The 144,179-nt window shown below is 22.8% G+C and overlaps 8 protein-coding genes and 8 long non-coding RNA genes across 22 annotated transcripts; 3 read left to right on the top strand and 13 right to left on the bottom strand.

Moving 5' to 3' along the window:
- Positions 1-30,414: 30,414 nt before the first annotated feature.
- LOC122499471 lies at positions 30,415-31,116 on the bottom strand. Its single transcript, XR_006301329.1, has 3 exons — positions 30,992-31,116; positions 30,820-30,903; positions 30,415-30,631 (listed from the first exon to the last, which is right to left on the bottom strand). It is a non-coding gene; the product is annotated as an uncharacterized LOC122499471 (long non-coding RNA).
- Positions 31,117-32,076: 960 nt separating this feature from the next.
- On the bottom strand, positions 32,077-32,916 carry LOC122499476. The gene is made up of 3 exons (XR_006301335.1): positions 32,856-32,916; positions 32,642-32,728; positions 32,077-32,504 (listed from the first exon to the last, which is right to left on the bottom strand). It is a non-coding gene; the product is annotated as an uncharacterized LOC122499476 (long non-coding RNA).
- A 399-nt stretch (positions 32,917-33,315) lies between these two features.
- Positions 33,316-33,870, bottom strand: LOC122499477. Its single transcript, XR_006301336.1, has 3 exons — positions 33,826-33,870; positions 33,640-33,726; positions 33,316-33,447 (listed from the first exon to the last, which is right to left on the bottom strand). It is a non-coding gene; the product is annotated as an uncharacterized LOC122499477 (long non-coding RNA).
- Positions 33,871-59,113: 25,243 nt separating this feature from the next.
- Positions 59,114-59,721, top strand: LOC122499470. Its single transcript, XR_006301328.1, has 3 exons — positions 59,114-59,180; positions 59,278-59,361; positions 59,535-59,721. It is a non-coding gene; the product is annotated as an uncharacterized LOC122499470 (long non-coding RNA).
- A 5,032-nt stretch (positions 59,722-64,753) lies between these two features.
- On the bottom strand, positions 64,754-65,370 carry LOC122499472. The gene is made up of 3 exons (XR_006301330.1): positions 65,302-65,370; positions 65,122-65,205; positions 64,754-64,943 (listed from the first exon to the last, which is right to left on the bottom strand). It is a non-coding gene; the product is annotated as an uncharacterized LOC122499472 (long non-coding RNA).
- Positions 65,371-65,775: 405 nt separating this feature from the next.
- On the top strand, positions 65,776-66,559 carry LOC122499474. Its single transcript, XR_006301333.1, has 3 exons — positions 65,776-65,847; positions 66,110-66,196; positions 66,369-66,559. It is a non-coding gene; the product is annotated as an uncharacterized LOC122499474 (long non-coding RNA).
- A 2,587-nt stretch (positions 66,560-69,146) lies between these two features.
- Positions 69,147-72,310, top strand: LOC122499473. Of its 2 annotated transcripts, XR_006301332.1 has the most exons (4): positions 69,147-69,280; positions 69,577-69,663; positions 69,845-69,916; positions 72,296-72,310. It is a non-coding gene; the product is annotated as an uncharacterized LOC122499473 (long non-coding RNA). The 2 variants fall into 2 exon arrangements; XR_006301331.1 differs by lacking the exon at positions 72,296-72,310 and having other exon boundaries at positions 69,845-70,119.
- LOC122499475 lies at positions 72,215-72,809 on the bottom strand. Its single transcript, XR_006301334.1, has 3 exons — positions 72,759-72,809; positions 72,538-72,624; positions 72,215-72,354 (listed from the first exon to the last, which is right to left on the bottom strand). It is a non-coding gene; the product is annotated as an uncharacterized LOC122499475 (long non-coding RNA).
- A 916-nt stretch (positions 72,810-73,725) lies between these two features.
- Positions 73,726-75,483, bottom strand: LOC122499467 (keratin-associated protein 4-6-like). The gene is made up of 9 exons (XM_043607847.1): positions 75,425-75,483; positions 75,240-75,326; positions 75,072-75,158; positions 74,868-74,951; positions 74,686-74,769; positions 74,501-74,584; positions 74,274-74,357; positions 74,077-74,160; positions 73,726-73,991 (listed from the first exon to the last, which is right to left on the bottom strand). Exons 2-9 carry the CDS (start codon positions 75,324-75,326, stop codon positions 73,923-73,925), a joined length of 663 nt encoding a protein of 220 aa, XP_043463782.1. The 5' UTR covers positions 75,425-75,483; the 3' UTR covers positions 73,726-73,922.
- Positions 75,484-77,100: 1,617 nt separating this feature from the next.
- Positions 77,101-78,404, bottom strand: LOC122499469 (keratin-associated protein 9-1-like). The gene is made up of 7 exons (XM_043607849.1): positions 78,366-78,404; positions 78,195-78,281; positions 78,013-78,096; positions 77,812-77,895; positions 77,612-77,695; positions 77,409-77,492; positions 77,101-77,323 (listed from the first exon to the last, which is right to left on the bottom strand). The coding sequence occupies exons 2-7, from the start codon at positions 78,279-78,281 to the stop codon at positions 77,252-77,254; spliced, it is 495 nt and encodes a 164-aa protein (XP_043463784.1). The 5' UTR covers positions 78,366-78,404; the 3' UTR covers positions 77,101-77,251.
- A 2,186-nt stretch (positions 78,405-80,590) lies between these two features.
- Positions 80,591-81,993, bottom strand: LOC122499486 (egg protein CP422-like). Its single transcript, XM_043607868.1, has 5 exons — positions 81,981-81,993; positions 81,522-81,607; positions 80,951-81,052; positions 80,751-80,834; positions 80,591-80,662 (listed from the first exon to the last, which is right to left on the bottom strand). Exons 1-5 carry the CDS (start codon positions 81,991-81,993, stop codon positions 80,591-80,593), a joined length of 357 nt encoding a protein of 118 aa, XP_043463803.1.
- A 1,054-nt stretch (positions 81,994-83,047) lies between these two features.
- On the bottom strand, positions 83,048-88,868 carry LOC122499468 (keratin-associated protein 5-1-like). The gene is made up of 8 exons (XM_043607848.1): positions 88,858-88,868; positions 84,441-84,527; positions 84,260-84,343; positions 83,990-84,073; positions 83,788-83,871; positions 83,593-83,676; positions 83,396-83,479; positions 83,048-83,310 (listed from the first exon to the last, which is right to left on the bottom strand). The coding sequence occupies exons 2-8, from the start codon at positions 84,525-84,527 to the stop codon at positions 83,239-83,241; spliced, it is 579 nt and encodes a 192-aa protein (XP_043463783.1). The 5' UTR covers positions 88,858-88,868; the 3' UTR covers positions 83,048-83,238.
- Positions 88,869-92,530: 3,662 nt separating this feature from the next.
- On the bottom strand, positions 92,531-94,154 carry LOC122499466 (wnt inhibitory factor 1-like). The gene is made up of 8 exons (XM_043607846.1): positions 94,122-94,154; positions 93,925-94,011; positions 93,739-93,822; positions 93,435-93,518; positions 93,259-93,342; positions 93,061-93,144; positions 92,867-92,950; positions 92,531-92,780 (listed from the first exon to the last, which is right to left on the bottom strand). Exons 2-8 carry the CDS (start codon positions 94,009-94,011, stop codon positions 92,709-92,711), a joined length of 579 nt encoding a protein of 192 aa, XP_043463781.1. The 5' UTR covers positions 94,122-94,154; the 3' UTR covers positions 92,531-92,708.
- Positions 94,155-96,397: 2,243 nt separating this feature from the next.
- Positions 96,398-98,356, bottom strand: LOC122499465 (tenascin-like). Its single transcript, XM_043607845.1, has 10 exons — positions 98,322-98,356; positions 98,149-98,232; positions 97,967-98,050; positions 97,780-97,863; positions 97,589-97,672; positions 97,392-97,475; positions 97,201-97,284; positions 96,896-96,979; positions 96,719-96,802; positions 96,398-96,588 (listed from the first exon to the last, which is right to left on the bottom strand). The coding sequence occupies exons 2-10, from the start codon at positions 98,230-98,232 to the stop codon at positions 96,520-96,522; spliced, it is 741 nt and encodes a 246-aa protein (XP_043463780.1). The 5' UTR covers positions 98,322-98,356; the 3' UTR covers positions 96,398-96,519.
- Positions 98,357-102,066: 3,710 nt separating this feature from the next.
- On the bottom strand, positions 102,067-103,915 carry LOC122499464 (egg protein CP422-like). 4 transcript variants are annotated; one of them, XM_043607840.1, is made up of 7 exons: positions 103,853-103,907; positions 103,670-103,756; positions 103,461-103,565; positions 103,094-103,198; positions 102,726-102,830; positions 102,403-102,507; positions 102,067-102,330 (listed from the first exon to the last, which is right to left on the bottom strand). In XM_043607840.1, the coding sequence occupies exons 2-7, from the start codon at positions 103,681-103,683 to the stop codon at positions 102,141-102,143; spliced, it is 624 nt and encodes a 207-aa protein (XP_043463775.1). In that variant the 5' UTR covers positions 103,684-103,756; positions 103,853-103,907; the 3' UTR covers positions 102,067-102,140. The 4 variants fall into 4 exon arrangements, with proteins under 4 accessions (XP_043463775.1, XP_043463776.1, XP_043463777.1 ...); XM_043607841.1 differs by having other exon boundaries at positions 102,113-102,330; positions 103,848-103,915; XM_043607842.1 differs by lacking the exon at positions 102,726-102,830 and having other exon boundaries at positions 102,113-102,330; positions 103,848-103,915.
- A 2,230-nt stretch (positions 103,916-106,145) lies between these two features.
- On the bottom strand, positions 106,146-123,045 carry LOC122499462 (trihydrophobin-like). 3 transcript variants are annotated; one of them, XM_043607838.1, is made up of 6 exons: positions 122,911-122,979; positions 108,337-108,429; positions 107,537-107,573; positions 107,015-107,104; positions 106,617-106,811; positions 106,146-106,279 (listed from the first exon to the last, which is right to left on the bottom strand). In XM_043607838.1, exons 4-6 carry the CDS (start codon positions 107,102-107,104, stop codon positions 106,199-106,201), a joined length of 366 nt encoding a protein of 121 aa, XP_043463773.1. In that variant the 5' UTR covers positions 107,537-107,573; positions 108,337-108,429; positions 122,911-122,979; the 3' UTR covers positions 106,146-106,198. The 3 variants fall into 3 exon arrangements, with proteins under 3 accessions (XP_043463773.1, XP_043463772.1, XP_043463774.1); XM_043607837.1 differs by lacking the exon at positions 108,337-108,429 and having other exon boundaries at positions 122,911-123,045; XM_043607839.1 differs by lacking the exons at positions 107,537-107,573; positions 108,337-108,429 and having other exon boundaries at positions 122,911-123,012.
- Positions 123,046-144,179: the final 21,134 nt, after the last annotated feature.

The raw sequence follows: 144,179 nt of genomic DNA, 5'->3' as shown, positions 1-144,179 counted from the left end.
TCGTCATAAAAAATTTATTTTTAGCAAATTTTGTAATTCTAATCAGCTGAAAATTACCTGAGTTCTAGTAGGGACTGAGTCCTATACAATCTTAAAGAATAGAGAATTTTATTTTAATTTTTAAGTAGTAGCACCCTCACCCGAACGCTATCAGACAATCGGAATTTTGTGAAATCGTCATAAAAAATTTATTTTTATCAAATTTAGTAATTCTAATCATCTGAAAATTACCTGAGTTCTAGTAGGGACTAAGTCCTATACAATCTTAAAGAAAAGAGAATTTTATTTCAATTTTTAAGTAGTAGCACCCTCACCCGAACGCTATCAGACAATCGGAATTTTGTGAAATCGTCATAAAAAATTTATTTTTAGCAAATTTAGTAATTCCAATCATCTAAAAATTACCTAAGTTCTAGTAGGGACTAAGTCCTATACAATCTTAAAGAATAGAGAATTTTATTTCAATTTTTAAGTAGTAGCACCCTCACCCGAACGCTATCAGACAATCGGAATTTTGTGAAATCGTCATAAAAAATTTATTTTTATCAAATTTAGTAATTCTAATCATCTGAAAATTACCTGAGTTCTAGTAGGGACTGAGTCCTATACAATCTTAAAGAATAGAGAATTTTATTTCAATTTTTAAGTAGTAGCAGGTCCACCCGTACGCTATCAGACAATCGGAATTTTGTGAAATCGTCATAAAAAATTTATTTTTAGCAAATTTTGTAATTCTAATCAGCTGAAAATTACCTGAGTTCTAGTAGGGACTGAGTCCTATACAATCTTAAAGAATAGAGAATTTTATTTCAATTTTTAAGTAGTAGCACCCTCACCCGAACGCTATCAGACAATCGGAATTTTGTGAAATCGTCATAAAAAATTTATTTTTAGCAAATTTAGTAATTCTAATCATCTGAAAATTACCTGAGTTCTAGTAGGGACTAAGTTCTATACAATCTTAAAGAATAGAGAATTTTATTTTAATTTTTAAGTAGTAGCACCCTCACCCGAACGCTATCAGACAATCGGAATTTTGTGAAATCGTCATAAAAAATTTATTTTTATCAAATTTAGTAATTCTAATCATCTGAAAATTACCTGAGTTCTAGTAGGGACTAAGTCCTATACAATCTTAAAGAATAGAGAATTTTATTTCAATTTTTAAGTAGTAGCACCCTCACCCGAACGCTATCAGACAATCGGAATTTTGTGAAATCGTCATAAAAAATTTATTTTTAGCAAATTTTGTAATTCTAATCAGCTGAAAATTACCTGAGTTCTAGTAGGGACTGAGTCCTATACAATCTTAAAGAATAGAGAATTTTATTTCAATTTTTAAGTAGTAGCACCCTCACCCGAACGCTATCAGACAATCGGAATTTTGTGAAATCGTCATAAAAAATTTATTTTTATCAAATTTAGTAATTCTAATCATCTGAAAATTACCTGAGTTCTAGTAGGGACTAAGTCCTATACAATCTTAAAGAATAGAGAATTTTATTTCAATTTTTAAGTAGTAGCACCCTCACCCGAACGCTATCAGACAATCGGAATTTTGTGAAATCGTCATAAAAAATTTATTTTTAGCAAATTTTGTAATTCTAATCAGCTGAAAATTACCTGAGTTCTAGTAGGGACTGAGTCCTATACAATCTTAAAGAATAGAGTATTTTATTTTAATTTCTAAGCAGTAGCACCCTCACCCGAACGCTATCAGACAATCGGAATTTTGTGAAATCGTCATAAAAAATTTATTTTTAGCAAATTTAGTAATTCTAATCATCTGAAAATTACCTGAGTTCTAGTAGGGTCTGAGCCCTACACAATCTTAATGAATAGAGAATTTTATTTTAATTTTTAAGTAGTAGCACCCTCACCCGAACGCTATCAGACAATCGGAATTTTATGAAATCGTCATAAAAAATTTATTTTTAGCAAATTTTGTAATTCTAATCATCGGAAAATTACCTGAGTTCTAGTAGGGACTGAGTCCTATACAATCTTGTAGAATAGAGAATTTTTATTCAATTTTGAAGTAGTAGCACCCTCACCCGAACGCTATCAGACAATTTAAATTTTGTGAAATTGTCATGAAAAAATTATTTCTTCCAAATTTAATAATTTTAATCATCTGAAAATTACCTGAGTTCTAGTAGGGACTGAGTCCTATACAATCTTAAAGAATAGAGAATTTTATTTCAATTTTTAAGTAGTAGCAGGTCCACCCGTACGCTATCAGACAATCGGAATTTTGTGAAATCGTCATAAAAAATTTATTTTTAGCAAATTTTGTAATTCTAATCAGCTGAAAATTACCTAAGTTCTAGTAGGGACTAAGTCCTATACAATCTTAAAGAATAGAGAATTTTATTTCAATTTTTAAGTAGTAGCACCCTCACCCGAACGCTATCAGACAATCGGAATTTTGTGAAATCGTCATAAAAAATTTATTTTTAGCAAATTTTGTAATTCTAATCAGCTGAAAATTACCTGAGTTGTAGTAGGGACTGAGTCCTATACAATCTTAAAGAATAGAGAATTTTATTTCAATTTTTAAGTAGTAGCACCCTCACCCGAACGCTATCAGACAATCGGAATTTTGTGAAATCGTCATAAAAAATTTATTTTTAGCAAATTTTGTAATTCTAATCATCGGAAAATTACCTGAGTTCTAGAAGGGACTGAGTCCTATACAATCTTAAAGAATAGAGAATTTTATTTCAATTTTTAAGTAGTAGCAGGTCCACCCGTACGCTATCAGACAATCGGAATTTTGTGAAATCGTCATAAAAAATTTATTTTTAGCAAATTTTGTAATTCTAATCAGCTGAAAATTACCTGAGTTCTAGTAGGGACTGAGTCCTATACAATCTTAAAGAATAGAGAATTTTATTTCAATTTTTAAGTAGTAGCACCCTTACCCGAACGCTATCAGACAATCGGAATTTTGTGAAATCGTCATAAAAAATTTATTTTTAGCAAATTTTGTAATTCTAATCAGCTGAAAATTACCTGAGTTCTAGTAGGGACTGAGTCCTATACAATCTTAAAGAATAGAGAATTTTATTTCAATTTTTAAGTAGTAGCACCCTCACCTGAACGCTATCAGACAATCGGAATTTTGTGAAATCGTCATAAAAAATTTATTTTTAGCAAATTTTGTAATTCTAATCATCGGAAAATTACCTGAGTTCTAGTAGGGACTGAGTCCTATACAATTTTAAAGAATAGAGAATTTTATTTCAATTTTTAAGTAGTAGCACCCTCACCCGAACGCTATCAGACAATCGGAATTTTGTTAAATCGTCATAAAAAATTTATTTTTAGCAAATTTTGTAATTCTAAACAGCTGAAAATTACCTTAGTTCTAGTAGGGACTGAGTCCTATACAATCTTAAAGAATAGAGAATTTTATTTCAATTTTTAAGTAGTAGCACCCTCACCCGAACGCTATCAGACAATCGGAATTTTGTGAAATCGTCATAAAAAATTTATTTTTAGCAAATTTTGTAATTCTAATCATCGGAAAATTACCTGAGTTCTAGTAGGGACTGAGTCCTATACAATTTTAAAGAATAGAGAATTTTATTTCAATTTTTAAGTAGTAGCACCCTCACCCGAACGCTATCAGACAATCGGAATTTTGTGAAATCGTCATAAAAAATTTATTTTTAGCAAATTTTGTAATTCTAATCATCTGAAAATGACCTGAGTTCTAGTAGGGACTGAGTCCTATACAATCTTAAAGAATAGAAAATTTTATTTCAATTTTTAAGTAGTAGCAGGTCTACCTGTACGCTATCAGACAATCGAAATTTTGTGAAATCGTCATAAAAAATTTTTTTTTTCTAAATTTAATTATTCTAATCATCTGAAAATTACCTGGGATCTAGTAGGATCTGAGTTGTATACAATTTTGAAGAATAGAGGATTTTATTTTAATTTTTAAGTAGTAGCATGTCGTAAAATCTTATTAAGAATGTATTTGTATTTTTTGAAATTTTATCTTAACACTTTAAAATAATTATTCTAAAATATACATTGAAACAATTTTATACATTATTATAAGGAAGCTTTATGATCATGAGGTGAACAATTGGTTTTTAATACTATTGTCATTAATAATTATTATCAATAATTATTTAGTAATTGTGACTAATAATTGCAATTGTTAACTTATTTTGTTTGTTTACTTTCAGATGCGAAGAATGTTCGTTAAAGTCAGCTATTTATGTCGGAATTGTGATCATCGGAAGTGCGCGTTTAGTAATATTTTTCGGGTGTGTTCTTTAATAACAAAAATTAGCTTTTGCGTTAAAAAAATAGTGTCAAAAATTTTTTGAATTATAATTTTTGGAATTTTGTAAATCTTCAACATGGAATCCAGGATGGACATCAAACACATGTATACAGCAAGTAAAGGTTAGTGATTCTTTACAAAAATTTATGTTAATTCAAAATATATTTTTCTGAAAAATTAAAAGTCTTAAAAGTGCGCAAAACTGGGTAAAAAATAATTGTAATAATATTTTTGCTATTATAATTATATTTTATTATTATTACAAAATTAAAACTATGCAAGAATGGGGGATTAACTTTGCTGGGGATAAAAATCTATGATTATATTATTATTATTATTATATTTTAATAATAATAATAATATTATTCTTAAATTATTACTTTAAACATTTAAACTTGATTTTGTCTAAAAAAGAAAAACTTATTAAAAATCAGTAGAAGAAAAGTGTTTATTTCCCAAAAGAGGAAATTATCGATTTCGTAAATAATAATAATAATGAATGATTATACTAATAGTAATATAATATTATTACTAATAATAGTCTACAATTTAAAGCACGATGAATATAAATTTTTCAAAAAACGATGAACATTTATACAAAACGTTTTAAAATTTATTTCACGATGCAAATGAAATTTATCGTTTTTTGTTTAAAATAACCGTAAATTTGTATATTCCTTTTTTTCATCGCGTTTATATACATACATGTTTTTTCAAGTTGTGATTTGCATGACAAAAAATAATATTTCAAAACAAGTCTCCTTTTGATATATATAAAAGTTTTTCGTTTTCACTTGGTTGCAAGTTTTAGTGAATTATTTAATGGGAATATTTCTGGGGCGTATATAGCAATGGGTACTTGTTTGATGATTAATCGTTACATGCATCCACCATGTTAGTCTCACCTTGTTCTCATATTTTTTGATCGCTCGAAATTAATTTCGAATTAAGCGGGAGAGCGAGCTGCCGCCGCGATATAGCAAACCTCCAGAGAGAGAGGAGAAGGATTAATTGACTTACGAATGCAAGCTGTGAAATTCATTGCGAGATTTGAAAACGATTTCAGGTAGCATTAATATACATATATATGAAAAAGAAAAGAGGACCCATTCTTAGATCGATGAAATAATTTATTCTTTTCCCTTAATTACCAAATGTTCAAAGGGTTCAAAATTAGGATCGCGAATGAAAACTTCTTGAATTTCGAAGTGAAAAAGAAGAATAAGAAAAGAATCGATGAATTATGAGACAATTTTGGAGAGACAAACCTCTTTTTTTGTAACATGAAGTGGGAGTTGAATTTTTGGTGTATTTTTGGGGATATTATTAATTGATCGGTTTTTGATTTCATGACGTTAATGAATCATCTGAAACAATTTTGTTGCCGATATTCATTGGTTCGCGCATGTATCCGAAGCTGGTTATTATCGATCGTTATGGATTGATGCAAAGTGCAATTAGAGGTCTTTACAGATGATTTCAGGAGTAAATATTTTTTAAAGGACGCTATTGACTAGAAAATTGGCTATTGATTGGAGGGGTCGAAAAGCGTTTCTAAGGTGTTAAGTGGATTTCAGTCGTTTGTCGAATTACTCATCGTTCTTCTAATTACCATGGCAATCGACAGGTGAGCCATTAAACTCAAGTGTTAAATAAAATTTAACCATTCATAAAGAGTGTAATTTCCACTGAATTTTATGCTTCGAGAAACATTTTTCTTCTTCTAAACCCTGTTGTATTCTAAATTCTTTTTTGTACAAGCAATTTTGTCTAAGAAATTTGTCTAAGACTGAGAAATTTTACTGCGCAGTAAAGGAATAAAAAAAGGATTAAAAAAAAGAATTCGAGTCTTGTAGGAAACATTATCGGTTGGTTATAAATAGTTAGTTAATGCTAAACCGGTTGGGCTACTCGCAGTGTGTGCCGAAAACACGTGGACCATTTTTCAAAATCATAATTGCGTTCCTGTTCTTCTTTTTTCCGAAAGGTCCAAACTGGACTTGGGCGCATGCTGGTTGGCCCGCGAGGCAGGCATCCATATTCATGCAGAATAAGGTGCAATTAAACTACGCGAGGTGTCAGCCCTGTGGAAGGCATTAATCAAGCAACAAAGCCACATTTGACGCACTAACTGCCAGAGAAACCATTACACCAAAACCACATAATAAGTCTCATATTACAGCTGAATTGTATACGAGAAATTTTTATACACAAATTTTTTCCCCTTTGATTTTTAGAAAGAATTGTTATTATTGTTATGAAATAAAAATAAGCGTAATCTGCTTTACCCAGCGTAGAGTGCGCAATTTTTGTGCGCATGTGCGAACAATAGGAGTGGGGATTTCAGAACATATAAATTCGGAATTTTCTAAAAGTTGGGTCATTGTCAAAAAAAAAGACGGAAGAGTGAACAACTATACAGAAAATAAAAAGTGTTATTTTAACACCAAATTTGGTGTTAAAAATATTTTTATAAAAAATTTCCTAAAAGAATTCAATTATTTAAAAAACTTTTTTATGAAATTCTTTACAAACATTCAATCCCATTCATAAATAATAAATTTTTCACAGTAATTCAATTATTTAAAATACAATTTTGATTAAATTTTTCGAAAAAATCAATCTATTTAACAAATTTTTATAAACTTCTTCTTAGGAATTGAATTTAAAAAAAAAATTTATAAAATTTGTTGAAAAAATTGAATTATTTTCATAAATAATAAAATTATGGCGGGATTTCAATTATTATTAATTTTTTAAATGATTTCCTCAAAAAATGCAATTATTCTTTAAAATTTCAATTAAAGAAAGAAGGAATTGAATTTTTTTATAAATAATAAAATTCTTCTCAAGATTTCAATTATTTTTAATAAACTTAATAAAATTTGTTGTAAGAGGTCAATTATTTATATAAATTATAAAAGTCTTCTCAGAAATTCAATTATTTTTATAACTAATAAAATTCTTCTCAAGAATTCAATTATTTTTAAAAATTTTAAGGAAATTCTTTGCAAAAATCCATATATATATGGGCAATTCTACGTGAGATTTCAGTCGACCTCTTAAAATCGGCCAAAAATATTTTTTTTCTATTCTGTATTGAAAAAAAACAGATACGTATTTTTTTTTTATTTTTTTGGAGGCCAAATTTTTGAGTTATGAATTTTCAAAATTTTCGCTTTTTAAATGTAGGTATATTTTTAATGTCAGATAACTAAAAAAATATTGCTTCTTTTCATTTTTTGACAAGAGAAAAAAAGTTTTGTTTTTCTCTCTACTTTTGAATAATCATAACAAAAAAATTTTTTTTTCATTTTTTATTAAAAAAATAAAAAAATTTTATAAACAAATTAATTTTTTTTAACTTTGGGTATGATAAATTTTTAATTTTCTTTTTTTAAAACATACCTGGAAATGATAAGAAGGTTTTGCAAAAAGTTTCAGAGTGGGCCTGACAAGTTTGATGGGTCCAAAAAAATAATTAAGCTCTCCGTGCAGGTCTCACGCACGTGGCACAATGGGATTTTTTTACAATTTATTATTAAAAATTGTTTAGAGCCTAAAAATTCAATAATAATCAAAATCCGATAAAATTTGTAGGCTCTAGACAATTTTTAATAATAAATTGTAAAAAAATCCCATTGTGCCACGTGCGTGCGACCTGCACGGACAGCTTAATTATTTTTTTGGACCCATCAAACTTGTCAGGCCCACTCTGAAACTTTTTGCAAAACCTTCTTATCATTTCCAGGTATGTTTTAAAAAAAGAAAATTAAAAATTTATCATACCCAAAGTTAAAAAAAATTAATTTGTTTATAAAATTTTTTTATTTTTTTAATAAAAAATGAAAAAAAAAATTTTTTGTTATGATTATTCAAAAGTAGAGAGAAAAACAAAACTTTTTTTTTCTTGTCAAAAAATGAAAAGAAGCAATATTTTTTGAGTTATCTGACATTAAAAATATACCTACATTTAAAAAGCGAAAATTTTGAAAATTCATAACTCAAAAATTTGGCCTCCAAAAAAATAATAAAAAAATACGTATCTGTTTTTTTTCAATACAGAATAGAAAAAAAATATTTTTGGCCGATTTTAAGAGGTCGACTGAAATCTCACGTGGAATTGCCCATATTTAATTAATGAAATTCATCTCAAAATTTTAATTACTTTTAATACAATTTTAAATAAATTCCTTCAAAAATACAATTATTTTTAAAAATTTCAATTAAAGAAAGAAGGAATTGAATTATTTTTATAAATAATAAAATTCTTTTCAGAACTCAATTATTTTAAAAAATTTTAATAAAATTCGTTGCAAAAATTCAATTATTTTCTTAATTACTAAAACTCATCTCAAAATTTCAATTATTCTTAATCAGGCTTATTTTTAATACAATTTTAAATGAATTTCTCGAAAAATATAATTATTCTTAAGAAGTTGAAATTAAAAGAGAAATAATTAAATTATTTTATTAATAATGAAATTTTTCTAAAGAATTAAATTTTTTTTATAAATTATAAAATTATTCTCAAGAATTCAATTATTTTTAATAAACTTAATAAAATTCGTTATAAGATATCAATTATATTTCTAAAATATAAAAGTCTTCTCAGGAATTCAATTATTTTTATAAATAATAAAATTCTTCTCAGGAATTCAATTATTTTTAAAAATTTTAAGGAAATTCTTTGCAAAAATCCAATTATTTATTTAATTAATGAAACTCATCTCAAAATTTTAATTACTTTTAAGACATTTTAAATAAATTCCTTCAAAAATACAATTATTTTTAAAAATTTCAATTAAAGAAAGAAGGAATTGAATTATTTTTATAAATAATAAAATTCTTTTCAGAACTCAATTATTTTAAAAAATTTTAATAAAATTCGTTGCAAAAATTCAATTATTTTCTTAATTACTAAAACTCATCTCAAAATTTCAATTATTCTTAATCAGGCTTATTTTTAATACAATTTTAAATGAATTTCTCGAAAAATATAATTATTCTTAAGAAGTTGAAATTAAAAGAGAAATAATTAAATTATTTTATTAATAATGAAATTTTTCTCAAGAATTAAATTTTTTTTATAAATTATAAAATTATTCTCAAGAATTCAATTATTTTTAATAAACTTAATAAAATTCGTTATAAGATATCAATTATATTTCTAAAATATAAAAGTCTTCTCAGGAATTCAATTATTTTTATAAATAATAAAATTCTTCTCAGGAATTCAATTATTTTTAAAAATTTTAAGGAAATTCTTTGCAAAAATCCAATTATTTATTTAATTAATGAAACTCATCTCAAAATTTTAATTACTTTTAAGACATTTTAAATAAATTCCTTCAAAAATACAATTATTTTTAAAAATTTCAATTAAAGAAAGAAGGAATTGAATTATTTTTATAAATAATAAAATTCTTTTCAGAACTCAATTATTTTAAAAATTTTTAATAAAATTCGTTGCAAAAATTCAATTATTTTCTTAATTAATAAAACTCTTCTCAAAATTTCAATTATTCTTAATCAGGCTTATTTTTAATACAATTTTAAATGAATTTCTCGAAAAATATAATTATTCTTAAAAAGTTGAAATTAAAAGAGAAATAATTAAATTATTTTCATAAATAATGAAATTTTTCTCAATAATTAAATTTTTTTTATAAATTATAAAATTATTCTCAAGAATTCAATTATTTTTAATAAACTTAATAAAATTCGTTATAAGAAGTCAATTATATTTCTAAAATATAAAAGTCTTCTCAGGAATTCAATTATTTTTATAAATAATAAAATTCTTCTCAGGAATTTAATTATTTTTAAAAATTTTAATAAAAGTTGCAAAAATTCAATTCTTTTCTGAATTAATGAAACACTCATCTAAAAATTTCAATTATTTTTAGTACAATTTTAAATAAATTCCTCCAAAAGTGCAATTATTTTTTTAAATTTCAATTAAAGAAAGGAGGAATTGAATTATTTTTATAAATTATAAAATTATTCTTAAGAATTTAATTATTTTTAATAAACTTAATAAAATTCGTTGTAAGAAGTCAGTTATTTTTATAAATTATAAAATTCTTATCAGGAATTGAATTATTTTTACAAGAAATAAAATTCTTCTCAGCATTCAATTTATTTTTAAAAATTTAAATAAAATTTTTTGCAAAAATCCAATTATTTTATTAATTAATAAAACTCAACTCCAATTATTTTTAATTCCATTTTTAATTGAATAACTTGGAAAATGAAATTATTCTTAAAAAGTTTATTAAAATTCTTCGAAAGAATATTCAATTATTAAAAAAAAAATTTGATATAATTTGTTTATTACAATTTAATAATTATTCCCAATACTTTTTTAATTAAATTTCTTGAAAGAATTGAATTTTTTTAAAAATTTTTATAAAGTTCTCCAAACGAATTGAATTTTAAAAAATATTTAATTATTTCGATAGTTTTTTTACTACATTTTTCATTCTTGAAGCTACTTTTTGCTACTATTTCTAAAATTAATTATCGAGCACGAAGCCTGACTTTACAGAAAAAAAAAATTCAATATACAAAATCCTTAACGAGAATTTAGTGAATTGTCATTTATCTATTGTCTAGATGCGTGAATTTATTACAGTCGCAAATGAAGTAGTTATAGCATTTAGTATGTTGAATTCTGTGCGTGAATATTAAAATGTCCCATGTTCAAATGAAACTCATGCAAATCGATTTTGAATTTATTATACTCGGGTGTCTGTGTGCAAATCTATAATTATTTCCAACAATTTGTCCTGATTAAAGAGTAACACATCGAGTATGTATTAATTTGTCAAAGTCCTCTTTGTCAGATTACGATACAAATCTCGTTTGACTTGAAAATATTCATTATGCAATTCACATGCAAATTTCTGTTAAAATTCAACATTAGTTATTTTTTTTCAAATGTTTATTTCTTCAAATGTATTATGTGTATACACTTTCGTAATTTATAGTTTCCTGTGTGTTTGGCATTTTTTCTGCTAACTAGAATAACTTTTACCTGTGAGAAATTAATGTTTGGTTTTCATTTTTATGTAATTGTTTAATAGTCTTAGGATTAATTAGTAGTAATTGTATTTTAATGGTAGTATTTAATTTTTTATTAATTATTGTTAGTATTATTAATGCTAATACTTAATGTTAGTTTTTAATAATATTAGTATTTAAATATTTAACGTTAATATTAGTATTTAAATATTTGATGTTAATATTAGTATTTAAATATTTAATGTTAATGGCAGTATTTAAATATTTAGTGTTTTTTAATTACCATTAACCACATTCTTGATTTTTTTTTTTTTTTTTTTTTTTTTTTTTTAAGTTTCGACGCTTTATAAAATATTGGCTTGAGAATTGTATGTGAATTGTATTTTGTACGTGAATAAAAATGTTTGTTTTCATTAACAGTTTGTGAAATAGGGTATCTCCACAATTTACTTCTGTCGAGTGAATATACATTGCAATTTCCGCGCGCGTCCAATTCTGGGCGGAATTATGGAAAGGGAGGGTCGTGATGTTGAAATTTATAGTAATAGAATTTTAAATCAAAATGCGATGTACAATTTCTGTGTTCGCTTGCAGTTTGCTCATTATATATCTTCACTCACTGTGTATGTACACACCAACCCTGCTTCCATGGGAGTTTCACTATTATTTCTTCATATCGCTCTCTCTCTCTCCTTGGAATCATTCGTCTTTCTTTTTATTTGTTTGTCTAGAAAAAATATGCACTCTGAGACTTGAACAACATTCCGTGACACGGCGAAACGTATATATAAGTAATAATTTATTACCCCTCATAGAAATAATTAAAAAGAAATAAGTACATCCCAGATGGGAATTTTTATGCTGCTGATAATACTTAAAATACCAGAAATACTAGAAAATAATAGAAAATAATAGAAAATAATAGAAAATACTAAAAAATACTAGAAAATACTCAAAAATAATAAAAAATACTCAAAAATACTAGAAAATACTCAAAAATACTCAAAAATACTAGAAAATACTAAAAAATACTAAAAAATACTAAAAATACTAGAAAATACTCAAAAATACTAGAAAATACTAGAAAATACTCGAAGATACTAAAAAATACTAGAAAATACTCAAAAATACTAAAAAATACTAGAAAATACTCAAAAATAATAGAAAATACTAAAAAATACTCAAAAATACTCAAAAAATACTAAAAAATACTAAAAAATACTAAAAAATACTACAAATACTAGAAAATACTCAAAAATACTAGAAAATACTCAAAAATAATAGAAAATACTAGAAAATACTCAAAAATATTAGAAAATACTAGAAAATACTCGAAGATACTAAAAAATACTAGAAAATACTCAAAAATAATAGAAAATACTCAAAAATACTAGAAAATACTCAAAAATACTCAAGAATACTAGAAAATACTAAAAAATACTAAAAAATACTAAAAATACTAGAAAATACTCAAAAATACTAGAAAATACTAGAAAATACTCGAAGATACTAAAAAATACTAGAAAATACTCAAAAATACTAAAAAAATACTAGAAAATACTCAAAAATAATAGAAAATACTCAAAAATACTAGAAAATACTAGAAAATACTCAAAAATACTAGAAAATACTAAAAAATACTAAAAAATACTAAAAAATACTAGAAAATACTAAAAAATACTAGAAAATACTAGAAAATACTAAAAATACTAAAAAATACTAAAAATACTAGAAAATACTCAAAAATATTAGAAAATACTAGAAAATACTCGAAGATACTAAAAAATACTAGAAAATACTCAAAAATACTAGAAAATACTAAAAAATACTCAAAAATACTCAAAAATACTAAAAAATACTAAAAATACTAGAAAATACTCAAAAATACTAGAAAATACTAGAAAATACTAGAAGATACTAAAAAATACTAGAAAATACTAAAAAAATACTAGAAAATACTAAAAAATTACTAGAAAATACTAGAAAATACTAAAAAAATACTGGAAAATACTTCTATTTTTAGAAATACTATAAAACTACTTTCCAATGCTTTTTTAATTAGGCAGGACTTTTTTAAAATCTATTTTTGTTAGAAATAAAAAAATTCTTTTAAGATATTTATTAAATTGACCAATTAAAAATGTGCTATAGAATTTCACTAGAATCATTCTTAATGAATTCTAGTGAATATTCTACAAAATTTCACTAGAAGTATTCTATAGAATTTCTACATGAATTCTACTAAATATAAAAAAAATTCAATTACACTTTTCCAAAAAAAAGTAATTTCAAAATTCAATTATTTCTAAAAATTCACGCTATGTTTTTAATATTGAATTATTGTCTATTTTAACTGAAATTCATTTTTAAATCAATTTTTTTTAGAGAATTGTACTATCATTCAATTATTTAAATACAAAATTAAATAATTTATTGAACAATTGAATGTTTTTTAAAATTCAATTCTCATAAAGAATTTTATTATATTTTTAAATAATTAAATTCTTTTGAAGATTTTTAAAAAAATTTTTAAGAATAATTACATTTTCCTAGAAATTCGAATAAAATTGAATTAAAAATGAATGAAATTCGGCATTGAATTTCATTATTTCTAAAAATAATTGAATTTTTAAGAAGATTTTAATATTGTTGAACACAATTAAATTTCTGTGAAGGATTTTATTAGTGTTGAAAACAATTGAATTTCTGCAATAATTTGTAATTTTTATAAATTTGAATTTTTTTTAGTGGTAACTCAAACTATTCTATAAATTCATTATTTTTTACAAACTTTTGGAAAAATTTTTAATTCATTTTGAATTCCTGAGAAGAATTTTAATATTTATGAAAATAATTGAATTATTGGGAAAGATTTTATTAAAATGTTTAAAGAGAATTGGATTTCAGTGAAAAATTTTGTTATTTTTGAAAAAATTGAATTCCTAAAAAGCATTTTATTATTTATAAAAATAATTGAATTCTTGCGAACGATTTTATTTGCAGCAATTCCTGTAAAATTGTATTAAAAATAATTGATATCCTGCGATAAATTTTATTATTTATGAAAATAATTGAATTATTGAGAAAAATTTTTTTAAAATGTTTAAAAAGAATTGAATTTTAGTGAAATTTTTTTTTTAAATAATTGAACTCTTCATAAGAATTTTATAAACATTGTTTTAAATTAATTAATTTTTTCGAAATATAATAAACATTATGAAAAATTTATTTTAAATAATTGAATTCTTGTGGAAAATTTTATTTGGGAAAATAATTGAATTCTTGCGAACGATTTAAATATCAGCAACTCCTATAAATTTCTGTAAAGTTGTATTAAATATAATTGAAATCCTGTGATAAATTTTATTATTTATAAAAATAATTGAAGTTTTGCGAAAAATTTTATTAAAATGATTTAAAAAGAATTGAATTTTTGTGAAAATTTTATTTTTTTTAAATAATTGAATTTTTTATAAGAATTTTATAAACATTGTTTTAAATAATTAATTTGTTTAAAATATAATAAATATTATAAAAATTTTATTATAAATAATTGAATTTTTGTGAAAAATTTTTTTTTGTGAAAATAATTGATATTTTCTATTAATTAATTTAAAATAGAATTAAAAATAATAAAAATTCTTCGATGAGTTTTACTATTTATGAAAATAATTGAATTCTTGTTTAGAATTTTATCAAAAATGTTTCTAAATAATTGAATTTCTATAAAAAATGTTATTATTAGTGAATTGAATTCCTGTGCAAATTTTATTAATTTATAAAAATAATTGAATTTCGGATGAATTCCATTAATCTTTTTTAAATAATTGAATAATCCTTTCGCAAAATTTTATGAAAAGCGTAAAAAATGCGAATATAAAAAAAATCCAATTTTAGAGAAACAAGAATAAATCACCTCCTGTATAATTATTATACATTCCGTTTTTATAATTCCAAAAAAAGTATATATAATCCATTTCTCGTGTATAAAATATGATAAAATGTTGAAATTCTACACAAAATCTGGTGTGTGCGAAGTATAAAAATCCCCCGACAGAAAATTACATTTCGCATTTTCGCCATATGATATTCAATTAAATGAGAAATTCCATTAAATGTAAAAATTATTATTCATTGAAATCTCCGATTATGACATTCGAACTCATGCTGAGGCAAATATTGAACCAGCTGCTGGTACTGCCACAACTGCCTACTAACAAATAAACTTTATTTTATATAGTTGACAATGAATATGAAAAGGACAGTGGATTTTAATTTGCTTTAATTTTACATTTCTCCAAGGGAATATTATTTGCAATGAAAACAGAATTTATTTGAAAACAAATTTTACATATTTTTCGAGTAAGTGTTAAAAAGTAGCGTATGCTAATAAACGCATGGAATCAAAAGGAAAATATTTCCTTTGATTATTTAAATTAGAAAATTTAAATAACCCTACATATGATTAATACAGAAATTATGCGATTAATATTTTTCATACTTTTAATTATTTTTATAATCTTAATATTTTTGATACTTTTAATATTTTTGATATTTTTTATATTCTTATTTTTCATATTCTTAATATTTACAATAATATTTTTATGCAAATTTCTCGAGAGATTTTTCATTCACTTTCCACAGGGACATTGTCCCTTGAGAATAATAAAATTCCTGAAGCGCAAAAATTCGAAAATCAAACAACAATGCAAACTCGAGTCCTTGGGTTGTACTGGGAAATAAAATTTTGCAAATCATGCTCTCTATCGATTCTTTTCATTCAAAGATTTCGAGTTATACTAAAACCCCATTACAAAATAGCGAGGGTGTGACACAATATTGAAATTATTTCAAATGGTTAAGACGTTACGAATCAATTTTCGAAGATTTCGGTATGTACCAAAACATGTGTCAAAGCTTTTAGAAAATATAACAGCTGTACTCAGAATAATCCATTGTCCCCTTTAGCAAGAATAGCATTAGAATTAATTTCCATTTGATGATATATAGAAAATTTTGAAAAGTTTCCTGGAAAATATGCACTAAATGGGAAAATAGTTGAAGTCACGATGAAGTCATTACTTTTTATTTTGAATATTTTGCAAACAGATTTTTTTTTTTTTTGAAATCAGATTCTTGACTCCAGGTCACATTCCAAGTGGAAATTTAAAGAAATTTACTGGTTTCGTTCCTATGCTAATTTAAAAACACAAGAGAAAAAACGAAACAAAAATAACATAACAAATTTTAACAAATATTAATGAAAAATAACAAAAGGACCACAAAAAATTAAAAATACAATTGAAATGATACATCTTCTAAACTTAAAACAGGAAATAAAATTTCAAGTGAAAAACAATTAGAAAAATAGAGACTGGAATCGAAAATTAGAATTAGAATTAAAAAAGTTGGACTAGAAGAGTTTTTGGACAATTTTAGAGAAATTACAAATTATTGCAGAAATTCAATTATTTTCAAATATTTTAATAAAATTTGTCTAAATAAATCAATCATTTTAAATACAATTTTAATTAATATTTTTTGAAAGAATTCAATTATTATTTTAGATTTTAATAAAATTCTTCCCAAGAATAAATTCAATTATTTTTATAGGCATTTTAATAAAATTCTTTGCAAAATTCAATTATTTTTAAAAGTAATGAATTTCTTCTTGGAAACTCAATTTTTTTTAAAAATTCTAATGAAATCGTTCGCAAGAATTCAATGATTTTCATAAACAATAAAATGCTTTTTAGAAATTCGATTTAAAAAAAAAAATAAAATTTTTCACAGAAATTCAATTCTTTTTAAACATTTAAAAATTTTTTTTTTCCGATAATTCATTTATTTTTATAAATAATAAAATTCTTCTCAGAAATTCAATTATTTTGAGATTTTTCAATAAAATTGGTCGAAATAAATCAATTATTTTAAATATACAATTTTAATTAAATTTATTTGAAATAATTCAATTATTTTGAGACATTTTAATGAAATTTTTTACAAAATTCAATTATTTTTAAAAGTAATGAATTTCTTCTTGGAAACTCAATTATTTAAAAAAAATTCTTATAAAATCGTTCGCAAGAATTCAATTATTTTCATAAAATAATAAAATACTTTTTAAAAATTCAATTACTTTCAAAAAATTTTATAAAATGCCACATAGACATTCAATTAATTCTCAAAAATTTTAATGGGATTTTTTGTAAAAATTAATTATTTTTCGAAACTTTTCGCAATTAAATGATTTTCAATATCTACTATTTTCATTAAGTTTCCAAACAGAATTCAATTATTTAAAAAAATTTTGTAAAAATCTTCGTAAGAATACAATTCTATTCATGAATAATAAAAATTTTCTAGGAATTGAATTATTTGAATTACAATTAGAATTCCCACGTGAAAATGTTCCCAGGAATTGGACCGAGAAATTCCCGGGAATTTCCCGAGAGTGAAAAAAACAAAAGAAAATTTTTTTTTATTCATTTGTTTTTTTCACTCCCGGGAATTTCTCGAGAATTTCCTGGGAATTTCCCGGGAGATTATCGGGAATTTCTCGAGAGTGACTCCCGGGAATTTCTCGGTCCAATTCCCGGGAACATTTTCACGTGGGTTAGTATTTTTATAAATATTTAAATTCTTTCGCATGAATAATAAAATTCGTTGCGGGAATTCAATTTATTAGCAGGATTAAAAAAAGTAAATATTTTTGATGATATTTAGGAAAAAGTGTGGAAAATAAAAAATATGGAATGGAATTTTTTGTTGTGAAGTCTCTAAAACGAGTTTTTTGGTCGTCAAAGTTTAATTTTTCGATGGATTCTTTTTTTACTACTTTTTTTAGTTTAAAAGCTACTTTTTGCTACTTTTTTAAAATTAATTATCGAGTGCGAAGTCTGCTACCTTTTTTGAATTTAGTTTTGAAATCGTGGTGATTATTATCCTTTAAATATTTTTTATCGTTTCGTTTATCCTTTTGAGTTCGCTTTTGAGTGTTTCTATTTTTGTTTTTCACTTTTTTTTTTAGTTTTGAACTCGAGGTGATTATTGCCCTTTAACTATTTTTTATCTTTTCGTTTATCCTCATGAGTGTTTCGATTTTTATTTTATTTTTTGTTTTACACTTTTTTTTTAGTTATTTTGAACTCGAGGTGATTATTGCCCTTAAAATATTCTTTATCTTTTCGTTTATCTTGCACTTTTGAGATTTTAAGTGAGAAGAAAAAATTTCCCCTTGCAGTTGGAAATATAGAAAATGGACCATAAGAGCATAAGGAATATATGCTGAGCAATATATGTAAATTGAAGAGAATTCCTCCTTTTCTGTTTGCGGGGTAATTTTCAACACTTCTCTCTACCGAAAATAGCCCGACGAGTGTGTATCCGCGTGCCGTCGTTTACAACCATATTAATGTCGAAGGCCACGCTCGCGGAAGAACTCGTGGAGGTTAAAGATCGCATTAAACCGACAGTAGCTTGCAAAAGCGTCTTATACCCTTTAGGGTCATAAACAAAAAGAATTCTTTTCTTCTTAGCAACTATTGCGGGTATTTTGTTTCTTTTTTTTTTCTCTTTTTATTTTATTCTTTTGCTCTCCATTCTTTTTCGCATCTGCCAGCTCGTTATCTAATGGTGCTTCATATAGTGCTTGATAATTGACCGCCTTCCACCTGAGGGCCTAGCCAGAGAGCCAAATAGACGTGGTCTTATTAAGGCCGATGTTTTGTTGCAAGCAGTAGCGCGAGTGGGCTCAAAGAATCGACATTTCACATCGATTCTTGATTAAAACTCACCCTCGGGCTGCCACCTCATTACGCTCTCATGGCGATTTTTAAAAAATTTCTACTCGAGGCGATTTTAATTTGACGTCGACGAGAGGAGGGAGTATAGAAAATAGTTTTTTGAGAAGGAAAAAAAAATAATATAGGGAAGACTCTTGAGGTTTTATATTCTTTGTATGTATTTTATTTTTATATATACAGGCGCATAGATACAATGTATGTCTGTGATTTATAATGGATGGGTAGAATTTATTGTTCGTAGAAACATCATTTTAACACCTTGTTACACGGGCTGTAAAACACGAAAGTGATGAAGGCCAGGAATTTTACACAATTGCGTTCAATTTCGCTTAAACGTCGGGTTATATTGTGAGAAATTTCTCTCAATATCATTTTTTTCTTTCCTTTTTTTTTTTTTTTTTTTGATTTACTTTTATAGGAAAAAAAGCAAAATTATATTCTCGTTTTCTGCCCCTGATAGTGATGCATAACGATACGAGATTTTCAATTATCTCACTTCATATTAATCGTTATCAAAAAATGTTCAAAAAGTAAATATCGTTCTTCACTTGTTTTTTAAAATATATCGTATCGTACTGAAATATCGATCGACTCCAAACGATAATCTTGGTATATTAAAAAATAAAAATTTATTCTACAATGACAGAAGAAAATAAAAAAAAATAATTTTACCAGGAGACTGCTTAAAACGCAGACACTCGTTAAAAACAGTATTTTCACTAAAGATTATATAACTCAAAAAAAAAAAAATTTCATCATTTTACTTTTGCAAATTTACACTGTAAATATTCAATTAATATCCGGGTCATAAAAATTAATTTAATTCACAATTCATAAAAAATAATCACAGCCGATAATCAGCAGAAGATGAAAAATTATTTTTTGAGCGAACTTTATCTTCAGCTTACTAACAATCTTTAGTAGTAAAATTTTTTACTGGTCCCCAACTATTGGTAGAACAATTCAAATTGCTATCCGGGTCATAAAAATTAATTTAATTCACAATTGATAAAAAGTAACCACAGCCGATAATCAGCAGAAGATGAAAAATAATTTTTTAAGCGAACTTTATTTTCTGTTTACTATCAATCTTAAGTACAAAAATATTTTTCTGGTCCTCAACTCTTGGTAGAACAATTCCAATTAATATATGGGTCATAAAAATTAATTTAATTCACAATTCATGAAAAGTAACCACAGCCGATAATCAGCAGAAGATGAAAAATTATTTTTTAAGCGAACCTTATTTTGCGTTTTTTTAACAATTGTTAGTACTAAAATTTTTTACTGGCCCCCAATTATTTGTAGAACAATTGATAATTAGGGAAAAAGTGAAAATTTTGTCTGAAATTCAGGAAAAAGTCAGAGAAAAACAAAATTAAATTTTTAGATCAATCCTGAAGTTTTACTTTGAAAAATAGTGAAAAGTTATACTTTATTCATTTTTTCCGTGTAACAAAGTAAAAATATTTTTAAAAATATTTTTAAAAATATTTTAATAAAATATTTTACTTTAAGAGTACAAACTTTTAATTAAAATACAAAAAGTTAATTCGCTTAATGAATTAAATATTTAAAAAAAATTTCTTTAATTAGTAGATGGTTCATGACTAAAAAATTTTTTTTTTATATTGTTTAAGAGTGCCTTTATTTAACCCACAAAGATTTAGATCAATAAATTCCGCAGGGACTGAAAAAGAAATTCCAGAAAAAAGTGCATTTTTCGGAGGTGAAAGGTGGTATGATGCCTTAAAGGAGAGATTAAATTCTTTCAAAAATTTTAATTATTCTTGTGAACCACGTAGGAATTTTTAGTAGGGATATTAATTAAGGTCGCAATTCTCCAGAGGGTAAATTTCATTCTTTTTTTCTAACTACTGCAATTATTAAAAATTAAAGCCATATACAATTAATTCTCCGAGAAATAATATTCTTTTTTAAATTTTTTCATAAGAATTTAAAATTAAAACCATGAAAATTATACTTTTTTTTAAGATAAATATTTCTTACTTTTCTATTTTTTTCTTTTTATTTAAAATCTATTGTTGGCAAATATTAAATTTTCTTCTTTTTATTAAATTTTCCTAAATTTTCGCATCTAATGTTTTTCATCAAACAATGTTGGAAAATTTAAGGTATTCATTGCGTCTGTTTTAGTGGCAAATATTTCATTAGTGAGTAGAATATTTTTAAAGTTAAAATATTTTCGTTTCGAGTGAACTCGGAAAAATTTAAGAGAATTTTATTTGTCCCTTTGTATTTCATTCTCTTGTCTGAAAGTTATTAGTTTAAAAAATTTTTTTTGTCTATTTTACATATCTCCCAAACTATGAGAAACATTCTTTTAAAAATTCCATTTTATTTCTATTTTATTTCTATTTTATTAAAAATTTCTATTGTTTCAATTTTCGGTATAAACTAATTCTCTGTACGAAAAATTCTATTCAGTTCTTAACTCCGTTAAGAGTGAAATTTTATTATTTTAGTTTTTTCTCTTCTTTTCGAGAAAAATCCAAAAAAAGACTCGATTTTTTTAACCATTGTAAATTTTCCAAATATGTAGAAATAAGGGGAAAATCTTTTTCTTGAATTTTATGATTTTTTTTTAATGGTAACACTTCTTGCTGTCTACATTATTTAAATGGTATTAAATTTAACCAGGGCTGTTGTACCCGGAAGCTGTTTTCTCTCGTCTCAGAGAGATGTTTCCTTTCGGATTTCTCTCTCTCTCTCTCTCTCGATGCTCGGGCGCCAATTACGACGAAATTGAAAATTTCGTACAATACGCTCGTAAATCGCGACAGCGTTGCAAGACCCCGGAGCGGAAATTCTCTGCACCTGAAAACATTAAAAGATCCTCACAAGAAGGTGATTTCAAAGTTGTTTGCAATCATCACTTTCATCCTTATTACTGTTATTCGAAAGATAATTTTAAAGACATCAGTTTTTTTTCTACCTTCTTTTTTTTTATAATCAAGCTTCGAATCTGTGTTATCTTTTTGTAAAAAGAAAGCAGCAATTTACTGTGTAATTTGACTTTTTAACTGACAATAAGAAATTGACAATTAAATATAAATGTTGGAAATTATTTTTCATATAAATTCGGCAGGAAATTCTGTTTTTTGGTTCTAAATTCTATTTGTTGTTTGGAGAGAATTCTGTCTGTCTTGATAAAGTTCTGATTAGTTTTTGGTTTCAATTTGATATCCTTAGAAAAGCTGTGAAAAAATTGTTTAAATATTCGTGAAATCTTTTTTTTTTTTGATTCTTTATAATTTTTAATTCTTTCCTTAGTTTTTAAAAATTTTTGTTTAATTCTTTCCTTAGTTTTCTTTAATTTTTTGTTGAACTTTTTCTTTTTGTTAACTTTTAGTTAAATTTTTGGTTTCTTTTTGGTCTCTTTTAAATAATTTGAAAAAGCATGTGGAGGAAAAAATTATTTAAATTTTTATTATGAGAGTTTAAATCTTTTGGTCCATTTTTGTATGACTTTTTTGATGTATTCAGTACACTGTGTCTTAATGGCATGTGCTGAGTTACGCGTTGCGAAAAGATCAACCCTTTCGGCATTATAACCAAGCCTGCTAGCTAAAAACATTTACCATTTAACTGAACGAGCGACGGTTTTTAAACCCACCTGCTGAGTGGGGCGCGAACTTACCCTCCAGCATCCCACTTATTCTGCATTTTACAAAATATTTACGTCCTTGTAACCCCCTCTCTTTTTTCTATCTCTCTCTCTCACTTTAATTTTTTTTCACTCTTCTCACTTTACTTTTAAAAAAGAAAACCATTAACGCAAAAATCATAAATCTGAAAATTATTATAAAAAATCAGATTTATTTTTCCACAGATTTATAATTAAAAATTTCCACATGTTAAAATTAGTAATTAATTGTCTGGGAGTTTTATTAATTAGCAAGATATTTTAATGTTATTTTTAATGTTTTTTTTTATAAAAATAATAAATTGAAAATAATAATAATAAAAATAATAAAATAAAATTTGTTTTTCCATGTGCTTCAGTTATGCAATTATACACAATATTTAATTACAATTAAATTCTAAGTGCAGGTGATTTAAGATATATGTAATGTCAATTAAAGGCTATCTTGTCTTTCTTACAAAGTCATGCTGTAAATTAAATTGGTTATTTGCTGCCACCCCGTAAATCTTGTTTAAAACATCCTCGCGATATAATGCGAACAGGACAGAAGTATTTGACCGGATAATGAATTAAAATACTCGATTCTCTGCGTGGTGCATTCGAGACATTTTAGAGAATATGCCAAGTGAAATGTAACAAAAATTCTAACTAATCGATTGCGGCTTGCATCAATATTTGATTAACAACATTCAAGCTATTTAATCAAAGTGCACTCGCGATGTAAACGGAATTAAATATATAAAGCACTCTGTCGGGAAATAATTAATCGATTTTCATTAACACTCGATAATAATATATATGTGAATCGAGAAAAGGGGAATTTTTTTTTGTAGCGAAATACTTTTTTTTTAATAAACGGTGTAGTTAATTTTATTAATGTACTCATTATCAGGCTTCGTACTCGATAATTATTTTTTGAAAAAGTAGCAAAAAGTAGCTTGAAAATTGAAAAAAAATTATTAAAAAGTAGCTATCGAAAAATTAAAATTGACGCCTAAAAGAATTCATTTGAGTTGATTCAGAAAAGTTTGATTCTTTATTTCCCTGACTTTTCCCTGATTTCAATAAAAAATACATATTCACGTTTTTTCTGATCTTAACTATTCTGTATTTTTCTAAAATTAAATTGTTTTTCAAATTTTCGGTTCAAATTTAACAAAAATACAATCTTTTTTGATTATTTACGGGAAAATTTATCTATTTTCAAAAAATTGTAGTTACAATTTTTGAAAAGATAATAATATTAATATATTTTTGTTGAATAAATATTTTAATGTTATTAGTTTTACAATTACAATTTACAAAGAGTTCAATTTAAAAATCTTTTAAAATTTAATTATTTCTGGAAATTTATACTTTATTTATATACTATAACTTCTAATATTCAATTATTATCTAAAATCTGAACTGAAATTTATTTAAAAAAAATTATTGTCACAAAGTTCTAAGAGAATTTAATTATTTATGTATAAAAATAAATTAATTGAATGATCAATTGTTATTTCTTGAAATTAATTTTTTATACAGAAATTTATCAAAAATTTTATAAATAATTGAATTCTCTCGAATATTTGTAATAAAATTGTTAAGAATAGTTGTATTTATGGAAATTATTGAATTCTTGCAACGAATTTTATAACAATTTTTTTTTAATAATTGAATTTCTGTATAGAATTTAATTATCTTTAAAAATAAAAGAATTCTCATAAAGAATTCTATTAAAAAGTTTCTAAAGAATTGAATTCTTTTGAAGAATTTTTTTAAAAATAGCATTATTCGAAAAATTTATTTCAATTTGTATTAAAAATAAATGAAGTTCTGCGAAAAATTTTATTATTTATGAAAATAATTGGAAGCATTTTATAAAAAATTGTTTAAATAATTAATTCTTTAAGAAAAGTTTATAAAATTTGTATTTTAAATAAATGAATTCTTCAGAAAAATTTGTTTTAACTTTTCTAGAAGTATTTTATACAACAATTTTTAAATAATAAATTTCTTTAAAAAAAATTTATGAAAATTCAGTTTTAAATAATTGAATATTTGATAAAAATTTATTTCAAATTATTGTAAATAATTAAATTATTGTTTCAAAGGATTTTACTAACAATTTTTTTTAATAATTGAATTTATATAAAAATTGTAGTATTTATAAAAATAATGGAATTCTTATAAAGAATTTTATTAAAACTTTTATAATTAATTGAATTTTTTCGAAGAATTTTAATAAAATGTTTAATAATAATTGAAGTCCTCCTAAGAATTTTATTATTTATTTATAAAACTAATTGAACTATTGCAACGAAATTTATTAAAATTTTTTTTTAAATAATTGAATTTCTGTGAAGAAGTTTAATATTTGAAAATAATTGAATTTATGTAAAAATTTTCGTATTTATAAAAATAATGGATTTCTTATAAAAAATTTTATAATTAATTGAATTTTTTCGAAGAATTTTAATAAAATTTGTAATAATAATTGCATTTTTCGAAAAATTTATTTCAATTTGTAGTAAAAATAATTGAAGTCCTCCTAAGAATTTTATTATTTATTTATAAAACTAATTGAACTATTGCAACGAAATTTATTAAAATTTTTTTTTAAATAATTGAATTTCTGTGAAGAAGTTTAATATTTGAAAATAATTGAATTTATGTAAAAATTTTCGTATTTATAAAAATAATGGATTTCTTATAAAAAATTTTATAATTAATTGAATTTTTTCGAAGAATTTTAATAAAATTTGTAATAATAATTGCATTTTTCGAAAAATTTATATTAATTTGTAGTAAAAATAATTGAAGTCCTCCTAAGAATTTGATTACTTATTTATAAAAATAATTGAATTTCTGTGAAGAATTTTAATATTTGTGAAAATAATTAAATTCTTGAGAAAAATTTCTTTTAAATATATGAATATAATTGAATTTCTATAAATATTTTAGTATTTTTGGGAAGAATTTGAATTAAAATTCTTAAATAATTAAATTCTGTCGTGAAATTTTATTAAAATAATTTAATTAAATATTTAGAACTATAAAATAGAAAAAGGAGCCTAATTCTTAGCTTAGACCTATAGATTCGTTGTCAATTTTGGAACTACTTTTATACTCTCAAGTCTAGAATTCAGTCAAAAGTATTATAGAGCTGAAGGTAAAATTTATTTTTCAGTCTAAAAAATCTAAAAATCGACATTCTTACTTTAGGAGAATCGTATTTCTCCCCCAAAAATGTAATTCAAATTCCTGAGGATTGCAAATTCTGAAAAATCAAACAAGATTGAAACTACAGAATAATTCCATTAAAAGAACAATTTTAACGCGCGAAACATTCAATAAATATGTATTAATCTTTCGGGATACTCTCTCTTCTTTTTTTCTCCTTTCTTCTCCCAATGCGCGACAAAAAGAAGAAAAATAAGTGAATTTCGTGTTTGATCGTATAGATCAGAAGGGATATTGGAGGATACGAGAATGGTTTCCACAAGTACGTAAGCCATCGCGATAGCCAGCTAAAAGCATATTAAATAACCTTAAATTCAATTAAGGAACACACTTAGCACGCCGACAAAAAAAATAAAAACAAAAAAATACAAAAAAATCGTCCCCGGTGCGGCTTGGAACCCGCGAAGTAATTGCGGTGTGGCGCGGGTCTCTAACCAAGGTCTTCTTTTCTGAACCGCCTCTTGGTCATAAATCCGCGTTTTTGCACTAGTCCTCCTCTGATTGGCTCCCAGTGGAAAAGGGTCTGTCTCTCTCTCTCTCTCTTTCTCTCGACGAACGGACACATTATCGTGTCACGGTCAATCGAGGGAAACTTTCAGGAGTCGGCACTCATCCCAACAATGTTTCTTCTTACCCTGCCTGGCCCAAGAGTCGAGTTTCTCTCAAAAACCCCGTGCCGATTGTTTCATCAGTAATTTTAATTAACTTCAATCTTGTTGACAATTTCGCCCGAAGACGGAAATTAATGATTCTTGGACGCAATTTAATTGGAAGAAATACGGCAATAAATAAAAGAAAAAATTGGAAAAATTTCTTTCTTTCTTTCTTTCATATCAATAGAGTTTAGCAAAAATATTCAGTTTTCTTTTATTTAATAAATTAATAGGAATAATGAAATAGAAAATTAATAAGAATCTTTTATTCTTTTCTTTCTTTAGATTCAATGTCTCTAATTAATTATATACATAGAATTACGAATATCTTGAGATTCAATATGGCGAAGCTACTCTTCACCTGCGAACGCCAAGGTCACCGCTAGATGGCAATTGAGTTCTTTCTTGGAATTTCTCTTGCCACCTGGTGGCGACCTTGGCGTTCTCAAGTGGGGAGACTTAACCACCATTTTATATTTTTCTTCGAAAACATTTTTACATTCAAAAATAAAAATGTTACTGTTACTATGTTAATGTTAATGTTACTATGTTACTATGAGAATAATTTTTTGTGTCACGATTAAAGTTGAGCATTAATTTATTAAAAACAGCAAATATTTTTTAAAAACAAAAAACAGGGAAACAAAATAATAATTATTGTAACAATTACGATAAATGTCCCGAGAGCAATTTTTTCTTTTCTTTTTGGAAAAATGATTTGCGAGGGTTTTTCAATTTTAATATGGACCTAAAGTGGCGAGCAGTGCATCACAATGAAGGCAGAAGGAAGAGCTCCTGAAATCTGAGAAGTCAGGGGCCAAGGGATACACTTATAAAAGACCTTGTCTCAAAGACTTGATTCTGCGTCTTCTACATTTCACTGTCAGACCCACGGGAGTCCGAATAATAAGCATTGCGAGAGAAGGGCATCTTGTTATTGCTCACTAGGGGGGCCTCAACTACTCCTTGCTCGTTACTCCTTTCGCAGTAATAATTGCCAGCACTCCTATATAATAATAATAATAATAATAATAATAATAATACATACACGAATATAAGACTCAGAATCTTAAGAATGGAAAGGAGAAAGAGGAGGGAGGATGAGGGAAAAAATAGAGAAAGGTTGTTGTTAGATATGTTTTTTGATTGTGCCTCGAACATTATGACTGTAAAACCACTTTTGAAGAATAGCATTCTGATTTTAAGAAAATTTTACTAGGACTCACCCTATGAACATTTTCAAAGGGTGAATGAATAGGATGAAATTAGACTGTGATAGTAAAAAGAAAATATCTTTCTGGACCCTGATTTTGTTTCATTTTATCGGGACATTAAAGTTTATTTGCAATTTATGTTTATTTTATATAGGCATATTTTAATTTTTTATTTGGAAAAAATTTTTTCACGTAGCAAATTATTTCCTAGGCTGGAAATAATTTAAATTAATAGAGGAGCAATTTTGTAATTTTACTTTGACTTTCGAATCGATTTTGACTTTGACTTTGACTCTCATTTTCATTCTCACTTTCATTTTTACTTTCACTTTCACATTGACTTTCACTTTCACTTTCCCCTTAAATTGCAAAGTTAAAGTCAAAATCAAACTCAAAGTTAGAGGAAAAATTAAAATCATAAAATAACATCAAACACAATATGAAAATCGAAAGTCAAATAAAAAAATCGTGCTCCAGTACAAGCTTCACATTCATCTACTAAAACCTACTATTTAATAGTTTTTTTACGATTTGCTACTATTAGAATACTTTTTCTACATTTGTGACACTAAAGGCCACTTCTTTCTTTTTTTTAAATTTACACAACTTTAAATCCACTAAAAATTGAAATAAAATAATTATACTGCAAAATTTAAATAAACTTCTTAGAAACAATTAAAAAAAATTTAATAAAATTCTTTGAAACAATTCAATTATTTCCAAAAATTGTAACAAATTTTTTCCAAGAATTCAATTATTATTAATATCTACTATTTTAATAAAATTTCAATTATTTAAAAACAAATTTTTATAAAATTCTTCTTGAAAATTCAATTATTTTAATAAATAATAAAATATTCAGAGAAATTCAATTATTTGAAGTGCAATTTTTTCAAAATGTTTTGAGAGAAATTAATTACTTAAAAATTTTATTGTAAATTCTCGTAAAGAAATCAATTATTTAAAAAAAATTTAATTTAATTTGTTTTTAATTTTGAATTATTTGAATTGAATTATTTTGAATACAATTTTCATTAGATTTTTCGAAAGAATTTAATTATTATCACAATTTTTAATAAGAAATTCTTCAAAAAATTCAATTATTTAAAAAAATGTTATTAAAAATCGTCGCAAGAATTCAATTATTTCATGAATAATAAAATTCTTTGTGGGATTTCAATTATTTTTTAACTTGAATATAATTTCAAATGATTGCCTCAAAAAATGCAATTAATTATTTTTTAGAAATTTTATTAAAATTTTTTTATAAAAAAAAAAAAAAAAAAAAATTAAAAATTAAAATTAAAAAATTAAATTAAATTAAAGTTTTTTTTTATAAATTCAATTATTTTTAAAAATTTTGATAAAATACTTTACAAGAATTTAATTTGAAAAAATAATCAATTGTTTATTTTGGTGTTTACCTAAATAATTGAATTCTCGTAGATCTTTCAGGCAAGAATTAATTTAAAAATAAGTTTCAGATAAAATTTTAGATAATAATTGAACATTAGTAATTAAATGTTAATAATAATTCGAATTCTCGTAGCACTTTCTAACAATAAAATTGGATTAAAAATAAATTTCAAATTCAATTTTAGATAATAATTCAACATTTTAGAAGCGTTATCGTATGAATTTTTAAAAGTAAATAAATTTAATAATAAATTTCAAAAGATTTTAAATTGTCTGTCTTTGAAAGTATTAATTGTTGTATAACTGTAATAATATTTAAACATATTTAATTTAAAAAATTCTTAATTTATTATTTTCCTAAAAAATGATTAAAGTTTTGAATAATTTTATTTAAAAATTAAAACAAAATTATTGAATTTTGAAATAATTACAAATGTAATTTAATAATAATATAAGAAATAATTAAATTTCAAAAATGTTTTACATTGAAATTATTTTAAATATTTATTCACATCCTTGACCATTGACGGTCAAGACAAAAAGTGAAACACAAAAAAGGAAAATAGTGTAAAGTTTCATCTAAAACGATTTGAAATATTTTATTTTATTTAAAATTCGTAATTCACAATTACATTCCTGACAATATTGAGGAGGTATTTTTTAAATAGTATCAGTTATAATATTAAATAATAAATTTCAAAGTTTGTTGTTATTTACAATTCGATTAAATTAAAAATTTACTGTTTTAATTTTTTTATTGCAAAGTAATTTTACCTTTTTCTTATTGTTTTACTCGCAGATCTATTATCTTCTTTGAAAAAAATCCTGAAATTTATGCTAAAGAAATTTTTTTCTCACTTTATATATAGTAAACTTAAATAAATATATGACGATTATTTAAATAGTTACATTTCTAACAAATAAATTTTAGTGCTAAAAAGATATACAATTTTTTCAATTTTTTTCCTTTTGCAGATTTTTTTTTACCCCCGAGTAACGCATTTTAATAGAAACGTATTAATTTTTTAATTTTCCGCCATTTTAGATTTATTTATCACTTTTCTTTGTTGAAATAAAATTAGAACATTAATATTTTTATCTTTATTTTTTAAAACATTAGTTTTTTACAATATTGATTTGTGAAATAATAATCAAAATTATTTAAAAAAATTAATTTGTGTACATTTTTTTAACATCAAGTCACTTTAAATAAGAATTAAAATTTTGATTGCCTTGTCAAACGCATATTAATTATCTCTTCGTCTTAAACATACTCTATTAACGCATACAAGACTCCCACAACAATATCGTGCTTTGTTACACTGGAAATTAAAAACAAAACATTTTTATTAAATTTGTGTTTTAGAAAACTAAAGGTAAAACTTATAATATTTTTCTTTTGTCACTTTAACTTATTTGCAAAATGAACAAAAAAAAATGTAAATTTGTTTTATTTTACAAGGTAGAAAAATAATAATATTTTAATATTTACAATAAATTAATAACTTACCCTTTCACCATCATTCGCACATTGACCATTGACGCTCAAGACGAAAAGTGTAAAGCACAAAAGCAAAATAGTGTAAAGTTTCATCTAAAAAGTTCGGGGAAATTTTTTTTATTTAATTTTATTAATAAATAAATTAATTAATTTTATAAATAATTTTATTAATTTATTTTACCTTTTCTAATTATTGCTCAGGTTTGTTTACACTTCTTTAATACCTTAGTTGAGATTGTTGTTTAACATAAAATTTTCACAATTTATATACTCGGAAGAAATTGTCAATTATTTCTTTTATTGAATTGCGTTACTTTTGTTCAATACTGAGAATTTTTTTTCTTTCTTTAAAAATCTGTTGATTTTGTAATATTTTTCCGTCTTTGAATCTTCAGTTGAACTGTTCTTTGTCAATATTTAAACTACTTTAAAATATCTCAGTTTTGTTTTCTTTTTTCTTAAATTGTAAATTAATTTTTTATCCTTATTTAGTTGTCGTTAATTTATAAAAATTATAACAAATAATTTTCAATGCAATTATTAAATTTTTATGTTATAAAAAACGAAAATTAAATAATAAGTAAATAATGACTGTAAAAACAGTTACTTGTTATTTTTTTTAATAATCATTATGAAAATTAGAATTAATCGCCGCAGCAATGTTAATTTATTTATTATTATTTTTTTGGGTAAAAATAAAAGTAGAAAATGGATAGTTTTCTTTTTTTTTGTCTTTATTACTTAAAATTCTTTACATTTTATATTAATGTAAAAAGTTCGTGAATATTTTATTTTAAATTCCTAATTGCATTCTCGTCAATAATCAGAAGCATTTTTTTATTGAAAAAGTTATAAAAAAATGTTACCTTATTTAGTTATTGCTCGTGTCGTTTTTCCTCTTTTAAAACCAAACTTTTGTAATTTGATGTGTAATAAAAAACTTGTTCCAATTTAAATACTAACAAAAAATTGATATTTATTTGCATTTTTTTCAATAATAAGAATTTTTTTCTTTCTTTAAAAATATTTTTGCTCTAATTTTCCGTTTTCGAATTTTCAGTTATTTATTTGTTGAATTGCATTATTTTCGTTCAATATTGAAAGTTTTTTCTTTCTTTAAAAATCTGTTGTTATTGCAATATTTTTCCGTTTTTGAGTCTTCAGTTGGAAAATTAATGTCAATATTAAATTTTTTTAACAATATTTTTAATTTTGTTGTTTCTTTTATTTGAACATTTATTTTATCCTCATTTAGTTGGCGTTTAATATAAAAAAAATTTTCATTCAAATAATTGAATTTTGTATGTTAAACATTGACACACTCCTTGCTATTTTATTTATTTTTCAATCCTAAAATTTTGAATTAATTTCATTTTATTTATTTCTTTATTTATTATATTAGAATTAAAAATAGGAACAATTAGGTTTTATTTTTTTTAACATTTCTGAAAATTGGAGTAAAACCAATATAAGTATGCCTAGCAATTTTTTTTTATATATTTAAATATAAATTCATTTAGCTTCATTACTTAAAAAATTTTAAAAGAAAAGCTTGGAGAATTTTACTTAACAAGCAAATGTTATTTAGAATTGAAAATTTGATTGTCTGGCCAAACGTTTGATTAACTGCTCCTTCTTTTTAAACATCTTCCATTAAAGCATCGCAGACCTTGACAACAACTGCGACGAACGCACTTCAAATTAAAACTTAATTAATTACTAAAAGTAATGGTTATATTTTTTTTATTTGCTATACTTTAACTTGATTAAAAAAATGAAAAGTAAAATACAATTTTTTTTTCTATATTGTTAAAAATCCTAAATAACTTACCCATTCACCTTCATCTACACATTCTTGGCCATTGACAGAAAAAAGGAAAAGTGCAACACACCAAAGTAGAATAGTGTAAAGTTTCAGCTAAAATAATCGTGAATATAAATAAAAAATAAATCGCGATTATAAATAAAATAGAGAACTTAAATTCAAATTTTAATCACTAATTAAAAGGTATTTTTTTACTTAAAATTATTGTAAGTAATTTTACCATTTTTTTATTAGGTACCTATTATTGTTTCACAAGTAGATATTTCTTCTTTGAAATCTAAATTAAAATTGACGACAAATAAAAATTATTCGCGATTTATATACTCGGAAATGTTTAACAAATATTCATATTATTGCGTTGTTATTTTCAATTATGTTTTTTGTGTAAAAGGAAAATTAAAAGATTAATATTTTTTTGTCGTTTTTTATTCTTTAAAACATTTTGTTTTCAATAAATTTTGTTAAGAGAAAAAATTTGTGCAAATTTTTTTTTTGACATCAAATAATGTTGTTTAGAATTAAAATTTTTTTTTTCAATCATTCTGAAAATTTGAATTGACCTATCAATTTATTTATTTAAGTTTTTTTTTATATAAAAATAGAATTATAAAATGGATATTTTTCCTTTTTTTATTTTTATTATTAAAAAAAAGTACATTATCAATGAAAATTTTAGTAAAGAAAATTTGTGCTATTTTTATTTACATTTATTATTTAGAATTAAAATTTTGATTAGATTAACCACCTCAAATTCTTTGACATATTGTACTCTTGCATTTAAGACGCCAACAACAACGGCGAGATCCGCCACACTGAAATAAAAAGTAAAATATTTTTAATAATTTAATATATTTTAGAAATTAATTAAAAGAGGTAGTTTAAAAAAATAATTTAAATACTTAACATTTTTTCTTGTTTTTTTGCAAAATTAAAAGGAAATTTTTTTTATTTTTCTGGATAAAAAAATTGATATAGGTTTATATTTAAAATAGTTAGTAACTTACAAAATCACCTTCACCTACACATCCTTGGCCATTGGCAGTCAAAACAAAAAGTGTAATACACAAAAGGAGAATAGTGTAAAGTTTCATCTAAAAAAATTGTGAATATTTTATTTTATTTCAAATTTCTAATTAACTTCTTACTATTAAGAAGATATTTTTTATTGCAAAATTTATAAATAATTTTACCTTTTTCAATTATTGCTCAGATCGCAGTTTTCTTCTTCTTCTTCTTTGGAACTTTTTATAATTGACGTTTAATAAAAAATTGTCACGATTTATATACTGATAAAAAATTGATATTTATTTGCATTTTTTTTTTAATAATGAGAATTTTTTTTCCATTCTACAAAAATGTTTTTGTTATATTTTTCCTTTTTCGAATTTTCAGTTGGGGAATAAATGTCAATATTTAAATTTCTTTAAAATTTATTTTTAGACTTAAATTTATTTTTCTTTTTTTATTTAAAATTAATTTTATTTATTTTTATGTTGTTAAAATTGGAAAAAAATTCTAATCGATGGAATAAATTTTTTTGGCATTAATAACCAAATTTAAAATGAGAAGTAAAATGTTTTTAGTAAATTAAAATTTTATTAAAAAACTATTGAAAGTAATGTTAGTTTTATTTATTTTTTTTTGTACTTGAACTTTTTTGCAAAATTAAATGAATTATTTAATTCCTTATTTTATGAGGAAAAAAATTAATTACAAAATTTAATTGATTAATTTTTACAATTATTAATAACTTACCGGATAACGATCACTTGCACAATCTTTTGGTTATTGACACTTAGAACAAAAATTATAACTTACAAGAGTAAAAAAAAATTCATTCAAAACGCTCGTGAAAATTTCATTTTATTTTACAATTTTAAATTTAATTTCTCACTATAAGATATTAAATATTTTCAATACGTGAGAAAATATTATATTTCATTGTAATTCTTATAAATAAGTAATTTTACCAATTTTCTTAAGACTATAAAAATCTTCTTTAAAAGCAAAACTTTTTTCGTTGACGTTTTATAAAAAATTGTCACATTTTTACACTCGGAAATTTTTCAACGATTATTTTAATAATTGTGTAACTAAAATTCAATAATGAAAATTTTAATACCATAAGAATGTTTTTTCTTATTTTATAAATGTTTTTGTAAATTTTTTCCTCTTTTATTTTGTGTGCGCATTTTTAATATAAATATTTAAATTTTTTTCAATATCTCTGTTTTCGTTTTGAATTTTTTTCAAAATAAATTTTATCCTTGTTTACTCATCGTTCATGTACAATTGTAAAAAAAATTTTCCCAATAAATAATTAATTTTCTTTTTAAAAAATGAACGTTTTTGTATATTGTTTTTATTTCTTTCAAAAATTTTTTTTGTTCGTTTGTTATTTATAATGATGAATTTAGAAAAAATGTTTTCGTTTCTAATTTTTAGTTATAGAATAGAAGAAAATTTTACTGGAAAATTAAAGAAAATTTATTAGAAATTCGTAGAAATGATAATTTAAAAAAGTGGATACATTTTTTTTTAATAAAATACAAAATTTTTATTTAACATTTTTAATAAATTTTTAATAAAATAAAAGAAAAAGCAATTAATTTCTCTAGAATTTCGAGTTGCAAATATTTCTTTTGTGATTTTTGAAGCATTTTTATTGTATTCTCTTTTTACATTGAGACTGATTAACGAGTAGCTGGAGAGGTGAAAAAAAAATTGAACAAATATCGTTACAATGGGGTAACTAGAATATATAAGAAAAATTGCGAATATATTTGAAATAAAAAATGTTTCGTATATTTCACGATGACAATATCAGTGGTATACGGGTATATATATTCATGCACGATTCCATATGCATGAGGGAGATAAGTTTGGTTTCCTGTCGGAAAGAGAGACGATTTAAAATCCTGCCAATGACTATTCCCTCTCACTCGTCAAGGGTGACGCGTTGCATTTCAAGGAGGTCCTTATTTAATGGCGCTAATGTATATTTGTCCCCTGCGACGTCCAACTCTTTCGTCCCTTTCTTCTCTTTCGTTGCCTCATCAATCTTGACTCTTTTAGCTCAAAGATTTTGTCGAAGGAAATAATGCTTTCGTATATTTTTTTATATAAGTCACACAGTGAATATGCATATTAAATGTGGATGAATCTCTCTCTCTCTCTCTTTCTCTCTCGATGATATTTTCAAAGCAGGTTTTACAAAAACTGGTCCTTTCATATAATCTTAAGACGTTATTTCAATTTTTCAAACAGTATCCTTCCATCTCATCTCTCACATCAATAAAGGAATTATATTAACTATTAAATATGTGAAAAATTATATCGAATAGTGGAATAATCTTTTTTTATTTCTTTGAGTTTGATTTTTGTTTCTGTATTTCCCTGACTTTCTCCTGATTTCTATAAAAAAAATTCTCTTTTTTCCTTATCTAACTTCAATTCAATATTTTTCTAAAATTCAATTATTTTCCAAATTTTTTATTCAAATTTATCAAAAATACGATTAAATTTCAAAATAATTTTTAAAAATAAAAACAAAATTCTTAAGAATATCAAATTTATTTCTATTAAATTTGAGAAAATTTCCGATTAATTAGAAATTTAATTTAATTTCTGTTAATTATTTACGGGAAAGTTTAACTATTTTGAAAAATTGTTATTTACAATTTTTCAAAAGAGTAATTTATTTCTTTCATAATTTCTAAATTAAACTATTCAAAACTTGAATAATTTTTGTTAAATAAATATTTAAATATCATTAGTTTTACAATAATTAAAATTTTTAAAGATTTTAATTTGAAAATCTTTTGAAATTTAATTATTTCTAAAAATTTATACTATAAACGGTTTTAATATTCGATTTATTATCTAAAATCTAAACTGAAATTCCTTTTAATGTCAATTATGGTCAAAAAGTTCTAAGAGAATTTAATTTTTAATATTTTATAAAAATATATAATTGAATGAACAATAGTTATTTCTTAAAATTGAATTTTAATAAAGAATAATTACATCTTTGGAGCAATTAATTTTAATTTGTATTAAAAATAATTGAAATTCTCCGAATCGAATAATTTTATTATTCGTAAAAATAATTGAATTCTCATAAGGAATTTTATCAAAAATTTTATAAATTATTGAATTCTTTCGAAAAATTACAATAAAATTTATAACAATATTGCATTTTTTGAGAAATTTATTTTCATTTGTATTAAAAATAAATAAATAATTGAAATTTTCCGAAAAATTTTATAATTTATGAAAATAATTGAATTTCTATTCAGAATTTTATTAATTTTAAAAATAATTAAATTCTTGGAAAGAATTTTATTAATTTTAAAAATAATTAAATTCTTGGAAAGAATTTTATTAAATTTTTTTCAAGGAATTTAATTTCAATTGTATTAAAAATATATGAATTCTTGTAAACAAATTTTATTAAAATCCTTAAAAATAATTGATTTCTTTCGGAACATTTTATAAAAAGTTTTTTAAATCATTAATTTCTTTCAAAAAAAAAAAAAATTTTATGAAAATTGTGTTTTAAAAAATTGAATTTCTGTAAAAATATTATTATTTATTAAAATAATCGAATTTTTCAGATGAATTTTATTTAACTTTTTAATAAATAATTTAATTTTTTCGAAGAATTTTAATTAAATTTTTAAGAATAATTACATTTTTCTCAATAAATTTATTTTAATTTGTATTATAAATAATTAAAGTCCTGCGAAGAATTTTTTTTATTTTTGTAAATAATGTAATTCATGAAACGAATTTAATTAAAATTTGTTTTAAATAATTGAATTTTATCATTTGCGAAAATAATGAATTCTTGCAAAGAATTCTATTAATTTTTTTCATAGAATTTAATTACAATTCTATTAAAAATGTATGAATTCTTATAAACAAATTTTATTAAAATCCTTAAAAATAATTGACTTCCTCTGGAGCTTTTTATAAAAAAATTTTTTAAATAATTAATTTCTTTTAAAAAAAATTCATTAAAATTGTATTTAACATAATTAAATTTCTGTAAAAATTTGATGAAACTAATTGAATTTTTAGGAAGAATTTTATTTAATTTTCTTCTTAAATAATTGAATTCTTTTGTGAAATCTTTTTAAAATAGTAAATATTGAAAATAATTGAATTTTTAAGAAAAATTTCTTTCCAATTTTTGAAAATAATTGAATTGTTTCAAAGAATTTTATTAAAAGTTGTTAAACTGTTTCTAAGAATATTATTGAAAAAAATTTAATCCCTTCTAAGAATTTTATTAAAATTTTTGAGAATACTTTTTTATTTCACCTATTGGAGGATTTAAGATAGTGTTAATTTTCAAAAAGAATAAAAAAGTAAGTTTTAGTGTCACAAATCTAAAAAGTATCCAAATAGTAGCAAATTGTAAAAAAATAGTTGATTTTAGTAGATGAATGCGAAGCCTACATTAAGTAATTAATGATTCAAATTTCGATTTTCAAATTCAAAGTTAAAGTCAAAATCAATGTTAAAACGAAAATCAATGACAAAGTCCAAATCGAATAGGAAGTCATAGTCAAATTACAAAATTTCACCCCAGGGTAAAAGTAAAAATTCTCTCCAGTAAATATTCCGAATTATTTTTATGGGGTGTTAATTTTTCCTTCGATACAAAACTGAATTTTTTTTGCAGTATAGTCAGATCTTATTTTTAACAGCACACTGACGATAGTAAGTGTGTCGATAAAAATAAGATCTGACAGGTTTCAAATTTGGTTCAACATTTGCAAATTTTTTTTTCTGCATATTGACACTCTTCTCGCTGCATATTCGATAGAATTTCTAATTTACACCTTGTCATTAGTCGAGTCGTGTTAAACGTGTAATTTTTGAGTAGGGACAAAAAGTATCAATGATGACGGATGCAACAAGACGTGGTCCATTGGAATGTCGTTGAATCCTGTTCAATAGAAAATATGTTCACGGGCTGAATATACACCTGCCTTGTAATAAATAATTTTTCATCGAAACTATGCGTAATTTTTTTTTCGCTCATCGGTATTTATTACTCGATTTGATACTCTTTATTTTAGTGAACTCGTTCAGACTATCTTATATAGTCGTCCTTATATCATCTTTCCTCTTCCTCATCCCCTCTCGAAATCGAGGGGATCTAACTTTCAATTCTACACACACACACACACACATACACATTTGTTATTAATTACAGAGTTGTGTGCTTCGTATATTCTAGAATCGTAAATTAAATCTGTTGCAATGTTAATCTATTGATAAGTTTGCACATTCATGCGCCTCGACGCGTCTATCGTGATACAAGAGGATTGCGCACTTGAGAAATTGATCGAAAGATCTAATTAATCAGTTTGTCGTCGTTGCGACTGTCCGGACAAGTTTCCTAGGGTTTGTTTCTAGCGTGATTTATTGCCGTACATAAATGAATGTGATAAAGTTAATAATATGTAGAATTCATTATATCTCAAGTATCATCTAATGTCAATAGAAACGAGATGATAACGAGAGTAATAAAATTAATGAAAGATTATGATGATATTTTATTTTCTAATGTTATTTTTACATTTTATTTTCTACTTTTTTTTCTACAGAATTTTTTTTTTAATTTTGGTGTCTTTTTTGTTTGTTTTTCACATCACTGCCCTTCTTTATGATATTTTAGAGTTATTCACAAAAAACTAGCTTAATTTATTTAATATTTTAAGAGAAAAGTGGTCGAAAAAATTAACATTGAATTCTGTAACAGTCACATGCTGTTCAAGCTTTTTTATTTCTGACAATAATTTCTTTTTAAATAACTTAATTCTTCGAGAATAATGAAATAGTTAATAATGACTAATTATTAGGTAAATTCATTCTTAGGAGTTTTAGTTTATGTAAAAATGACTAAAATTTGTAGCAACTAATTGCAATATTTTTAAGACACAAAAAATGCATGCCTAACTAAAATGCTTTAAATTTTTGTTGCAGGTAAACGATGCTAATTCTCATAGACAATGACGCCCTGGGAGAAAATTTGTTGCTGCTAATTTTTTACTCTAAAATCAAGGTAAAAAGTAATATTTTCTTTGTGGTAGTATAAAAAGAAAAAAAGAGAAACAAGTGATAAAAATTACAGATTAGGGTAAGAAATGTAATTTTTCTCTTGCAATCCATTTAATTTCTTGTTCTTCCTCTCAAAGTTTCGTTATATCGCACATTGAGAGTAATAATTAGGGAATAATTTACTTTTTTTTCGGGGAGGGAAAGAAAACGTGAATATGTGCTTGGTGTAATACCAGTTTTTAGTATAGGAGAGAGAAAAATAATGTTACGTGAACGATCAAGTTACAAGATCGAGGTGCTTACTTGAGTGTGGAGTAATCTCCAAACTTATTAGAGGCAGTGAGAAAGAGAGAAGCCCCTTTTTTTGCAGCACGAAAGGCTTTTTGGACTAATGAAGTCATAACAATATATTCTCCTTAAAGGAGATGCTGCGACGATAATAATTCCCTTCTTTTTTTTTTTTTAATCTCTGCGAATACAGACGCGGTATATATGGGGAGAGCGTCTTTCCCGCGCGACGATATGCGAGAACTTTAATATTATATAATCCTTTAAAAGCATTCAGAATCAGGAACGAAGCGACATTATCAACAAACCCCGAAGGTGTAACAAGTTTTCATTATGGCTCGTTTTTCCGGCTCTGCGGGGTGCTATTCTAGCCCTGACATTTGTGTACAAAACACATTTATTGACACGTACCGAGTCAGAGAATTCGTTGGTCTGTGCATTGTCAGATTATGTTTCGTCACGTTCAAATTTTTTTTTCTACAAATCGCAATTTTTATTACTAATCTATTTCGTGAAATGTTTTTTACTATATTAATTTTTGGTCACGGTCATGGTCACGTTTTTTTTAAATCCTATTTTTTAGTTTCTTCCTTTCTTGCTCTCTAAATTTTTGAATTGATAGTATTTTACTTTTTTAAATTCAGAAATCAAATTCAAAAATAAATCAAAATTTTTCCTCACAGTTGTCCTGAAGATATTAAATTCAGACAAAAAAAAACGTATCAAAATTGTTGCATCAAAAGAATATTCCATGCTAAAATTTTTAGCATTAAATTTTGATTGAATTTAGCATTAATTGTTTTAATAAAATTCAAAGTTTTTTAAAAATAAAGGAAAAAAATGTTTATAAATTATATTCGTCAATTAGAAAATTTAATTGAAAATGAAACTGAAAATTTTTGAATTTTTAGAAAATAAAGGAAAAAATTTTATTGAAAAAAATGTTCTATTAACTTTATTCACGAATATCTTTAATTGTAAAATTATTCGAAAACAATAATTTCAATATTTAATATTTAATTAATATTATTTTTCCGTAGGAATTAAAATTCATCAAAACATTCAAATTCAAAGCATTTTAAAATTAAACAACTTATAAAAAATTGTTATAAAACATGAAGAATTTTATTAAAAAATTTTTAAATAATTGAATTCTTTTGACGAATTTTAATAAAATTTAATAAAATAGTTACATTTCTCAAGGAATTCGATTAAAATTGTGTTAAAAATAATTGTGATTCTGCAATAAATTTTATTATTTCTGAAAATAATTGAATTCCTAAAAAGAATTTTATTATTTACGAAAATAATTGAATCTCTGAAAAGAATTTTAATATTCATTTAAATAATTGAATTATTGCAAAGAATATTATAAAAAAATTTTAAATAATTGAATTATTGCGAAGAATTTTATAACAAAATTTTAAATAATAATTGAATTGTTTCGACAAATTTTAATAAAATTTTTTAAAATAATTGCATTTTTTAAAAAAATTTAATTGGATTAAAAATAATTGAAATTCTAATACCAGTTTTATTATTTTTGATAAGAATTTTAATGTTTACAAAAATAATTTAATTACTGCGAAGAATTTTATAAACAAAATTTTAAATAATTGAATTGTTTCGACAAATTTTTAAAAAGTTTAATTTTTAATTTTTTGAGAAATTCAAATAAAATTGTATTGAATTAAGAAAAATTTTAAAAAATAATTGACTTTCTAAAAAGAATTTTATTATTGTTAAAAATAATTGAATCTCTGAAACGACTTTTAATATTTATAAAAATAATTGAATTATTGCGAAGAATTTTATAAAAAAATTTTGAATAATTGAACTGATTCGACGAATTTTAAAAAAAATTTTAAGAATGATTGCATTTTTCAAGAAATTTAATTGTATTAAAAATAATTGAAATTCTGAGATAAGTTTTATTATTTCTGAAAATAATTTTAATGTTTATAAAAATAATTTAAATACTTCGGAGAATTTTATAAAAAAAATTTTATATAATTGAATTGTTTCGACAAATTTAAATACAATTTTAAGAATAATTGCATTTTTCGAGAAATTTAAATAAAATTGTATTGCATTGAGAAAATTTTTTTTAAATAATTGTATTCCTAAAAAGAATTTTATTATTTACGAAAATAATTGAATTTCTGAAAAGAATTTTAATATTTATGTAAATAATTGAATTATCGCGAAGAAATTTATAAGAAAATTTTAAATAATTGAATTAATTCGAAGAATTTTAATAATATTTTTAAGAATAATTGCATTTTTCAAGAAATTTAATTTTATTAAAAATAATTGAAATTCTGAGATAAGTTTTATTATTTCTGAAAATAATTTTAATGTTTATAAAAATAATTTAATTACTGCGATGAATTTTATAAAAAAAATTTTAAATAATTGAATGTTTTGACAAATTTTAAAAAAATTTTAAGAATTTAATATTTAAGAATTTAAGAATTTTAAGAATAAAAAATTTTAAGATAAATTCAAATAAAATTGTATTGAATTGAGAAAATTTTTTAAAAATAATTGAATTCCTAAAAAGAATTTTATTATTATTAAAAATAATTGAATCCCTGTAAAAGATTTTATTATTTACAAAAATAATTGAATTATAGCGAAGAGATTTATAAAAAATTTGTAAAGATTTGAATTCCTGTGAATTTTATTAAAATTTTTGAAAATCATTGAATTATAATTATAATAATTATAATAATATTAAAACTATATATTCCAATTCACACATTTTATTTTTATAAAAAAAAATTTGAATTAATAATTTTTACGTTCTATTATATTTAAAATTGATAATTTTATTTTTAAAAAAAAGCGAGGTAGAAGCGTAAGCGCGCGAATTGTTGCTAGTTCTAACATAAATAGAATTTAGGTGAGATGAAAAAAAAGTTGGCCTCCATTTTTAAATAATTTCTTTTTGTTCCATATACGTGTATATATATGTAGGTAAAAGTCATAATTTCCTTGAGGCGAACAGCTGAACAAGAAGAAAATATTTCAGCCAATCAGTCGGTTATGCTTGCAAGACAATTAATTTTAATTGTCTCCTATACTCGTATACGAGAGCTCATGACATGATCGGAATATTTGCTGCTCGATCCCATTAATAAGAGACACTGCTTGTAATTGCCGCGACTTTAGGATTCCAATTCGTCCCTCGGGCACTTTTGGAATTTAAATCCTTTTTGATATGTTGTTCTTTCACGCTTACACGCACTTTTATTCATAACAGAATAAATAAATTCAAAGAAAAAATGTCAAACCAAAAGAGAAAATATTGTAATAAATATTAAATTTATTATCCACAATAAAAAAAATTCCCACACAGTTTTACCAAAAAAAATCCACTTTTGGTAAATTTTGCAAACATTCCTAAAATTTAGATTTATAATTGATTTATAAAATCAAACTTTCGACCACCCTGATTAAAAAAAGTACAATTTGCTTCATTTCGAAAAAAAAATTGTGCACAACATCAGACAGAGGATTTAAAATTGATTTTAGAAGCAATAAAGAATCAATTTCCGTCTTTTACCACTGATTGCGTGATTTCACATTAAACGCGGGGTTTTATAACCACAGGGTGAGACAATATAATTGTCCAACTCTAACAACAGGAATTGTTGATCGATATTTAACTATAATTTATCGCTCAACTACCCATAAATTTACGATCATTTTTCTATATACTTTTTTAATGTAATTTCTTAGTAATAACTTAAACGCTTTGGATTATTGTATACAACAGATTGAAAATAAAAACAACAAAATAATAATAATTCATCATTCGACTATCGTCGTTAACGATAATTTTTGGTTTCAGAACAAAAATTAAGTTGATATTCAAAGATAACTGTTTGGAAATTAATATTTAATCATATATGCACCCGTATATCGGGAGGATAATGATTGGATCCAAGTTTTCTTTTTTTTTTTCTTTATTCAAAATTACCGACTCTTATTTTTCACTCGTAATTCCCTCATTATTCAGATTAATACATAATTTCTTATTTGATAAATTTTTTTTCTATTCTCTTTTGAAAAAAGCCAGAGTTTTCCTCGAGGATAGCAAATTGAGACGAGAAATGTGACAAATTAATTTTTATTGAAACAAATTTTTAGTATGTAATATTCCTTTGATATTTTTGGAATATTTTTTTTCTAACACTGCAAAAATTTTTGGAAAATTCCCATAATTTATTCTATAGCGAATTTTTTGGTTTTAATAAAACCATTAAAAATTATATTATACTTTGGATAATTAATGAGAACTTTCCTTGAAATTCACTGAAAGATTGTTTTTAGGAAATTTCCGAGAACTATTCCAAGGAATTTCTTGGTAATAAAATATTTTTGAAAATTGCCAAGAAATTTCCGAGAAATTCAAGGAAAGTTTTCGGGAAATTCCCGGATATTATAGGAGGGAATTTCTTGGTAATAATACTCTTCTGAAAATTCACGAGGAAATTCCGAGAAATTTAAGGTAAGTTCTCGAAAAATCTCCAGGAAAATTATTGTAGGAAATTTATTGGTAATAATACTCTACCAGAAATTTACAAGGAATTAACGGAAATGTTATGGAAAGTTGATTAGAAACTCCGGATAATAATTATTAACGAAAAATTTCCGAGAAATCTATCGAAAGTAGTCGGAAAATTTCCGGGAATTATTGTAGGGAATTTCCTGGAAAATTTCTGAGAAATTTATCACTAATTTTCAGAAAATTCCCGGAATTTATTATAGCAAATTTCGTGGTAATATGATACTCCCGAAAATTTTCAAGAAATTTGAAAAAAAAATCACAAGAAGTTCTCGGAAATTTCTCAGTTAATATTCTGTCGAAAATTCATGAGGATTTCCCGAAAACTTCAAGAAAATTTCTTGGACAATTTTCAGGAATCATCATAGGGAATCTCATGGAAAATTTTTGAAAAATTGCCAACAAATTTTCGGAAAATTACCAGAATTTATTTTAGCAAATTTATTGATAAAAATATACTACCGAAAATTTTCAAGAAATTTCTAAAAAAAATATCGAGAAGTTCTCTGAAATTTCTCAATAACATTCTCTCGATATTCCACAAGGATTTTCCGGAAAATTCAAGAAAATTTTTAGGTAATTTCCAAGAATTATCGTTGGGAATCTCATTGAAAATTTTTGAGAAATTGACAACAAATTTTCGGAAAATTACCAGAATTTATTTTAGCAAATTTTTTGGTAATAATATACTATCAGAACTTTTCAAGAAATTTCCGAGAAATTCACGGGAATTTCTCGCGAATTGTTGTAAGAAATTTTGCGGTATTCTCCTGAAAGTACACGAAGGATTTCCGATAAATTCAAAGATTTTTCACGGAAATATCCATTGAATTTTAGTAGAGAATTTTTCGGTAATAATTTTCACATGAAAATTCACAAGAAATTTCTAAGAAATTAAGGAAAATTGGAGGGAAATTCGCGGAATTTATTGTAGGAAATTTCTCGGCAATAATATTCTTCTGGAAATTCGGAGAAATTTAAAGAAAATTTTCGGAAATCTTCCAGGAATTATTGTTGCAAATTTCTTAGTAATAATATACTTTTAAAAATTCACAAGAAATTTCCGAGAAATTCATGGAAAGTTTCTGATTTCTGAGAAATTTATTAAAAGTCCTCAGAAAAATCCCCAGAATTTTTTGCTTCTTAATTAGTTTTAATTTTAATTATTTTTAATTTAATTACTTTTTAAGCAATTGCAGAGAAATTCAAGGAAATTTCTCAGCAATTATTGTAGGGAATTTCTCGGTAATATTCTCTCGCAAATTTACGAGGATTTTCCGAGAAATTCATGAAAATTTCATAAAATAATTATAGAAAAAAAAGAATTATTCTCGAAATTACCGGGAATTATTGGAGAAAATTTCTCAGTAATAATATTCCCCCCAAATGTTCATGAAGAATTTCCGGGAAATTCAAGGATTGTTCTTGGAAAATTTCGTGAATTCAAGGGAATTTCTTGTTAACAATTCTCTTTTAAAAGTTCAGAAATTTTTTAGAAATTACAGAAAATTGTTAGTAAATTCCAGGGAATTGTTTGTAGGGATTTTTCAGTAATAAAATTCTCCCGTGAATTGACAGGAAATTTTCGAGAAATTTAAGGAAAGTTCTCGGAAAGTTCCCTTGAATTATTGTAGAAAATTTCCTCAGTATATTCATTCCAGCAAATTCACGAAGATTTTAGTAGAAATTCATTGAAATTTCAGGAAATAATTGTTGAAAGTTTCTAGTTAATATTATTCTTTAGAAAATTTCAGAGGTATTTCCGAGAAATTTAAGAATTTAATTTTAATTTATTTTAAATGTGAAAATGAAAACAAAAGTAAAAAAACGAAACGTTTTACATTACATGTCGAAAGAATTAAAAATTTGTCCAAAAATTGGAATGTAACATTTGGAGTTAGTAACTGAAATATTAAAATAAAATTAAATATTTCAAGCTTTTGAAAAAATGTTTAATTCCTGGTTTTAAAATACTCACAATTATCACAAACCACTTTTTTCTCATAACAAATCAACTTTCAAAAAGTTTAAAATCGAATTACATCTTTATAAAGTGATTTCGTCATTGATCTTTATTTTTACTCTCGTGGTGGTTTACGGTTGAAATCTTTGAAAATGGGCGTTATTTTCATTTCGTCCACTGGGTAATTGCGAGGCATTTAATTAAGAACGATGCATATGCGGCTTTTTTTGTCTCTCTCTCTCTCTCTCTTATACACAAAACACGCGTCTGTCTGTGTGTGCGGCGCTGCAGGCTCTCTCCCTCTCTCTGACTGTAAATTTGGGCCTCACGGGAAGAGAGGATACTTGAAAAATTACAGGCTACCTTCGTTTCGGGTTCCAGAATCTCTTTCGCCTCGGGACCCAAAAGTTACCCAAGAGATTGAACCTAAAGAAACAGAGTGAAAGAGAGTGAAAGAGTGAGAGAGAGGGGGGTGCTAATTCGTGCAATGCGAATTTCAGATTAGAAAATTGTCGGTCCTGCCATCGCGCGGTGATTAAGGCAGCGTAATTAAGCGATCGATCGGAACAGGGGCATCTTGGAGAAATCAAGGCGCGCTCAGTCCCCCGGGGCAATTTATCGATGTTGCTTCTTTCTAACGTCTCTCTTTTTCCCGCAACAACTACATTCAGATCATCAAATTCCAAGCTGCAAACCTGTGTACATTAATAAAACATCGACTCTCAATTTTTAAACGTCTGATGCCAAAAGTTGTTTTTTCCCCTCAAAGGAGTACGGGAATACAATTCCAAACTTGATTTCAATTCTTTTTCGGTTTCTTTAAATTAAATTTAATTCCAAATAAATTGAATTTCCAATTAATTTTCACTGGAATATTGAATTCTTTAAAATATTTCATTAAATTTTTCGAAAAAAATCAATTTAAAAACTTTTTATAAAATTCAATTATTTTCACAAGTAATAAAATTATTCATGAAAATTCAATTAATTATAAAATTTTTAATAAAATTCAAGGTAAGAATTACCTACTTTTAAAATTTTTTATAGAATTCTTCACAAGAATTCAATTATTTTCATAAATAATAAAATTCAATTATTTTTTTAAAAAAACTGATAAATAAATTCTTGAATTCTTTTATTAATTCTTTACAATTGTAATATTTAATTTGTATTATTTAATTATTGTCCTAAATAATACAATTTTATTTGTATTATTTAATTATTGTCCCAAATAATACAATTTTTCACGAAAATTCAATTATTTATAAAATTTTAAATAAAATTCAGGACAAGAATACAATTATTTTCGTATAAATAATAAAATGCTTCTCAAGCAATTAAATTACCTACCTTTAAAATTTTTTAATAAAATTCTTCACAAGAATTGAATTATTTTCCCAAATAATTCAATTTTTTAAAAAGAATTAAATATAATTCTTCGCAAGAATTTAATTATTTTCATAAATAATAAAATTCTTCTCAGAAATTCAATTATTTTTTAAAAAATTGATAAATTCTTGAATTCTTTTTTTAATTCTTTACGATTATATTATTCAATTATTTTCCCAAATAATAAAATTTTTCACGAGAATTCAATTATTCCAAAAAAATTCAATAAAATTCTTCGCAAGAATTCAATTGTTTTCATAAATAATAAAATTCTTTTGAGAAATTCAATTATATTTTAGAAAATTTATAAATTCTTTCTTTGTTTCTTAACATTTATTCAATTATTTTAAAAGTATTAAATATAATTCTTCGCAAGAATACTATGAATATATTATATTGTTATGAAACTTACAAAATTTTTTATTTTTAAATATGAATTTTTGAATAATTTCAGATTCAAACTTTAAAAAAATTTAATTATTAACTACTTTACTAATTAACTATTCTTGTACATTAATTTAAAAAATTTTAATAAATTTTTCGATAAAATTCAATTATATTTGTAAAAAGTAAAATTCTTTGCAAAAATTTCAATTAGTTTCTAAAATTTTAATAAATTTTTCGAAAAAATTCAATTATATTTGTACCTAAATAGTAAAATTCTTTGCAAAAATTAAATTATTTTCTAAAATTGTAATAAACCCTTGGAAAGAATTCAATTTTTTTCATAATTCGTTATACAATTTTTTAAATGAATTTAATTATTTTCTAAAATTTTAATAAATTCTTCAAAAAAATTCAATTATATTTGTAAAAAGTAAAATTCTTAGCAAAAATTCAATTATTTACTAAAATTTTAATAAATTCATCAAAAAATTCAATTATATTTGTAAAAAGTAAAATTCTTTACAAAAACTAAATTATTTTCTAAAATTTTAATAAATTCTTCGAAACAAACCAATTATGTTTTTAAATAGTAAAATTTTTGCAAAAATTAAATTATTTTTAAAAAAAATTCCAAAGAAAATTTCAAAGAATTCAATTTTTCTCTTTATTCGTTATAAATTTAAAAAAAAAATTCAATTATTCTCTCAAATTTTAATAAAATTCAATAATATTTAATTTCAATTATTAACAAACACGATTATTTTAAAAACTTAAAAGAAATTGTTCATGAAATTCAATAATTTTTAAATTTTTGAAGAAACTTCATTATTAAAGAAAAATTCAAAGAATTTTTTTACAAAGAATTTAATTAGAATTATCAAAAATTTTAACATAATTCTTCATGAGAATTCAATTGTTTTCCTAATTAATAAATTTTGGCTCTGCTAATGTTTTTTTTTCAAAAAATGATTAAAAAATTATAAAAATCAATTTTTTCATTCGGTAATTTTTTTATAGACACAAAAACATATTTTCTATAAAATTACGAATAGATTTTAAAATCTATCAATTTTTAAGAAAAATATAAATCCAAAAGGGGTCAGGAATAAATTCCGATCGATTTTATTTTCTGACCATTGATTTGCTCTCAAGAAATTACTATAAAAATAATTTTATTGAAATTTAAATCATTTTCTTGATTTAGTTAAAAATGTAGTCGAAGTCTTCCTTTAAAAAATTTTAATTTTTAATTGAATACAATTCAAAATTAAATTTCTTAGCTACATTTTTTAATTAATATTTTCGAATTACAATTAGTAAAAAAAATTATTTTCTTCCATTTAATTTTGAATAAATTAAAATCAAATTCAAATCAATTCAATTTTAAATTGAAGTGAATTTAAAATTAAATTTCTTTAAATTCATTCCACCCCGTGCGACAAGGAAAACGAATTACTAATTACAATTAATTTCAGAGCATTTAACTTTAATTACCGAGGATAAAAAAAAATCCTGACAACATTGTTTTGAAAGAAAAAAACTGAGTATTAAATAAAAATACTTAAATTTATAGCAATATTACTCTCAGTCCATGAGTTAATTACGAGGTAATAAAAATCGCGGTTGATTTAATTAGCGGTATGAAAAATGATTTTTGAATTTTTCGTTTCTTTGAAACAGAGGTTGAGAATGTTTTTATTGGAAAAAAGAGAGCAAAAGAGAGAGAGAGAGAGGGAGGGAAAAGGGGTGTAATAAATCAAAACTTTCTCTGAAATTTTTTTGAAAGGGCTATAATAGCATTTATTATTGTATATATAAGATGAAAATCCAGTTGCTTCTATCGGTCCAATAAGACTCTGTAATTGGAGCTTAATAATCTCGTCATGACTTGGAATTGCTAACCAATCAGGTGAAGTTGGCGCGCTCTGTTATTATCCGCGACGATTTAATTACAAAATTAATGTAGCCCATTAAGCGAGCGCAACCACTTCGTTTGGGGTGAAGGAGAAAGTTGAGAAAAAAAGGGCGAGGAGGGAGGGAGGGAGAATATAATAATAATCAGAGCAGCATTACAGGTGTTATTCTGTAAATGAAAAATTAGTTAATTTTTTTTATAGAATTTAATATATTTTTTTTAATTTGTTTCTTTTTTTCTCTTCTGCTTCCTTTTCCTTCTTCTAGTTTTGTTATTTTCTTTTTTATCACGACAAAGTCAAGGAATTTTTAGAAAAGTAATTTTACGACCTGAAAAAATTATTCATGTTTAAAATTCACTGTTTAGTGTAAATAACATTCAAAATCTACCTTTTTGCAAAATTATTTGCATTTAATTGAATTTCAAAAAAATTAACAAGAAATATACAAAACCTTCAATTTTTTTATTTCTATGACAATAATTTCTTTTTCAATAACTTAATTAAATATTAAATAATTTAATTCTTAAAGAACTATCATAAAATTATTATTTATAAATTATTTAATGAATAATTTTACTTAAAAATTTCAAAATTAATTGGGTTTCAAAAGAGTTGCGTTTACAATCTTCATAAATAGATGAATTTCAAAGGTTTCAATTTGAAATAAATAATAAAATTCTTTTTCAAAATTCAATTATTTTCAAAAAATTTAATAAAATTCTTTTCAAAATTTCAATTATTTTCAAAAATTTTCCTAATTTCAATTATTTTTAATATCTACTATTTTAATATAATTTTCCAAAAGAATTCAATTATTTAAACAAAATTTTAATAAAAGTTTCACATGAATTCAATTACTTAACAATTTTTTATAAATTTCTTCGAACCAATTCAAGTATTTTTAATTTTCTTAATGAAGTTTCTCGAAAGAATTCAAAAATATTCAGAGAATTAAAGTAAAGTAGTTCTGAGAAATTCAATTATTTCGAGAAATTTAAAATAAAATTCTTTTAAAAATTCGGTTATTTAAAAAAATGTTAACAAAATTCTTTACAAGATTTAGTTAATAAAATTGCAATTTTAATAAAATTTTCCTATACAATTCAATTATTTAAAAAAATTAAAATAAAGTCCTTCGCAAGAAATCAATTATTTTCATAAATAATAAAATTTTTCTCCAAAATTCAATTATTTAAAAAAGTTTTGATAAAATTCTTTATATAAATTTGAAAAATTATAATAAAATTGATTATAGAATATAAATATTTTCGTAAAATGTAACATTTTTCCTAGGAATACAATTATTATCAAAAATTAAATTAATTAAATTAATTGTTAACTTCTTCAAATTTAATATTTAATCACCGAATGATAAATTCATTTCCTTCAATTATTATCAAAAATGTTTGTAAAATTCTTCCCAAGAATTCAATTATTTTCAAAAATAAAGATTTTCAAAAAAATTCAATTATTTAAAAAACATTTTTTTATGATTCTTCGTCAGATTTCAAGTATTTTCAATTTTTTAATGAAATTTCTCGATAGATTTTAATTATTTTCAAAAAGTTTTTAAAAATTCTGAAAAATTCAATTATTTTAACAAAATTTAATAAAATTCTTGTCAAAATTCCAATTATTTTCAAAAACTTTCCTCATTTCAATAATTTTTAATATCTACTACTTTAATATAATTTTCCAAAAGAATTCAATTATTTAAAAAAAAATTGTAATATAAGTTTCAAAGGAATTCAATTACTTACCACTTTTTTATAAATTTCTTCGAACCCATTCAATTATTTTTAATTTTTTTATGAAGTTTCTCGAAAGAAATTATTTTGAAAAATTCTATTATTTAAAAAAATGTTGACAAAATTCTTTACAAGGTTTAGTTAATAAAATTGCAATTTTAATAAAATTTCCCTGTACAATTCAATTATTTTTAATACAATTCTTCTTAAGAATTCAATTATTCAAAAAAAAAGATAAAGTTCTTCGCAAGAAATCAATTATTTTCATAAATAATAAATTTTTTATCCAGAATTCAATTATTTAAAAAAATTTTGATAAAATGCTTTATATAAATTTGAAAAATTATAATAAAATTGATCATATAATATAATTATTTTCGTAAAAAGTAACGTTCTTCCAAGGAATACAATTATTTAAAAAAAAATTTTTTAATTCTTCGTCAGATTTAAATTATTTTCAATTTTTTAATTGAATTTCTCGATATAATTTAATTTTTTTCAAAAAGTTTTAAAAAAATCTGAGAAATTCAATTATTTTAACAAATTTAAATAAAATTCTTCACAAAAAATTAATTATTTTCATAAATAATAATATTTTTCTGTATTTTTTGTATTGGAATTCAATTTTTTAAAAAAATTTTTAATAAAATTTGTTGCAAGAATTCAATTATTTTCTTATGTTTTATAATAAAAAATAAATATTCCCATAAGTTATTGAATTTCTAAAGGTTTAAATTTGAAAATCTTAATTCCTATAGCAAAATAATAATGATTAAATATTTATTTAAAAAAGAAGTTATTAATGTTTTCGAATAATTTTCCAATTAAAGAAATTCGTAAATAAATGCAATAAAACATTTTTTTGAGTATCTAATAATTTTTGGATTGAATCAGAATATTCTTCATGGTCAGGGAAAAAGTGAAAATTTTGTCTCGAAATCAGGGAAAAGTCGGAGAAATAAAAAATTAAATTTTTGTGGCAACCCTGTATTGATAATTAATTCAGTTAAATTAGAAATCTTACAGTAAAAAGAAAATTTCGTTGTTAATTATCCTCGTAATTAATTAACATAATAATAGCATTCAGGGGAGGGAATAAATGTTTGTGAACTAATACGATGTAAATCGTCGTAAAATACATTTGCTGTTAATGTTATTTTATAGTGACATTAGATAGGAAATCAGTTGAATGCGAAAATGATAATAATGACTCGAAGCGCACGCTTTGCCATTAGCGAGGCGCAGATTTTAATTAAACGCGTGATTTGTCTTGCGCTTTATATTATCGCAAATTTCATGTACAAGCTGAGAAATATACGAGAGTGGATATATAAACTCTCTGCGGTTATCTCTCACGTTTGCTTGGTATTCATATATATATATGTGTATATAATATATTTATCTGCATAAATGTGTGCCAGAAGATGAGCGCACCGCAACTTTGTTAATCGCAATTGGCGCCATTGCCATAGAGTCCCAGATGATTTTCAGTCTCTTGTTATTAAACGATGATAATATAAATGACAAATTTTAAGCCAGCTATTATTTAATAAGGCATAATTTAATTTTTCCTCTGTTGTATATTTTTCTTTCTCATTTTCCAGTTCTTGTTTAATTTTTTCTGCGGCTTTGAAAGAATATTATATTATAGACTTCGCGCTCTTCCACTAAAACCTACTATTTACTAATTTTAATTTGTTTATTAGAATTTATTTATTTTTAATACAATTGTAATTAAATTCGTTGAAAAAAAATTTAATAAAAATCTTTGCTAGAAATCAATTATTCTCACAAATAATAAAATTCGTTGCAAGAATTCAATTATTTTCGAAAATGTTAGTAAAAATCTATGCAAAAATTTAATTATTTTCATAAATAATAAAATTTAGGACAGAACTGCAATTATTTAAACAAAAATTTGTTAAAATTCCAGGTAATAATTTAATTAGCTTTTTAAATAATTAAATTCTTCTCAAAAATTCAATTATTTAATTATATTTTTTTTAACAAATGACTGAAGTTAATATTTAAGTGCAAAAGTAAAATTGAAACAGTAATATTTTCTTTTCTTAATATTTATTATTTGAAGCAATAAGTTTACAGTAAAAAATTTGAATAGAAAAAACTGAAGCAATTTTCATTTACATAAAGTATTGTTGTTTAGAATTAAAATTTTGAATTATCCTCCTTTTTTGCATTTGCCACTGTTGCATCGTAGTCCAGTACAGCAAGGTTTAGTTCTGCTGCACTAAAAAATTAGAAATAAAATATTATTAATAAATTAATATTTTAGAAACAAATTACTAGAGGCAGTGTCTATGTTTTGATAAATTAGTTTGAAAAATTAAAAAAGAAATTTAATTCCTTTTATTTTTACATGGTAAAAAATCGTGATAGACTAACATTTAAAATAATTATTAACTTACCGATTCATTTTCTTTCGCACATTGACCATTGACGCTGAATACGAAAAATACAATGCACAAAAGCAAAAGAGTGTAAAGTCTCACCTGAACAAAATAAATTTTATTTAATTTAAAATTCAATGAATTAAAAAACATTATAAAACATAAGAATTAATATAATGTTGAAATTATGTAATTTTATCATCTTTGATTGCTGCTGTGTTTTCTTCTGTGAAACCAAATTTGCAACTTGATGCAGAACAACAATTTCTCACTCTTTATATACTGGGAAGAATTATTTATTTATTTTTTTTAATTATGTCTGCATAAAAATGTTATTATTTGTTAAATAAGACTTATCTGTTTCTTAAAATGGAAATGTTTATTTTTGTCAATAATTCTCTCACTTTTTGGGTATTCAGTGTTTTTTGTTTTATTGATATATAAAACTGTAAATGTTTACTTTGCTTTTAATATCTTCTGTTTTGATAAAAAATTAAAAAAGAAATTAAGATAATTATTAAGAGAATGATAAAAAATATTGATAATAAAGGAATAAAATTTTGGAAGTTTTTGGCAACTTCCTTGTGGAAGAGATGGGAGTCACTTTTTATTCAGTTTAAGATTTTCTCATTTTGAGCTATGCAAAAAATAAAATGATACCGAATTTTTTGTGTATTTAATAAAATAGAAATTTCATGTCAATTTTAGTAAAATTATGTAGGGAAACAAAATTCCTTCTTTTCACTAATAACGTCAGTTTTTTTTATTTTTAATCACAATATTTTCGGGTTTCTTTTTCTAACTTCTCTACAGAATAAATTTACAAGGTAGTAGAAATTATTTATCAACTAGCAAACAATTTAAAAATTTTCTAATTTAAATTTTTATTGAAAACACTAAAAAAAATTCAATTTTGGAGAAATTACAAATAATTGCAGAAATTCAATTATTTTCAAAAAAAAAAAAAAAATTCTTATAAAATTCAACTATGTTCAAAATTTGAAAACAAATCTCGTAAAAATCCCAATTATTTTTATAAAATATAAATAACAAAATTCTTCTCCAAAATTTCATTATTTTCATAGACGTCAAAAAAATTCTTGTCCTAATTTCAATTATTTTCAAAAAATTTTCTAATTTCAATGATTTTCAATATCTAAGATTTTCATAAAATTTCCCAAAACGAATTCAATTATTTAAAAAAAAAATTAATAAAATTGTATTTAAACATTTAATTATTTTCATAAATAATAAAAATTTCCCAGGAATTCAATTATTTTCATAAATAATAAATTTTTTTTAAGGAATTCTATTATTATTTTCATAAAAAATAATTTAAAATTCTAGAAAATAACAATTGTATTAAAACGATGAAAATAATTTTGATGAAGTTACCGGTAACAATATTCTTATAATATAAAATAATAATTTTATCTCTCGGTCATCTTTAATTATTAGAAAACATGAAGAAATCGATCACTCCGAGTCTTCGTTTCGGAGCAATCGATAATTTCATGTTTTATAACAATACTTTTATAAGTTTTTTAATTTAAAAAAAGGTTGGAATTTGAAATTTTTGAATGTCTTAATTCCTGTGAAAAATCCTGTTCCTAAAATAAGAGTAAAAATAGGAATTGTGCAAATATTTTTCTTCTTTTTCTAAAACAAAATAATAATTTTGTTAAAAAAATTGTGATTAATAAAGAAAAATAATGCAAAATAAATAAATGTTCTATTTCTTAATCACAGTTGTTTAACAATTTTCTAATTTTGATTAGAAGTAAAGAACAAAAATCTGCATAATTTCAATTTGACGAAACATAATATTTAACAAAATTTTCAAAGCAATTGAATTTTATGAAGAAGAATTTTATTAAATTTAAAAGTGAATTGAAAATAATTGAATTCTTGCGAAGAAATTTACTATTTATAAAAATAGTTGAATTGTTTCGAAGAATTTATTAAAATTTTAGAAAATAATTGAAATTTATGGAAATATTTAAAAATATTTGAATTCATCCGAGAAATTCAATTAAAATTGGTTTGAACATAATTGAATTGCTTTAAAGGATTTTACTATTTATAAAAATAATTGAATTATTGCGAAGAATTTTACTTTCTATAAAAAACATTTAAATGTTTCAAAGAATTTATTAAAATTATAAGAAATAATTAAATTGTTATGAAGAATTTTATAGAAATATAAATTTGAAAATAATGAAATTTTTTCGAGAAATTCAATTAAAGTTGTTTTGAAAATAATGGAATTTCTTTAAAGAATTTTATGAAAATTAAGTACATTCAAAATAATTGAAATTCATGACAAGAATTTTATTAATTTTTGAAAATAATTTAATTCTTTCAATTTTTTTTGACAAATATATTTAAAAATTCCATTGAAAGTAATTTAATTTTTATATAGAATTTTTCAAAAATATTTTGAGAATAATTGAATTATTTTTAGTGAACTTTAAATTCTTGTTGAAATTGTATTTTATGAAAATTTTTGAAAATGATTAAATTCTTTCATGTAATTTTATTGAAATTTGATTAAAAATAATTTAACTCATGCAAAGAATTTTTGTATTTAAATATAGAAATAGTTGAATTGTTTCGAAGAATTATAGTTAATGAAATTCTTAAGAACAATTTAAGAAATTTTAATTAAATTCTTTGAAACAATTCAATTATTTTCAAAAATGTAATTTTATTTCCATTTTGAATTTCTTTCTTTAAGTTTCAATTTTCTTTTTAGCAGATTTTTATTTTCGCTTGCATTTTCAATTTGATTATAATCAAAATGAAAGTAGCTGTTAATGTACAGGATTTAAATTAAGGAGACTAATATTAAAATTTCCTGTGAAGTAAATAAATATACTAAAATAAAGAATGATTTTTCTAAAGAAAATAATTAGAAGATTCAAAAGTAGTAAAGAAATGGCTTGATTTTCAATAACTAAATGGAATTGATATAAATGAATGAAAATAAAATTTAATTAGGACAAACTTTTAATGCTTAAAATTTGTGTCTTCTTTTCGGGTTTGTGGTTTAAATATACATATACTTATGCATATTAATTAATCGAATGTAAAAGTAGTACCGTTAATTTTTTCACTGACAGGAGAGATCGGTGTCATAATCCGAGTGAGATTTAATTTTTGCAGGTTGCAGCGGGCTTCCGAGAGAAGAGATCTTAATCGCGACAATCGAAAGTCAAAAATGGTGCAGGAGGGGAAAAGTGGGGTTATTGCGTGCCATCGTTAAAATGGATCTCTCAGAAGTGTTGTTGGGAAAGTATAACGGAAGACCACCCTGAAAATCGTATTAGGTCGGCACCAATTCAACCTTTTATACTTTTCTTCATGTAATGACTCGAGATATAGGCAGCAAGCAAAACGATTATTACTTTGGACCAAACGATTTTACGCTGCATCTTTTACCGTGACAAGATTTTCAGTGGTGCAAATTAGGAATCTACGCTTTGATCACAATCTTTTTTTTCTTTCTTTTTTTTTTTGAAACAATCGTAAATTTTACGTAATCTGTTATTTGGTTAGAGGTTCTAGTAAGTTGAGGCTTAATATTTTTTTATTTCTAGAAACATTTTTTTTTTTTTTTTTGGAATCTTCTTGTACTTTCTTGTAATTTACGGTTGTATTTTTTTCTAATCTTTTTGTATTTGTTCTCAGTACTTTTCGTAATTTTGTTTTTGTACTTCCCTTTGTAATTTTTTGAAATCTTTTTGTATTTCTTTTCAGTATATTTGTAATTTTGTTTATGTACTTCCGTTTATAATTTTTTGGAACCATATTCTATTTGTTTTCAGTATTTTTTGTATTTTTGTTTTTACACTTGCACCTTTGTTAATTGGTCTTTATTAAATTTTTGATTGAATTAATTTTTTCTCCGACTTATTTCGACGAATTTAGAGTATACATTAAAAGCGGATAATTTGAAGATTTGTCAAGGCTGGAAAAAGGAGATAAATTTTTATAGTGTCGACGAAAAAGTAGATCTACTTTAATATCCATGATTCCGTCGATTAAAGCGCGTGGTCGAATCACTCGAGCAGATCAAATCTCCCCTTTTTACGATTCGTTGTTTTTGTTATCGTTTCGCGCAATTTTCCCCTGATTTAATAAAAAGAGTCTTTTTTGTTCAGTTTGCGACTCTCTCAAAAAAATTAAAACTATTAATCATATATTTATATTTTTGAAAATTAATTAACCAACATAAACGTAGTGGTTAATAGTAATAGTCATGTTAAATAAATTAATAATTTATATTATTAATTTACAATTAATTTTTATTATTAATAAATAATTTAATAAACGTTAATTTAATAAATTTAATAAATTTAAGTAATTAATAAATTAATTTAATAAACGCTCTTCTGCAAGGAAGTTGTCAACTTGTGTCATTCTGTACGTAAAAAAATGCAAAAATTTATTGCTTGATTATTATCAGTATTTAATTTTGCTCTCTCTTATAATCTAAAGGATTTTTTTAATTTCTTATCAAAACAGAAGATATTAAAAGCAAAGTAAACATTTACATTTATATAACAATAAAACAAAAAGAAGATACCCAAGAAGTGAGAGAATAATTAACGAAAATAAACATTTCCATTTTTAGAAGAAGAAAAATTTTATTTAACAAATAATAACTTTATTATACAGGCATAATTTAACAGTAGGCAAAAAAATTCTTCTCAGTATATAAAGAGTGAGAAATTGTTGTTCTGCGTCAAGTTGCAAATTTGGTTTCACATAAGAAAACACAGCAGCAATCAAAGATGGTAAAATTACATAATTTCAACGTTATATTAATTCTTATGTTTAATAATGTTTTTTAATTCATTGAATTTTAAATTAAATTAAATTTATTTTGTTCAGGTGAGACTTTACACTCTTTTGCTATTGTGCGTTGTATTTTTCGTATTCAGCGTCAATGGTCAATGTGCGAAAGAAAATGAATCGGTAAGTTAATAATTATTTTAAATGTTAGTCTATTACGATTTTTATTTACTTTGTAAAATTAAAAACAATTAAATTTCTCTTTCAATTTTTCAAACTAATTTATCAACAATATCTCTAGTAATTTGTTTCTAAAATATTAATTCATTAATAATATTTTATTTCTAATTTTTTAGTGCAGCAGAACTAAACCTTGCTGTACTGGACTTCGATGCAACAGTGGCAAATGCAAAAAAGGAGGATAATTCAAAATTTAATTCCAAATAACAATACTTGATGTAAATTAAATTGCATTAATTTTTTCTAATCAAATTTTTTACTGTAAACCCATTGCTTTTAATAATAAAGACCATAAAAAGAAAATATTTATGTTTCAATTTTACTTTTACATCGAAACATTATCTTCAGTCATTTGTTCAACAAATAATTTCTCATAAAATAAAATATTTAATTTACAATTTTTTTCACTACAAAAAAATATTTCATTTTAATAAAAAAAAAATGAAAATAGTACATTTTAATTTTATTTATTGAAATTATAAGTTTTACAACAATTAAAATTTTAAATCACTTAAATTTAAAAATATTTAAAAACTTTTTAGAGCTGAAATCAGCTCTTATTTAACACTTTCTTTTTGCATTGTTAAGAAAAATTTAATTATTTAAAAAGCTGATTACATTAGGGGAATGTAGTCAAGGTTGGCCTACTGTCTAGGTAGGCCACTCGCGTTTTTTTGTCAAGTTCACTAGCGCCACCTACGCGCATTTTTGTCGAAGCTTGTCTTAGTGAAACCTAACTTTTTGTTCAATTACATTTTCGGAAAATCGAAAATTGTGTTTTCTGTGACGTCGGTACAAAAAAAGCTCAAAAAAAGTTTTGTGCATAATGTGAAAAACCATTAATAAAAGATAAAAAACAAATTGAATCGTCAAGGCAAGTATGCAGAAAATTTGTGGGACTCATGGTTGAAAGGAAAACAAAGTAAAAAATCGAATCCCGAAACGTATTTCTTTATGGTTACAACAATTCGGTAATGTTACTTACTGTCAAGGTCGGCCACTATGTGTTTAAAATGCGCAAAGTTGAGGACGAGCTACTTCATTTGCAAAAACTGCAATTCTGTATAACTCATAATATAATTGATCATCTTATTAATATTTTTATTTAATTTTATTAATATTTTAGTGCAAAATTTTTTTTTATTTATATTTACTTTTTTATATTGTTTATTTTTATTATTTTATTATTTCATTAAGTTACAAGCTGTAAACAATAAAGAATCAATTTTCCGTAACTCCAAACATGTTATTTTTTTTTTTAACGATTAATGCCCTTTGAATTTTAAACATGGCCGACCTTGACTGTAATGGCCAACCTGGACTACAAATTTTTTTTTTTTTAAATCTTTATAACTTTTTCATTTTTAAACCTGTCAATTTACTTTGTACAGAAAAAATGTTCCTATTAAACAGGACTTTCCAACCATATACTTCAATTGTCCAAATTCATTTTTAAAAAAAAGTTATAAACAAAAGTCAAAAAGGTGGCCGACCTAGACTATGTTCCCCTATTACCTAGAATTTTATTAAAATTTTTTTAAATAATTGAATTCTTGCAACGTATTTTATTTAAATTTTTTTTAAATAATTGAATTTCTATGTAGAATTTTATTATTTATGGAAATAATTGAATTCTAGGAATGAATTTTATTTTTCTAAAAGGAATTTAATTACAATTGTATTAAAAATATATAAATTCTTATAAACAAATTTTAATAAAATCCTTCAAAATAATCGTCATCTTTCGGAGCATTTTACAAAAAGTTTTTTAAAAATTTAAATTCTTTTGTAGAATCTTCTTAAAATAGTAAATATTGAAAATATAATTGAAATCCTGCGATAAATTTTACTATTTATAAAAATAATTAAACTTTTGTTTAGAATTAGATTTGAAATTTTTAAAAATAATTAAATTTCTACGAAGAATTATGTTAAAATTGTTAAAAAAATTATTTTAAAGAATTTAATTTAAATTTCATTGAAAAGAATTGAATTCTTTGGAAAAATTTTATTAAAATTTTCAAAAATAATTGAATTTCTGGGAGGAATTTTATTAAAATTGTTGAAAATAAATAAATTCTTTTAAAGAATTTAATTTTAAATTATATGTATTGTAAATTTGTAAATAAATTAATTCTTATAAAAAATTTGATCAAAATTTTGGAAAATAATTGAATTTTTGTAAAGAAATTTATTTAATTTTTTTTTAAACAATTAAATTCTTTTGAAAAATCTTTTTAAAATAGTAAATATTGAAAATAATTAAAATTCTGCGATAAGTTTGATTGATTATAAAAATAATTGAATTATTGTTTAGAATTAGATTTAAAATTTTTAAAAATAATTAAATTTCTACGAAGAATTATTTTAAAATTCTTAAAAATTCTTTTTAAGAATTTAATTTGAATTTCATTGAAAGCAATTGAATTCTTTTGAAGAATTTTATTGATATTTTCAAAAATAATTGAATTTCTACGAGGAATTTTTTTAAAACTGTTGAAAATAAACAAATTCTTTTAACGAATTTAATTTTAAATTGTATGCATCGTAAATTTGTAAATAAATTAATTCTTATAAAAAATTTGATCAAAATTTTGGAAAATAATTGAATTTTTGGGAAGAATTTTATTTAATTTTCTTTTTAAACAATTGAATTCTTTTGTGAAATCTTTTTAAAATAGTAAATATTGAAAATAATTGAAAGCCTGCGATAAGTTTTATTCTTTATAAAAATAATTGAATTCTTATCAAGAATTAGATTAAAATTTTGTAAAAATAATTAAATTTCTACGAAGAATTATGTTAAAATTGTTAAAAATTCTTTTAAAGAATTTAATTTAAATTTCATTGAAACAATTGAATTATTTCGAAGAATTTTATTATTTTTGGAAAAAATATTTTAAAAAATTTTTGAAAATAATTCAATTATTTCAAAAAATTTTATTAAAATTTCTTGAATTGTTTCCAAGAATTTTATTAATAGTTTTAATTTTAATTATAATTTTTTATTTCATAAATAAATAAATTTCTGGATCACTTCAAAGGAACATTGGGAATATTGCTCTGGAATATTACATCTACATTTTAGAAATTTAAAAATGTTTTGAACTTCGAAAAGCTTCTTTCGACGTTGAAAAAAATTTATTTACGATTTTCAATTTCGATATTTGTCGCAATGAGAAAAATAATCATTGTTCTTTTTTTCTTTGCACGCGCTCGTTTCCCCTTCCATTATCGAACAACTCTTAGGCGGGAGGGGGGATTGAGAACTACCATTACAGCACCTCAATTTAACCGCCAACAATGTGGACCACACGAAGCAAAATAGTTTCCAAGGTTCTCACGATCCGATTTTCAAAAACATTCTCCCAACTTTTGTATAAATCTCCAAATAATTAGAATTTTTTTTCGATTATTTCATTAAACGGATAACATTTTTTTTTTTCCCAAATCAAATCTTTTCTTCTCTTTTTTTTCAATACAGAAAAAAAGTCCTCAATCATTAAAAAAAGGTGTCGATTATATAAACCTCTAATTTTGAGTAATATTTTACGAAAATATTTGTACAGAAAAAAAAGTGGTGGGTACACAGAGAGAAAGAGATTTTGGAAGAAAAAAATGCCAGAGGCACTTGCACGATATTCTTCGTCTTGCAAAAAAAAAAAAAGAAAAAAAAATTGCACACCAACCCCGAAAGTCCAAGCAGACACTTTCCGAGTGGTCGTTAATCTTCCTCGGGCATTTTTGCTCTCCAGACAACGGGAATTGGAGCATTGTGTGTGCGGGTACATGCATGTGCAAACAATCTGAGCATTCGCGATCTCTTGAGTTGTGCCAAGTGGAGCCATAAAATTATATATTGTGCGGTAGCTTGGCACGGCTCTCATTGCGGGTGTGCGCTTCAGGCGACGCAATATTCATAATTTGCAAGCACACTTGCAAAAATCTCATCTCTTTCCAATTTCGAAAATAAATGTTTTTGCGCGTGTGATTTAAATTCCCGACCTCCCAAACGAAATGTTTTTTTATCACGAATTTTGTTTTTTTTCCTTTTTATTGCACTTTCTAAATTTTCTCTCCTATTATATGTAAATTACTTCATATATTTTCATTTTTTCATCAAGATTATTTTTGAATTTTTTCAAGTATAGAATAATACAATTTGGAAAATGTTTTTTTTTACGAAAGAACGATTTTTAATGCAAAAAAAAAAATTCTAAGGAAATTTTAATAAAATAATTTACACCTTATTTTATTTCGCACATTTTTCTTTACTTCCTAACAAATCAAAAAAGGCGTGATGACATTCGGCAAAAGTTTCTATAAACAATTATAAAACTCATCTAAATGTCTGTTGTTTATGGTCAATATTTTTTCTGAAAAATTTTGATATTTAAATTTATGAAATGCTTATCGAAAAATTAAAAAAAAATTTATTTAGTTAATAATTTTTTAAATAAATATCAAAATTTTCAAAAAATTTGAACAACTCTCGTAATTTTTATTATTTTTCATTGCCAAATTTTTGAAAAACTTATTTCATGATTCTCAACAATCAATCGTGTGGATTTTCAAAAATTTTAATTTTTTCAAAACATCGAATTTTTTGAAAAATAAAAGAAAAATGGTAAATTAGTTAAAAATTACTTTTATTAATTTTTTATATAGTGTAATATGATTTCAGGTAATGAAAAAGTGTAAAAAAAATTTGACACCCCTAAAAATGGCAGAAATTTAATTATTTTAAAAAATTTAATTAATTTATAAATAGTAAAACTTATTGCAGGATTTTAATTATTTTTAACATAATTTTTCATACGTTTCAAAAGATTGAAAATTTTGATTTTCTTCATTTACATGGAATATATTTTATGAAGTGGAAAGAATTGTAAATTTAAAAAATTGTTTTCTAAAAAATATTTTTTAAACAAATGACTGGTGATAATGTTTTGGTGTAAAAGTAAAATTAAAACAATAATACTTTCTTTTCATAGTCGTTATTAATTAAATGTTTCTATGACTAATAATAATTTTTAAGTAAAAAAAAAATTGTTTGTTAAAAATGTTTATTGTATTTAAATTTTAATTAAAACATAAATTCTAAAGGAAACAATTTGCGCTTAATATTTTTTTTATAAAATAAGCGCTTTCGAATTATTATGAATTTAAATAATTTAGTATTATTTCTAGAAATTAAAAAGTATTTTTTTCATTTTCATGAAATATTTATAAAGTAAAAAATATTGTAAATTAAAAATATGATTTTTTAACAAAAATTTTAAGAAAAAAGAACAGAAGGTAAAGTTTTGGTATAAAAGTAAAAGTAAAACAGTAATATTTTCTTTTCCTAATATTTATTATTTGAAGCAATAGGTTTAAAGTAAAAAATTTGAATATAAAAAACTGAAGCAATTTTCATTTACATAAAGTATCGTTGTTTAGAATTAAAATTTTGTTTAGCCTCCTCGTCGGCATTTGCCACTGTTGCATCGAAGTCCAGTACAGCAAGGTTTAGTTCTGCTGCACTAAAAAATTAGAAATAAAATATTATTAATAAATTAATATTTTAGAAACAAATTACTAGAGGCAGTGTCTATGTTTTGATAAATTAGTTTGAAAAATTAAAAAAGAAATTTAATTCCTTTTAATTTTACATGGTAAAAAATCGTGATAGACTAACATTTAAAATAATTATTAACTTACCGATTCATTTTCTTTTGCACATTGACCATTGACGCTGAATACGAAAAATACAACGCACAAAAGCAAAAGAGTGTAAAGTCTCACCTGAACAAAATAAATTTTATTCAATTTAAAATTCAATGAATTAAAAAAAATTAATAAACATTAGAATTAATATATATTGAGTTTTTGTAATTTTACCATCTTTAATTGCTGCTATGGGTTTTTTTATATGAAACAAAATTTGCAACTTGATGCAGAACAACAATTTCTCTCGCTTTATATACTCTGAAAAATTATTTATTTATTTTTTAATTATGTCTGCATAATAATGTTATTATTTGTTAAATACGATTTATTTGCTTCTAAAAATGAAAATGTTTATTTTTGTAAATTTATTCTCTCCAGTTTTGAATATTCAGTGTCTTTTGTTTTATTGATATATTCATGTAAATATTTACATTACTTTTAATATCGTCAGTGTTGATAACAAATTAAAAAAAAAACTTAAAATGTGAACAATAATAAATATTGATAATAATTAAGCAATAAAGAAATAAGGTAAAAATTCGAAAAAGAGGGAAAATTTTGCACAAATATTTCGTTATTGAGAAACGGAAAATTTTAATTTGTACGTAATAATAATGCAATTATATAAATAATCGTTGAACGTTTGTGAGTATATAAATCGAGAGAAAATTTTATTTAACATCAATTCCAATTTTGGTTTTAACGAAGAAAACAGAAGTAAGCAGTAATAAGAAAAGATAATATTTCTTATAAAATGTATTAAATAAAATTGAATTAATAATTAATAAAATTAATAAAATTGAATTAATAATTAATAAAATTAATAAAATTCGATGAAACTAAATAAAATCAATAAAATATATCAAAATTCCAATTATTTACTTTGACTTTGAAGATTGATAATTTCTCAACATTTAAAATTATAAGTAGAATAAGAATTGTTATATTTTATAAAATTTAAAATTCATGTTCTTCTTAGATGAAACTTCACACTCTTTTGCTATTGTGTATTACACTTTTCGTCATGACCTTTAGTGTCCAAGCATGTCAAAAGGAAAATGAATTTGTAAGTTATTAATAACTGTAAATATTAATCTATTACGATTTTTACCACGTAAAGTTAAAAAGTTAAATTAATTCAACAAACAATTAATATTTAAAAAAAAATAATAACTACCTCTAGTAAATTGTTTCTAAAATATTAATTTATTAATAAAATTTTATTTCTAATTTTTTAGTGCAGCAGAACTAAACCTTGTTGTACTGGACTTAGATGTAACAGCGGAAAATGCCGACGAGGAGGCTAAACAAAATTTTAATTCTAAATAACAATACATAATGTAAATTACAATTACGCATATGTTTTTTTTATTTAAATTTTTTACTGTAAACCCATTGCTACAAAATAATAAAAAAAAAGAAAATATTATTGTTTCATTTTTACTTTTATACCAAAACTTTACCTTCTGTCCTTTCTTCTTAAAATTTTTGTTAAAAAATTATATTTTTAATTTACAATACTTTTTATTTCATAAATATTTCATGTAAATAAAAAAAAATACTTTTTAATTTCTAGAAATAATTCTAAATTATTTATAATTCATAATTATGCGAAAGCGCTTTCTTTCTATTCAAATTTTTTACTGCAAACCAATTGTTTTAAATAATAAATAAACATCAAGAAAAGAAAATATTAATGTTTTATTTATACTTTTACACCAGAACTTTACCTCCAGTTATTTGTTCTAAAAAAATAATGTGAAGTTCAAATTTTTTTTGTAATAAAAATTATAAACAATTATATGCAATAATAAAAAAAAAATTTCAGATAAATTAGATATTAATTTTCTCTCCGAAAAAAAACCATTGTTATTTTTGAAAGGGAAAAAAATGGTGAAAACGTAGTTCTAAAAAGAGGAAAATCGTTTTTGTTAGCAATAATAACAAAATTATATCAATAATAATCGTCAGTATTTTTTTGAGTATATAAATTGTTAAAAAAATTTGTTCGACTACTTCTTTTTGTCTTGTTTAGAAGAGAATAGTAAAGAAAGAACTGCTGCAATAATCAAAAGGTAAAAGCTCTCTTATAATTATTTTTATAAAAAATTTCCAATTTAATTGAATTTTAATTATTTAAAAAAATTGGTTTTCATTTAGATGAAACTTTACTCTGTTCTACTTTTCTTCGTTGGACTTTTCGTCTTTACTGTTAATGGTCAATGTCTTGGTGACAATGAACGGGTAATTTATGTATTGCATAATTAAATACGATTAAAAAAAAATAAAAAAATATTTTTTTTTAATAAAATAAAATTCTTAATTATAATTGTATATAATTATACAATATTTAATTATAATTGTAATCAGAATTATTTTCACTGATCTCTCTTAGATTTTTCGCATATATTCGATTGAAATTTTATAACAAAAATGAAAACTTTTAAAAAGAAAAGAAAAATTAAAAACGAAAATCATTGCCTTTAAAATAAATTTCATTTCTAAAATATTTTAATTGAACATTTTTTCAAATTCAAGTGTGAGAACAGTCGAAGATGCTGTCAGGGTTTTAGATGCGATCCATTCTCAAAAAGATGTGTGAGACGTCTTGGTAGCTGAGGCTTTTTAATTCTCCTGCTTCATTTGTGCTATGGCAAATGACTTGAGTCAAAGAAAATTTGACAAAATTTAAATTTTTCAAAATTATTAAATAAAAAAAATAAAAAATTGACATCATTAATATTTGTCCTTAACTTTTTCTGTCAAGTGAATTTTGTATGTTCAATAAAAAAACAAAAAGCAAAAAAAAGCAATTTATAATATTTCTTTAGTTTACTTCCAATGTTCTTTGTGTTTTTAAAAAAGTTGAAACATTTTTTCAATTTTTTTCCGTTTGTAAATTTTTAGTTTACTTTTTCTTTATAGGCAAAATAAATATTTAATATATGTTTTAAAATGCAGTTTAATATACGACATTATATTATTCATATATTATAATAAATTTTATAATAATATATTTTGTATTGTAATATACAATTTTATTATACAATACAATTTCCAACCATTTTTTAAAACTGTTTGTGTAATTCTAGTAAAAAATTACTAAAATTTATATTAAAAAATAATTGTGTTCAACTTTTTTTATCGTTCTAAATCTTCGAGTAAAACTATATAAAGATTATGGTTTATCGATTTTTTTATTTACTTATTTTTTTAAAATTAAATTGAATAATTAATATTTTTTTCTCGTCTTTATTATTTAAAACATTGAGTTTACAATAAAATTTTTGAATAGAAAAAATGTATGCAATTTGCATCAAGTATTGTTATTTAGAATAAAAATTTTGATCCAAATCTAAATTAGGGAAAAGTCTGCGTTAATTTAAATTAATAAAAATTTCGATATACCAAAGTTTGTACTAATTTTTAATTTTGACAATATAGTTAACTTAAAACTACAATTAAAATTAAAAAGAGAATGTCAAAAATATATTTTATTTACAATTATTTAATTTACATGGAAAGTTATTTTATAAATAGATTTTCGTATTTTTATTATTTATTTTCCATTTAATTTAATTTTTTGATTACACGTTTACAATGATAAGACGCATTCTCTTAAAATAACTCACACATCAAAATCACATTTAAGTTTTACTCGTCTCGAACAGTTATTATTTGTTAAATATGATTTATCTGCTGTTGAATATTCAGTGTTTTTTGATTTATTCATGTATTTATGTAATTATTTGCATTTAATTTTAATATCTTCAGTATTGATAACAAACTAAAGAAAACTTAAGATTAAATAAGAAACAATAATAATTATTGGTAATAATTAATCAATAAAAGTGAATAAAAAAAATTCGAAGAAGATGGAAAATTTTGCATGGACATTTCATTAGCGTCCGTCCATAAATTACGTAAGACTTTTTTTTAAATTTGACCCCCCCCCCCCCCCTTCGTAATAAATTTTACATACATTAGCGCCATTTTTTCTATTGTGCGTAAGAACTGTCAGACAATAATGCAATTATATAAATAATCGTTGAACGTTTGCGAGTATATAAATCGCGAGAAAATTCTATTTAACATCAATTTCAATTTTCGTTTTAACGAAGAAAACAGAATTAAGCAGTAATAAGAAAAGGTAATATTTCTTATAAAATTAAATAAAATTTAATTAATAAATTTAAACAAAATGCTAATTATTTACTATGACTTGATAGACTGATAATTTCTCAACATTCAGAATTATAAATAGCACAACATTTGAACTTAATATTGACAACATTGACTTGCAATGTTAATTTAATTTTTATTCGGCTCAGTTTTACTATTTGAAAATTAAATTATACTAATTTCAATAAAAAAATATGTTATCCTTAGTGATGAGAATGTAATTATGAATGCTTAACAAAAATTTTTAATTCACGTTCGTCTTAGATGAAACTTCACACTCTTTTGCTATTGTGCATTACACTTTTCGTCACGACCTTCAATGTCCAAGCATGTAAATATGAAAAAGAATCTGTAAGTTATTAATAACTGTAAATATTAACCTATTACGATTTTTCACCACGTAAAGTTAAAAAGAGTTAAATCGTCCTTTAATTTAACAAACAATTAATATTTTTTAAAAAATAAAAACTACCTTTAGAAATTTGTTTCTAAAATAATAATTTATTAAAAACATTTTACTTCTAATTTTCAGTGTAGTTTACAGCATACCTGCTGTCCTGGATTACGATGCGATACTGAAAAATGCATTCGCTATTGAACTACTGTTAAGTATACCTTTGATTCTAATTAGAGTATATACGCTGTGAATTAGTGAAATTTAACTGATTTATTAGCGTATATACACTTTTTGAAATTAGTGCTATACTTATTTTAATTCTAAATAGCAATACTTGATGTAAATTAAAATTGCATCAATTTTTTCTAATCAAATTTTTTTACTGTGTAAATCCATTGCTTCAAATAATAAATACCAAAAAAAAGAAAATGTTAATGTTTTATTTATACTTTTGAAACAAAACTTTACCTCTTTTCATTTGTTTAAAAAATATTTGCGTTAAAAAATTAACTATTAATTAATTAATTAATTATAATTAATTATAATAATTTGAATGTTCTTTCATTCTTTCATTCATTCACCTTTTCTGTCCCTCACACTCTGAAGTTTTCTTTTGTTTATACTTTTGTTTTTTTTTTGTTAACTTTAGGTAGATTGTATACTTTATTATTAAGTTATAATTATTTTTATTTTATAATTAATTCAAAATTGTAATGACAAATAGAAATCATCAGAATATTTTTCACTTCTTTTCATTAAAAGACTAAAATTTTGTTAAATATTATGTTTTGTCAAATTGAAATTATGCAAATTTTTGTTCTTTACTTCTAAGGAAATTTAGAAAATTATTAAACAACTGTGATTAAGAAATAGAAAATTTATTTATTTTGCATTATTTTTGTTTATAAATCACAATTTCTTTAACAAAATTATTAATTTGTTTTAGAAAAAAAAAGAAAAATATTTGCACAATTTATATTTTTAATCTTATTTTTGGAACAGGATGATTAAAGATGACCGAGAGATAAAATCATTATTTTATATTATAAGAATATTGTTACTGTAACTTCATCAAAATTATTTTCATCATTTTAATTCAATTATTATTTTCTAGAATTTTAAATTATTTTTTATGAAAACAATTGAATTCCTTGAAAAAAAATTTACAATTTATAAAAATAATTGAATTAATTGTTTCGAAGAATTTTATCAGAATTGTTGAAAATAATTAAATTTTAATAATATTTATAAAAATAATTGAATTCCTTAAAAAACTTGTATTATTTATAAAAATAATTGAATTCATGTGAAATTGTTATTATTTATGAAAATAATGAAATGTTTGCATACAATTTTATTAAATTTTTTTTTAAATAATTGAATTCTTTTTGAGAAATTTTATTAAAATAGTAGATATTGAAAATCATTGAAATTTGAAAAATTTTTGATAATAATTGAAATTAGGACAAGAATTTTTTTGACATTTATGAAAATAATTGAACTTTGGAGAAGAATTTTGTTATTTATAAAGATAATTGTGATTTTTACGTTAAGTTCTTAAAAATAAAAGAACAAATTGTTTATAATTTATAAATTTGATTTATCAATTACAAATTTTTAATAAAATTCCAAGTTCCTTTTGGAAAAAAAGGAAAAAATTTATATTTTAATCTAGATTAATCACATTTTTCAAGAAAATCTTAAATATTTTTTTAAAAAGGAGTGAAAACTTTGGAGAACTTATATTTTTGAATCACGATTGTTATAGAAATTTTGATTTTTTCAGAAAGTAAATTCCAATCAACTTTTTTATTTTATAAGAACATTAGAATAGTTAATAGACATTATTATTAAATATGTATTGACATTAAAATTAGAAACTAAACTTATTTTAGCTATTTTTAATTAAATTTATTGAAAATTGAAATTTTATACAATTTAAATTAAAATCTTGTGAAGTTAATCTATTTATGAATAAAATTGTAAACGCAACTCTTTTGAAATTCAATTAATTTAAAAATATTTAAATAAAATTAATTTTTTTTATTTTCTTAAAATTTTCTTTTTTTCAGAAATGATAGTTCTTTGCAAGAATGAAGTTATTTAAAAAGAAATTATTGTCAGAAATAGAAAAAATTGAGTTTTTTTTTAAAATTCGTAATAGTAATTTCACGCAGTATATGAGGCGAAGAAAAAGACACAAAAATTCAGAGCTTTCTTATAAATTCTAAACATTTAATTTTTTCCAGTACTTTTAACAAAAATCGCTGACTTTTCCCTGAATTCCATGTCTTAGAATGAAATTTTTTTGTTGTCGGTTGACATTAAAAACCCCGACAACAATTGCGATTGTTTGTACATTTTTACTTATTTTTCTATTCGGTAGTTAATTTAGTTAATTCATTAATTAATTGATTATTGTTTGCTGTAAAAATAAAATTGAAACATTAATATTTTCATTTTCTTATTTTTAATATTTAAAACATTGGTTTCATAATAAAAAATTTGAAATAGAAAAGATTGATATAATTTTAATTTGTATCAAGTATTGTTATTTGGAATTGAAATTTTGACCATATTTATTAGATGAAACGGCATCCTCCACGTTCACACCGAAGGCCAGGACAACAATGTCTGCGATTACACTAAACATAAAAAATATAATGTTTCTCATAAATTAGTATTTTCGGTAACAAATTACAGGAAATAGTATTTATTTTTTAATGACTAAATTGTTTGTAACTTTATATGAAAAATTTTAATCATTTTAATTTTACATATAGTAAACATTTTTAATAAATTAATATTTACAATAATTAATAACTTACCTGGTCATTTTCCCATGCACATCTCTGGCCATTGACGGTCACGATAAAAAGTGTAACTCCCAAAAGCAAAATAGTATAAAATTTCATCTAAAAAAATCGTGATTATTTTATTTAAAAAAAAATCCGTAATTATATTCTCATTATTACTAATGAGAAGATTTGTTTACCTTAATTATTAAAATTTTGACTTTATTTAATTTTATAAGTATTTTTAATTTTACCTTTTCTTATAACTGCTCAGATCGATTGTCTTCTTTAAAACCAAACTTTTGCAACTTATGTACGTTTAATAAAAAATTGTCGTGGTTTATATACTGAAAAAAACTGACAATTATTTATTTAAATGCGTTATTTTTTTCTATCATGATGAGTTTTTTTTTAAATAAAATATTTTTGTAATTTTTTTCCCTTTTTGAATATTTAATTTCACAATAATTTATGTAAATATTTACATTTTTTTTAAATATCTTCAGGTTTGGTTTGTTTTAGATTGTATGAAAATAAATTTTATCCTTGTTTGTTTTCGTTTATTTATAATTTTTACATTAAAATTTTTTTTAAATAAACAATTGATTTTTTTCATAACAATTAGTTGTTTAAATACATGTTCCTTAATACTATTTAATTAATAATACATGTGTGTATATAATAAATAAATCTTAATTAGCGAAATGTTCACTAAATTTTAGTTGTTAAAATTTCATTTATAGTACATCAGAATTTCGACTAATTTTTAATTTTAGTAATTTAGAGGGTCGGTAAACTTGCACAAATTTTTTTATCGTTTATTTAAAGGAAATTAAATTATAAAATATTTTCGCGCATTTCCGGGTTACCCGCCAAATTGTTAAAGGTTCGGATTTTAATACTCATATTTTTCCTTATTTTTCTCCTAAAAGGTTTGATTATTTTACAAATGAATTTATGCGAAAGGTTATTAAAAGAAGCATTCTGTTTGACATAAAAAAATTTAATTAATATTTTAAAAATATGAACACAAATTATTTATCTTAAAGCATAAGTGTCCGGGGCTACCCGAAATTCTGCTAATTAAATTTTTGAATTTAATTCTGTTTTAGTAATTAGTATTTTACAAAGTTGTACTTTAAGCTTAAAAAACTTTTAAAATCATATTGTATGATATAATTTTGTTCTTTAAGGGTAAATTAAATAAATGGAAAATTTTTTTTTCTTTTGCAGTCTTTATTGATTATAATATTAGTTTACAATCGAAATTTTCGGTCACAATAACAGTTCTACATTTTTTTAAAAGATAGAATGTTCTAGAAAAATTAAAATTGAACGTTCTTAATTGTTTTAGTCCATTGAAGTCCTTAATAATTTTCTGGCCAATTGTAGGTGAAATAAAATCGGAACAAGTTTTGTTATTTACTTCGTCTTGCACATCTACCTCCGACGCATCGTGTACTACAGCATTGACTTCCCTCGCGACACTAAAATTTAATAAAGCAAATTAAAAAATTAATTTTCAATCTACAGATTATTTAAAAATTTTTTAAAATAATAAATTTTTATTACTTCAGCTCCAACTAATGCACAATCCAATTCACACTTATCTCTGTTACATCTAAGTCCAGTACAGCATCGGTTATTGCGATCACACTAAAATTTTGTTAAATAATTTTTCATTTAAAAAAATTAATACATGAGTTATAATTTTAGACAACAAATTATTTTAAATATTTTTTTTGGTAAATATTAGTAATTTTTATTACCTGTTGACCTCGAATGCTGCAATTTCTTTCACATTTATCTCTATTGCAGCGAAGGCCATTACAGCAGCGAATACTTTGGCTGCACTGAAATTTGTTTTTTGATTAAAAAAATCAATAACAAAAGTTGGATTTGTTATAATTCTTAATTGTCTGAATATTCTTATAATCTAAATAACTTTTATCCTATTTGTCATGTGGTAAATTTTTTAAATCCAAATTTTTATTACCTGTTGTCCTTCTCTCCTGCATTCGCTTTGACATCTTCCTCCGTTGCATTGCAAATTATCACAACATGGACGACTAGCACTGCACTGAAATTTTTTTTAACATTTAATAAATTTCAAAAAATAAAAAATTTTTATTTTATTTAACAAATTATTTTAAAATTTTCCAAATAAAATAGAAATTTTACCTGTTGATCTAGAAGGCTGCAGTTTTTTTCACATCTATCTCTATTGCAGCGAAGGCCATCACAGCAGCGATTATCTCGGCTGCACTAAAATTTTTGATTTAAAAAAATCAATAACAAAAGTTGGATTTAAATTTAAAAAATTGTTATAAAACTTTTTCAAGAAGAATAGAAATTTTTAATACCTGTTGGTTTTCGCGTCTACATTCCCTTTGACATTTTCGTTCGTTACATTGCAGATTATTACAACATGGTGTACCAGCAGCGCACTACAATTTTTTTTTTGAAATTTAATAATTTTTAATTTAAACAAATTAATCAAAAGAGTTTAATTTTATTTAAGAAATTTTCAAAAACAATTTTAAAATAGTACAAAAAATTTTTATTACCGCTTCTCCATCTAAGTTGCAGTCTGGTTTACAACCTTCTCTGGTACATCGTAGTCCTCTACAGCATTGTCGTTGTAACGTATTGCACTAAAAAGATTTTTTTTTATAATTTCAATTACTTCTGAAAAATAGAAATATACTTTTTGTTTCAATTAGTTAATAACATACCTGTCCATTTTCGTTTACACAATTTTGGCTATTGACGGCTATGACAAAAGCCCCAATGCAGAAAAATACCAGGGTAAAAGCTTTCATCTAAATAAAAAATTGCGTACTTAATTCGAAATTCACTTTTTAATTCAAAATTGTTTCACAAATAAGTAATAATTATAATAAAAGTTAAGTAATATTACCTTTTTTTTAATTGCTCAGATTGTCCTGTGTAAAGTTGTACTTGAAACTTAATTAAAAGAAAATTTTTCACCGTTTATATACTCACAAAAACTGTCTTTTCTTCATTTATATTATTTTTAGTCGCAAAATTAATGTCAATATTTTAATTCATTTATAAATTTCTTACTTCATTTTCTGAAAATAAATTTTATCCTTGTTTTTGTTGTTTGTGTATACTCGTTAAATGCAAATTTTTTTTATATGTGCGTCATTGTACATCAAATGAGACACCCCTCTTGCCCAAAAAGGTTTTGATTAAAATATTTTTCAACATGTGCAATATTTATGCTGAAAACATACCATGTTGATGCCCTGTCTCCAAAATTGCAACTCAAAATCTTGGACTAAAAAATTTCGATTTTGTAATTTTCATTCCATCGAAATTCTTATTGTCAATTTATAGTTTTACATGAGTTTCAGAATACGCAAAATAATTTTTAAAAAAACCGCTGCCAAGTTGTATGTTTTTTTATAATTTTGGTGTTCATTTCATGAACACTTTGCTTCCTCATAGAGATAATAATAAATTTAAATTTTCTATATCTAATTTATTATAATTGTTAATTATGAGAAGATTCACAAAACCTAAAATTCTTTTACACGAATTGACAATTGTCCTACGAATTACGAAATTTCATATGATTGGTAAATTCTTCAATTACATAATTATTAAAAAATAAAAACTTCAAATAATATTAAAAAAAAATTTAATTAAACTTTTTCAAAAAAATTAATTTCAAAATTCAATTATTTTTAAAAATCTACTATTTTACTCTAATTATTATTAACTCTAATGCTTTTAAAATTCAATTATAATATAAAATTTTAACTGAAATCAATTTTTAAATCAATGTTTATGAGAAAATTCTCCTAGAATTCAATTATTTAAATACAATGACAAAAATAACAATTTGTTGAATAATTGCACGTTTCTCAAAATTGAATTCTCATAAAGAACTTTATTTATAAATTTTTAAATAACTAAATTCTTTTGAGGAATTTTAATAAAATTTTTAAGAATTTTTTGGATGTCGATTAAAATTGTATTAAAAATAAATAAAATAAAATAATTGAATCCCCATGAAAATTTTATTTTTGATGGAAATAATTGAATGATTGCGAAGAAATTTATAAAAAAAATTTGTAAATAATTCCTGTGAAATTTTCATTATTTTTTGAAAATAATTGAAAAATTGTGTAGAATTTTATTAAAAAATTTTTTTAAACAATTGATTTCTTTTGGAAAATTTTATAAAAATAGTAGATATTAAAAATCATTGAATTGAGGAAAATTTTTGAAAATAATGGAATTTCGGCGAAGAATTTAATTATTTCTAAAGATAATTGAAATTTTGATGAGAATTTAAAAAAATTTTTGACAATAATTTTTCTGCGAAGAATGTTATTACTTTTGAAAATAATTATATTTCTCCAATCATTTCTAATTTCTAGTAATTCTAATTTCTAGTAGTAATTATATTTTTCTAAACTACATAGTACTTTTAGCGTCAAAAAGTTTTAAAAACGTATCGACAAATATAATTTTGTTTTTCAAAGGCAAATTAAATTTACAATAGAAAAATTGTTTTTATTCACAGTTTTTATTCATTAAAATATTAGTTTCCGATTAAAAATTTCGTTCGAAATGAAAGTTGTACATTTTTTTATTAAATACAATATTCTTGAAAAATTGAAATTTCGTAATGTACATTCTTAATTATCTTAATCAACAGAAGTCCTTAATAGTTTTCTGGACAATTGAAGGTGATATAAAATTGGAATTATTTTTAATTTTCAGGTCGTCTTCCACATCTTCTTTGATTGCACTGTCCACTGCAGCATTGAGTTGCCTCACGACACTAAAATTTAATAAAGGAAATTAAAAAGTTAATTTTCAATGTACAGATTATTTGAAAATTTCTAAAAATAATAAATTTTTATTACTTCAGCTCCATCTGCTCTACAATCCCTTTCACATCTATCTCTATTACATCGCAGTCCAGTACAGCATGGGTTATTCCTACCGCACTAAAATTTGATTAAAATTAAATAATTTTTCATTTTAAAATGTTAATACAAGAGTTATAATTTTATACAAGAAATTATTTTAAATATTTTTTTTTTTAATGAATAGAAATTTTGATTACCTCTTGGTCTCGTAGGCTGCAGTTCCTTTCACATCTGTCTCTGATGCATCTCAATCCATCACAGCATCGAATAGTACGACTGCACTAAAATTTACAAAAATTTAATAATTTTTACTTTAAAAAAACTAATAAAAAACTTAAATTTTCTTTAAAAATAATTATTTAAAAATTTTTTCAATAATAATAGAAATTTGTATTACTTGTTGTCTGTCACGTCTACATTCCCTTTGACATTTTCCTCCATTGCACCGAAGATCGCCACAGCATGTACGGTCCGACCTGCACTAAAGATTTTGTTAAAATTTAATAATTGTTAATTTAAACAAGTTAATAAAGAAGTACAATTTTATTTCACAAATTGTTTAAAAATTTTTTTTCAATTGAATATAAATTTTTATTACCTCTTGTTCCTCTAGGCTACAGTCTCTTTCACATCTATCATTGTTACACCTAAGTCCGTCACAGCATCTACGTGTCGCACTGCACTAAAAAGTATAATTTATTAATTAGATTTTTTATATTATTTTTAATTACTTTTGAAAAATTGAAACATACTTTTTGTTTCAATTAATTATTAACTTACCCTTTCATTATCGTTCACACATCCTTGGCTATTAACGGCTACGACAAAAGCCCCAATGGACAAAAATACAAGGGTAAAAGTTTTCATCTAAATAAAAAATTGTGTATTTAATTCGAAATTCACTATCAAATTCAGCAATGTTCCTTAAATAATAATTATTAATAATATTACCCTTCTTTTAATTGCTCAGATCGGTTGACCCGCTTAAAGTTGAACTTGAAACTTAATTTAAAGAAAATTTCTCACAGTTTATATACTCACAAAAAATGCATTTTTTTTTATTTATATTATTTTTAGTTCGGAAAATTAATGTCAATATTTTATTTTTTCTTTTAATATCTTCTTTACTTCATTTTCTAAAAATTATTTTATCCTTGTTTTTGTTGTTTGTGTATAATCGTTGAAATGTTTCTTATATGAGCACTGAAAAAACATTATATTTAAATGAAACAGAAAAATAATTTTAGATGTTTTTGTTTAATTGAAATTTTATTAGTTTGTAAGCTTAATCCTAATATATAAAAAATATCTACTCCGGAAATTAAAAAATATTTTTTTTCAATAAATATATTTAATTCAAACATATTTTTTGTTTTGGTTTAAAAGTTTAAACAAACATGTTTTAAAATCTAAGGCTTTATTCAAAATTATAAGTTAATTATAAATAAATTAAAATCACTAAAAAATGAACCAAATTATAAGTTTCAATTAAACTTCAATATGTTTTAGTGTATAGCAAATATATTTGAAGTTTCATTTAAATAATTTAATTCGACTAAAAAATGTTATTTCGAAGTTTTTGATATCATTTTCTATACTCTATAAATCTGAATTACTTCAAAATAGCAATAATTTGTTACTGACAGACTCTGATTCGAATAATAATACTTCACTGATTAAAAAGTTAATAAGAACTAATTTTAAGTTAAATTCACTTGTAGGTTATTTAAAAATTAAAAATAATTAAAATTTCTTTTTTTTGTAAGTAATTTAGTTCGTGAAATTTATCTATTTCTGCAGCAATTTATTTACAAATAATTAGTTTACGTTTATTAATAAATAATTTCAGCAACCTCGAAAACTCCCGAGTAATAAGTTTCAATCTAATTTCTTCGAATTAAAAAAAAATTGGTCCGCCATATTGGATCTACCATTTTGAATTTTGAACTATTTTAATAACATTTTCCAAAAGAATTCAATTATTTACCAATTTTTTATAAATTTCTTCGAATCAATTCAATTATCTTTAATTTTTTAATGAAATTTCTCGAAAAAATTAAAATATATTCAGAGAATTGAAAAAAAGTAGTTCTGAGAAATTCAATTATTTTGAAAAATTGAATTCAAATTTTTTAAAAAATTCTTTACAAAATTTAGTTAATAAAATTTGCAATACAATTCTTCTTAAAAAATCAATTATTTTCTCAAATAATACACTATTTATGGGATATTTCCTTTTCATAAATAATAAAATTTTTTTCGAGAATTCAATTTTTTAAAAAAATTATGATAAAATGCTTTATAAATTTCTAAAATTATAATAAAATTGATCATAGAATACAATTATTTTCGTAGAATATAACTTTGGAATATAATTATTGTCAAAATTGTTTGTAAAAATCCTCGAAACAATTCAATAATTTTGGTCAAAAATAAAATTCTTCAAAGCAATTCAATTATTTAAGAAATTTTAATAAAATTCTTCCCAAGAATTCTTTTCAAGAATAAACATTTTTTTTTTAAATAAAAAAGAATAAACTTTGAGAACATTCTTGAATTTGCAATTTTGTTTAAAAGAATTGTAAATTTTAATTTTTCAGCAATCGCTTTATTTTATCATTAAAGTATAGACTTTAGACTTTAATTTTAAAAAAATTCAATTAATTATCTTTATTTGTTTCAAAGTAATAATAAAATGCAAAAAAATGACCCAAAACTTCAACACCTGATTACTTCAATAATAAAATTTTTTTTTTTGAAAAATATTGTAGGGGGAAAAAGTGTACTCATATATATCTACCAAAAATCATAGATAACTTGAAAATTGAAGAGAAAAAATTTTCAAGTAGCCGGTTACACTTATTTTGGCCCTAAAATATTTTTGTAATTTTTTTTCTCTTTTTGAATATTCAATTGCACAATAATTTATGTCAATATTTACAATTTTTTTTTAATATCTTCAGGTTTGGTTTGTTTTAGATTTTATGAAAATAAATTTTATCCTTGTTTTTTTCTCGTTTATTTATAATTTTAACATTAAACATTGTTTTTAATATACAATTGATTTTTTTAAAACAAATAGATGTTTAAAGACATGTTCATTTATTTAAATTAGTAAAAATTTCGGGATATCAGAATTTTCACTCATTTTCCAGTGTAAAATTTGGATCGAGTTTTCACAATCCACTTCGTCTTGCACAAATGCCTCTGAAGCATATTCTACTACAGCATTGATTATTCTCGATACACTAAAATTTAATAAAGAAAATTAGAAGATTAATTTTTAATTGACAGATTACAATTTAGAAATTTCTGAAAATAATAAATTTTTATTACTTGAGCTCCATCTTTTCTACAATTCCTTTCACATTTATCTATGTTGCATCTTAGACCGTCACAGCATCGACGATTCACCCCACACTAAATTTTTTTTTTAAATTTCAAAATTTTAAATTTAAAGAAGTTAATAAAAAAGTTTAATTTTATTTGTCAAATAATTTAAAAGATTACTCAAATAGAATAGAAATTTGTATTACCAATCTCAGACTGCATTCAAAACTATTATCACCTCTATGTTCACATAGCCTTGATTCTCGGTCGCATACAAGTGGCGGGCAGCATGGAATATTCCCACTGCACTATAATTAAAAATTATTTTCAAATTTTTTAATTCCTCTCTAAAACTGAATCAGTGAAATTTGACTGAATTTCAGTGACTCTATTTTTGAGATTTCAATCAGTGGATTTTCACTGGATTTCAGTTAAAAAATGATTGAAACATTAGTTATTCTTTACTGGCGATTGTCCAAATGAAAAGTAACTGAAATTTGGAATATGAAAAATTAAATATAATAATAATGATAAAATAATAAATTAAATATGACTGAAATTTTCAGTAATTATTCAATTGTCAATTCAGTAAAAAATGACTGTTATTTGAGTAATTTTTATAACTATTTTTCAGTGTATTTTTACTGATTTAAATTTAAAGAGTAAAATTAAATTTTTTAATGTAATTTTGAAAAAAATAGAGAAATTTCAAACAAAGTCCAATTTTATTTTAGAAATGATTTGCAAAATTTTCAAAAATAATTTAATTTCTTTTACATGTTGTCCAGGTAGTAAGCAACGTTTTCTACAAATATTTCCTCTGCATTGGAGATTGGAACAACAATCTCCAATATCCCGAAACGCTAAAAATAATAATAATTAATTTACATTAATTAGAATTCTTTATATAATTTTAAATTCTTCTGAAAGTAGAAATAAAAAATAGAAACGTGCTTCTTGTTTCAAGTAATTAATAACTTACCATATTACCTTCAATCGTACATCGTTGGCTATTTACGGCTAAGATAAAAATCCCAATGCTCAAAAATACAAGAATAAAAGTTTTCATCTAAATTAAAAATTGTGTTTTTAATTCGAAATTCACTGTCAAATTCAGAATTAATTATTCCTTAAATAATAATTATTAATAATATTACCCTTCTTTTTTAATTGCTCAGATCGGTTGACCTGCTTAAAGTTGAATTTGAAACTTAATTTAAAAAAAAAATTTCTCACCGTTTATATACATACTCACAAAAGCGGAATTTTTTTTATTAAAAATTCAAATATATTCAGAGAAATGAAAAAATAGTTCTAATAAATTCATTATTTGAAAAATTAAAATAAAATAGTTTCAAAAAAATTTCGACAAAATTCTTTACAAGATTTAGTTAATAAAATTTTCAATAAAGTTCTTCTTAAAAAGCAATTATTTTCTCAAATAATACACTTTTTATGGGAATTAAATTATTTTAAAAAAATTTGAATATAATTCTTCGCAAGAAATCAATTTTATTTTCATAAATAAAATAATAAAACTAATAAATAATAAATAAAATAATAAAACTAATAAATAATAAATAAAATAATAAAAAAATTTTTTTTAATAATAAAATTGATGATAGGATACAATTATTTTCGTAAAACATAACGTTGGAATATAATTATTGTCAAAATTGTTTGTAAAAATCCTCAAAACAATTCAATAATTTTGGTAAAAAATAAAATTCTTCGAAGCAATTCAATTATTTAAGAAATTTAATAAAATTTTTCCCAAGAATTCAATTCTTTACAAGAATAAACATTTTCTCAGGAATTCAAAAATTTAATAAAATTCTTCGTCAAATTTCAATTATTTTCAATTTTTTAATAAAATTTCTCTATGGAATTTATTTTTTTTTTTAAATTTTAAAAAATTCTAAGAAATTAAATTATTGTTTAAAAAAATTTGAATAAATTCTTCACAAGAAATTAATTATTTTCATAAATAATAATATTTAATTATTGACGCCAATAAATATTATTTAATTCAATTAAATATTTAATTGATAATGGTCAAGTAATCAGTTATTTGAAGGAAATGAATTTTTTTTCAGTGTGTAATGCTGAATTAGCGAATGTCAACTATGATTTAATTTTCTAGCAATTTCTACTAATTTAGTTGTAATTTAATTTTGAATTATTTTTTGTTTGAGCAATTATTATTTTATAAAGTAATACTCTTTTCTTCAAACAGTTTTAAAAACATATCGACTGATATAATTTTTTTCTATTAAAGATAAATTAAATTTACAATAGGAAAATTGTTTTCTGTTGCAGTCTTTATTGATTATAATAATTTACAATCGAAAATTTCGATCAGAATGAAAGTGGTAAATTTTTAAAATAAATAGAATTTTCTTGAAAAGTTGAAATTGTACGTTCTGTTTTAGTTCATTTGAGGTCCTTAATAATTTTCTGGCCAATTGTAGGGGAAGTAAAATTGGAATTAACTTTAATCTTCGCTTCTTCCTGCACATCTACCTCTGTTGCATTGTCTACCACAGCATTGATTTGCCTCATTGCACTACAATTTAATAAAGGAAATTAAAAAATTAATTTTCAATCTACAGATTAATTAAAAATTTCTAAAAATAATAAATTTTTATTACTTCAGCTCCATTTGCTCTACATTCCCGTTCACATCTATCTCTATTACATCGCAGTCCAGTACAGCATGGATTATTTCGTCCACACTAAAATTTTGTTCATTACAAAATTTTTAATTAAAACTATGATAATAGAAAGTTGAATTGAATTTTAAATTATTTAAATTTTTTTTTCAAATGGAATAGAAATTTTGTATTACCGATTGTTGAGCATTTCTGCATTCCCTTTGACATCTTCCTCCATTGCAACGAAGATCATCGCAGCATGGACGATTAGCATTGCACTAAAAATTTTAACTTTTAATAATTTTCCATTTAAAGAAAAATAATAACAATTTTATTTTATTTAACAAATTATTTTTAAATTTTCCAAATAAAATAGAAATTTGTATTACCTGTTGGTTAAGTAGGCTACATTCCCTTTCACATTTATCTCTATTACATCTCAGACCATCACAACATCGAACATTTCGACCGCACTAAAATTTTTTAAAATTTAATATTTAATTTTAAAAAATGAATAACAATGTTAATTTTTATTAACATAATTAATAATTGTTTTAAAACTTTTTCAAAAAGAATAGATATTTTTAATACCTGTTGGTTCTCGCGTCTACATTCCCTTTGACATTTGCCTCCATTACAGCGAAGATCATCACAACATGGACGATTGGCATTGCACTAAAAATATTTTTAATTGAAAATAAATTAAAATCATCAGAAAATGGGGGACAATAAATTGCTGATAATTGACAATTGTTTCGTTAAAAATCCCGGGAAAATTAAAAAAAAATTTATTTAAACAAATTAATGAAAAAGTTTAATTTTATTTAACAAATTTTCAAATATAATAGAAATTTTTATTACCTGTTGCCCCTCTAAGCTGCAGTCTGGTTCACATCTATTTCTGTTACATCTAAGTCCTGTACAGCATCGACGATTTCCCCCGCACTAAAAAGTATAATTTATTATTCAGATTTTTTATTAAATTTTAAATTCTTCTTAAAAATAGAAACATACTTTTTGTTTCAATTAATTAATAACTAACCTGTTCATTTCGGTTTACACATTGTTGGCTATTGACGGCTACGACAAAAGCCCCAATGAACAAAAATACCAGGGTAAAAGTTTTCATCTAAATAAAAAATTTGTATATTTTATTCGAAATTCACTTTTTAATTCAGAATTGCTCTTTAAATAATAATCATTATTAATATTACCTTTCTTTTAATTGCTCGGCTTGGTTGACGTGTTTAAAGTTGAACTTGAAACTTAATTTAAAGAAAATTTCTCACCGTTTATATACTCACAAAAAATGTATTCTGTTTATTTATATTATTTTCAGTTGCAAAATTAACGTCAATTTGTTATTTTCTTTTTAAAATATCTTGTTTACTTCATTTTCTGAAAATTAATTTTATCCTTGTTTTTGTTGTTAGTGTATAATCGTTGATACAAATTTTTTCTTATATGTATGTGTCATTCCACGTCAAGTGAGCCCAAAACAGATTTTGATTAAAAAAATTTTCAGTTGGTGCAAAAATACATTTTGAATGCTTTGTGCCAAAAATTGAAAAACATTCAGTGCCGCTCAAAAGGATTTGCCCACTCTACGGCTTATAAAGACATTACAATAAGTTTTTTCACTGCGAGTTATGTGAAAGGTGTCTCAGCCCTAACCACTGACCAACCCTGACAACTCTTCCCTACGCCGTATAAAAAGTTTGCTGTTTTGATAAATAAGAAGAAAACAATTAATTGCGATGAAAACTTTTGAGTGATTTCAAATTTGAATTTTTTTTTTAAATTCACTTATTACAAATTTATTAATTTTTATTTATTAAGTTCTATTTATTTATTACTTTTTAGAACTTTAATAACATTCTTGGAACGAATTCAATTATTTGCATTAATAATAAAATTCTTTTTATAAATATATTATAATTCCTGCGAAGAATTATATAATTTTCGCAACTAATGAAATTCTTTGGAGAAATTTAATTATTTTCAATTCAATTTAAATTCTTCGAAGGAATTTAATTATTTTCATAAAAAATTTAATACAATTCTTTGTTAAAATAAAGTTTAATTATTACTTATTTTCAAAGATTTTTATGAAACTGTTTATTAGAATGCAACTATTTTCAATATAGTTTTAATTAAATTCTTTGACAGAATTTTTTTTTTTGTCAAAAACTTTAATGAAATTCTATAAAACAATTTAATTATTTTAAAAAATTCTCATTATATTCTTTTCAAGGACTCAATCAATTTTTAATTTTAATTTTCAATCAATTTTTAATAGAAAATTTTATGAAAATTCAATTATTTAAATCCTATATATATATTCAATTATTTATTTCATATATAGAATGAATTTTTTTACAAGGATTCAATTATTTTCGTTAATAATAAAATTCTTTTTAGGAATTCAATTATTTTCATAAATAATAAAACCCATTGGAAAATTTCAATTATTTTGAATACATAATAATAAATTAATATTTATTATTAAATATTGAAAATTAATATTTTCAATATTTTAATCGAATTTCTCGAAAAACGTAATTATTATTTTATTAATATTCGTCGAAAGAATTCAATTATTCAATAAAGTATTTATTTTTGTAATTAAATAATTGAATTCTCATAGAATTCTGTTAAATTAATTTTTTTGAAAAAGTTTAATTGAGTTTGTGTTTAAAAGTATTTTAAGTTTTTATTTTCTAACATTGGGTAAGTGCGTTAATTGCTGCGGATGCTTCAATTGCTGCGCGTTTGTGAAATGTGTTATTATTTATAACATAAAATGTTAATGTTTAAAAAACGTTGAAAAAATTATTTTTAACAATACTCGATACAATTGTCTATAAAGATATACATTTAAAATAAAATTACTTTAATTATTTAACTTTAAAAAATTTAAACACCACTTCTTTTATCATTGACTATATCATTCACTCTTGCTTCAATCACTGACTATTATATTTTTAATAAAGTACTTTATTTTTTAAAAAATTAATTTTAGTGTTTAATAAATGAATGTGTATGATATGTGTAAAATGAAATGAATTCTGTTAAAATATTTATTTTTTTAGTAAAATACAAAAAAAAATTTTATTTACAGTTTCGTCTGCAAAGCAAGTGCAGATATTGCGGAAGAGTAGACTCCTGCACTTCAGGCGATGATCGACTTCTCGTCGTCTTAAATAATTGAAAATGTAAGTTCTTTATATAAATTTTATGCATATTTATTATTTATTAATTACAACATGTTTTTGAATATAATTCATTCAGAAGTTAATAAAATATTGGTATTTAAAAAAGCAAACATTGAGGAAAATGTAGCTTTCTCCAATTTACTTTGTTAAAAAACTTTTCTTTAATTATTAAATTATTACAAAATTTCTTATAGAAAATATATTAAAATATATAATTGACATAATTTGGCTCAAAAAAACGTGTTAAAACTATAAAAATGAAAAAAAAAATTTTATGACACTACACTATAGTATATTTCCATGCATTTTTTTCCGCTGAATCTAAATTCAAAGTCAGAATTGACAGATTTGCTCAAAATTTTGAGATAAACTCAAAAAACGAATTAGAAGCATATAAATAAAAATTTAAAAAAAAAACGAAAAAAAACGAAAATTTTGAAAAGTTACTTTCGTATGTCAAAAATAGTTTTTCTACTATATTTCTTACAATAATGAATAAATATTAATGAAACTTCCGACAAACTTGCAGTATACCAAGTACAATAACTTGTCTATTGTGCGAAATTATTACGATTTACGGTTTTTAAACAAATTACAATTATTCATTACGCCCCGGTCTCCCCTACTCTTTTCTTCAAAATGTTTTAAAAACATATCGACTGATACAATTTTTTTTTCTTAGGGGCCGTACACAAACTACGTAAGGCATATTTTCAGAAATTTTGACCCCCCCTCCCCCCCATCGTAAGACATTTTCTATTCATTAGCGCCATTTTTTCTGCTGTTCGTAAGATTTAACTTGACCCCCCCTCCCCCCTTAAAGCCTTAAGTAGTTTGTGTATGACCCCTTAAAGATAAATTAAATTTACAATAGAAAAATTGTTTTCTGTTGCTTCTGTTTTTTTTTAAATGAATAGAATTTTCTTGAAAAATTGAAATTGTACGTTCTGCTTTAGTCCATTTGAGGTCCTTAAAAATTTTCTGGCCAGTCGTAGGGGAAGTTAAATTGGAATTAATTTTAATCTTAGCTTCTTCCTGCACATCTACCTCTGTTGCATTGTCTACCACAGCATTGTTTTGCCTGAATGCACTACAATTTAGTAAAGGAAATTAAAAAATTAATTTTCAATCTACAGATTATTTAAAAATTTCTAAAAATAAATTTTTATTACCTCAGCTCCATTTTCTCTACATTCCCTTTCACATGTACCTCTATTACATTCCAGTCCAGTACAGCATGGATTATTTCGACCACACTAAAATTTTGTTAAAATTTTTTAATTGAAATATGAAAGTAAATAGTTGAATTGCATTTTAAATTATTTAAAATTTTTTTCAAATAAAATAGAAATTTTGTATTACCGATTGTCGAGCATTTCTGCATTCCCTTTGACATGTTCCTTCATTGCAATAAAGATTATCGCAGCATGGACGCCTAAAATTGCACTACAATTTCTTTTTAACATTTAATAAATTTCAATTTTAAAAAAAAGTAAAAACTTTTTATTTCATTTTAAAAATTATTTTTAAATTTTCCAAATGAAATAGAAAATTGTATTACCGGGTCGCCACGCCTACAGCCCATTTTACATCTTCCTCCATCACATCTCAGACCACTACAACATTGATTACTTTGACAGCACTGAAATTTGTGAAAATTTAATATTTAATTTAAAAACATAAATAAAAATTTTAACATAATTGTTTTAAAACTTTTTCAAGAAGAATAGATATTTTTAATACATGTTGGTTCCTAGGTCTACATTGCCGTTGACATATTCCTCCATTACAGTAAAGATCGTCGCAACATGGTTTAGTAGCACTGCACTACAAATTTAAAAAATTTTTAATTTTAAATTTAAAAAATTTTCAAATAGAACAGAAATTTTTATTACCTGTCGTCCCTCAAAGCTACAATCCATTTCACATATGCCTTCGTCACATTTTAGTCCAACACAGCATCTACGTGTCGCACTGCACTAAAAAGTATAATTTATTAATTATATAGATCTTTATTAAATTTTAATTACTTCTGAAAAATAGAAACTTACACCTTGTTTCAAGTAATTAATAACTTACCCGTCTACCTTCATTCTCACATTCTTGGCTATTGATGGCTAAGACAAAAACCCCAATGGACAAAAATACAAGGGTAAAAGTTTGCATCTAAATAAAAAATTGTGTATTTAATTCGAAATTCACTACTAAATTTAAAATTGTATCTTAAATAATAAGTAATATTACCTTTCTTTTAATTGCTCAGATTGGTTGTTCTGTTTAAATTTGAACTTGAAACTTAATTTAAAGAAAATTTCTCACCGTTTATATACTCAAAAACAAAGTTTTCTGTTTATTTATATTATTTTTAGTTCGCAAAATTAAAGTCAACATTTTATTTTTTCTTTTAATATCTTGTTTACTTCGTTTTAAGATAATATTAATTTTATCCTTGTTTTTATTGTTTGTGTATAATCGTTGATACAAAATTTTTCTTATATACGTGTCATTCCACGTCATGTGATCCCAAAACAGATTTTGATTAAAAAAATTTTCAGTTGGTGCAAAAATACATTTCGAAATGCTTTGTGCCAAAAATTGAAAAATATTCAGTGCCGCTCAAAAGGATTTGCCCACTCTACGGCTTATAAAGACATTACAATAAGTTTTTTCACTGCGAGTTATGTGAAAGGTGTCTCAGCCCTAACCACTGACCAACTCTGACAACTCTCCCCCTACGTCGTATAAAAAGTTCGCTGTTTTGATAAATAAGAAGAAAAAAATAAATTGCAATGCAAATTTTTGAGTGATTTCAGATTTGAAATTTTCTTTAAAAATTCACTTATTACAAATTTATTAATTTTTATTTATTACTTTTTAGAATTTTAATAATATTCTTGGAACGAATTCAATTATTTTCATTAACCCTTTAACGACGAGATGTGCTACTTTTCAACATGAAATTCAATCTCTTACAATTAGTAGAAAAAAGCTATAAAAGTTTTTAAAAGTCCATACCCTACTATTTTTGGGGTCGCTCTTTCGAATGGTGTGGTCAAAATTTTCAAAAAATGATATTTAACCCTTGTTTTTTCAAAAATACTAAAAAAAGTCAAGTTTTTTTAATGTAATTTTTTTCAAAAGAATTTTTTCTGTGTCTTAACGCTTTTCAAATAGAACAAAAAGTATCAAAAACGTGTTCCCGATAGTTGTACTTGAAAAATATTCATTTCTAAATTTTATTTTTTTCGATTTTGAATTTAAAATGGCGCTTGAAGGACAAAAAATTTTTCTTATTTTACGTAAGATGACAAACTTTTTCAAAATTGCTCAAATCTGATTGAAATTTGTTGCTCAGGGGTTTTCGTGGTCGCTGATTACGAATCTGATGTCCATTTGCCAAAATTCAAAATGGCGGATCCAATATGGCGGATGACTTTTTAAAAAATTGATCGAATTCGCTTGAAACTCGTTACTCGGGGGTTATCGGGGTCGCTGGTTACGAATCTGATGTCAGTTTTTCAAAATTCAAAATGGCGGATCTAATATGGCGGACGAAATACAAAAATTGTTCAGATTTGCTTGAATCTTGTTACTCGGGGGTTTTTGGGGTAGCTGATTACGAATTTGATATCAGATTTTCAAAATTCAAAATGGCGGATCCAATATGACAGATGACTTTTTTAAGAATTAATCGGATTCGCTTGAAATTTGTTACTCTGCGGTTTTTGGGTTCGATAATGACGAGTCTGACGTTAGATTAAAAAAATTCAATATGCCGGATCCAGAATGGCGGACGAATTTTTCAAAATATCTCAAACCTGATTGAAACACGTTACTCGTGGGTTTTTGGAGTTGCTGGTTGCGAATCTGATGTTAGTTTTTCAAAATTCAAAATGGTGGAATCGATAAGGCAGACGAGGTGTAAAAAATATCCTTACCAATTCTTATAGCTATTTTATACCAAGCATTTTGAATTTTTAAAAACGAACATCGGATTCGCAATTAGTGGACCCGAAAACCCTAGAGTAACAAAATTCAACTGAATCCGACTAATTTTTTAATTTCGTCTGCCATATTCGTTCCGCCATTTTGAATTTTGAAAAACTAACATCGATTTTCTCGTACCATAGATCACTTTTAAATTTTCCTGTCACATATTGTGAAATATAGATAAGTTGATACTGGTAGAGTCAGAGCAAAAAGAGTATAGTAATTCCGCCATTTTGAATTTTTGGAATGTGACTTCATATTCGTAATCAGCCACCCTAAAAATACCACACTAACAAATTTCAAGCAAACCTGAGTAAATTAAAAAAATTAGTCTTTCATTATACTTTGGCCACTTTGAATTTGTTGAATCTAACGTCAGATTCGTCATTATCGAACCCAAAAACCGCAGAGTAACAAATTTCAAGCGAATCCAATCAATTTTTAAAAAAGTCATCTGTCGTATTGGATCCGCCATTTTGAATTTTGAAAATCTGATATCAAATTCGTAATCAGCTACCCCAAAAACCCCCGAGTAACAAGATTCAAGCAAATCTGAACACTTTTTGTATTTCGTCCGCCATATTAGATCCGCCATTTTGAATTTTTAAAAACTGACATCGGATTTGTAACCAGCGACCCCGAAAACCCCCGAGTAACGAGTTTCAAGCGAATCCGATCAATTTTTTAAAAAGTCATCCGCCATATTGGATCCGCCATTTTGAATTTTTGAAATCAGACTTCAAATTCGTAATCAGCGACCACGAAAACCCCTGAGTAACAAATGTCAATCAGATTTGAGCAATTTTGAAAAAGTTTGTCATCTTACGTAAAATAAGAAAAATTTTTTGTCCTTCAAGCGCCATTTTAAATTCAAAATCGAAAAAAATAAAATTTAGAAATGAATATTTTTCAAGTACAACTATCGGGAACACGTTTTTGATACTTTTTGTTCTATTTGAAAAGCGTTATGACACAGAAAAAATTCTTTTGAAAAAAATTACATTAAGAAAACTTGACTTTTTTTAGTATTTTTGAAAAAAGAAGGGTTAAATATCATTTTTTGAAAAGTTTGACCACACCATTCGAAAGAGCGACCCCAAAAATAGTAGGGTATGGACTTTTAAAAACTTTTATGGCTTTTTTCTACTAATTGTAAGAGATTGAATTTCATGTTGAAAAGTAGCACATCTCGTCGTTAAAGGGTTAATAATAAAATTCTTTTCATAAATGTATTACAATTCTTGCGAATAATTTTATAAATTTTCGTAACTATAATGAAATTCTTTGGAGAAATTTAATTATTTTCCATTCAATTTAAATGAAATTCCTTCAAGGAATTTCATTAGTTTCATAAAAAATTAAATACAATTCTTCGTAAAAATTTAATTATTACTTATTTTCAAAGATTTTTATCAAACTATTTTTGAGAATGCAGCTATTTTCAATATAGTTTTAATTAAATTCTTTGACAGAATTTTTCTTTTTGTCAAAAACTTTAATGAAATTCTACAAAACAATTTAATTATTTTTAAAAAATTATCATTATATTCTTTTCAAGAACTCAATTATTTTTAAAAATAATTGTAATAAAATTTTCCTAATGAATTCAATTATGTATTTTGGGAAACAAAGAATTGTTAAACTTCAGGGTTGCCACAAAAATTAATTTTCTTTTTCCTTGACTTTTTTCTGATTTTCAGACAAAATTTTGACTTTTTCCGCTGAATCTGAATTCAAAGTCAGAATTGACAAATTTGCTCAAAATTTTGAGAGAAACTCAAAAAACGAATTAGAACCATAAAAATAAAAAAAAATTTTTAACACTTTTAGCTTCAAATAGTTTTAAAAAACATATCTACTGATATAATTTTGTTTTTTAAAGGTAAATTAAATTTAGAATAAAAAAGTTATTTTGATTTGCAGTCTTTATTGATTATATAATATTTGTTGATCGAAGATTTCGATCAGAATTAAAGTTGTATCTTTTTTCTTGAATAGAATATTCTTGAAAAATTGAAATTATACATTCTTCGTTGTTTTAGTCCATTGAAGTCCTTAATAATTTTCTGGCCAATATTGTAGGGGTAGTAAAATTGGAATTAATGTTAATGTTCGCTTTTTCCTACACATCTACCTTTTTTGCATTTTTTACCACAGCATTGATTTGACTCACGACACTGCAATTTAATTCAGAAAATTTTGAAAATTAATTTTTAATTGACAAATTGTTTAAAAATTTCTAAAAATAATAAATTTTTATTACCGCTGCTCCATTTGCTCTACATTCAATTTCACACTTATGTCTATTACATCTCAGTCCAGTACAGCATCGATTATTCCAATCACACTAAAATTTGGTTAAAATTAAAAAAATTTTAATTGGAAAATAAAAATAAATAGTTGAATTCGATTAAAGAAATTGCACAAAATATTTTGCAAGTAGAATAGAAATTATACCTTTTGTCCAGAATTTCTGCACTGCCTTTGACATCTTCCTCCTTTACATTGAAGATCATCACAGCATGAACGATCCCCACTACACTAAAAATTTTGTTAAAATTTAATAATATTTAATTTAAACAAATTAATAAAAAAGTTAAAACATATTTAACAAGTTTTTAAAAGTTTTTCAAGTTGAATGAAAATTTTTATTACCTTTTGGTTTAGAAGGGTGCAGTCCCTTTCACATTTATCTTTATTGCAGCGAAGGCCATTACAGCAACGAATATTTCGACCGCACTAGAATATAAAAAAATAAATAAAAATGTTAAATTTTATTTACATAATTGTTTTAAAGCTTTTTTTTTAAGAAGAATAGATATTTTTAATACCTGTTGGTTCTCGCGTCTACATTCCCTTTGACATTTGCCTTTTGTGCATCGAAGATCGTCGCAACACGGACGGTTCCAATCACACTAAAATGTTTGTTAAAATTTAAAAATTTGTAATTGAAAATTAATTAAAATCATGAGAAAATGGGGGACAATAAATTGCTGATAATTGACAATTGTTTCGTGAAAAATTCCGGGAAAATTTGAAAAAAAATTTATTTAAACAAATTAATAAAAAAAAGTTAAAAAATATTTAATAAATTGTATTAAAAATTTTTTCAACTAAAATGGGAATTTTTATTACCTGGTTTCCCTCTAGGCTGCATTCTCTCTCACATCTTTCTTTGTTACATTTTAATCCAACACAGCATCGATTATGGCGACCGCACTAAAAAGTAAGATTAATTTATTAATCAGATATTTCATAGAACTTTAATTTCCTCTGAAAAATATAAACATACTTTCTGTTTCAAACATAATTATAACTTACCCGTCCATTTTCGTTCACACATCCAAGACCATTGACGGCTACGACAAAAGCCGCAATGCACAAAAATACAAGGGTAAAAGTTTTCATCTATAAATAAGAAATTTAGTATTTAATTCAAAATTCACAATTAAATTAAATTCAGAATTATTCCATAAATAATAAGTAATAATGAAGTAATAAAAGTTAAGTAGTATTACCTTTCTTGCTTAGATTGGTTCTTCTATTTAAAGTTGAACTTGAAACTTAATTCTAAGAAAATTTCTCACCATTTATATACACAAAAAAATGGCACTTGTTTATTTATATTATTCACAGTTTCAAAATTAATGTCAATATTTTGAATTTTTTTAAGATATCATGTTTACTTTATTTTATGAAAATTAATTTTATCCTTATTTTTGTCAAATCGTTGAAAACAAATTTTTTCGTATATTGGTCATTTCAAATCAAGTGAGTCACCCATCTGCCCAAAATAAGTTTTGATCAACAAATTTTTCAATATGTACAAAATTCAAGTTGAAAAAGACCTTTCGAATGCCCTGTGCTAAAAATTAAAAAAACAAAATGTCGGACTAATTCGACTGAAACTTATTACTCTGGGGTTTTCGAGATCATTGAAAACGATTATAATAGATTTTAAAAAATTTGAATGGTAAATATAATGCCATATAAAAAAATATTTGCATTCTATAAATATTTTCAATCAACTATAAATTTTCATTCTACTGAAAAATGTTATTTAGGAGTTTTTGACGTCGTTTAGTACTCTATAAATCTGAATTATTTAAAAATAATCGTAATTTGTTAGTGACAAGTCAGTCGCTGATTAAATAATAATACTTAACTAATCAAACAGTTCATAAAAACTAATTATATAATTTAAATTCACTTGTAGGTTATTTAAAATTCTTTTTATTTGTAAGTAATTTATTTATAGTAAAATTTAACTATTTCTGCAGTAATTAATTTACAAATAATAATTTAGGATTGCCACAGGTCAGGGAATTTAGGGAAAAGTCAGGAAAATTAAAATTGGTCAGGGAAATCAGGGAAAAGACAATAATTTCTTTTTAAATAACTTAATTATTCAAAAACTTTAATAAAGAATTTTATTTTATTTAAGATTCTTATACGTGCAGAGCCCTTAATACAAAAAAAAAACGTTTATGAAAAATAAGTAAATACTGTCGCAAATTAATTTACATACAAGGTTTTGTGACTCAGGTACTAGCAAATCTTCAAATGTTCGACATAAACAACTAAAACAACTAAAAGTATCAAGGGATGCGCAAGGAGGAATTTAGAAACGCACTCTATAATTAAAGAAAAATAACCAAAATTCACAAGTAAATGTTCAAGTGTTTTACAGTTCATAGAATTGAAAAAAAAAGTTCTGAGAAATTTAATTTTTCGAAAAATTTAAATAAAATTCTTTTAAAAATTTTAATATTTAAAAAAATGTCGACAAAATTCTTTACAAGATTTAGTTAATAGAATTTTCAATAGGTACAATTCTTCTTAAAAATTAAATTATTTAAAAAGAATTTAAATAAAATTCTTCGCAAGAAATCAATTTTATTTCCATAAATAATAAAATTTTTCTCGAGAATTCAATTATTTAAAAAAATTTTGATAAAATGCTTTATAAATTTCAAAAATTGTAATAAAATTATTGACCATAGAATACAATTATTTTCGTAAAATATAAACTTGAAATACAATTATTGTCAAAATTGTTTGTAAAAATCTTCGAAACAATTCAATAATTTTCGGAAAAAATAAAATTCTTCGAAGCAATTCAATTATTTAAGAAATTTTAATAAAATACTTCACAAGAATTCAATTCTTTTCAAGAATAAACATTTTCACAGGAATTCAATAATTTAAAAAAAATTTAATAAAATTCTTCGTCAGATTTTAATTATTTTCAATTTTTTAATGAAATTTCTTGATGGGATTACATTTTTTTTTTTTGAAAAGTTTTAAAAAATTCTGAGAAATTGAATTATTATTTTAAAAAATTTGAATGAAATTCTTTATAAGAAATTAATTATTTTCATAAATAATTATATTTAATTATTGACTTTAATAAATATAATTTGATTCAATTAAATATTTAATTGATAATAGTCAAGCAATTGGTTATTTGAATGAAATAAATTTTTTTTCAGTGTGTAAATCTGAATTAGCGAATGTCAACTAGTATTTAAATTTATATCAATTTCTTCTAATTTAGTTGTAATTTAATTTTGCATTTAATTTTGTTTTAGAAATTATTCTAATTATCAAGTAGTACTCTTTTCTTCAAAAAGTTTTAAATAAATATCGACTGATACAATTCTTTTCTCTTAAAGATAAATTAAATTTACAATAGAAAAATTGTATTCTCTTGCAGTCTTTATTAATTATCAATTATAATAATTAGTTTACAATAATCGAAAATTTCGATCAGAATAAAAGTTGTATATTTTTTTTTATTAAATGGAATAGTCACGAAAAAGTGAAATTGCACATTCTTAATTGTTTTGGTTCATTGAAGTCCAAGTTTTCTAGACAATTATTTTAGGGGATTTGAAATTGTAATTAATTTTAATCTTAGTTTTGTCTTTGGCATCTTCCTCCGTTACATCTAAGATCTTCGCAGCAAGGACGATCTGCACTGCACTAAAATTTTTGTTAAAATTTAGTAATTTTTTTTTATTCAATTTTTTTTAAATTCAATTTAAGAAAATGGAATTATATTTAACAAATTGTTTAAAAACGATTTTAAATATAGAATAGCAATTTTTATTACCTGTTCATTTTCTAGGCTACAGTTGGCTTCACATATTTGCCTATTACATCTCAGACCATCACAACATCGACGATTCCGATCGCACTAATTTTAATTTAAGAAAAATAATAAAAAAGTTGAATTTAATTTAAATAATCTTTATGAACTTTTTTCAAAAGGAATAGAAATTTGTATTACCGATTGCCTATCACGTCTGCATTCTCTTTCACATCTTCCTCCTGTACATCGAAGATCATCACAACATGGACGGTTCGCGTTGCACTAAAATTTTTTTTAAAATTCAATAATTCTTAATTGAAAATAAATTAAAACCATTAAATAATAGTAGGGGACAATAAATTGCTGATGATTGACCATTGATTCGTGAAAAATTTTGGGAAAATTCAAATAATTTTTAATTTAAACAAGTTAATAAATAAATTTTGTTTTATTTAACGAATTGTTTAAAAAAAAATTTTAAATAGAATAGAAATTTTTATTACCTGATCTCCCTCTAGGTGGCAGTCACGTTCACATCTTTCTCTATTACATCGAAGTCCAACACAGCATCGATTATTTCGATTACACTAAAATTTTGAAAATTTTTAATTAAAAAAAATGATAATTAAAAGTTAAATTGTATTTTTCAAATTAATTAAAATCTTTTTCAAATAGAATATAAATTTTTTATTACCTGTTGTCCATCGTTTCTGCAATTCCTTTGACATCTTCCATTGTTACATTGAAAATCTTCACAACATGGACGATCTGCACTGCACTAAAAATTTTGTGGTAATTTTCAATTTTTAAATTGAAAATTACAAATTGTAATTTGGATTTTATTTAACAAATTGTTGAAAATTTTTCAAATAGAATAGAAATTTTTATTACCTGTTGGTTTAGTAGACTACAGTCCCTTTGACATCTTGCACTATCACATCTTAATCCATCGCAGCATCGAATGTTTCGACCGCACTAAAATTTTTTAAAATTTAATATTTAATATTTAATTTAAAAAATAAATAAAAATGTTAAAATAATTGTTTTAAAACTTTTTCAAGAAGAATAGATATTTTGAATACCTGTTGGTTCTCACGTCTACATTCCCTTTGACATCTTCCTCCATTGCAACGAAGATCGTCGCAGCATGAGCGATTGGCATCGCACTAAAAATTTAATTATTCATTTAAACAAGTTAATATAAGTGTTTAATTTTATTTAAAAAAATTGTTTACAATTTTTTTTTAATATAATAGAAATTTTTATTACCTGTTCTCCCTCTAAAGTACATTCTCTTTCACACCTATTTCTGTTACATCTAAGTCCGTCACAGCATCTTCGATTCCGATCGCACTAAAAATTATTTATTATTTAGATTTTTTATTAAATTTTAAATTCTTCTTAAAAATAGAAACGTAGGTACTTCTTGTTTAAATTAATTAATAACTTACCCGTCCATTTTCGTTCGCACATTCTTGGCCGTTGACGGCTACGACAAAAGCTCCAATGCACAAAAATACAGTGAAAGTTTTCATCTAAATATAAAATTCCGCATTTAATTCGAAATTCACTATTAAATTTAGAATTGTTTCTTATTTAGAAAAAATTTATTAAGTAAAATTACCTTTCTTTTTGTTGCTCAGATCGGTTGTTCTGTTTAAAGTTGAACTTGTAACTTAATTTAAGGAAAATTTCTCACCGTTTATATACTCACAATAATATTGTATTTTTTTATTTATATTATTTTCAGTTGCAAAATTAACGTCAATTTGTTATTTTTTAAAGAAATATCGTTTTCTTTTCCTTTATTTTTTGAAAATTTATTTTATCCTCGTTTTTATGTTGAATTTATATTTTGTCTTAAATATACAATTGAATTTATTTTAAAGAAATGGATTTTCATTGGTGAAAAGTCCAGAGATTTAATTTCATAGAATTTTTTACAAGTGAAACTAATTCTTTGTAGCAATTTCTACAAATTTAGTTGTAATTAAATTTAATTTAATTTAGTTTTAGTAATTATTCATTTAAGTCCGTAAAAGTTCGTTTTCGTTTTCGTAAAAGTTCGTTAATAAATAAATAAATCCGTAATTTGATTAAAAAAAGATGAAAAGTTCGTAAATTGTGCGATATAATTTGCAGAATTTTAGAGAAATTACAAATGATTGCAGAAATTCAATTATTTTTAAAAATCATAATATTCTTCGCACAAATTCAATTATGTTCAAAAATTTTTCAAATGTCTCATTAAAATTTCAATTATCTTTAGTAGAAATAATTAAATTCTTCTCCGAAATTAAATTATTTTCAAAAATTTTCCTCAATTCAATGATTTTCAATATCTACTATTTTCATAAAATTTTCCAAAAGCATTCAATTATTTAAAACAAAATTTAATAAAATTCTACACAAACTTTTCATTATTTTCAGAAGATAATAAAAATTTTACAAGAATTTCATTATTTACAAATTTTTTTTATTTTTTCGCAATCATTCAATTATTTTCATAAATAATAAAATTTTTAAGGGAATTCAATTATTTTCGTAAATAATAAAATTCTTTTTAGGAATTCCTCGAATTTTAATCGAATTCCTCCAAAAAAATTAAATTTTAGAAATAATTGAATTTTGAAAAGATTTAAGATTAAAATCTTTGTAAATTTGAATTTTTCATATTTTTAACTAACAATTATGTGGAATTAATTTTTTTTGAGAAACTTTAATTGTGGATTTTTTTTTGAAATTATTTAAAGTTTTTATTTTCTAATATATACCTATTTAATTGTGAGGAATTTACGAATAATTGAAATTTTGTAAAATTGAATTGTAAACAAATGAATTTGAAAATTCTCAAAGAACTTTTTCAAAAATTATTAAAAATAGTGGATTTATAGAAGATGTTTATTTAAAAACACGAAAAAAAATTCAATTTTGTAAAAGTTAAAAATTATTTCAAAAATTCAATTATTTTCAAGAGTAACAATATTCTTCACAACAAAAATTACAATTCATTACAAAGTAATAGTTTTTAATAACAGAGAAATATCAAATAATAACAAATTTTTAATATTTGGTGCAATTTTCTTTAATATAATATTTAATTTAATTAATAATTACTAGAGTAGAACACAATTTTGAGTTAAAATAATATAAAAAAAATAAATTTTGCCTATATTATATTTTTAAAAATATTGCAATGCCGAGAAACATTTAACGAAGATTTGAAACTATGAACGATTAATTAAAATTAATTAAATAATTTATATATTTGTAATGACAAATTATTAAATTACGCACAATTAAATTTTATAAATTTGAATTCATTTGAAATTTATAAATTTTAGTTTATAGAAAAATAAATTTGTTTAAAATTTACAAATTTTTTATCAAAAAGATAATACAATGAAGATAAGAACTAAGAAGAAAGGTGCGAAAATATTCCACTTTTAAAAGGAGAGAAAATATGAGGGAGAGAGAGAGAGAGAGAATGAAGCAGTAACCTTTTTTATTACTTTTTAAAAAAAATTTGAAAATAATAATTTGAAAATAATAATGTTTAATAACAATGTAATATCAAATTATAACAAATTTTTACTATTTGGTGCAATTTTCTTTACTATAATATTTAATTTAATTAAAAATCACTAGAAAAGAACACAATTTTTATTTAAAAAAATTTTAAAAAATAAATTTTAGCATCTTTCTTTTTATCTTTATTGTATTATTTTTTTTATTGATTTTATGATTTTGTAGTTAATTTTATGTGAATACTTTAATTAAATTAAAATTTGTAAATTTTAAACAAATTTATTTTTCAATAAACTAAAATTTATAAATAAATAAAATAAATAAATAAAAATAAAATTTAATAATTTTGGATAATTTAATACTTTGTCATTACGAATATATAAATTATTGAATTAATTTTAATTAGTCGTTTATAGTTTCACATCTTTGTTAAATTTTTCTCTACATTGCAATATTTTTTAAAATATTAATTGTAGAGGCAAAATTTATTTTTTAAAATTATTTCAACTAAAAATTGTGTTCTTCTCTAGTAATTATCAATTAAATTAAATATTATAGTTAAGAAAATTGCACCAAATATTAAAAATTTGTTATTATTTGATATTACTTTGTTATTAAAAATTATTATTTTGTAATTAAAAATTATTTCACTGTAGACCATTAATTTATTAATTTAATTTTTTGTTTCTTTCGATTTGTATTTGTGAATTGTTGCCATTATTTTAATTAATAAGTTATACATTTATTAATTGAATTAAGAATAATAATTATTATTCTTAATAAATAAAAAAAAAATTTAATTATAATTAATTAATTAATTAATTAATTAATTAATTAATTAATTTTTAATTTAATTATAATTGTAATAAAAGAAACAAAGTAATAATATTAATAGTATTTATTATTATTTCCTAATTTCCTAATTTAAAATAATAAATATAAAAAAACATGTTCTTTATTGTTTAAATGCAATTAGCAATAAATACACCGAAAAAAATAAAATCTCAAAGTGAGAAGAAAATTCCGCTTAACAATTATTTTTACATAAAATGTCAAGAAAATTATCAATCCTCCAAGTCAAATATTAAAATAATAAAAAGCAAAATTAACGTTTCGATTGATAATTTTTTTGACATTTTATATTATCTTTTACTTTTATTTTTTTTATTCTTTTATTCTACAACTATTTAATTATTTTTACATTTTATTTTCAATATTTAAATATTCATCTACAAAAAAGCGAAATTTTTGTTTATATTTGAAAGTTTTTTTAACTAAGAGATGAATTTTAATCTTTCTTCTTTGATTTAAATTAATCTTTCAAATTAAAACAAATTTATACTTGAAAGGAGATTTTTTTGTTGTTTTTTTTAAACATTTTTAAAATTTTTTTGGGTCACACATAAATTTCATTTATTGCAATTGAAAGCTTATTTTGTCACTTTTCAAATACTTTTTTAAAAATTATTGTACGATAATTTTTAAGAAAGTCACGTTTTTTGTTTAAAAAACAGTCTATTTTTTGATTGTTTTTAATTACAAAACTTTCTTAAAAATTATCGTACAATAATTTTTTAAAAAAAGCGTTTCAAAGGTGACAAAATAAGTTTTCAATTGCAGTGAATAAAATTTTTGTGTGATTATTTGTTAAAAAAACTACATTTGTTTAAAATTTACCCAAAAAAAATTTTTAATTTTGTTTATTGCTAATTGCATTTAAACAATAAATATATTATTTTGATATTATGAAAGTAGGAAATTCTTTTCATTAAAGGTATTAAAGGTAAAATAAATTTACAATCAGAAATTTTTTTTTATTTTGCTCTCTTTATTGTTTATAATATTCAGTTTACATATATTTAAATTTCAATAAGAATGAAATTTATTGCACATTTTTATTTTATTAGATATATTTTTAGATATATTTTTGAAAACTTAAAATTTGGAAATTAAATGTTAATTTTTCTGGTCCATTCTCGTCCTTAATAATTTTCTGTTCAATTACAGATGAAGTAGAATTGGAATAAATTTTGTTAATCTCTTCGTCTTTCACATCTATCTCTGTTGCAACGAAGTCTGTCACAGCATTCACGATTATCGCGACACTAAAATTTAATAAAGAAAATTTAAAAATTTAATTTTTAATAAAATATTTTAAATAATAAATTTTTTATTACTCGTTGTCCTTCTCGTTGGCAATCGTCACCGCCGCCACCACCTCGTCTTTCACATCTTTCTCTATTGCATCGTAGTCCCTCGCAGCATTCACGATTTTCACGGCACTAAATTTGAAAAAATAATTAATTTTCTTTAATTTAATTTAATCAAAATTGTTTAAATTCAGAAAATTTTTAATTTTAATTAAAATTCAACAAATTTCAATCATAATTGAATTAAAATGCAAAAATTAAATGAAATAAAGAAAATAAAAAATGGGGTCGAATTTTATTTCTCAAATTATTGAAAAATTTTTTTTAAAAATAATAAAAAAAATTATTACTCGTTGTCCGTCTCGTCTACAATCATCCCCACCGCCACCACCTCGTCTTTCACATCTGTCTCTATTACATCGAAGTCCTTCGCAGCATTCGCGATTGTCACGGCACTAAATTTTAAAAAAAATGGATTTTTAATTTAAATTGAAGAATTTTTAATTGATTTTTTGAATTTATAATTTTTTTTAATTCAATTTAATTAAAATTTTTAAAATTAAGAAATATTTAAATTTTAAATAAAATTTAACAAATTTTCATTATAATTTAATTACGATAGAAAAATTAACTGAAATAAAGTAAATAAAAAAGGGGTCGAATTTTATCTCTTAAATTATTTAAAACTTTTTTTTAAAATAATAAAAAAATGTATTACTCGTTGTCCATCTCGTCTACAATCATCCCCACCACCACCACCTCGTCTTTCACATCTTTCTCTATTACATCGAAGTCCTTCGCAGCATTCTCGATTGTCACGGCACTAAATTTAAAAAAAAAATAATTTTTAATTAAAATTAAAAAAATTTTAATTGAATTTTTTAATTTATAATTTTTTAAAATTAATTTAATTAAAATTTTTTAAATTAAGAGAAATTTAAATTTTAAATAAAATTTAACAAATTTTCATTATAATTTAATAACAATAGAAAAATTAAATGAAATAAAGTAAATAAAAAAGGGGTCGAATTTTATCTCTCAAATTATTTAAAACTTTTTTTTAAAATAATAAAAAAATGTATTACCCGTTGTCCGTCTCGTCTACAATCATCCCCACCGCCACCACCTCGTCTTTCACATCTGTCTCTATTACATCGTAATCCTTCGCAGCATCGACGATTCCGATCACACTAAAAATTAATATGATTAATTTATTAATTAGATTTTTTGCATAATTTTAATTTCTTCTAAAGAATAGAAACATACTTCTTGTTTCAAGTAATTAATAACTTACCCGTCTTCCTTCATTCTCACATTCTTGGCTATTGACGGCTAAGACAAAAACCCCAATGCACAAAAACACAAGGGTGAAAGTTTTCATCTAAATAAAAAATTGAGTATTTAATTCGAAATTTACTATTTAGAATTTTTCTTTAAATTATCTTTAAATAATCATTATTGAATAATATTACCTTACTTTTAATTGTTCAGATCCGTTGTCCTGTTAAGAGTTGAACTTGTAACTTAATTTTTTAAAAAATGTCTCACCTTTTATATACTGACAAAAAATGTGTCTTTTATTTATTTATTTATATTACTGTTTTCTTTACGTTTATTTAAAGGAAATATTTTTTCTCTCTCTCTTTTTCTAATATTTTCTCTCTTTTTAAAAGTGGAATATTTTCGCACCTTTCTTTTTATCTTTATTGTATTATCTTATTGATTATTATCGAATTTTCAGTTCAATTTATGTGAATATTATATTTTTTTTCTTGATATTTTTTTGTTATCTTTATTTACTTATTGTCGTGGATATTTATTTTAGTTACAAATTATTGAAGGTAAATAATTAAATTTTTTTTTTTTTAACAAGAAAATTGTAGTCGACAGAAAAAGTACACATTTTCTTGAGGAAATTGTCAAAAATTTCTAGCTTTAGGCTAAAAAACACTATGAAGATCAACTTTGAATAAATTTATTTTTAAATAAATTAAAATTTGTGAATTTCGAATAAATTTATTTTCGTAGATTTCAAATAAATATATTTTTAAATAAATTCATTTTTAAATAAATTTAAATTTGTAAATGTTAAATAAATTTATTTTTAAACAAATTAAAATTCATAAAATTAATATAAATTCAAATTTTTTAAATTTAATTATGGATTATTTAATAATTTATCATTACGAATATAAAAAAAATATAATTAAATTTTAATTCCTCGTTCCTTGTTTTGCATCTGTGTTAAATTTTTTTCTACATTGCAACATTTTTTAAAACAATCAATAGAGGCATAATTTTTTTTTTAAATTAATTTGGATTAAAAATTGTTTTCTATTCAAGTAATTATTAATTAATTGAAATATTATAGTAAAGGAAAGTGCACGAAATATTAAAAATTTGTTACTAATTCATATTAGTCTGTTATTAAAAATTATTATTTTGCAATTTAAAAATTATGATACTTCGCTATTAACAATTATTACTTTAGGCCGTTAATTTATTATTAAGCTACTTTAATATTGATTATAAATTAATCATAACTATTTTGACCATCTATCGATTTAATTAATTAGTTTTCATAAAATTCAGAATAAATAAATAACGTAAAATTAATTAATTAATGAGTTAAAATTCCTTTTTAAAAGTTATGTATGAAATTAGTAATTATTATTTTTAATTTTTGTTCTAGAAAATATTTATTCACACTAAAAATTAATAAAAACAATAAAAGCATGTTTTTATATTTTTGCTTAGGTCGCTTGTGTAAAAGTAAAAGAAAATTAAAATTAAAATTAATTTTGGAGACGATTTTTTTATTCTAAAAAATTGCTTATTCAAACTAAACATTAATTTTACCTTGTTTTATTATTCATTTTTATATTTTTGTTTAGGCAGCTCATGTGAAAGTAAAAGAAAATTAAAATTAATTTTGGAGAAAAGTTTGTTATTTTTATTCTAAAAAATTTTTTATTCAAATTAAGCATTCATTTTACTATGTTGTATTATTTGGTTTTATATTTTTGCTTATAACGCTTGTGACGAAAAAGTAAAAAAAAAATTTGAAATTAATTTTGGTGAAAAGCTTTTTTATTTTCATTTCTATTCTAAAAAATTTGTTATTCGATCTAAAAATGAATTTTACCTTATTTTATTATTTGCTTTTATATTTTTTTATTTATGTCACTTGTGTAAATGAAAAGAAAAATTAAAATTAATTTTGGAGAAAAGTTTTTATTTTCATTCTAAAAAATTGTTTATTCAAACTAAACATTAATTTTACATTGTTTTATTATTTGCTTTTATATTTTTGCATAGGTCGCTTGTGATGAAAGAGTAAAAGAAAATTACAATTAATTTTGATAAAAAGTTTTTTATTTAAAATTTTTTTTTTAATTTAATCATGAATTTTATTTTATTATTTGCTTTTATATTTTTATTTAGGTCGCTTGTGAAAAAGTAAAAAAAATTTGAAATTAATTTTGGAGAAATTTATTGTTTTACTATTTGCTTATACATAATGGCTTATGCCGTTCGTGTAAAAATAAAAGAAAATTGAAATTAATTTTAGAGGAAAAATTGTTGTCACAATCCATGTATGTTTGATTATTTTATATTTAAAAACTAATTAAATTGAAGAAAACACTTTGTCTTGAATAGATATTTTTTTTATTTATACCACAATATTGAAGATTTAAACAGTTATACATTTATACTTTTTATAGAGTTTTGGAAAAATTAAATAAGTGAATATTGTTAATCATTTATCAGGCCACTCGAGATCTTTGAATTCACTCTGTTTTTAGTGTACAAGGAAGAATTTTTAATTGTTCCTTCGTCGCTCACAATTTCTATTCCTTTGATTGCATCTCAAATTTCTGCAGCATTCCCGATCTTCCCGGCACTAGAATTTTCAAAATCAAATTTTAATCGAAAAATTATATTTAATTATTAAACAAATTAATTTTTTAAAATATTATTAATAATATTAATTGATTTTTTATAATATTAATTATAATGTTAACTAATTTTTTATAATATTAATTATAATGGTAACTAATTTTTTTTTCTTAATTAATTGATTTTCTAATATGATTTTCTAATAATCATAATGCTAATTAATTTTTAATAAAATTAATATAAAATTTTAATATTTCGAATAAAAAAAATAAATATTAATTTATTCGTGTTAAATATTCCGAAATTTTAATTATATATTTATATTAAAAAATTGTTATTACTCGTTGGCCTTCTCTTCTGCAATCGCGATCACCACCATTATTACCACCATTGTTACCGCCATTGTTACCGCCATTGTTACCACCATTATTACCCCCATTGTTACCACCATTGTTACCACCTCCACCTCCGTTTCGTCTCTCGCAACTTCTATTATTGCATCGAAGTCCCCGACAGCATTCTTGGTCACTGCGACACTAAAAAATTATAATTTACTTTTTATTTTTGTTTTAAATTTTATATTTTAGAACATAATTATATTTTAGATAAAAAAAAATATTAAAATACATAGTTTCTTTTTAATGTTTAATTTAAGAACAAAAAATATTAAATAATAAACTAAATTCAAATAATATAAATTTTTAGAATATTCCGAAAGTAGATGAAATTTAAAAATTACCCGTCCTCCTTGGTTTCTACATTGCTGGCTATTGACCCCTATGACCAATAAAACTCCAACGCACAATATTAAAAGTGTGTAAGATTTCATCTAAATAAATAAAATTTAATTAAAAATTCGAAATTTTCTCATTTTTCTCTTAAATATTATTTGTTGCATTTAAAATTGAAAGTTTTTGTTTAATGTTACAATTTATAATTTTATTTCATTAAATAATAGCAATTTTTTAATATTTAATAAATGATTTATAATTTTATTTCATTAAATACTAGAAATTTTCTAATTTAAAAAAAAAATATTTATAAGTGTATTTCATTAAATACTAGAAATTTTCTAATTTAAAAAAAATTATTAATTATTTCATTTTATTAAATACTAGAAATTTTCTATTTTTAAAAAAAAATTTCTATTTTTTAAAATTAATTACTTTAAAAAATTTATATTTTATTTTATTAAGTTTTGAATTTTGTAATTTTTTTTAAATATTATTTTTTTGAAAAATTATCTTCTATGTGCAATTACCTTTCTTTATCTTTGGTTCTCTTCTTGGAAACTAAACCTGAAATTGATGCTGTACTAAAATTTTCTCACGATTTATATACTAAAAAGAATAGTGACGTTTATTTATAAAATTACGTTTTTGTAAATTTCCGTTTTTCCTGTTTCTTAAAATTTGAAATGTTATTTTAAGTTTATGTTTTTATTTCTTATGTAAAATCAATATAACAATATTTAATCTATTATTTAATATCTGTTTTTTTCATAAATTTTTTTTTGTTTGAATAATTATTTTATCCTTGTTTTTTTTATAGTTTTATAATATTTATTTATTTCAGTAGTAAATGGGACAAAACTATTATTTGATTAAAAAAATATATAATTTTGCAAAAAAAAAATACAGCAAAATTTTCAACTATCGATTGTTATTTTCTGATTTTTTTTGTTATTTAATTGAAGAAAAAAATTTACTGTTTCTTAAAAAGTTGGCGTTATTTTGATAAATTGTAAAACCTTGCGACTGAACAAACATTTCATTAATCATTATCAACCGTAATTGCTATGCGAAACTCAGTGAAAAAAATTCATTCATCGTTTGCTTGTAAATTTGTGACCTTTATCTTTATTATTTGCGACCTTGTGAATTCATTTCTTCAAGATATTAAAATTTAAATATTAAAATAATTAAGTTTAATAAATAGAACTCTTATCAGAAGTGAACATTTAAATTAAGATTTTTTCATGTAGTATTTTTTTCTAATTTTTTTGTTATTTATTTTTTTATTTATTTTTTATATTTATTTTTTATATTTATTACTTATTACTTTCAGGATGCAATAAATGAACTGCAATTCATTATTTCAGAAGTTGAGGATTTTTATTGTTATTTGTCTTCGTCTTTTAAAGGTGTCATCAATCTGTAATTAAATTTCCACATTATCTTTATCTATGTCAATTAAAAATGAATGTTTTATATGATGACTCGCACTTATCCTTTATCTTAAGTTACTTTAATTTTTTTTAAATCACATTTCCGAGTGTGTTAAAATTAAAAAAGGAGGAATTATTTTTTTTGTCTTAAACTTGTCGATAAAATATTCCAAAAGGTATATATAAAGAGAATTATAGTTCGCGCAATCTGATGAAAAGTAAGAGACTTTTGGTTCTGGACCACCCAGAACAATATGCAAATGGTTACAAGGACGCTTTATTTGGAAGAATAACCATGATACAGGCGCTAATTGGAATTATAGGTTTATCAGATTTAAGTAATTAAGAACGGGAGTTGGTTCACGATACAGGTGCAATTAAATAATTAGGAGTGTGTAGTTTTTTGAGGAGGCTCACTTTATTTTCGAAAGTAGGACGCCCTCAAGGATCGCAGATAAATATTAAATCCTTTTTGGTCCAGCCAACAAGTTAGAGATGTACAATTATTTTTCAGCATTTATATTTATATATACATGCTGTTTGTTAAAACTGTTTATAATTGGGGTGGCTGAAATGCAGGGAGAAAGATTTTTTTCAATTCAAGTTTTATCTCTTATGCTAAAATGGAAATGAATCCTTTATTTTTGAGAGAATTTTGTTATTTTTTTACTGTTATTAAATTAATTTTTTGTCTGTAATTGAATTTTACTATTTTTCGAAATGAAACAAATAAAACAAAATATAAAAATAACTTTTTTAAAATAAATATCTAATCAATATTATTTTTCCATAGGAATTAAGAATTTCAAAAATTTTAAATTCAAATCTTTTTAAATTCAATAACTTATAAGAATATTTTTATAAAACATGAAGATAGCGATTGCTCCGAGTCGAAGACTCGGAGTGATCGATTTCTTCATGTTTTATAATAATTAAAAATGACCGAGTGACAAAATCATTGTTTTATATTATAAAAATATTATTACAGTAACTTTTTCAAAATTATTTTCATCATTTCAAATCAATTATTATTTTCTGCAATTTTGAATTATTTTTTATGAAAATAATTGAATTTCTTAAAAAAAATGTTATTATTTATAAAAATAATTAAATGTTTGAGTACTATTTTTGAAAATAATTGAATTTTTGCATTTGTTTGTAATTTTTTCCAAAATTGGATTTTTTTTAGTGTTTTCAACAAAAATTTGAATTACAAATTTTTAAATCCTATTATTTTTAAAATTGCTAATTTTATCCTATAAAGTTAGCCGCGCGATTTAGCCTGCGAATTGTTGCTAGTAAATTAAGTATATTACAATATTAAAATTATAAATAAATAAATTTTTTATTCCAGTCAATTTCAGTCCAAAAAAAAAATTGACTCTAAACAATTCTTGCTTTCACTCAAAAAATTTTCACATTCATTAAAAAAAATTTTAAATTTCACTAAAAAATTGATTACATTCTTTGAAAAAATTCAATTATTTTTATAAATAATAATATTTTTCTCAGGAATTCAATTATTTAAAAAAATTTTAATAAAAGTTGTTGAAATGATTCAAATATTTTAAATAATTTATTTGTTCTTAAGAATTCAAATTATTTTCAATTATAATTAAATTTCTCCTTATCGCAGGATTTCAATAAATTTTAATAATTATTGAAAATAATTATTAATTAATAAATTACTAAATATAAAATTTTTGTTATAAAGTCAAAGGTTTTTTTTCATCTTAATAAACAAGAAAAAAAATCATTTTTTAAGTAAAAATTGAGATAATGTATAAAAATATATTTAAATTAGAAAAAGAAAATGAAAGTCCATCTGGTGCATAAAATTTCGATTTAAAATAAATTTTCACCACATTATAATTAAAGGAGAATTTAGATTTTTTATCTCAATAAAAATCTACACAGTGATTTCTTTTTCTGTTAAAAAAAAAATAAATAAAAAATACTATTGAGACGGAATGTTTATGTGACATAAACGATGTATTTTCGACGTTGGAAAATTGGTTCGCAGGTCAAACAAAGCGTTTCTATACTTTATGTGACATCTAATCATGGACCTCCTTTGGAGGCGGTGAACCGCGAACCGCCTGCAAACTTCTATATAGCATATACCTGGCTGGAAATGTAATTCCTATGGAAGAAGAGGATGAGCGAGAAAGAGAGAGGTTTTGGTGTTACCTATAACACCCCAAGTGGTAAGTTATGACATTGGAAAGTGGAAAAAGTGTAAGTCACATTTTTAGAAAACTAAAACCGATTCACAAGGGCGTTTCACTATTGAACAAAAGGGCATATTGGAAACTTCGATTGTAATACAACTATTTATCGAAATATCGGTTCTTCTTCTTTTTTTTCTCTTAAGTCTAAACTTTATGATAATCGAATTTTAAAACAAGTTTTCCTGAAATTAGTCGATATACCATATGGCACGTGCTATTTTTGTTATTATAATAATCGAAAGCGTAAAGCATGAACTAAAAATCTTTTGTATTTTTTAAGTTACGATTTCGTTTTTTCAAATTTATTTTAATCTCAAAATAACGAGTTCCAGAGTTATTAAAATGTTTCAACAATTTTCATTATCGAAAATTTAGTTACAAGTCCGTAACATATGTTATCGAAAATCCATAAAAAAGGTTCTACTCTTTTTTCTAATAAAGTATAAATTTAAGTGGAAAAAATCGTAAGAAGAAAATTAATAGAAAAAAGTGAATGAAAAAGGGAATAAAAGTAAGGAAATAAGTAAATGGAAAAGAAATAAAAGTAAGGAAATAAGTAAATAGAAAAAGAAATAAAAATAAGGAAATAAGTAAATAGAAAAATAAATAAAAATAAGGAAATAAGTAAATAGAAAAAGAAATCAAAATAAGGAAATAGTAAATTAAAAAAGAAATAAAAAATAAAGAAATAAGTAAATGAAAAAGAAATAAATAGAAATAGAAAACTAAATAAGTAAATGAAAAAGAAATAAATATAAATAGAAAACTAAATAAATAAATAAAAAGGAAAAAAAAGAATCGTGACGCCACAAGGAAAGTAAAAGAAGCAAACAAATGATAAAATAACTAAAATACAACAAAAAAATAAATAAAATAAATAAAAAAGAAATGGAGAAAATAAAAATAAAAGAATACAAAAATTTCTAAATAGAAAAAAATATAAGCAGAATAATTAAAATAACAAAAAAAGTACAGCTCCTAATGGAAAAATGTAAAATCCTGTTTTTCCAAGAAGCTTTGCTCTCGGGTGTCGAAAAAAATTGCAGAAGCCCTTGTAAGAGTAAAAAACGCGGCTTCAAAATATCAAGTTACCCTGACCTATGCTCGACTTCTTAACAGTCAAATGGACCAGTAGCTGCGCTATAATATGAAACACCTGAAAACTCATTCTTAGCAACCTTTGAATAATATACTTCAAAAAAAAAAAAAAAAAAAAAAAAAAAAAAAAAATGACGATTTTTAAGCCCTTATGGTTTTTTGTCGTTTGATCATCCGCCGCCAATATACCCTATCAACTATCGTCAGTAGGCAGCTAAGCTAGTAAGCTCTTCTCAAATTTCATTCGATAGTTTTTTGCCATCGTAAACGCGTCTCATATTAACTTTCGATGCTTCCACATACGAGCAAAGGCTCAAACCAATTACTAGTCCAGTCGTATAAATTCTGATCTTTGAACTTATATTCACCATCCAACTGATAGAGACGCAACTGAAATGGTCCCTAATTTTTTTTTTTTTTTTTTTTTTTTTTTGATAACATTTTTATTTTTGTCACAAATCTAATATTCAAAAATGAAAAACCTATAAATAATGTTCAATGATTTTTTTATTTTCAATTCTGTAACTTTCACTTTCTCTCAAAAAATTTCCACTTTCATAAAAAAAATTATCACTTTCAATGTCACCCAAAATTTTCTGATTGAAAGTGAGAATTTTTTGAGTGGACGTGAAGATTTTTTGGTGAAAGTGAAAATCTTTTGTTTGAAAGTGAAAATAATATTATAATAAAATAATAATAAATATTAAATAATAATAATAATAATAAGTATAATTTAAAGTGAAATTTTTTTTTTTGTGAAATAGAAAATAATATTTTTTTTATGAAACTAAGAGCAAAAAAATTTTAGATGAATTTAAAAGTATGTAAAAATTTTTCGGATGAAGTATGTGAAAATGTTTTTTGCGTAATTAAAATGAAAATTTTTTAGATCAAAGTGAGAATTTTTTGAATGAAGGTAAATATTTTTTGACTGAAAAGTAAGATTTTTAAATTTTTTTAAATAATTGAATTCTTACGAATAATTTCATTAAAATTTTTGAAAATAATTAAATTTTTTCAAGAAATTTAATTAAAAAATGTATTGAAAATAATGATTAATTTCTAATAAACAAATTAAATCAAAAATTTTTTTTTAAATAATTGAATTCTTACGAAGAATTTTAATAAAGTTTTAAAGAATTGTTGCATTTTTCCATAAATTGATTTTTAAAATAATTGTATTAAAAATAATTGAAATACTGCAATGAGTTTTATTACGTTATGAAAAAATTTAATTCCTGAGAACAATCTTAATAATTGTGAAAATAATTAAATTTTTGCGCAGAACTTTATTACATTTTTTTAAAATAATTAAATTCTTGCAAACAATTTTATAAACATCTTTTTAAATAATTGACTTTGGTGTAAAATTATTATTTAAAGCTTTAACTGAAATTCAATTTTACATCAATTCTTCTCAGAAAATTCTACGCAATTTCAGTTATTTAATGGCAAAAGTATATATTTTAATAGAATAATTAAATTCTTATATAAAGAACTATATCAAAAAATTTTTAAATACTTGAATTCTTACAAAGAATTCCATTGAAATTTTTGAAAATAATTAAATTCTTTTAAGAAATTTAATTAAAAAACTTATTGAAAATAATGATGAATTTCTAATAAACAAATTAAATCAAAATTTTTTTTAAATAATTAAATTCTTACGAAGAAATTTAATAAAATTTTAAAGAATTGTTGCATTTTTCCATGAATTTATATTTAAAATAATTGTATTAAAAATAATTGAAAACCTACAATGAGTTTTATTACTTTATAAAAAAAATTGAATTAGTGTAACGAATTTTATTAAAATTTTTTTAAAATAATTGAATTTCTAATAAGAAATATATTAATAATAAAAATAATTTAATTGAAGCTGTAACGCTTCTAAATTTCAACTAATATTTAAAATTTCAATTCGCATTCATTTTTTAATCAATTCATAGTACTAGAAAGTTTTAGGAGAATTTTATTATTTAAATAAAAATATAAATAATGAATGGAATAATTGATTATTTCTTAATATTACATTCTTTCTAAGGAAATAATCAAATTTTTTTGAAAATAATTGAATCTTTCTGAAGAATTTTATTATTTGTAAAAAGAATTGAATTTTTGTGACGAACGTTGCGTTTGAAATTTTTTTTAAATTCGAGGAATTTAATCATAATTGAAAATAATTTAATTCTTATTTACCAAATTTTTTTAAAATTATTAAAAATAATTGAATTTTTTGAGAGAGTTTTATAAATTTTTTTTAAGTAATTGAATTATTTTCAGAAATTTTATTAAAATAGAAGATATTGAAAATAATTGTATTTTTGTAACAAATTTTATTAAAATTTTTAAAAATAATTGAATTCTTGTAAAAGAATATTATTATTTAATATAAAATTTAATATAAAATTCAATTATGAAAATAATTGAATTCTTGCGAAGAATTTTATTAAACTTTTTTTAAAGAATGTCTTACTAAAAAATTTTAACTGTTAATAAATTCTTTCGAAGAATGTTTCGAAGAATTTTTGAGAATAATTTTTAATTTATTTATTTAAGTCTCAGCCCATTAATTTGTTAATAAATAATAATTAAATGAATTTGTTAATATTAATATTAAATTAATAAATAAAAATTAAATTAATAAATTAAGTTTGATAATATATTAATTCTTTAATTACTGTGTTGCGAAATTAAAAAGTAGTCCTGTAGAAGGAGACATGATACTGCCAATTTTACGAATAGACAAGAATTAGAAACGAAATTCTACCTTGTAATTCTCGACGTTATATAATTAAATTTTGATGCCTGAAATTTTATGTATAGTCCCATCACTTGTGCGTGTAGAACCCATATCGTAAGTTTTTGATCTTTTTCTGTTTTCAAAGTCCTTTGTAACATCAAAGAAATCCTGTAATTATCTCCAAGAGCCTTATAATTTTTAATCAATATATGAATTTCGGTTTTTCAAAATTTTCAAAAAAATCTCTCTCTCTCTCTCTATTTCTTTTCAAAAATCACAAAAATTTTCGACTTTTTTCTTCTTTAAACGAAAAAAATTTTTAAAAAAATTTTAAATGCTTCATTGTTCTCATACAATATTCTACATTGTAAAGGGAGTTGAATTTTAACTCTCAACGGAAATATTTAAAAATTGCAGTCTTTTGGAGTTAGTTCAAATAATGGTTCGTGTTAGCAATATAAAAACATAATCTTAAAATTATTTGCTCCTTAGGTATAATAAAATGAATAAATAATAACACTATTATTAAAAACAATCAAATTAATAAAATAAAAGTAAAGCAAAAATAAAAAATGTGTAAAAATACAAAATTTATTCCTTTATTATTAGTATTAAATAATAATAATAATAAATAAATAAAATAATAAATGAAAATAAAGAATATTAATAATAAATAATAAATAAATTATTATTATTTTTATTATTAAAAATTGTCAGTGCAGAATGAAGTGAATATAGTTCTTGAAGATGATATGCTAAACAATTGTAATCTTCTTGAGATGGAAGGTTCAATTTTTATTTTCTCTCTTGTTTAAAGTTTCTCTCTTTTTTCAATATGGTTAATTACAGGGAAGAGATAAAGATTTTTTATTTGCACGTTTAGATGGATCTTATCAAGCATCTTTAATTCCAGACCGCGATTTTGCCGAAAGTCATCATCCCTTCCTTTCATTTTCTAGGATCGGCTTTTATAACAAGGCATCAAAAGAACGGGCGCTCTCTCTCTCTCCCCTCCCTTCTTGTACGGGAGAGACCTGTCTGTAATTACAGACACGAGGCGTGGCCCCCCGAAGAAGAACAATAGGACCGCTTTCCGATGAGATGAGATCTGAAGCTCTTTACGCTTTCGGCTTCACCTGAGATCTCATCTTGATTCACTTGGATATCGATCGAGAAAGAGAGAATCGATCGTCGATAAGAACAATTTTAAAATGCCGCTAAGAACTTTTCACTTATAGTGTTGCGTGCGGCTTCTTTTGACATATATTTTTGTCAATTCTTGTTTCAATCAAACTATTGATTCAGTGGAGGAAAATTTATTTCATAAACGATTTATTTATTTAGATATACAAATGGGCGATAAACCATTTATTATTTCTATTATCAAATAATTATTTACTTGAGGCAAATATTATTTAACTTAATAATTTTATTATTATCATTATTTTATTTACTATTACTATTTAATTTATTTATTTAAATATATAAAGTTCCTAAATTACGTAAATAAATATTTTTTTGTAACAAATATTTATTTCAGTCAATCAAAATGGAATTCGCTTTAAATACAGAAATTATTTAATTAATTATTTAATTTATTGGTCCCAATAAAATTTTCATGATTTAAATGGAAATTATTTGATTCAAATAAATATGTGACGCGCTCCAAAGGAATATTATTAAAATTTTGAAAAATAATTGAATTCCTGGGGAAAAGTTTAATAAATTATAAAAGTAATTAAATTCTTGCAAAGAACTTTATTCCATTTTTTTTAAATAATTGAATTCTTGCGAAGAATTTTATAAACATCTTTTTAAATAATTGATATGTTATTTAAAGTTTTAACTGAAATTCAATTTTAAATCAATTCTTCTCAGAAAATTCAACGAAAATTCAATTATATAAAGGCAAAAATAAATATTTTATTGAATAACTTAATTCTTATATAAAGAACTTTATCAAAAAATTTTTTAAACACTTGAATTTTTACAAAGAATTCCATTGAAATATTTTATAATAATTAAATTCTTCCCAGAAATTTAATTAGATATGTTTTAAGAATAATTATTAGATTGTAATAAACAAATTAAATCCAATTTTTTTTTTTTTTTTGACAATAATTGAATTATTTCGAAGAATTTTTATGAAATTTTTAAGAATTAATTGTATTTTTCGAGGAATTTATTTAAAATTGTATTAAAATAAAAAATAATTGAAATCCTGCGAATAATTTTCTTATTTATGAAAATAATTTAATTCTTACAACAAAAATTATTAAAATTTTTGAATTTCTCAGAAGAATATTGTTTATGTGTAATAATGGAATTCTTTTGAAAGATTTTATTATTTGTAAAAATAATTATATTTTTTTTAAAGAATGTTTCGTTTAAAAATTTTGGGTTTCTTTCGAGAAATTTGATTACAAATGAAAGTAATTTAATTCTTATAAACAAATTTTATTGAAATTGTTAAAAATAATTGATTTTTTAAAAAGAATTTGTAATTTATTGATAATAATTGAATTCTACAAACTAATTTTATTAAAACTGTTTAAAATAATTGAATTCCTGAGAAGAATATTATTATTTATGAAAATAATTGAATTTTCTTGAAAAATTTTATTATTTATGAAAATAATTGAATTTTTTTGAAGAATTTGATTATTTATTAAAATAATTGAATTTTTTTATAGAACGTATCGTTTAAAAATGTTGAAAATATTTGGTTTCTTTAGAGAAATTTAATTACAAATGAAGGTAATAGAATTCTTGCAACGAATTTCATTAAAACTGTTTAAAATAATTGAATTCCTGAGAAGAATATTATTATTTATGAAAATAATCTTTTTTTGAAGAATTTTATTATTTATGAAAATAATTAAATTTTTTTGAAGAATTTTATTATTTATAAAAATAATTGAATTTTTTTGAAGAAAGCATGTTTTAAAAATTTTGAAAATAATTGGAAAAATTTATTTGATAAACAATTACTTGTCTATTATCAAATAAATATTTGCTTGAAACAAATTCTATTTTATTTTATTTGTTTATTTAAGTATATAAAGTTCCTAAATTACGTAAAATAAATATTTATTTGTAACAAATATTTATTTAAGTCAACCAAAATGGTATTCACTTTTTTTTTTAAATTTTCATAATTGACAAAAATCTAAAATAATTCCTGAATTGGAATAGTATTTTTTTTTCCCAAAATTGGTTAAAAAACAATTTTTCAAACAAAAATTGAAAGAAATAAAAAGTTGAGAAACAATTTTTCGAACAAATATATTGAAAAAAAAATAAAAAGTTGAGAAACAATTTTTCGAACAAATATCGAAAGAAATAAAAAATTGGGAAACAATTTTTTTCCCCTCTTGTCATTGTATCAAAAATATATAAATTGCTTCGCTCAAAAATCCGGTTTTTTGACTTTGAATATTTTAAGAGCTCTAATATGCGACATAACAAGGCTACTTAAGAATGGAACAATTTTTTTCTGTCATCATTTGTAGCATCATTGCCGTAAAGTATATAGCGTTCTCTTTATAAATTATTGATGGGCGATGTGAATTATAATAAAAGCAAAAAAAAAGGAAGAGCAAAAAAGAAAATAGTCACAAAAAATTTGATCATCGGGAATATATCGCGCCCAATTTAGATAGCAATCGAGTATAATAGTTTGGATCGAGATTTTGAAGACAGCGACCCATTGTAAGTGGAAAAGAGAGAGAGAGAGAAAGGGAGGGAGGGAGAGTAAAGGAAGCCCCTTCAGTTTTGATAATTAATGAACTCCCTTACTATTAAGGCTCCTTTCCTACCTTCTTCCGAACGCCATTACATTGTCTAACTCGACTTTTTGATAACCGTCGCAAAAAAATTTCATCGACTAAAGCTAAAAGGAGCGAGTAATGGCGTGAGGCCTTTGCTTTAAAGAAAGGGATTTGATGGGCCTTATTAGGACCCCAAAGTGTCGAGACAAGGTAAATGATTCCCTCTCTCTCTCTGTATCTTTTAAAGTAAAAAACTAAATTAATTGAATTTTTAACACTTTTGCGAGCAAAATTTATTTTTCCGCTTCTTTCTTTGTTACAGATTAGTTTTAAATTAATTTCTTATCAGTGAATTGAGATTTTATCGAGAAATATTTTTTTAATTATAAATTTTAAATTACAAATTCCAAATTAGAAATTACAAATTAAAACATAAAACTATTCTTTATCGCCACCGTGATTAATTTTTTCTATTCGCTAAACTTCGTTTGTGAGAGAATTTTCATGCCGTCTAGGCGGCAGTTTAGTGAACTATATTGGCGCGAAATTCAAAAAAAGAAAAATTTAATTAATCCTACGATATTAATATTTTTAATAATAATATTTTTTTATTAATAATCTTAATTAGTAAATAATAATCATTTAATAGTATTGTTAAATATTGTTATTAATAATATTAATAATGTTAATAATATATAATTTTGTAAATTTGTACCAAATAGAAAATAGAATTCATGTAGAAATTCTACTCAAATTTTCTAGAGAGATTCTATAAAATATTCACTAGATTTTACGGAGAATCATTCTAGTAAAATTGTGTAGAATTTTTTTTTTTTTTTGACTGCGAGATGAAAGTAATAATAGATAAAATAAAAAATTTACGAAAATAAAAAATGTATACATCAAAAGATGGAAAAAATAAAAATAGATAATGGTAAAAAATGAGTAAAATAAAACAATGGAAAAAAATAAAAAATGGAAAAAAATACAAATAGATAAAAAATAGAAATATACAAAATATAAAGTGGATAAAATAAAGAACAGTTAAATTAAAAATGAGTAAAAAGAAAAAATGTAAAAAAATTAATAAAATAAAAAATGAAAAAATAAAAATAGATAAAATAAAAAATAAAAATATACAATCTAAAAAATGGATAAAAAATAAAACTAGAAAAAATAAAGAATAATTAAATTAAAAATAGACAGAAACAAAAAATGAACAAAAATTAAAAATGCAAAAAAGTTAAAACAGATAAAATAGAAAATGGATTAAAATAAAAATTAAAAATAGATTAAAATAAAAGCAGAGAAAAATAAAAATACCAAAAAATAGAAACGAGCAAAAAGTAGATCAAAAAAATGGGGGTAAAAAAAGATATCGCCTTTTATGAAAGAAACAAGGAAATCGTCTAATAATCTGGACCTGTATATATATATAATTATCCTGTCGACTGTTGCTGTTTCGCTAAATCGAAATTAATTGCTAACTCAATTCTCAACGCGGATTTATAACATATATAAGTCTAATTTTGTGCTTTCAAAAAAAGCCATGTGGATGAAGCATTATTAAAGTCTCATTTGCCCGCTAAATAGCCATGTCTTTCATTTCGCTTTTAAAATGAATACTTTGTCGGATGTCATAGATTAGAAACGCCGGTTTAGAATTTTGAAGGGCTGCTAATTTTCTTCACTGAATCAAACGAATGTAACCTTAAATTTAACCTATCAAAAAATATATCTCCCGTTAAATTAAACCCGCAGATGCATTTCTTCAGTGATAAAAAAGCCGCTTCAAAAAAACAAAAAAAATTAGATTCCTCTTTGAAAATTATCTATTTATAAAATAATATTATTATAACATTGTTTTAATATTTATATACAAAATCCACTATTTTTATTATATTATTTTTTACTACTCTTTTTTTATTTCAAAAATAAACGGGACAATTATTTTTATTATAATTTTGTAGTATATTATTATTAATTAATTTAAAAGGGACTGTTTCATTAAGATTTTAAATAAATTAATAAAAAAATTATTTACAATATAAACAGATTTACGAAGGGAAAATAAAATGCCTTTTTGTACCATTTTTACTATTATGTATTAGTATTTATTTATTTATTTATTTGCAGTATAAACAGGCTTTCAAAGGAAAAAAATAAAAATACCTTTTCTACCATTTTTTATTATTACTATTTATTATTATTATTTATCATTATTGTAATTATCATTATTACTATTATTTCCTATTTTTAGAAAATAATTTTTTTTTCTCTACCACGTGGAAAGCATTTTTTTCTGTGTTAATTAAACTCTCTTTAATTTAACTTGTATTTTTGTCGGTCATTTTTTAATTCTCGAATGAATCCTTCCTAATCAAACAACGATAGTCGTTCGGAGTTTAAAAATGATTTTTCACCATCATACCATTCCCACCTGTATTCGTATTGTTGAAAGTCGAAACGTCGAGTCACTCGTGCAAATTGAAGCGAATGGCGAGTTGGATTAATAATAATAATAACAACAATAAAAAAAAACAAAAAGCCCGACGAAAATCAAATATTAAAAAGCGAAATTTCATCCATATTTGATGCATGTATGCGGACTTTGTTAGGAAAAATACTATTAATTTCTTTTCTGGAAAAATAAAACATAAACTTTTTTTTTTGAAGGTGAAGTTTATGATTTTAACTTCTCCCTCACTTTTTTTAAAATAAAATTAGCAATTTTAAAAATAATAGAACATAAAAATTTTTAATTCGAATTTCTTTTTATAAAAATAAAATATGAATTGCAATATATCTTTTAGTAGTATTATAATTATAATAATTCTATATTTCGAATTTTTGTGTCTTTTTTGTTTGACTCATTACCACGAATTCTAATACAAAACCTTCAATTTTTTCAATTTCTAAAAAAAAAAATTCTTTTTAAATAACTTAAATCTTGAACAACTATCATAAAATAAATTAATTATTGAATGAATAATTTTACTTAAATATTTCAAAATTAATTCAATTTTAAAAAAGTTGCCTTTATAATTTTTATAACTTCAAACGGTTAGTATTTGAAATTTTATAAAATTTCAACGTTGAATGAATTTAATTAGAAATTTTAATGAACTTAGATTTTTGGAAAATTTTAATAATTCAAAATCTTCAAAAATTAGTTAAATTTGTCAATATATATTTAATTAATTATTAAAAATAATGGATTTATAGAAGAATTATATTTAAAAACACAAAAAAAATTGAATTTTAAAGAAGTTACAAATAATTGCAGAAATTCCATTATTTTCAAAAGTAACAAAATTCTTCAAAAAAATCAATTATGTTCAAAATTTTTTTTAAATTCTCTTCAAAATTTAAATTATTATCTTTAAAAATTAAAAAATTCTTCAAAATTCAATTATTTTCAAAAATTTTAATAAAATTCTTATCAAAATTTCAATTAATATCAAAAATTTTCCTCATTTCAATGATTGTCAATATATACTATTTTAATAAAATTAACCAAATAAGAATTCAATTATTATTTAAAAATAATTTTAAGAAAATTGTACGCAAACATTTAATTATTTTCATAAATAATAAAAATTTCTCACAGGAATTCAAATATTTACAAATTTTTTATAAGTTTCTTCTCAATAATTCAATTAATTTCAGAAATAATAAAACTCATCGCAGAATTTCAATTATCTTTAATACATAATTTTATCTTTATGTTTTATGACAATATTTTTAAAGTTGATTAAATTCAAAAAGGTTTTAATTTGATATTTTTGAAAATCTTAATTCCTATTGAAAAATAATAATAATTAAATATTTAAAATATTTATAAAGGAAATTATTGTGTTCGAATAATAAATAATAAATCCAAATTCAATTATTTGTTTAAATAGTAAAATCTTTAAAAAAATTCAATTATTTTCAAAACAATTTCAATTGAATTCCTCGAATGAATTTAAGTACTTTTAAATATTTTCATAAAATTTCAATTACTTCTCTAGAAATAATTTAATTATTCTCAAAATATTTTTAAAAAATTCTATATAAAAATTAAATTATTTTCAATGCAATTTCTATAAAACTCTTCATAACAATTTAATTATTTCTTAAAATTTTAATAAATTCTTCGAAACATTTCAAATATTTTTATAAATATTAAAATTCTTCGCAATAATTCAATCATTTTTTATAAATAGTAAAATCCTTTGCGCAGAAATTCAATTCTTTTCAAAACAATTCGAATAGAATTCTTCGAAAAAATTAAAATTTTCAAATATTATCATAAATTTCATTCATTTTTCTAAAATTTTAATCAATTCTTCGAGAACAATATTCAATTATTTTTATAAATAGTAAAATTCTTCGCAAAAATTCAATTATTTTCTGACTTTTTCTTGATTTTCCTGACCAGCGGCAATTCTGAATTCTCATAGAACTAAATAAACTAGAGAAAATAAAACACAAAAAACGATAATTGAAGAAAAATCATAATTTCAATCGATAATTTTTTTGTGACATTTAATTTCTGTATTTGGTGGACGAGAAGGAGGAAACAAGAAGAAATAAATAAAAGTGTTGTACAATAAAGCACAGGGGAATAAAATGTTAACAAACCTGGGAAAATCCTTCAAGTTGCGCTTCAAGTTGAAAATCGATAATAAACGATCGAGAAATCGGTTCGCACTTTTACGATCTGCCAAAGTACTTTACGTGATTCCACTTAAGAGAAAGGCAAACCCTAGAGACTACTGCCAAAGGAGAAAAAAAAGAAAACGAAGAAGATCAACTCGCTTTCATCTGAAGATGAAGGAAAAGCAAAAAAAAAAAAAATCCACCATAAATGCAATCCGCACTTACAAAGAACAAGAAGAGAGCAGAGTCTATAAAAGTAATCGTGAAAATAAAGACATTAGTGATCGGGGACAAATACAAGGGACTTACTTCGTGAAACAATATTTTTGATATCCGATCAAGATGACACAACGAGACTTGATTCTAAATGATAAAATTAAAAAAAAAAAATTGAAACGTGGGAAATATTTTTCCCCTGGGCAAAAAGATAACAGAACCCTTTGCGAAACAATAATATGCAATATTTCTTCTAAGATGGCAAAATAAATAAATACAGAAAAAAATCGTGCGCGCAACTGTAAATGCAGATTAAGACATTTCATGGGAGTGAAACTCGTCTCAATAAATCATGATCTTGCAGTGATAGTAGATCGATATAACGATATGAGAATGATGCATGGCGTGATGCTGGCAAGTCCTCTTGGCACTATAAGGGTGACATCCTCACTGCGAATGTGAGAGCGCATCTACCTTCTGGCTTTCTTTTGTCCTTGTTATTTTTATTTTTATTTCTCCATCTTCTTTTTTTTTATTTATTCCCCATGGCTCTTTGGTTGTTAGCATAATTGACAGAGAGAGGACACTTGAAATACTATCATTCACCCTTCGTCGCGCAGAGTCTCTCACTTTGACATAACTACTTATTAAGACCAACTCACCATTGGTTACATCTTTTTCACCGTTGACTTCATTAACCAAAATAGCCCCCAACACTTATTCTCTGCACTTTCTGCCGTTTTCAAGCTGAAAGTACCGTTTTTCTACGACATATTTTTTTTTTTTCTAATCTTTCGAATTATTAAATTGAGCTGAAATTTTGTATGAACGTCTAAAATACAATAAAGAAGGGCAGTGATGTGCAAAATTTTTAATATTTTTAAAATTATTGAAAAAAAAGGTTCTGTTAAATTTATTTACGAATATCTTTAAATGTAAAAATATTCGAAAACAATTATTTCTTTTTTACATATTTAAAATATTTAATTATTATTATTTTTCCATCCATTCGATAGGAATTAAGATTTTCAAAAATTTTTTTTCCGCAAAAAAATTATTCCCAAAAAATGTTTTCCCAATATTATATTTCCCAAAAAAAATTTCCCAAGCAAATCATTTTTCCCAATATTTTATTTCCCAAAAAAAAATCCAACATTGTCCACCAATCTGTTCGAACTAGAATTTATTAAAAAAAATTTTCAAACTAGAATTTACTCAAACTATTATTTTTTCAAATTATAATTTATTCAAATTATTATTTTTTCAAACAAAAATTTAATGTAACTATTATTTTTTCGAAATAGAATTTACTCAAACTATATTATTTTTTCAAACTAGAATTTATTGAAGTTAGTCTTTTTTCGAAATTTGAAACTATTAATTTGTCGAACTAGAATTTATTCAAACTACAATTTTTTTAAACTATTATTTTTTCAAACTACAATTTATTAAAAGTATTTTTTTCTAAACAAAAATTTATTGAAACTATCATTTTTTCGAAATAGAATTTACTCAAATTATTGTTTTTTTCGAAATAGAATTTATTGAAATTAGAATTTTTTCAAAATACTATTTATATTTATTCAAACTATTATTTTTCTAAACTAAAATTTGTCAAAATAGAATTTACTTAAACAATAATTTTTCAAAGCACAATTTATTCAAACTATTGTTTTATCGAAATAAAATTTATTGGAACTGCTATTAGTTCGAACTAGAATTTATTCAAATCTTTTTTCAAACTAGAATTTACTCAAACTATTATTTTTTCAAACTTGTTACGTACTTACAATCACTTGGACATTACGTTCGAATGTGGCAATAAATATACATTTTGGAAAAAATATAACATTGGGAAAATTTTTTGGGAAAATTATTTTTTGGAAAATCCAGCATTGGGAAAAAAATATTTTGGGATAAACTGTTTTGGGAAAAGTTTTTTTTTGGAAACGGATTTTGGGAAAATTGTCCACCAATCCTGAAAGTGATCAACTTTAAAATTAATGTTATAAAACATAAAGAAAACGATTAAAATTAAAAATTATAAATAATAATAGTTTAAAATAATTTATAATATAATTAAAATTAATCTTTTTTTAATTATTTTTTCATGTTTTCTAATAATTAGAGAGAATCGAGTGTTAAAATCATTATTTTATATTATAAGAATTACTATGTAAATTCTTCAAAATTATTTTCATATTCTATTATCTAAAATTTAAACTAAAATTCATTTTTAAGTAAATTTTTTATGAAAACTCTACGAGAATTCAATTATTTAAATACAAAAGTAAATAACTTGTTAAAAAATTTAATTCTTATAAAGAATTTTATTAACAAATTTTTTAATAATTGAATTCTTTTGACGAATTTTAATAAAATTGTTTAGAATAATTAATTTTTTTAAGGAATTCCATTAAAATTGTATTAAAAAAATAATTGACTTCTTTTGGGTAGTTTTATTAAAATAGTAGAGATATTAAAAATTGTTGAAATGAGAAAAGTTTTTGAAAATGATTGAAATTTTGACAAGAATTTTATTAAAATTGTTGAAAATAATTGCATTTTGAAGAAGAATTTTATTATTTATAAAGATAATTGGGACTTTGACGAGATTTTTTTTCAATTTTGAACATAATTGAATTTTGTCATAAGAATTTTATTTCTTTCGTAAGTAATTGAATTTCTGCAATCATTTGTAACTTTAGAGACATGCCTATGAAAAATAATGTAGAAAAAATCATAAAAGTTTGAAAAAATTCTCATAAACATTTAGGAAAATTTATGAGAATTTGGAAAAATTCCCATATTTGAAAAATTTCCATGTACCTTCCATTTAACTTCAAATTATTAAAAAAAATTAAATTAAACTTTTTCAAAAAAAAAAAAATAATTATAAGATGGTAAAAAAAAAAATTAAAAAAAATAATTCTTCAAAATTGACAGTTAAAAGTAAAGAAAATTCAAATTTTCAAATACTTTAATTTGGGACCTTTTCAAAATTATACAATTATTTAAATACAATAGTAAATAATTTGTTGAATAATATGTTTTTAAAATTTAAATTCTTATAAAGAATTTCATCAACAAATTTTTAAATACTTGAATTCTTTTGACGAATTTTAATCAAATTTTTAAGAATAATTACATTTTTCGACGAATTTGATTAAAATTGTACTACAAATATAATTAAAATTCTGCGATGAGCTTTACTATTTATGAAAATAATTGAATTCCTAATACAAGTTTATTATTTATAAAAATAATCTATTTGCATTCATAAAAAAATTGATTATTAATTAAATTAATTGAAGTATTGCGAAGAAATTTATAAAAAATTTGTTAATAATTGAATTCCTGTGAAATTTTTATTATTTATAAAAATAATTAAATGTTTGCGTTTAATTTTATTAAATTTTTTATTTAAATAATTGAATTCTTTTGGAAAATTTTTTAAAATAGTAGACATTGAAAATTATAGAAATCAGGAAAATTTTTGAAATGAATTGATATTTTGATAAGAATTTTATTAAAATTTTTGAAAATAATTGAATTTTGAAGAATTTTTTTATTTATAAAAATAATAATTCAAATTTTGAAAAGAATTTTTAAAAATTTTTGAACATAATTGAACTTTTGTAAGAAGAATTTTATTACTTTTGAAAATGTATAATAATTTAATTGTATAATTCAAATGTATAATAATAATTTAATTTTTGTAATCGTTTGTAACTTCTTCAAAATTCAATTTTTTTTAGTGTTTTTAACTAAAATTCTTTTATAAATCCATTATTTTTAATAATTAATTAAATATATATTGACAAATTTAACTAATTTCAAGAAGAATTTAATTTACTAAAACTTTGCAAAAATCTAAGTTTTTTAAATTTTAATTAAATTTATTAAAATGTAGTAAATTACAATTCGTTCCATTACAATTTTAATCAAAAAATACTTAAAGTCCTTAAAAGTTAAAATTAAGATGCGAGTGCGAAGCCTAAAATTGTAAAAAAAAAAACGAAGAAATCATTGTATTATTGACAGTAATTGCAATAAATTGTATTATTAAAATACTTGGCGAATTTTTTCGCAAAAAACAATTAATAAGAGACAATAAGCAAAATGGATAAGAAAAAAACTTCTTTTTCCACTCATTTAGCGCTTATAAAGGGATTCATTAAAATTTGCCGCACACTTTTTGAAGATGATCATAAAAAGCAATAGTACCCGGTTGCAATCAAGGTGTACTCTCTTTCCTCTCTCTTTCTCTCTCTCTCTTTCGGAACGATTCGTAAGGATCCTGGTTACAATTAACAATCAGGCACGTTCGACGATTATTGTTATTGCTGCAGGGGTCTTGTACATAGCAGCTTTCGACGATGCTTTCTCGCTAATAAAAATATCCAACTTTTCAATTAAGATTTATAAGTCAATTTCATAAGTCTGCTTTTGTCTCTTAATTAAAAAGTGCGTTTTCTTATCGTGATTCATAAAGCAATACAATTCTTAACATTCTTATGGGTATCGCTGCAAAAGAAATAATTGTGTATCGCACAAAAGAAAAAGAGATAAATTAATATGGGCAGTAAATTTAATTAAGACGATTTTGCTGATATAACATTTTATTTCATCACTATATAGAGAAAGAGAGAGAGAGAGAGAGCGGGGCGCAGGCATCATGTACTGTAAATAAAAATATGATGTACCGATCGAAAAAAAATTCTGCAGAATTTTACTATGATTCTATAAAATCTATCTATTAATCAATTTTTTAAATTTCGCGGCAGTGCTTTTCTTATTTAAATTTTCGTTTAGATAGCATGAAAATTCCCTCATAAACGAAATGAACTCTCTAAATTTTAATTAGTAAAAATGTTTACTAATTTGAATTAGTGACTGACTTTTTGCTTGTGAATTAGTAAATTTTACTAATAAATAGTTATTTCTATACTAATTTATTAGTAAAATTTACTAATTCAAAAGCAAAAAATCAGTCACTAATTCAAATTAGTAAACATTTTTACTAATTCAGATTTAGAGAGAAGCGAATTATCTAAAAAAACATGATTTTTTTAAAAATTATAATAATTTTAATTACAATTTTTTAAACGACTAATTCTTTTTCATAATTTCAAAATTTCAATACTCTTTTAAGCAAATAATTAAATTACAACTGTAATTCTTTCGAAATGCAATAATTTTTTTTTTGTTTTTTTTTTAAATAAAATTATTCAAAACTTTAATTATTTTTTAAGAATATAATAAATTAAGAATTTTGTAAAATAAATATATTTTAATATTTTTACAGTTTTACAATTATTATGTAAAATTTATTTTTAATTCAATTATTTTTATAAAGTGCTAGGAGAATTCAATTATTTAAATTATTAATATCTAAATAATAATGTTCTTGTAAAATAATTTATGAAAATTTTTAAAAATAATTGAATTTTGTCACAGAATTTTAATAAAATTTTTAAGAAATAATTGCTTTTCTCGAGGAATTTATCTAAAATTACGTTCAAATTAAAATAAAGATTGAAATCCTGTGAAGATTTTTATTATTTACGAAAATAATTGATTTCTTGTAACGAATTTTATTAATACATTTTTAAATAATTGAATTTTTAAAAAAATTTTTGAAAATAATTAAATTCTTTCGAGGAATTTAATGAAAATTGTATTAAAAATAATTAAATTCTTATAATCAAATTTTATCAAAATTATTTAAAATGATTTCTTTTGGGGAATTTTATAAACAAATTTTTAAATATAAATTTTTTTCAAAACATTTTTCAAAAATTGTATTTGAAATAATTGAATTTCTCTGAAAATTGTATTATTCATGAAAATAATTAATTTTTTAGAAAAAATTTGATTAAAATTTGTTCTTAAATATTGTAATTTTTTTTATGAAATTAGGTATATTAAAATAGTAGATACAAAAAATAAATGAATTCTTGTAAAGTATTTCTTAAACTTTTTTTTAAAATAATTGAATTTTTTTAAAGAATTTTAATAAAATTTTTAATAACTAGGTAAATAATTGCATTTTTCGAGGAACTCACTAAAAATTATATTCAAAATAAAAATAATTTTAATCTTGTAAAGAATTTTATTATTTATGAAAATAATTGAATTTTTACCAAGAATTTTATTAAATTTTTCGTAATTGTTTCTAATAATTTTATTAAAATTTTTCAGAATAATTATTTTGTTTTCAATTATTAGCGGATTTAAAGTAATGTAAATTCTAAAAAAAAGAAAAAACTAGTTTTTAGTGTCACAAATTTAGAAAAACTGATTAAATAATAGCAAATCGTAAAAAAGTAGTAAATATGTAAGAAAAATTTTGGAAATTTTTCCAAAAAAATTTAGGATGCAAATTTCACTAATTTTTTAGAAAAATTTACTAACACAAGTAAGGGAATTTTTCTAAAAATTTATTGAAAACTTTCTATCAATTTTGGAACATTGCCATTAAATAATGTAGAAAAAAATCACAAAAATTTAGAAATTTTTTTGAAAATTTGGCAAAATCCCTTTAAACATTTAGGAAAATTCCCTTTAAATAATACAGAAAAATTTCCAAAAATTTGTAAATATTCCCTTTGACGCTTAGAAAAATTCCCTTATATTTATAATATTATAAAAAGATATTCTAAAATTTGGAAAAATCCCATTAAATAGTTAAAAAAAATTCTCTTATGTACTTAAAATGTAAAATTGAATGTTTACTAGTATTTTTGATTTTTTGCCCAAAATTTAATTATAGTAGAATTATTATGAACATATATTTACGGATAACTAATGGTCATTGTATCCTGCATTTCAAATAATCATTTTTATAAATATTTTTCAAAAATCGAATAATTTCTTATTACTTCCTCATATAGAGGAAGTAATTTTTAATGTGAATATGATTTAAAAAATTTTAAACTTTGAAATTGAAACAAGAAATTTTTCTAATTATCAAAAAAAAGATACTGATCTTTAGAAAAAATATTTCTGCATTTTTTCCAAAAAAAATTTTTAAAAATACGAAAATGTACCATTTCTATTAAGAAAAATGTTAATCCCAACAGAATTTAGAAAAATTCCAATTCATACCTAAAAATTTTCAAACATTCAGGAAAATTACCACGTTTTATGGAAAAAAATTTTTTCTTACTACATTTTAGGAAAATTTCCATATACAAAAGTTAGGAAAAATTCCCAAAATTTCTAACAGTGTAGGTTCAGCCAGAAAAAATTATATTGGATCTAATCATAATTTGATCCAAATTTTTGGTATTGTTTTAATACAATTGGTTATCAATTTGATACTTTTAAAAAAAACTGTGTATACTTGATTTGTTGATTCGGGAAATTAAGGCACAATTCTGTGGAAGAAAGTCATAACAGCATAACTGATGCATTTGTCATGATTTCAAGATAAATTAATTTTAATGTTCTCTCACTTCTGTCAATTCAGAAAATCAACAGATTTGTTCGGTCTTTTGCATTTAGTATTATTATTTAATATATTTTCAAAATTCGTTTATAACATTTAATAAAACAGACGATTTGATATAAATTTTGATAATTTTTCATCGGAATCATGAGTTTGATTGCACTTATGCGGTTATGCAAGTTCAGTTTGTATATGAGTCCAACTTCAGACACTTTTAATGTCACAATTTATTTTGGTTTGATTTGTCATAATAATAAGATTTGTTCACACAAACACAAATTAAACTATTAATTCGTTAGAAAAAATTATAAGAATTTATTTAGTTATATAATTTATTTATTTATAAAATGTTCTTAATTTATTTAAACGAGAAAAAAAGTTACTTTACTGTTAAACTTGAAGAATTTTTCAATTTATTTTTTGAAATACTTTCCAAAATTTTTTAGAATAGAAATACCCTTAAAAATAAGTACATAATTAAATGCACAATTTATGTTATAAAAAATTTGTTCCAGTTTTATTAAAATAAATATATTTAATTTAAAGTACAAAAAATGTATTTTACTAAAACATTTTATTACAAAATTCTTATTGTTTTTATTCTTAAAGGTTATTTTCATTTTTAATTATGTCAATTGTTTTTTAAACTGAATGCAGTTATGTTATTATGCTGGTCTCCTTTTGTCAAAAATGCAATTATGCGATTATGTTTTCCACTATTTTCTACATTAATAACCATTTTAATGATTTTTCAGCTATTGAACTTTAAAGAGCAATATTAAATATATACAAATCTGATGTTATCTCAAATTTGATAAAAATGTCAGTTATGCTGTTATGCATTTCTTCCACAGAATTTAGTCAGATTACAGGTATTTCAGGTATATTAGTAATCAGTATAATCCGGATTTAGAGTCCAATGGTTGCAACTGAATGGCCGCCTTAGCAGTTTCGTTAGCATTTATAGCCATTTTTCTTCAATTTGTTCTGATGGTATATTAAAATATGAATCCCTTGAAACGAAACTATTATGCGGATGCAAGTGACGTTAACAAATGAATTAATGTTGAAATTGTTATTAGCCTCTGGAGATTTGAAAAACCGTGACCAGAGGACTACTTCTGTGGAACGTCTCTCGAACACAAAGAGAAGGCAAGTAGCCTATAAAAACAGTGGCACGAAATGATGATCTACCCACGAGGCTAAGTAGGATCTTTATATTCTTAGCCGTCGGGCAATGAAGTTGAGTCCGGCAAAGCGAGTGAGTGAGTAAGAGAGAATATAAGGGATTTAAAGTTGGAAGGCGAAATACGGATGAAAATAAACGAGACACACGAGCATCTAGAGTGAGTCTCATTTTAATTAGCATCAGCTGGTGCGACGTGTACTTAACAATTCCCCGCCGCTGTTGATGCGCTGCTGTGTCCGTTGCTTCAAACATTATAGTCCGGCGCGTATCTTGCTCTTGAGTCTGCAAAATTCCTCTCGCTAAGATGTTTTATTCAAAGACACCGGCGGGCTCTCTCCTCTTCTTCTTCTTCTTCTTCTTCTTCTTCTTCTTCTTCTTCTTCATCTTCTTCTTATTCGCTTAGAATCTTCTCTTCTCTACGAATCTTCCCTGCCAGTCTTCATGCCCCTCAAAATGCGACGCGCTCAAGTAGCGGCTACCGCGCAAATTTGCATACAATCCCCCTTGATTCCCGACGAGAGAAACTGAGAGAAAGAACCGAATTCTCATGGGAGAATGAAATAAGGAGATTGGCAGAATACTATTTCTCTAATCGTCAAGGAAAATTTTTTTACAATTTTTTTTTTCTAAAATTTATAATTTTTATTGACAAGTTTCTTTCTTGTATTTATCGTGTACCGCTTTTTATTTTTATTACCACTTTCTTTTATTTTTTATTTTTACAAAATAATCCTAATAATAATCAAAAAAAATTTAAAGATTGAAAATAAATTAAGGTATAGAAAGAATTAGAGCCAGTTTCACCAACATCCGATTAAAAGTTAATCATTGATTAAAGACAGTTTAAAGGCTTCTGATTGGTTAATTGAGGATTTAATCATTGATTAACTTTTAATCGGTGTTGGTGAAATCGGTCCTTAATTTGTACTTTCGATACATGAAATTAAGAAACTTAGGTGAGAATTTAATTCGGAGAGATTGTTAACTTCTTCTTGCACCTTTGACACTTTTATTTTATTCAAACAAAATTTTCTATAATTATTTTTCTATTTCATTTAAGTATAATGTTTTCTCAGTGTGCAGACTTCGCAGTCAATAATTAATTTTTAAAAAGTAGCTTAAAGTAGCTTGCAAACTAAACAAAGTAGTAAAAAAGTATAGCTGTCGAAGAATTAATCTTGACGACCAAAAAATATTCATGAAAGAATTTTTAAATATTTATAAAAGTAATTTTAATTCTTGCAAAGAATTTTATAAAAAATTTAAATAATTGATTTCTTTCGACTTATTTTGTGCAAATTATAATTTAAATAATTGAATTCATGAGAAATTTTTATTATTTATGAAAAGAATTGAATTCATACAAAGATTTTTACAAAAAAAAGTTGTTAAATAATTGAATTCTGTTTAGAAATTTTATGAAAATAGGTAGATATTGAAAAGCATTGAATTGCGAAAAGTTTCTAAAAATAATTCAATTTTACAAAGAATTCTATTTAAATTTTTTACAACAATTTAATGTCTGTGTGATATTTAATTAAATTGCGAAAATAATTGAATCCCTAAAAAGCATTTTATTATTTATAAAAAGAATTGAATTCTTGTGAGCGATTTTATTATAATTTTTTTAAAATAATTGAATTTCCAAGAAAAAATTTATTACTTTTAAAAATAATTGAATTCTTGTGATGAAAATTGTTATTTATGTAAATAATTGAATTCTTGGGAAGAATTTTATTAAAATCTAAAAGAATAATTAAATTATTTCAAAAAAATTTAATTAAAATTGTCTTTAAAATAATTGATTTCTTTCAAACAATTTTATAAAAATATTTGAAAATAATTAAATTCCTGTGAAAAATTCTAATATTTTTGAAAATAATAAAAAATGAAAAGTTTTTTTAGTTTAAAAGAATATAGTAGGAATAAATCAATTTTTTTGTAAATTGTAATTGAATTATTATCCAAAGAATTTAAAATCAACATTTTCTCAAATAATTCATTTTTTCAAGTAATTGAAATTGAATTTATAAGAATAATTATATTTCTTGAGCAATTCCTGTAAAATTGTATAAAAAGTAATTGAAATAAAAAAATAGTAGATATTGAAAATCATTGAAATGATGAATGTTTTTGAAAATAATTAAAATTTTGGAATAGAATTTTGTTATTTATATAGATAATTATGATTTTGACGAGAATTTTTCTTTAAATTTTGAATATAATTATTAAACTTTTGTAAGAAAAATTGCATTACTTTTGAAAATAATTGAATTTCTGCAATTATTTGTAACGTCTCCAAAATTCAATTTTTTAAAATGATTTTAACTAAAATTTTTATATAAATTCATTATTTATTTTTAATTGTTTATGTAAATAATTGAATTCGTTGGAAGAAATTTATTAAAATTAAAAAAAATAATTGAATTATATAAAAAAAATGTAATTAAAATAATTGACTTCTTTCGAAAAACTTTATTAAAATATTTGAAAATAATTGAATTCCTCTGAAGAATTCTAATATTTTTGTAAATAATTTATTTTTCTAGGAATTAAAAATGAATTTTTAAAAATAATTACATGTTTTGAGAAGTTCCTGTCTAATTCTATTAAAAATAATTGAAATCCTGAGATGAATTTTATTATATTTGTGAAAATAATTGAAAAGTTACAAAGAATTTTATTAAAATTTTCAAAAATAATTGAATTTTTGAGAAGAATTTTATAATCTATGAAAATAATTGAATTATTGCGAAAAATTTTATTGAAATGTTTAAGAATATAATTGAATTTTTGTGAAAAATTTTGTTATTTTTGAAAATAATTAAATTCTTTATAAGAATTTTATAAACATTGTTTTAAATAATTAATTTCTTCGAAATATAGTATATATTATAAAAATGTTATTTTAAATAATTGAATTCTTGTCGAAAACTGTATTTTTGAAAATAAATGAATTTTTTAATTAAGTACTTGAAAATAGTATTAAAAATAATTGAACTTTTTCGATGAGTTTTATTATTTATGAACAAAATAATTGAATTCTTGCTTAGAATTTTATCAAAAATTTTTTTAAAAAATTGAATTTCCATGAATTATTGTGAAGAATTTTATAAAAATTTTGTTAAATACCTAATTGATTTTTTCAATTATTTGAAAATGCTATTCAAAATTAATGGAAGTCCTGTAAGAATTTTATTATTTATGAAAATAATTGAATTTTTGATGAATTTTATCAATTTTTATTTAAATAATTGAATTCTATTGCGAAATTTTACGAAAATACTAGATATTGAAAATAATTGAATTTCGAACATTTTTTAAAAATAATTGAATCGTTTTAAAGAATTTGATTTTATTTTTTGAGAATAGTTTTTTGATTTCCAGTATTAGCGAATTTAAAGTAGTGAAAACTCTAAAAAAAACAGAAATAGTAGCTTTTAGTTGCTGAAATCTAAAAAGAGTAGTCAAATAGTAGCATAACGTAAAAAAAAGTAGTAAATAGTAGGTTCTAGTAGATGAGTGCGAAGCCTGCAGTGTGTCAAGCCAGCGATTTTTATGGGCAATATTCCACAATATATTGTATTTCATATAAACAAAGAGTCTCTCTAACTTCCAAGAAGGGTGCACGATATAATATTACATGTTCGCACGTGCACCATACGAGCTCAAGTTAATATGCGTCTTGTGCATAATTTATGCACGAGTGCGTGCGATACGCGGCGTCTCGAGAGCCGTTGGCGATTTTCTCATTGGCTCTCTCGCTACTGTTTCACAATTACAATCACTCACTTCCACTGATGATTCCACCTCATCATACACCGGGGCATGAAGGAAGAGTTTTTCTTATCTTTCTGCGAATATATTTATATAAATATATATGAAGCAAAAAGTAACCTTAAGTATACTTCATGCTTGACCTAATCGCAACAACGTCAAAGTAATAAGGTCCATGATGCGCGACCACAGTCGCATAGGAAGAAGCTGTGTGTTCACTTTGTATGCATTATTCATTCGCGTTATATCAGCCCGAAGGGAATTTCACTCCGAATTGGATTCTGATGAATTTAATCTTGAATTTGCTCCAAGGCTGTTAAGCGCAACGCACCCTATTTGAAAATTAACGAGTTGCCTGCGTGCCTCATCATCCTCCAACAAATCCCTTTGACTGCGGTCATCAGTTTTAAGATTCTAATTTCTAACATAATGACGCATTAGTCGCTAATGACCTTTTGCGGACGTTCGCCAAAGTGAGAGCGTCGAGTGCTAAAAAGGAACCGAGATTAGATGTTAATTAATATTATCCTCGGGCGTTATATATACGAAACTAGAAAGAGAGAGAAGAGAGAAAATATGTTTAACTTCCCATCATCTGAAACAACTTCTCTAGGTAGTAAAACCTCGTTTCAACATTCTTCTTCTCTTTGTGAATTGATCATTCACACAAAAAGTTGTTAATTTTTATGAGTTTCCTTTCTTCACTCTCTGTAAACATTTACGAAATGTTTGAAACGATTTCAAGTATGAAAATTTTGTAATTTTTCCAGATCATGTTTCGATAATCTTTTCATTAACATTATCCATCATCATCAACATTGTCAACATTATCATCATTATCATCATTATAATTATCATCATTATCATTATCATCATTTTCATTATCTTCATCATTATCATCATTATCATCATTTTCATTATCTACATCGTCATCACCATTATCATCATCATAATCCAGATCATCTTTACATTTAGAAAAGAGTTTGGTTATGACAATAAATCGTTTGGTTGGTATTTTAGGAACAAAAATTATTTGTTCCAAAAAAATGTTGGTTATTCCAAACAAATTATGGTTGACGCAACTAAAAGCTACTTTTTTTAGGGTTTTCAAAGATCAGGGAAAAGTCTGGGAAAGTAGAATTGGTCGGGAAAATCAGGGAAAAGTCAGTGATTTTTATTAAAAGTACTGAAAAAATTAAAGTATTAGAATTAATGAGAAAATTCTAAATTTTTGTGTCTTTTTTTGTTTGCCTCATAAACTATATGAAATTACCACGAATTCTATAATGGAAAACCTTTAATTTTTCTTATTCCTGATAAGAATTTTCTTTTAAATAACTTCATTCCTAAAAAATTATTGTAAAATTATTACTTAGAAATTATTTCATGAATAATTTTAGTTAAATACTTCAAAAATAATTGAATTTTGTAATTTCTTCGCAGAAATTTAATTATATGTTGAAAAATTTCTAAAAATTCACTTAAAGATTTAAATTATTTTCAAAAGTAACTTCAATTATTTATAAATTTTTTCTCAATTCAATGATTTTTTCTACTATTTTAATAAATGTTTCCAAAGGAATTCAAATATTTTCAGAAACTTTATTAAAATTTTTTTTCCAAATGCAATTATTTTCATAAATAACAATATTCATCACAAGAATTTAATTATTTTTAAAAGTAATAAACTTCTCCGCTAAAATTTGAATATGTTCAAAATCTTCTAAAAATTCACTTAAAAATTTCAATTATTTTTAAAAATAATAAAATTCTTAGAAAAATATCAATTATTTTCAAAAGTAACAAAATTCTTTTACAAAATTCAATTATTTTCAGAAAATTCAATAAAATTCCTGACAAATACTTCAATTATTTACCATTTCTTTTCTTAATTCAATGATTTTTTCTCCTATTTGAATAAACTTTTTCAAAGGAATTGAATTATTTTCAGAAATTTTATTAAAATTATTTTTCCAAATGCAATTATTTTAATAAATATAACAATATTCATCACAAGAATTCAATTATTTTCAAAAGTAATAAACTTCTCAGCAAAAATTTAAATTTGTTAAAAATTTTCTAAAAATTCACTTCAAAATTTCAATTATTTTTAAAAGTAATAAAATTCTGCTCCAAAATTCAATTATTTACAACAAATTATTAATAAAATTCTTGTCAAAATATCAATTATTTTCAAAAGTAATAAAATTCTTCGCAGAAATTCAATTACGTTCAGTAATTTTTTAAAAATTCTCGTCAAGATTTCAATTATTTTCAAAAATAATAAAATTCTTTTCCAAGATTAAATTATTTTCTGAAATTTTAATAAAATTCCTGACGAAACTTCAATTATTTACAAATTATTTTCAATTCAATTATTTTTTCTACTATTTTAATAAACTTTTCCAAAGGAATTCAATTTTTTTCAGAAATGTTTTTTTCAAATACAATTATTTTTAATAACAATATTTATCACAAGAATTACTTTCTTTCAAAAGTAATAAAATTCTTCTTACAAAAGTTCAATTATGTACAAAAATTTCTAAAAATTCGCTTAAAAATTTCAATTATTTTCAAAAGTAATAAAATTCTTTTCTGAAATTCAATTATTTTCAAAAACTTTTTGAAAATTCTCTCCAAGATTTTAATTATTTTCATAAATAATAAAAATTTTACAGAAATTCAATTATTTAAAATACAATTTGCATCAATTGTTTCTGAAAAAATTAATTATTTAAAATTTGTTCATAAAATTCTTCACAATAATTCAATTTTTTTTTATAAATATTAAAATTCCTTTTTAGGAGTTCAATTATTATTTTTATTTTGTAGAATTTTAGTTATTTCTAATACAATTGTAATTGAATTCCTCTTAAAATGCAATTATTCCTAAAAATTTTATTAAAATATTTCGAAAGAATTCAATTATTTATAATTTGTGGATTAAAATTCTTTATAAGAATTTAATTTTTAAGAAACATTCAATTATATTCAATAGATTATTTATTTTTGTATTTAAATAATTGAATTCTAGTAGAAAATTTTCTACTAAAAATTGATTTAAAAATTAATTTCAGTTAAAGTTTTAGATAACAAATGAATATTAGAAAAATTATAGGATGTATTTTTAGAAATAATTGAATTTGGAAAATGTTTCAAATTAAAATCTTTGAAAATCTGAATGTTTCTAACATTTAATTGACAATTCTGCAGAAGTAATTTTTTTTTAAAAAAAAAAATTTCAATTTTTTTCATATTATTTAAATTTTTTTATTTTCTAATATTTATTTAATTGAAAAATTTTTTAATAATCAAAATTTTGTTATATTTCGTAAAAATTAATTGTAAACAAATCAATTAGAAAATTCTCAATGAAAACTTTGGCGGGAAATTATTAAAAATAATTGATAAAGAAGAATTTTAGTTATAAAAATTCTAAAAAATAATAATTGAATTGAAATGATGAGAATAATTTTGAAGAAATTACAGTAACAATATTCTTATAATATGGAATAATGATTTTATCACTCGGTCATTTTTAATTAATTATTATAAAACATGAAGAAATTGATCAATCCGAGTCTTTGACTCGGAGTGATCGATTTCTTCATGTTTTCTAATAATACTTTTATTATTTAATTACTCAGATTAATTTAGTTAACGAAATTTTTCTATAGTGTTAATAAAATTTTGATTACCCCAATCAAACTTTGATAAGCACAATCAAACGGTAGCTTAAATACCATTCAAAAGTTTCATTGTCACAAAAATTTTTCTCTAGTGACAGTAAAATTTTGTTTTGCCCGAAACAAATCTCAGTGGATGCAACAACAAAATAAAATGAAGAAAATTATATTGATAATATACATTTTTTTTTTTTTTTTGACTCTCGTGATAGAAGATCGCAATGAGCGATACAAATTGGAAACATAGCCATTACGTGATATTTATTGGTCATGACGATAAATCATTGGCCAATAAGAAATTTTTGGGCGATTCACCGCAGGCGAATTGTGATGCGTGGGTGCATTTTACGAGTCACTGGACTGTGGTATATGTATGTATATATGCATCCGAAGCCACGAACATATGTTGCCCCTTGTAGGTGGAATTGCCTCCGCTCCTTATTACCTTTCGCGGTGTAAATGCAAAAAAGGGTGAACCATTCCGGTGGGGGATTGTCTCGTGGGCAGAAAAAAATTGCCTGTCCCGTCGCGAATGTAATTGGGACAGGCATAAATCTCGTTCGAGGACAATAGTTTTTCCAAGAGTGCGTATTTACAATACATCTTGGTATTTGCAGCTGCCGCGTACGTCTCATTAATTAAGCCTCCCCCCTGCCCCCTTTTTAACCCCCTCTGGTGTCCATCGCCTTTTGCCTCTTCTCTGTTCTTTAAAAAAAAAAAAAAAAAAAAAAAAAAACTAAACCCGCCCACACTGATCACTGTTTCACCAAAGGCACGACATCTTACCTCTTATAACTATTGGAGTCGACTGATGACTGGCAAAGTGCTTTCGCATTTTTTTCTTTTTGTTTTTTGAACTTGGAAAATTATTCTTAATTCCTGATTTATTAATTAATTATTAATATTGAATAATTAGTTTCTATTTAAATTAAATTTCGTTTGAAGCACTTTTGTTTAAAAAATCCCACTGTAAATTGAAAGAAAACTGTAGATTTAGAATAAGGGTTTCAAGTTCGCAATAGCCGCGGTCGTTAAGCGCCAACGAGGATGCAGAATGTACGTTTAGGTTTCGATCCCCCTCGGATTCGAAATTTTTTTAACTCAAAATTCAATTTACTTAATATTATTATGTTTTGCTACATTTTTAAAATTAATTATCGAGTGCGAAGTCTGTTATATAGTAAAAATATTAGTACAAAATTTTCTAATCTTATCCTGTTATTTTTTCTGTTTTGTTTTTCTTCTTCTCATCGGACTTTGCTCGTAAATTTTTCTCTCCACAAGAAATATTATAGAGAGAATAAAATAAGTTTTCATTCCTGAAGAATATTTCTTTAGAAAAATGTTTTTAACTTTTCCCGCTGTGAAAAGTTGTAGTTCCGTTTAAATGATACCAATGAAAATCGAACTTTTTAAATTCGATCATATTTTTCTGGAGGAAAGTTGATGAAACTTTTTCACCAACCAGTAAACTTTTTTTCTTTTTCGCGGCATTTTCAGACGCAACAATGTTTAACTTTTTGTTCGAATCTTTTTTTTCTTCTTCAATGTGTGCGCACGATTTAACTTTGTGCGAAACTTTTTTAAATGTTATATGTAGTATAAAAAATATATTCAGAATATAATATATATGATAATATTTTATTTAATTATTTATTTTTTCTATTTTTTTTATTATTTATTTTTATTATTATTTTTTTCACTATTGTTTTTTTTATTGTATATGTTACAGTACGTAATATATATGTATATGTATTATAGAGATAATATATTAAAGAGAGAAATAATTTACGAAGTTCCTGGCCAGTATTGGTTGTCTGCGAATAATGATGGCTTTAAACACCTGTAAGTGATGGCCCTAGGATGAAAAAAATAACAGTAATACTATATCATTATTGCTCGTTCCGTACACATTCCATTCACATGTGTGTACTAATCTTTTTAAAGTCCGTCCATGAAAAGCACACCTCATAAATGTGTCAGTAAATATTTATCACATGTAAATATACCTGTTACATTATCTGCCATTTATATTTACTTGGTGACAATTCCCATTCGGCGACACTCGACCATGAAAATTCTATTTAGTCAATTTTATTTGCACAATGATTATTTTAAACATCAACAAGAAAAATTGGTGCAATCAAATTATATCGATTTATTTTTTACAAATTCTCTATAAATATACGGTAATTTATAATATTTAAAAAAAATAAAATGAAATTCAAATTAAAATGAAAAATTTCAGAATTAAAAAGTTAAAAATTTCTCAAGTTAAAAATTTCTCAAGTTAAAAATTGCACCAAAAAAATTATTTCATTCAAATAAATGTTTAGCGCGCTAAAGCGCGCGGCTAACTTCCTATTGCCTTTTTTAAATTTAAAAATAATTAAATAAAAATTTAAAAATAATAAAAAAAAATTATTATTTTTAAATAATAACTATTATTTTTAAAAATAATAGAATTTAAAAATTTTCTAATTTCAATTTTTTATGAAAACACTAAAAAAAATTCAATTTTGAAGAAATTACAAATAATAGCACAAATTCAATTATTTAAAAAAAATAAAATTCTTCTTATAAAAATCAACTATAAATTAAAAAAAAATTCTCGTAAAAATCCCAATTATCTTTATAAATAACAAAATTCTTCTCAAAAATTCAATTATTTTCATAAATGTCAAAAAAATTCTTGTCCTAATTTCAATTATTTTCAAAAATTTTTCTAAATTCAATTATTTTTAATATCTACTATTTTAATAAAATTCCCCAAAAAGAATTCAATTATTTAAAAAAAATTTTAATGAAATTGTATGCAAGCATTTAATTATTTTCATAAATAATAAAATTTTTTTAAGGAATTCAATTATTTTCATAAAAAATAATTTTTAAAATTCTAGAAAATAATAATTGAATTAAAATGATGAAAATGATTTTGATGAAGTTAGACTAACAATATTCTTATGATATTAAATAATGATTTTATCTCTCGGTCATTTTTAATTATTATAAAACATGAAGAAATCGATCACTCCGAGTCTTTAAAAATTTTCTAATTTTGTTTAGAAGTAAAGAACAAAAATCTGCATAATTTCAATTTGAGAAAACATAATATTTAACAAAATTTTAGCCTTTTAATAAAAAGAAGTGAAAAAAGTTCTGATGATTTCTATTTGTCATTACAATTTTGAATTAATTATAAAACAAAAATAATTATAACATTAATTAATTAATAATAATAAAGTACATGTTCCGGTAATCTGTTCGCAGTTTGAAGTTAGTTGTTTGCTTTTTTGTTTCTTAACTTTATTATAATTTTTCTTTTCAAATATTTTTAATTATAAAATTATTGAATTGAAAATCATCCAATTGTTGCGAAGAATTTTATCAAAAAATTTCATGATAATAGAATTCCTTCAAAGAATTTTATTATTTAGGACAATAACTGAATTCTCGCAAAGAATTTTATTAAAATTTTTAAAAATCCTAATTAAATTCTATTAAAAAATTTCTTTGAATTTTTTTTAATCTAATGGAGTTTCTTTAATAATTTTAATTGAAAATTTTGAAAGCAATTGAATTTTATGAAGAAGAATTCTATTAAAATTGAATTGAAAATAATTGAATTGTTGCGAAAAATTTTACTATTTATAAAAATAGTTGAATTGTTTCGAAGAATTTATAAAAATTTTAGGACATAATTGAAATTTATGGAAATATTTTAAAATAATTGAATTCATCCCAGGAATTCAATTTAAATTCTTTTGAAAATCTTTACATTTTTGTAAAGATTTTACTATTTAAAAAAATAATTGAATTGTTTCGAAGGATTTTACTATTTAAAAAAATCATTGAATTTTTGTAAAGATTTTACTATTTATAAAAATAATTAAAATGTTTCGAAGAAGTTATTAAACTTTTAAGAAATAATTAAATTCTTATGAAGCGAATTTTATAGAAATTTTTGAAAATAATGAAATTTTTTCGAGAAATTCAATAAAAGTTGCTTCGAAAATAATGGAATTTCTTTAAAGAATTTTATTAAAATTAAGTATATTTTAAATAATTGAAATTCATCACAAGAATTTTATTATTTTTTGAAAATAATTGAATTTTTTCAATTTTTTTTTGACGAATATATTTAAAAATTGCATTAAAAGTAATTTAATTTTTATATAGAATTTTTAAAAGAATATTTTGAGAATAATTGAATTATTTTTAGTGAATCTTAAAATTCTTGTTGAAATTGAATTTTATGGAAATTTTTGAAAATAATTAAATTCTTTCATGTAATTTTATTTAAATTTTATTAAAAATTATTTAATTTCTGCAAAGAATTTTTATATTTATAAAAATAGTTGAATTGTTTAAAAGAATTTATTAAAATTTTAGGAAATAATTGAAATTTATGGAAATATTTAAAAAAAATATTTGAAGTCATCCGAGGAATTTAATTAAAATTGTTTTGAAAATCATTGAATTTTTGTAAAGATTTTACTGTTTAAAAAAATAATTGAATTGTTTAGAAGGATTTATTAAAATTTTAGAAAATAATTTAATTCTTTCGTGAAATTTAAAAAAATTTTTTGAAAATATGAACAGTAATTATTAATTTTGTACTTAAGTAAATTTTTTTAAAAAAGTGAATGAATGAAAGAATATTCAAATGATTATAGTTAATTAATTATAGTTAATTATCAAGTGAATATTTACTTGAGTCAAGTAATTTTCATCAAAATTTATCAAAATCAAGTAAATTCTACTTTAGGTAAACATTTTTAATTTTATTATTAATAATATTATTATTTGATTTAAGTAAACGATTAGTTGTCTATTATAAAGTAAATATTTACTTGAATCAAGTAATTTTTATTTGAATCAAATAATTTTTATTTAAATCAAGTAAATTCTATTTTATTTGTTTATTTAT

This window comes from Leptopilina heterotoma, unplaced genomic scaffold (genome assembly GCF_015476425.1).
Source record: "Leptopilina heterotoma isolate Lh14 unplaced genomic scaffold, ASM1547642v1 Lhet_168, whole genome shotgun sequence".
Classification (NCBI taxonomy): Eukaryota; Metazoa; Arthropoda; class Insecta; order Hymenoptera; family Figitidae; genus Leptopilina; species Leptopilina heterotoma.
Note: the sequence above shows the minus strand (reverse complement) of the source record. Positions and strands in the feature narration are given on the sequence as shown.

What these genes read in the sequence shown, in the direction of transcription:
- LOC122499465 (XM_043607845.1), bottom strand. Translation starts at nt 98,232, where the DNA reads ATGAAAACTTTCACTGTATTTTTGTGCATTGGAGCTTTTGTCGTAGCC. An exon ending in GTACTTTAGAGGGAGAACAG is followed by an intron (nt 97,864 to 97,966) that starts GTAATAAAAATT and finishes TTAAATTTTTAG; the next exon opens with TGCGATGCCAATCGCTCATG. An exon ending in GTAGCCTAGAAAATGAACAG is followed by an intron (nt 96,589 to 96,718) that starts GTAATAAAAATT and finishes CAAAAATTTTAG; the next exon opens with TGCAGTGCAGATCGTCCTTG.
- LOC122499466 (XM_043607846.1), bottom strand. Translation starts at nt 94,011, where the DNA reads ATGAAAACTTTTACCCTTGTATTTTTGTGCATTGCGGCTTTTGTCGTA. An exon ending in GCACCCTTCTAAACCAAAAG is followed by an intron (nt 93,145 to 93,258) that starts GTAATAAAAATT and finishes CAAAATTTTTAG; the next exon opens with TGTAGTGGGGATCGTTCATG. An exon ending in GTAGAGCAAATGGAGCAGCG is followed by an intron (nt 92,781 to 92,866) that starts GTAATAAAAATT and finishes ATTAAATTGCAG; the next exon opens with TGTCGTGAGTCAAATCAATG.
- LOC122499469 (XM_043607849.1), bottom strand. Translation starts at nt 78,281, where the DNA reads ATGAAAACTTTTACCCTTGTATTTTTGTCCATTGGGGCTTTTGTCGTA. An exon ending in GTAGCCTAGAGGAACAAGAG is followed by an intron (nt 77,896 to 78,012) that starts GTAATAAAAATT and finishes CAAAATCTTTAG; the next exon opens with TGCAGGTCGGACCGTACATG. An exon ending in GCAGCCTACGAGACCAAGAG is followed by an intron (nt 77,493 to 77,611) that starts GTAATCAAAATT and finishes ATCAAATTTTAG; the next exon opens with TGCGGTAGGAATAACCCATG.
- LOC122499464 (XM_043607840.1), bottom strand. An exon ending in GTAGACGAGATGGACAACGA is followed by an intron (nt 102,831 to 103,093) that starts GTAATACATTTT and finishes TTTAAAATTTAG; the next exon opens with TGCCGTGACAATCGCGAATG. An exon ending in GCCAACGAGAAGGACAACGA is followed by an intron (nt 102,331 to 102,402) that starts GTAATAAAAAAT and finishes ATTAAATTTTAG; the next exon opens with TGTCGCGATAATCGTGAATG.
- LOC122499486 (XM_043607868.1), bottom strand. An exon ending in GCTTACTACCTGGACAACAT is followed by an intron (nt 81,053 to 81,521) that starts GTAAAAGAAATT and finishes TTTTAATTATAG; the next exon opens with TGCAGTGGGAATATTCCATG. An exon ending in TTGAATGCAGTCTGAGATTG is followed by an intron (nt 80,835 to 80,950) that starts GTAATACAAATT and finishes AAAAAAATTTAG; the next exon opens with TGTGGGGTGAATCGTCGATG.
- LOC122499467 (XM_043607847.1), bottom strand. Translation starts at nt 75,326, where the DNA reads ATGAAAGCTTTTACCCTGGTATTTTTCTGCATTGGGGCTTTTGTCATA. An exon ending in GCAGGAGAGAAGGACAACAG is followed by an intron (nt 74,358 to 74,500) that starts GTAATAAAAATT and finishes AACAAATTTCAG; the next exon opens with TGCAGCCAAAGTATTCGCTG. An exon ending in GCAGCATTCGAGGTCAACAG is followed by an intron (nt 74,161 to 74,273) that starts GTAATAAAAATT and finishes ACAAAATTTTAG; the next exon opens with TGTGATCGCAATAACCGATG.
- LOC122499462 (XM_043607837.1), bottom strand. Translation starts at nt 107,104, where the DNA reads ATGAAATCTTACACACTTTTAATATTGTGCGTTGGAGTTTTATTGGTC. An exon ending in GTAGAAACCAAGGAGGACGG is followed by an intron (nt 106,812 to 107,014) that starts GTAATTTTTAAA and finishes ATAATTTTTTAG; the next exon opens with TGTCGCAGTGACCAAGAATG. An exon ending in GCAGAAGAGAAGGCCAACGA is followed by an intron (nt 106,280 to 106,616) that starts GTAATAACAATT and finishes TGAAAATTCTAG; the next exon opens with TGCCGGGAAGATCGGGAATG.
- LOC122499468 (XM_043607848.1), bottom strand. Translation starts at nt 84,527, where the DNA reads ATGAAAACTTTTACCCTGGTATTTTTGTTCATTGGGGCTTTTGTCGTA. An exon ending in GTAGCCTACTTAACCAACAG is followed by an intron (nt 83,677 to 83,787) that starts GTAATACAAATT and finishes TAAAATTTTTAG; the next exon opens with TGCAATGCTAATCGTCCATG. An exon ending in GTAGAGCAAATGGAGCTGAA is followed by an intron (nt 83,311 to 83,395) that starts GTAATAAAAATT and finishes ATTAAATTGTAG; the next exon opens with TGCAATGAGGCAAATCAATG.